At 41.9% G+C, this 143244-nt stretch overlaps 3 protein-coding genes and 1 long non-coding RNA gene across 4 annotated transcripts in view; 2 read left to right on the forward strand and 2 right to left on the reverse strand.

The window, feature by feature from the left end:
- Window positions 1–41813: 41813 nt before the first annotated feature.
- RAB6B (RAB6B, member RAS oncogene family) lies at window positions 41814–82610 on the forward strand. The gene is made up of 8 exons (XM_075201582.1): window positions 41814–42164; window positions 48755–48813; window positions 51667–51720; window positions 54515–54620; window positions 58299–58410; window positions 73851–73944; window positions 76151–76217; window positions 81883–82610. The coding sequence occupies exons 1-8, from the start codon at window positions 42095–42097 to the stop codon at window positions 81945–81947; spliced, it is 627 nt and encodes a 208-aa protein (XP_075057683.1). The 5' UTR covers window positions 41814–42094; the 3' UTR covers window positions 81948–82610.
- A 1865-nt stretch (window positions 82611–84475) lies between these two features.
- On the reverse strand, window positions 84476–90870 carry SRPRB (SRP receptor subunit beta). Its single transcript, XM_075201580.1, has 7 exons — window positions 90692–90870; window positions 90094–90188; window positions 88899–88976; window positions 87793–87875; window positions 86704–86840; window positions 85739–85793; window positions 84476–85105 (listed from the first exon to the last, which is right to left on the reverse strand). The coding sequence occupies exons 1-7, from the start codon at window positions 90846–90848 to the stop codon at window positions 84889–84891; spliced, it is 822 nt and encodes a 273-aa protein (XP_075057681.1). The 5' UTR covers window positions 90849–90870; the 3' UTR covers window positions 84476–84888.
- A 98-nt stretch (window positions 90871–90968) lies between these two features.
- On the forward strand, window positions 90969–93971 carry LOC142142661 (uncharacterized). The gene is made up of 3 exons (XR_012689267.1): window positions 90969–91326; window positions 91361–91649; window positions 93087–93971. It is a non-coding gene; the product is annotated as an uncharacterized LOC142142661 (long non-coding RNA).
- Window positions 93972–109620: 15649 nt separating this feature from the next.
- LOC142143129 (serotransferrin-B-like) overlaps window positions 109621–143244 on the reverse strand; it is a 64720-nt gene continuing 31096 nt past the window's right edge. The window contains exons 8-17 of the mRNA XM_075200842.1: window positions 130220–130367; window positions 129892–130040; window positions 128602–128698; window positions 127798–127839; window positions 119879–120037; window positions 117785–117935; window positions 116509–116573; window positions 114809–114993; window positions 111515–111707; window positions 109621–109750 (exon numbers count right to left, since the gene is read on the reverse strand). Of these exons, the coding sequence (XP_075056943.1) occupies window positions 109716–109750; window positions 111515–111707; window positions 114809–114993; window positions 116509–116573; window positions 117785–117935; window positions 119879–120037; window positions 127798–127839; window positions 128602–128698; window positions 129892–130040; window positions 130220–130367 (1224 nt within the window). The 3' untranslated portion in view covers window positions 109621–109715. The remainder of the gene's footprint in view (window positions 109751–111514; window positions 111708–114808; window positions 114994–116508; window positions 116574–117784; window positions 117936–119878; window positions 120038–127797; window positions 127840–128601; window positions 128699–129891; window positions 130041–130219; window positions 130368–143244) is intronic.

The following is a 143244-nucleotide window of genomic DNA, read 5'->3' on the forward strand; positions in this document are numbered from 1 at the left end:
ACTCCCGAAAAATCAGGCCATTCTCCTGCATCCTACCAGCTTCCTAGTGAAGTGGCCAGGAGGGCAGCCTTCATGATGCGATTTTGCATTGCAGGGGCAGGGCCAAAATGCAGCTATTCACAGTGCCTCGCCCCATCTGTCCTCTGACTTCACCGCCACTCTGGAATCTCCCGGAGGGTAAGACCAAAAAGTTGGTAAGTATGGTCTTAATAAAGAAATAAGTCTTGTAAACATACACAAACAAAATGAATGATAGATTTATCTGTGGGTCCCCACCGCAATAATACAAGTTTTTTCGGAAAAAAAAGAATAGTCACAATAATTTATGAATTTAAACAGACTGTATATTTGTTGTACAACAGTGTGGACATAGTATATAGCACCATCATATTATACAGCAATGTGCAGTGAGTAATCAATCCCCTCTCTGCTCCATTGTAGCTTACAGACTAAATTTATTCCCACACAAACACTAGGGTCAATTTTAGACAGTAGCCAATTACTCTACCAGTACTGTTTTTTTTAGTTAGAGGAAATCCATGCAAACATAAGAAAGATATACAAACTCCACGCCGATAGTGCCCAAGTTGGAATTTAACTCATGAACCCAGCTCTGTGAAGCAGTAATGCTAACTGCATTGCCACCACACAGTATGGATCATTCCAAGTATGTTAAAGAAAGGGGTGCATTAACACATCTGAAATAAATAGAAGCAGTATTGTTCTCACCCTCTCCCTGGTTCTGACCTTGTACCAATACCTGGGTCTGGCCTTCCTTCCGGAGTGCCCATCTTGTCTGTTTTTTTCTTTCATCATAGTTGTCCAACAGCTTACATAAATAAAGAGAATAAAAGAAGGTTATTGAGGTGTACAAGTGGCCACTCACCTTTTTTCTGTGTTGTGTCCCAGTCTTCCATTCCTGCCAGGCTCTGGAGTTGATGTCCATCTTGTCCGGTGTCTTATTTCCTCAGAGATGAAGAATGAATTACAAGAAACAGAATAGATATGGTTAAAAGGGTGGACAAGTGGCCACTCAGCTTTTTTCTATGGTGTGTCCTAGCCTTCCTTCAATATGGTTCTTGATTTCTTCGTTTCAGTGTGTCAATCTTATCCAGTTTTTCTTTCCTCATGGTTGTGTAATGGTTTACAAGGAATAGAGAGAAAAAAAAGATGGCCAATGGAGTGCATTAACAAATCGGAAAGAGGTATCAGGTAGTGTGGCCTCTCAGTGGGATCCAGGTTCTGCATATTTGTGGCCACTCAACATTTTTTGTTGTTGTGTCCTAGCCTTCTTCTTTCCTATCTACCTGAGTTTGGCCTTTGTGCCAGATTGTCCATCGTACCCGATGTTTCTTACCTCAGGATTGTGTAATGGTTTGCACGAAAGGGTTAATGGGGGGCATTAACAAATCTGAAATAAATGGGAAGTATATACTCCCTCACCCTCTCCCTTTTACTGACCACATGTAACCACTCTCATTGTTTTCTGTGATATGTCCTGGCCTTTTATCAATACCTGGGTCTGGCCTTCCTGCTGGAGTGCCCATCTTGTCTGTTTCTTTCTTTCATCATAGATGTCCAATGGTTTGCATTAATATAGAGAGAAGAAAGGATGGTGAACAGGGTGCACAAGTGGGCACCCACCTTTTTTCCATGGTGCGTCCTAACCTTCCTGCTATATGGTTCTCATGTCTCGCCTCCGTTCCAGTGTGTCAATATTGTCCAGTTTTCCAGAGATGTGTCCCTGGAGTGTCCATCTTGTCCGGTGGTTATTTCCTCAGAGATGAAGAATGGTTTACAAGAAACAGAGATAAAAGAGATGCTTACTGAGGTGGCAAATTACCTTTTTTTCCTTGGTGTTTCCTGGCCTTCCATATTGTTCTGAGGTCTGGCCTTCGTTTAAGTGTTCCAATCTTGTCCAGTTTTCTTTCCTTATGGTTGTGTAATGCTTTGCAAGCAATGGAGAGAAGAAAAGATGGTTAATGGACTGCATTAAGAAATCTTAAAGAGATTTCAGGTAGTGTGGCCACTTGGTGTCACCCAGTTTCTGAACATATGTGGCCAATCAACTTTTTTCTGTTTTGTGTCCTGGCCTTCCATCTTACCTGTGTCTAGCTGTTAGGTGCAGGCAGCTCCCCCTTCATGAGTAGAGCAGTGGGACATACCTCCCAACTGTCCCTGTAGTCGGGACAAAGTCCTGACTGAGTGGGTCAGTCCCAGAACCCAGGACTGCCCCACCAGAATCAGGACAGTTGGTAGAATGTCCTGCTCTCTCCTACCTGTCCTTTCCGCTTTCAATACTTGTTGCTGCCGCTTGGGTCCTAAGCTCAGTTGTGCTTGTCTGGATCCTGGAATGTTGGTTCCCTGTTTGGAAATAGAATAAGTACATGACATATAGAAATATCAGCAATGAGTGAACACAGTAGGCCTTCCTGTCTCTATGCAGTCCGACATTAAATCAAAACAATTCATGTTTTATTATTAGTGCCCCTTTCCTGTAACCAGTCCAACTGTAAAATAATTTTATTCACCTTTAATAAAAAGACCCATTTCCCCCAAACAACCCCTACATTAAATTAATAGTAATCACATTTATTAAATAAATCTATTTCCTACCATACATTAAATAACTTGCATTCACTTTAAGAAATAGCAATCCTTTTTCCAAAACTCTGCCACACATTTAATTAATAGCGCCCAAACCACCCCAACGTTAAATTAATCATCCCACCCTACATTGATAAGTCTGCACCAACCCCACTATTAAATTAAATTGCCCCATCATCACCCCACAAACAAAATAACATCCATTAATTAGCCACTACGTACCTCACACATTACATTGCCACAAGCCCCTTGTGCCCTCACACACACACACTATATTTCCACAAGCCCCCTGTGCCCTCACACACACTACAGTGCCACAAGCCCCCTGCTGCCCTCACACACATTATACTGCCACAAGCCCCCTGCTGCCCTCACACACATTATACTGCCACAAGCCCCCTGCTGCCCTCACACACATTATACTGCCACAAGCCCCCTGCTGCCCTCACACACATTAGACTGACACAAGCCCCTTGCTGCCCTCACACACATTAGACTGACACAAACCCCCTGTTGCTCTCACACACATTAGACTGCCACAAGCCCCCTACTGCCCTCACACACATTAGACTGAAACAAGCCCCCTGCTGCTCTCACACTCATTAGACTGCCACAAGCCCCCTGCTGCCCTCACACACATTAGACTGACACAAGCCCCCTGCTGCTCTCACACACATTAGACTGCCACAAGCCCCCTGCTGCCCTCACACACATTAGACTGACACAAGCCCCCTGCTGCCCTCACACACATTAGACTGAAACAAGCCTCCTTGTCAACAAAAACACACACACACACTCACCTTGCTCTCTGCTGCATCAATCCGTGCTGCTCAGACAGGAAGTGAAATGAGCACTTCCTGTCTGAGGCCAATCAGCAACAGACAGAATAACGATTGGCTTCCTGTTGCTGCCACTGACCACCAATGATGTTTTTATTAACTTTCTTTTTCCCCACCCCTCCCCAGCTTGCGGCCCCCCCTCCCCCACTTGGGGGCGCAAGCGGGGGAGGGGTGGGGAAAAAGAAAGTTAATAAAAATGTAAGGCACACCAGGCAGGGCAGGGGTTTCCAGAGACTAGGAAACCCCCCCCCTGCGTGCACCCCTGAAGTGGTTAGCACTTCTGCCTCACAGTACTGGGGTCATGAGTTCAATTCCTGACCATGGCCTTATCTGTGTGGAGTATGTTGTTCTCCCCCTGTTTGCATGGGTTGACTCCGGTTACTCCGGTTTCCTCCCACACTCCAAAAACATACTAGTAGGTTATTTGGCTGCTATCGAATTCTGTGTGTGTGTTAGAGAATTTAGACTGTAAGCCCCAATGGGGCAGGGACTGATGTGAATGAGTTCTCTGTACAGTGCTGCGGAATTAGTAGGGCAATATAAATAAATGGTGATGATGATGATATGGTTCTCAGGTCTGGCCTTCATTCCAGTGTGTTAATCTTGTCTGGTTTTTCTTTCTTCAGGGAAAAGAGAGAAAAACCCCAGATGGTTAATGGATTGCATTAACAAATCTGAAAGAGATATCAGGTAGTATGACCACTCAGCATCATGCAGGTACTGCACATATGTACATAACAAGCCCGTGCTCTGTATATCCCATATTATATATGGTACCAGCTGCATGGCAATACAAATTATAAAATATAATGATGTGCCCTTGACGTTGGGATGCAGGCTTAAATGTTTTGATCAAAATATGAACTAATACCTCATGTTTTCATTTTGCTAGATACACACAGATATGCAGTGTAAAAGATAAGTGCTGACAACTGTATTTTTGTTTTGTATACATATATATGGACATTTATATTGTCACGCAGCTGGTACCATATACAATATGGGATATACCGAGAGCGGTTTATTGTCATGCAGTTGGTACCACATATATTATGGGATATACCGAGCGCGGGCTGGTTCTTTTCTCTCGTTTTGTCTCGAAATATTGCCTTATTGTCATAGCAGCTGTCCATAAAGTCTATTTAAGGCACATTTGGGTCTGGCTCACAAGCCAGCCCTTGCTAGGTGTAAGCCCCTATACCTGGGTGGTGAGTGCATCTGATTTTAACTGCATTTTAATGGTGTTTAAAGCATATAGGTCAGTGTAGGACCTGCGTATAATGAGGTACCCTTGATGCTGGGATGCAGGCTTAAATATTTTGATCAAAATATGAACCAATACCTCATGTTTTCACATTGCTAGATACACACAGATAAGCAGTGTAAAGGATAAGCCCTGACAACTGTTTTTATGTTTTGACTGCATATATGTGACCACTCAAAGGAAGAAAATTGCCAGGAAAGAAGATGGCCCTCCCTGGTCCTTGAATACTCTACTTATGAGGAAGAGTTGAGGGGCTTCCTGGCATTGCAACTGTTTGAGTGGATAATTGTGTTTGACAGCATCAGGCCTCCAGCACAGCATTATACTGTGTGAAGGCTCCCAATATGAATACAATGGAAAGTGTTGGTAGTTACTGCAAACGGAGTGTCTTTATTTTGAACACGGGTCACACAGGTAATATCAAAATGCAGTCTATGTTAATACAGGTATCACAAGTAGAGATGGTCACTGACCCCCGTGTTTTGTTTTTGGATCTGGATTACCTTTGGGTTTTGGTTTTGGCAAAACCGCCCTCATGTATTTTGATATGGTTTTGGTTTTGTTTTGTTTGGTTTTGTTTTGCAATTTTGTTTAAAAATCATTTTTTTGGGCCTAAATTAACAGAATTTAGTGCTCCACCTGTTTCTTGGATAAGTAAGGTAATTGTAAAGCTAATAAATTATGAAAAAAGCAGTTTAATCCCTGGTAGGCCGTCCTTAAATTTGCACACAAACCTGATTGTCTTCCTCTCCATCTATGCCTATTGGCAATGCAGCCATCGTCTTTGGGTGTATATTACACCCTACACTTATAGTTAAATATATAAAGAAATGGACAAAGGCAGTTTGGTTTCTGTCTGTATAGGCCCTCCACCTCCACTTGTAGTTAAATAGAAAAAAAGCAGCATGCATAGACTGAACAATATAAAAATAAATGGACAAAGGTAGTTTGATGGCTGTCTATGACCCGCCCCCACTTGTAGTTAAATAGAAATAAAGCAGCCTGCATAGACTGAACAATATAAAAATAAATGGACAAAGGTACTTTGGTATCTGTCTGCATCAGACCCCCTCTACACTAGGAGTAAAATAGAAAACTATTCAGCCGTTATAGACTGTAGAATATAAATAGAAATTGAGAAAGGCAATTTGGTATCTGTCTGCATCATCCTCATCAACATCATCATTAGCGCCCTCGTCGGCTACACAAATCTCCCCCTCATCCTCTTCTAATTCCAAAGTGGCATCCTCAATTGGTGTATCACCAGCTATACTCGGGCTGTTCAGGCACACATCAGCAGAACTGCTGAAAGGGCCCTTCTTTATGGATACATTATCAGAATGCTCACGATTAGACATCCCACTGGTGGATGGACTCTCCACAGGGAGTGGTGTCATTTCTGATTCAAAGCATACATTATCCTCTAATGCCTTACTGTTTTTTTGCAGCTCGGCTTTCACGCGTAACAGTAGTTGTGCACCACTTTTAGACTCCAAATTACTTGGTCTTGCTTGGTCACCAGTGACCGTACAAGAAGAAGGCTCGGTAACATTTTTTGATCTGCCACTAATAGAGAAAGGCGAAGGCCTCATTCTTTCTTTGCCACTGCGTGTGTAGAATGGCATGTTGGCAATTTTTTTTTCATCAGCACTTAACTTTTCCTCAGTTACACTTCTTTTTCGTTTCAACACAGTAAAAATTTTTTGGGTGTGTGTTTTTTTCCCTGATTTAAAAAGACTATGTACTTTTACATAGGCTTTACCAGATGACGTATTGGGAACACTACCTGCTTGCTGATCCTGCTCATATGTGGACTGCTTTGAATCCATTTTAATGATCCCAAAGCACTTGTAGTGCAAAATATTCAATAGATACTGCTGCTAGATATGACTTTTTACAGCCAGAAAAATTATTGTTTCACACTGGGGAATATGGGACACCCCAAAGCAATTGTAGTGCAAAATATTGTATAGATAGATACTGCTGCTAAATATGACTTTTGGCAGCCAGAAAAAATATTGTTTCACACTGGGGAATATGGGACACCCCAAAGCACTTGTAGTGCAAAATATTGAAAAAAATGCCTCCTCTATCCTCCTCTCTTCCTGCTCTAACAATTGCTAATAGAATTGGTATCAGAATTGAAATAATAATAGAAAGAATAAGGTATACAATTATTGTTCTGTCACTGCTCTAATACAGCCTGTGACCTAACCCTGCTCTCTCCCTCTGTCAAATTGCGATGGATTGCTGTGTTAAGCAGGTATTTATGCATTTCAAATATCGTGAGAACCGAGCTCTGAGATCCGACTACGTCACAATGACGTTTTGCCTCGATTTCGAATCCGAATGGGCAGAAGAGAACCGAGCCTGCTCGGCTCGGTACTTGGATAGGCGAAGTTCGGGTGGGTTCGGATCTCGGGGAACCGAGCCCGCCCATCTCTAATCACAAGTCCATAGACACAGCAGGTAATGCTGGTAAGATGTATTGCAGAACTTAGAGTCAGACAGGCAGGGGTTAATACAGAATACTCTGACACTTGTCGGATTGAGTGAACATCTCACAGTAGCAGGTAGGAAGCAACCAGAATGTATTTGGCAGAATCAGGTCACAATGCAAAGGCAAACTGAATCAAACAGGAACTAAAGACATGGTAGTGCTGGTATCTGGGTATAACAGAGGGAGCGCAGGTACAAGGAGAATCGATTACCTGGTTTAGCCACTGGAGCAGGAGATACTGGTGTCTAGGTATAGTATATGGAGTACAGGTACAAGGAGATCTGGATTGCTAAGTTAAGCGGAGAAGCTGGAAACTCTGGTTTCCCAAGTCTGACAGTGGACTGCAGATATTGGATATCTGGATTGCCACATAAAGCTTAGAGGCTGGAAACTCTGGTTTTCCAAGTTAGTGGATTGCAGATATTGGATGTCTGGATTGCCAGATAAAGCTAGTAAGTTGGAAACTCTGGTTTTCCAAGTCTGTTGGATGTCTGGAGGCACCGGATCCGTGGAAAAATGAGGTAAAAGGAGAGTCAGGCAAGCCAGGGTCAGATATCTCAGTGCACTGATGTAAGAACAAAAGTAATAATCAAAGTAATACTCAAAAAACACAGACATGTAGCTGGGAGCTGTATGTTACAGCCTGAGAACTTATACAGACAAAGTCACATATTTTGGAAAATCCATAAAAATCAATTTACAATTTTATGTTCTCCTCGTGTTTGCGTGGGTTTCCTCTGGGTGCTCCGGTTTCTTCCCACACTCCAAAAACATTCTGTAAGGTTAATTGGCTATTAAATTGACCCTATCATCATCATCATCATCATCAGTTATTTATATAGCGCCAACATATTCCGTAGCGCTTTACAATTGGGGACAAACGTAATAAACTAATAAACAAACTGGGTAAAACAGACAAAGAGGTGAGAAGGCCCTGCTCGCAAGCTTACAATCTATGGGACAATGGGAGATTGACACATGAGGTTAAGTATACATTTTGCATCTTGGCCCAGCCAGACTGCAAAGGTAGGGTGACTCATAAGCTAAATGATCCTGTCACACAATAATGTTGGTCCGGGGGTAGTTGTCTTGTGTGAAATTGTGTAACAGGCTAAAGGTAGTGAGGTTAAGATGGTGGTTGAGGAATATTATACGCTTGTCTGAATAGGTAGGTTTTCAGAGAACGCTTGAAAGTTTGTAGAACAGAGGAGAGTCTTATTGTGCGAGGGAGAGAGTTCCATAGAGTGGGTGCAGCCCGAAAAAAGTCCTGTAACCGGGAATGGGAGGATGTAATGAGGGTGGATGAGAGACGCAGATCTTTTGCAGAACGGAGTTGCCGAGTTGGGAGATATTTTGAGACAAGAGAGGAGATGTATGTTGGTGCAGCCTTGTTGATGGCCTTGTAGGTTAGTAAAAGTATTTTATATTGGATTCGGTAGAAGACAGGCAGCCAGTGTAGAGACATACAGAGTGATTCAACAGAGGAATAGCTATTTGCAAGAAAAATCAGTCTTGCCGAAGCATGCAAAATAGATTTTAGGGGTTTGAGTCTGTTTTTGGGAAGACCAGTAAGGAGGGAATTGCAATAGTCAATGCGGGAGATGATTAGTGCATGAATTAAGGTTTTAGCAGTGTCTTGTGTGAGATATGTGCGGATTCTGGAAATGTTCTTTAGATGTATGTAACATGATTTAGATATAGAGTCAATGTGGGGAACAAAGGATAGGCGTGAATCAAGGATTACACCTAGGCAGCGAGCTTGTGGGGTGGGATTTATGGTCATGTTATCAACAGAGATAGAAATGTCAGGTATGCTCTTGTTGGCGGGTGGGAATATTATTAACTCTGTTTTAGAAAGATTAAGTTTGAGTTGACGAGAGGACATCCAAGATGAAATGGCAGAAAGACAGTCAGTTACACGGGACAACACAGATGTCGAGATATCAGGAGAGGATAGATAGATTTGGGTATCATCCGCATAGAGATGATACTAAAAGCCAAAGGAACTTATTAGATTTCCAAGAGAAGCGGTATAGATAGAGAACAGCAGAGGACCTAGCACCGAGCCTTGTGGTACTCCAACTGATAGGGGAAGCGGAGCAGATGTGGCTCCAGAGAAATTAACAGTGAAAGAGCGATTAGAGAGGTAAGATGAGAACCAGGATAGAACTGTGTCTTGAAGACCTAGGGATTGCAGCGTTTGTATGAGAAGAGAGTGGTCAACTGTGTCAAATGCAGCCGAGAGATCAAGGAGAATTAGGAGAGAGTAATGGCGTTCAGTCTTAGCAGTGATCAGATCATTAACAACCTTGGTCAGCGCAGTCTCTGTGGAGTGTTGAGAACGAAAGCCTGACTGAAGAGGATCCAACAGGTTGTTTGCGGAAAGAAAGCGTGTGAGGCGAGTGTAGGCAAGTCTCTCTAGAAGCTTGGAGGGGCAAGGGAGCTGAGAGATGGGACGGTAATTTGAGAGAGAGTTTGGGTCGGAGTTTTGTTTTTTTAGAATAGGAGTAATCACTGCATGCTTGTATAGTGATGGAAAGATGCCAGTAGAGAGTGAGAGATTACAGATTTGAGTTAGAGGTGAAATGAGCACAGAAGACAGGGATCTACCAATTTGCGAGGGAATAGGATCAAGAGGACAGGAGGTAGAGTAGGAAGATAAGAAGAGCGTAGAAATTTCCTCTTCATTTGTGGGGTCAAATGAAGAGAGGGTGTCAGAGGGTAGTGGGAAGGAAATGAGCTGATGGCTTGTTGAGGAAGAGGATACCATTTCTAGTCTGATCTTATCAATCTTGTCCTTGAAGTAGGTAGCAAGATCCTGAGCACTGATAGTAGATGGAGGGTTCGGGGTGGGAGGATTGAGAAGATGATTAAATGTATTGAAAAGGCGTTTGGGGTTAGAAGCCTGAGCATAGATAAGAGATTGAAAGTATGTTTGTTTTGCAGTGTCCAGAGCATTTCGATAGGAGTGGTAGACAGAAGTATATGTGAAGAAGTCATTAGAGCTTCGAGATTTACGCCAGTGACGTTCTGCTTTACGGGACAGTTTTTGAAGATTTCGTGTTGCTTTGGTGTGCCACGGTTGACATCGAAGTCGACGTGTAGTATGAAGTGTCGCTGGAGCCACTTGATCAAGGGCCGTTGCTAAGGTTAGGTGAAAATGAGGTACTGCCATCTCAGGGGATGAGAATGTAGAGATAGGGGAGAGAAGGTGTTGGAGAGAGGTGGAAAACTGTTGAAGATTAATAGAATTCAGATTTCTACGAGTATGAGGAGGCTTGGTTGAGTTAGACAGTAGAGAGGTTAGAGCAGTGGGGGTGAGAGTGTAGCTGATAAGGTGATGATCCGAGAGGGGGAAGGGTGTATTAATAAAGTTAGAAACTGAGCATAGTCTAGAGAAAACAAGATCAAGGCAGTGGCCATCCTTATGAGTAGATGATTCAATCCACTGGGAGAGGTCAAGTGAGGATGTTAGAGAGAGTAGTTTGGAAGCAGCTTTGGAAGGTGGGTTATCAATGGGGATGTTGAAGTCACCCATGATGATGGTGGGGATGTCTGAAGATAAGAAGTGAGGGAGCCATGCAGAGAAATCCTCAATAAATTGTTGGTGTGCTCCAGGGGGACGATAGATCACCGCAACACGTAGGGAGAATGGATTAAAAATGCGAATAGCATGTACTTCAAAAGATGTGAACGTGAGTGATGGGACATTTGGTAGAACTGTGTATGTGCACTGTGGGGAGAGAAGTAGTCCAACCCCACCTCCTTGTCTGCCTTCAGGTCTGGAGGTGTGGGTGAGATGGAGGCCACCATGTGAAAGTGCTGCAGGTGAGGCAGTGTCTGATTGCATGAGCCATGTTTCTGTTATTGCCAGAAGGTTGAGGTTTTTTGAGAGGAAGAGATCATGAACGGAGGTAAGTTTGTTACAAACAGATCGTGCATTCCAAAGGGCACATTTAAAGGACTTGGGAAGAGAGGGTAGACAGGTGATGTGTTTGAGGTTTGCTATAGAACGGTAGTGTTCTGATGTATGTGTGTGTGAGGAGTGTGGGGGACCTGGATTAGGTGATATATCACCAGCTAATAGAAGCAGAGTGAGCGAAAGATAGGCAAGGGGATTGTAAGATGTGTGGCCTTTTATTTTCTGGCGACAGGTGGAGGCTGTACTTGTTAGAGATAATAAATAGGACAACAGTTCATGGGTGTTAAATAGAGGTGAGTGGAGTAATGCAGGTGCAATATGAACAAATTTGTGTGTTGGTGGAGGGGTGAAAGATGACACAGTCCTAAAGATCATGCCATGAAATGAGACTAAGAAAAGCAATTTGTGAAACATTGTGAAAAAAGGGGTAAAAGCAAAAAGCAAGGATATTTTAAGAATTACCTCTTAGCAGTATTCCATATAAATAGACAAGTAGTGCAGAAATAGGCTGTGGCAGATGTTGCTTATTGCTGGGAGTTAAAGCAAGTCAAATGTAGTCCAATGTTTGTCTAACTGTGCATTTTCGTCCACTTTGTGAGAAAATCCCACTTAGTGCAGAAATCACACACGTCTAACCCCACATACGTCTCCCCATAGAATGAAACTAAGATGTAGTCAGTCTAATTTAGGAATACACTACAGATGTGCTAATTGGTCAGCTAATCAAAGGAAAAGAAAACATTTGTGGGAAAGGATAGAGGAGGCCAGATACCTATCATAAATTAGGCAGCAATAAAAGACTGTGCCAACCTAAGTTTAAACAGATAACAGCTTCCTATAACATACTTAAACACAGATTGCAGGGATGAAATTCACAGAATAATGATCAGAGTAGTAGTAGCAGCATGGATGAACATACTTAAACACAGATTGCAGGGATGAAATTCACAGAATAATGATCAGAGTAGTAGTAGCAGCATGGATGAACATACTTAAACACAGATTGCAGGGATGAAATTCACAGAATAATGATCAGAGTAGTAGTAGCAGCATGGATGAACATACTTAAACACAGATTGCAGGGATGAAATTCACAGAATAATGATCAGAGTAGTAGTAGCAGCATGGATGAACATACTTAAACACAGATTGCAGGGATGAAATTCACAGAATAATGATCAGAGTAGTAGTAGCAGCATGGATGAACATACTTAAACACAGATTGCAGGGATGAAATTCACAGAATAATGATCAGAGTAGTAGTAGCAGCATGGATGAACATACTTAAACACAGATTGCAGGGATGGAATTCACAGAATAATGATCAGAGTAGTAGTAGCAGCATGGATGAACATACTTAAACACAGATTGCAGGGATGAAATTCACAGAATAATGATCAGAGTAGTAGTAGCAGCATGGATGAACATACTTAAACACAGATTGCAGGGATGAAATTCACAGAATAATGATCAGAGTAGTAGTAGCAGCATGGATGAACATACTTAAACACAGATTGCAGGGATGAAATTCACAGAATAATGATCAGAGTAGTAGTAGCAGCATGGATGAACATACTTAAACACAGATTGCAGGGATGAAATTCACAGAATAATGATCAGAGTAGTAGTAGCAGCATGGATGAACATACTTAAACACAGATTGCAGGGATGAAATTCACAGAATAATGATCAGAGTAGTAGTAGCAGCATGGATGAACATACCTGAAGATGAAAAGAGAAGAGAAAGATGAGGATTAGTTGCTGTGTTGTCTAACTGTGCATTTTCGTCCACTTTGTGAGAAAATCCCACTTAGTGCAGAAATCACACACGTCTAACCCCACATACGTCTCCCCATACAATGACTCTCTGGTGCAGTACCCTTCTCTAACTACTCTGGAGACCCTCATGCAGCTTGCCATCAAGATTGACAGGAGATTCAAGGAAAGGAAGGCGGAAAGGGAGGCACCTTCTTTTCCCTCTGCTGGTATTCCCGTCTCTGCTGACATTGAGGAGCCTATGCAGCTAGGGTCATACTGTCTCTCTTCTGAGGAAAAGGACACAGGGCCTCTGCCTTTACTGTGGCGCCAAGGACCACTTCTCCCACTTTTGCCCCAATAAACCAGGAAAAGAGCATGCCTAGGGAATGAGGGGAAGATTCACCTAGATCTTCAAATTGTTTCCTCAAAAAATGCTGTTTTTGTTCCCGTGTAGGTCACCTTCGGTGCCTGTTCTGTGGCCCTCTTGGCATTCATTGTTAGTGGAGCTGCTGACAACTTCCTAGTGTCGAAGTCGTATATTTGGATGAACGAAAGTATATTGGTTAAAATTGTTTTGCCGTGTGATTGCGATCCGTGCGCCACGTAACACAGATCCGTACGTCACGTAACGCGTGGCATGGTGCGATCGCACGGTAAAATACGCACGTACACACTCGCATTACATCATTTAGTTATTTATATAATTCATATTCATATTGGTTCCGTCACACTGTAATTTATGAGCAGATAGTATTTAGTTTATTATTAGTTTATATAATAAGATTATATGTACACTTCAGTGTTATTTAAAGGTTCAGGTTATAAGAAAGGTGTCATGTCTAGTATCATATTAAACCCCTAATCATCAGCAGCTGTCTGGTGCATTCGGCAAAAAGGTCACACATTTTGTGCTATTGATGTTAGGGAATAAACCTTTGTATGATGCTGGCTATGAAATGCTAATGGACTAAGATGTAACTGGAGCATTGGCGGGAAGAAAGGAGCAGATCCCCTGGAGAGATTACCCCCACCTTTGGATTCCTTAGATTGAACCAGCCTATTACTTGTTTACCCTGGACCCATCTGATGTCTGGACCTATAGAAGCAAGCCACGTCATCTCTATTGTTCACTCTGTAAGACTGACTGTATATATAATCATAGCTGCACCCCCACTAGCCTCAGTCTACTCTGATCACAGTATTCAAGGGTGAACTACTGTCCACTGGTGCCCGTGGTTAGCGCAGCGGTATGTATGTATCTTTTGGTATTGGCTGTACTGTACTGTATCTTAATATACTAATGTATTGAATTGTTAACTATTTACATCTGCTAAAATAAATCACTTTGTGCGTTGGAAACACAATACAATCGCCCATGCAATGCTTATTTGAAAACAATAGAATTACTTTAATAATTTGGGGGCTCGAAGGTGAGGTTACGTTATCGGCAGGTATGCAACGCTTACAGTTTTCGGTTCCTCAACAAAGGGTGGATTGACGGACGCGTCTCATACGGGAAAGAACGCAATGTGTTCAAGACCTGTGGTTCACGCTGTGTTGCGAAACCGAATGTCCGTTGTTGCATAGTCTGAAGGAACGCTAACTAGAATCTAGGGACAAGAAAGAAAAATGTTTCTTTTTATTGTCGTTTTACGTTTTAAAGGGTATTGCATTGCATTAAGGTATGTGTACTTCCAGCATTGATTATGTAAACTTCCGGTATTGCTGCCACGTGTGTAAACAGTCATGTTCATTGTCTATTATATATGCATAGTGTAATCACTTGGTAAAATCTCTGAAAAGATAGTGCCATTGTTTGGGAAAGTTATTTTCTGCGCAGAAAACGAAGGTGTATGTGTTTGTTGATTTTGAAGTGAAAGTTGCTACTATTAAAAAGACAGGGATATCTGTTGCCATTTGACGAGGCGGGCTGGACAACCGAGGTTAAGTATACATGGCAGATATACTGGCAGCAAAAGCTCTGTTAAAAGGAGGCTTTTGAAACTTTCTTCCCAATAATAATCGCAAAAGTTTAGCGCTAATTAGTAACGCTAAGCGGTGCGATCAGACCGCATGGTTTATTGTGCAACCGTGCTTGTGACTTGGGTTGAACGGCTGGAGGAATTACTCTGGTAAGGCGGGTAAACCTCCGATGCTACCAGTTCAGTAATATGCTTAACAGATTTTGTGGTAGAGCCAGGATATCGAGGAGCTGATATTTCTGTTGTTCATAGTGATATTTCTGTGTTAGGAGGTGTGTGGGCCGTCCACAAATAGGCTCTGTTTGAAAGGAGAACAGTTAAAAAAGCTGGTAAAATCTCTAGTTGGTTCTGTTTGAAAAGAGAACAGGTAAAAAGGCCTTGTTTGCGTAGCGTTGAGAAATAGGTTGTGTTCACAATGGGTGCGAAGCAAACGCTAGAGGGGGTTGATGTTGTGCTGCCTAAGGAAGGACCAGGGCTGCCAAGCGGAATTCAGGGCCCGGGTACAACAAATTCATGGGGCCCCCCCTCATAGTCGAGCAAGCCCCAAAAAAATTTACGCCGCCTAACGGTTTGTAGTAATACATTCAGGGGCGTGGCAATGCGCAGTTGGGCGCGTGGCTAGCCTAACGGCGGTGCAAATTTTTTCAGAGGTGTGGTCATGCATTTGGGGGCGTGGCAAATGCGTCATTGGGACGTGGCTAGCATCAAAATCACTAGACTCTCAATTCGCCGGAGCGTCACATATGTTCAAGCACTCCTGACTTTCAGGACATCTACCACCACAGTGTAGTATACAAAGAATGCAGTGTGTACACAAACAGTTCAGTCTTGGCCTACACCTTACATTGGGCACAACATTCACCAAAAATTGCCATTGTCCCTACTAGAATCACAACATTTCACACACTGTGCTGCTCTCTCCTACCTGTTCTTCTCACTTTCTCCACCTGTGGCTGCTGCTTTCTTTAGTTGTGGCTTGTCCGGATCCAGGAATGTTGAAGGACCTATTTTGAAAAAAAAAAATGGCTACATTTAGAAAATTACAGCCAGCCCCGGCGTTAAATCAATAGCACTCACGATTAATAATTAGGCCTTCCTCCAGCCCCAACATTAAAATAATACTATTCACATTTAATAAATAAACCTATTTCCCTTCCTGCAAACAGCCCCAGCAGTACCTATTTCTTGCAACCATCACTGCCATTAAATAATTTATAGTCACATTTAATAAATAGACCTCATTCTCCCTAAACTCACCCCAACATTCAATAGCCCCCAAACCTTTTTTTCTCCTCTGTTCCTCTCTCCTTTTTTTCCTCCACTGTTCCTCTTTCCCACTTTTTTTTTCTCCTCTGTTCCTCTTTCCCACTTTTTTTTCTCCTCTGTTCCTCTCTCCCACTTTTTTCCTCCACTGTTCCTCTTTCCCGCTTTTTTTCCTCCACTGTTCCTCTCTCCCACTTTTTTTTCCTCCTCTGTTCCTCTTTCCCACTTTTTTCCTCCTCTGTTCCTCTCTCCCACTTTTTTTTCTCCTCTGTTCCTCTCTCCCACTTTTTTTCCTCCACTGTTCCTCTTTCCCACTTTTTTTCCTCCTCTGTTCCTATCTCCCACTTTTTTTCCTGCTCTGTTCCTCTTTCCCACTTTTTTCCTCCACTGTTCCTCTTTCCAACTTTTTTTTTTATTCCCCTGTGGCTCTCTGCTTTTTTTCCTCCTGTTTCTCTCTCCCCTTTCTTTATAGTACTGTCCCTCTCTGTTTTCTTCCCCTTGCCTCTCCGTTTCTCTACTTACCTTTTGTCAACTTCTTTCCTTTCTTTTCTTCTCTTCTGTCTTCTTTCTTCATGCTGGCTGCGGCGCTCCTCACTGACTGACGGGCGTGACTTGATGACGTCACGCCCGGCAGTCATTGTGAATGGAGAAGAGGAGAGGAGGGACGCGGCGCTGCGCGATCACGTGAGTATCGGTTCTTTTTGTTGTTTTTTTTTTATTCCAGCTCCCCCCACCAACGAATACCCCCCCCCCACCCGCGGGAAAAATAAAAAATAATAACAAAAAATCGCAAGAAAGAAAATTAAAAAAAAAATTTAAAAAAATTAATTAGCGGAGAGGGCCCGGGTAAAATGTACCCGCTCCCCCCCTCTCGGCGGCCCTGGGAAGGACCAATTGGTTCGGCGAGGTTCCGTATGTTTAAAAAGTATGGTGCATACGCAACAGCGAATTGCGACAAATGGGTCAAGATGACCCGGGAGTGTGTGAAACCTTTCCCAAACATAGGTAGTTTCGAGTCAGAGGTGTTAAATAATGTTAGAGATAAAGTGCGGTTGATTAAATCAACAAAAATGAGAATTGAACATGATGACTGTTTAAAATTGTGGCAACAAGAAGGGTACACGTGGCAAGGAAGCGCGTGCTCAGCGGACGGAAGCGTTCCGGAAGCGTGCGTTGCAAAGCGTGGAGAACTGAGCACTAGCGCACCCCCGACAAATGTGGTCGGGGCGATAAGTACAGCCAATACCAAAAATGTAAAAACTGTGACTAGTAACTTGTTTGTTGTTTTAAGTAATGTTAAAAGTAATGTTTCAGGACAAATAAAAGGAACGATCCCACCAGCAGGGGCAGCGGCTGAAAGTGGTGAGAATAATGTAAAGGTTAACACAGGGGGAGACATCCATTGTACTGCAACAGCAATTCCAACAATTAGTTCAGAATGTAGTGATTTGGTAGGCTTACATCCTGTCCACACATCAGCAGTTCCCAATGGGGAGATGGACAGAGATGGTGAAGTTCCCTTAAAACATGTTGCAAAGCATGATCCATGGACTAGGTCCGAAATGTTTTCAATTTTGTCTGATTTCCCTGATCCTAGAAAAGATTTGGCCAAATGTCAGAAGTTTATTAGATATTATGGTAATATGTACGAGCCAACTAATAACGATTGGCGAGTATTATTGAAGACCTGTCTTCCTCTCAATACTGATATACAAAAGTTCATTAAGGATTGTATGTTGGAGGAAGATGAATCCTTAACCGAGGATGATAATCAGGACAATATTAGACATATAATCACACAGTTGGCTATATATTTTCCAGTGATAGTGGACTGGAGTAAAAATTTTTACTATCAAACAAAAGGACGGTAAAAATGCAGCAGACTATTTGTGCAGGGCTGTAATAGCGATGGACAAATATACTGGGGTATCAGACATAAAGGATAATGTACACTACAGAGAGGTTGCTGTTAAAGTTCTAATGGATGGCCTCGGGAAAACTTAAAAAGAAGGGTGCAAACTTTATTACCATACTGGAGAGGAAGTACTGTAAGTGTCCTCAGGGAGTCAGTTATTATTATTATTATTATTATTATTATTATTAATTTTTATTTATAGGGCGCCACAAAGTATCCGTAGCGCCGTACAAGGACAAACAATGGCACAGTACAAGGTGAAACAGCACAGTACAAGTAACAGTAAGCACTATAACTCTGGGGGCTCAGGCACAGCATGAAAGAGAGGGAGGGAGGGGAAAAGTGAGTACAGGCAGGTAACTATGGCCCAAGAGGGTGGGCACGGATGACAGGTTGAGAGTCACTGAGGGGAGCGGAGAGAAGCGAGAGGAGACAGAGGGCAGAGGGACTGAGAGGAGGTGAGCTGAGTAGCTGGAGAGCGCAGTTAAAAGTGATGGAAACAGAAGGTAGGAGAGCCCTGCTCAAAGGATCGAACAATCTAAAGGGAGGGGAAGACAGACAGACACATGGATGAGACGGAGAGACGGGAGAAAGGGGGAGAAGGGAAGAAGGGATGAGAAAGAGAGGTAGCCGACCGGTGGGAGTTTAGGCAGTTATAGGACATGATAAAAATATATGTAAAGTGGAAAAAGCACAGAGTGATAGGGTAATGATGGTAAGTATCCCAACACTAGAGGGACTGCACACACGACCACCAGCATACGACCCACACAACAGGAAACCTAGAATATTGAGATGTTACAATTGCCGAGAAGAAGGACATATTAGGAGAGATTGTAAAAAGAAAAAACACAATAAACATAGTGGTGGGTCACGTAGATATCCTCCAAGGAGGAATTCACATAGATTAGAAGACTCACGCCTGCCCGTGCATGTTATAGCAGCAAATGCTGCGCGGGAAAGCAATAGTCAATGCTAGGAGTCAGGTCACATCTATAGTCCTACAACCAGGCGTGGTAAATGTTAAACTATATTAAGTATTAGTGTGCAGGTAACTGATTTAAAAAGAAATCTTTGTTGATTTTGCTTGTTTGTTTTATGTTGTCACATGCTTGCTTTTCTGATCGCTGGCCGATGGAAAAGAATGGAAATGTTTGTTTTGTCTGCTGTTTTAAGACAACTATCTTGTTTTCCTCTCACAGATAAGGGTACACAGAAGAAATATAGACTTAGTGCTTAAGGGGATGGGATAGAAAAATGAAAAAAAAAAAATTTTTACTCTTGAAAGACAAATTAACAATAGACCATTGGAACACTCTTTGTTTTAGGCTGCAGTGACTCATGATAATTTGTTTGGCTGAGAGTCATTATCCAAAAATGAAGTATATACTGTATTTGCCGGCGTATAAGACGACTGGGCGTATAAGACGACCCCCAACATTTCCACTCAAAATATAGAGTTTGTTATATACTCGCAGTATAAGACTACCCCCTCTTCCGTACACCATACGGTACAGCTGCGGATGAAAAAAACAAACCTCGGTCAATTGAATACCCCCATATGTTCTAATAAAATGACAACAAGGGGATGTTGGGCAGGAGCGCGCTTCTCTCATTACAATGTGTAATGACGTCAATCTGTGGTAAGACAGGCTGGTGTGACATGTAATTCTGTGTTATGGAGACTGGAAAGCTGAGCATCTACTATATCAATAGACATGACTGTAATATGTTAGGCATCAGCTGTCATATTCACAAATGATTGAAGTTTTGTTAAAGCTATTAGTGTGATCACCAGTGTATGTACTAGGACCACCATCATTCAGCCACACAGTGCAGGGTGAGAACTGGTGCAGGCATCTCCATCTGAACCATGCAGCAGAGCTGAGTTGATCTGAGCCCTATTTAAGCTGATGCTCCAGTCCTGCAGATACTGCTCCCCACCCCTGATCTGTACCTCTGGACAGCAATGGGGTGACATAACACACACCCCCCCGCGCCGCGCCAGTGATACACGCCGCCCATTGTCTTCAGTCAGCTGTGTAACCCCGCAACTCTTCCCCCGGGTACCTGTCCATGCAGGAAGATGGTTTTGTCCCGTGCTGACTCTCTCAGGACAGTCTTGAGTTGGAACCCGGAGAGGGGATGTTGTGTCTCCACTGAGCTCTTCGCATCCCCGCTGTCGCCATTCTGTCGTCTTCCCACTTCCTCTTATCACCAGTAGGAGCCATTGTTATTAGGAGCATGCGCGGTGTGGCCCGAATGCAGCGCCCTCTGCTGCACAGCTTTCTGAATCAAACCACACTACTGCCTGCACCCGGCGTATAAGACGACCCCCCACTTGAAGGCATGTTTTTCAGGGCAAAAAAGTCATCTTATACGCCGGCAAATACGGTACATACTTTGCTCTAAAATATCGTTTTATGTATTTCAGAGAAATATGAGTCAATAAGAGTAAAATTTTCATTTCTCTATCATAAGTTAGGAAAGTCTGTTGAAAAGGTATGTAGATAATGTGATACCGAGTTCTTAATGAACAAATGACGGACGACACTGGATTGCACGGTTGATTTAAGACCCCCTAGTCAAGTATGGGGAGGGGTCATAGTTTAGCAAATAGCTAAGGGGATTAGTGGAATGAATTCAGCCATTTCCCCATAGAGTCCAATCCAGCTGTCATTTTTGCTGAAAAATCTCCCTTTCTGCATGTATGTTTGTTTTCAAACCCTTGTATTCAAATCTTTGTATTCCTATTATTCATTGCTTTCGTATTTCTCATTCTTTACATCTATGCTAGTATCTCTCTCTTTCTCTCTCTCTCTCTCTCTCTTTGCTCTGGTAGAGATAAAAAAAAAAAAAAAGACAGACACAGTCACATCAATGGGGCTAAGACATATTTTTTACATAAGACAAATTCAGGGATACACACATTAGATTGACATGAGTTACTGAAACAGTCAGGGGTTTGGTGTTATGTGTATATAAGCTGCTAATTGTAAGCAGAAAGTTTTTTTTGGTGAGGAAATACGAGTCATGTTTTTATAGATTGCATATCTGTTTTGGTTTTTAGTGTTTTGTGCCTCCTGTACAAAAATGTGCCTTTATATCTTTATATGTATGCACAAAGGGTGGATAGGAGGAGATTGCTGGAGGTTAGGCATACAGATATGCATCTCTGTGTAGAACATTGGAGTAGGATTTGTGCCACAAGATATGACATAATGTGAAACCCTAGAAAATGTAGAATTTTCGTGTTTTATTTTTTTTCACTGTTAGACAGACATGTACTGGGTACTGTTATATTTGAAGAAAGTGTTATAGAAACAGACCCCTTTGTCTTTCTCACTTAATCAAGTAGCTGAATGTGAGGTACTGAGCATGGCATGTGAGTTGACAGAGGGAAAATCGATTGATATACATTGGTCTTCAGCATTTTTCTAGTCTCGGGGGCGATGTTGAGTTGACTGAAAAATCTTTTTATAGCAATACCAGCACATGAGTAGGACACTACATAGAGGACTTTATACAGTGACACAGTTACCAACTGAAGTAGCTGATAGTAAAGTCCACACTTACACACACGACCATACATGGCTGTCACACCAGGGCGAACATAGCTGTCAAATAGACAGCAGGGTTTTATGTGACAGTTAACAAATCTATGTTTTGTTTTGTTTTTCGTTGTTTTGTTTTAGTTTTAAAATGTGAACACACACACACACATTCACGCATACATATATTAGTTAATATATGAAGATTTGGGTTACCTGAAGAATTTCTCCAGATAAAACAAATCCACGTCATCCAATTGCCACCATGCAGGATCCTCAAGTACACCCTGGTGTTCCAATGAAATATGTCTGGGTAAAGGTGTATTGAAATGTGTTTAATGTATTACTGTGTCATACTCAAAGTTTTTGTTATTCAATGTGATAGCCCTAGAGTTATAGGGGTATTCATGTTATTGATAATAGATGTATAATGTATGAGTAGTGGTAACAAATCACATATTTTCGATTAGCCACAGACCAGTGTGAACATAAAGTAACGGTACTCGGTAGAACGAATTGAATAGAATAAGAGTTGGAACTTGATTGAAGTGACTGATAGCTTCGGCCACTAGTCCTTCCCCGCTACCAAAAGATCACTCCTGGGCAGCCTCTTAACCTGTCAGTTTTTGAGATGTTCTTGACCCCTCTTGAGATGAGATTGTAACTGAGAGACTAGCTTAGACCTTGAGAGAAGGTAAATAGTGAGACAGCAACCGAGAACGTCCAAAACACTGTTTCCTGAAAAGTCACACTAACTTTCAGGATGTTGGATTGGGAGAGTAAGTTGTGGAACAGTAATTTCTTAGGCTTAGGTTATTTGACAGACAGGTACCAGGTGTAGGCTACCAGCATCACGGCTTCAAGGGTAGCAGAGACACACTGGTGCCCATTCCACCCACTACAGAGGAGCCAACACTCAGAGAAGGGTCCAAGGGCACTCATGAATCTGTTCTGGAAGGCCTCGAATGCAGTTAATAGCACCTGAGCCAAAGCTTAAGACAGTTGTCCATCATGAAGTTGTAGTTTTCCTGTTGTGAGTTTCTTTCATTTCATTCTCTTCACAGGACAGTCAATTCTTTTAATTATTGGCAGGTGACAGAGACTGGTTCAGGTAATGATAATGAGGTATTGGGTATGAAGGTGAAGTTAGTAGCATAATCGGTCCAGCCAATTACTCTATTCAATTCAGGGGTAAAGGAAAATTTGGAAACCTTGGAGCTTGGAGAAAGTGCGAGGGGCTATTGTCTGAGTAGCATTACGTCCGTAAATACGGTGACCCCATAGTTAAAAAGTGGTACACCCAGCGATGCCAGTCCAGTAATATTCGGACTTGAGCAGGCATCCTTGAGAATGATTATCATTCTTGGGTGGGTAAGGTTTTATGGACAGAAAGGGTGGGTTGCGCTACCTCTGAATGTGTAGAGCAGCCAGAAACGAACCTGAGGTGTATAGGAGGGAATCCCTACCCTCCCAAAAGGAGACTGGGTTAAAATAAATGTATATCAGGTTCTGGGCGCTAATCAGTTTGGAATGTATAACGAAATGAATGAGTGAAGTGAGGTAAAAAATCATGGGTATTTATTGTAACATGATATACATGAAACACATTTCGGCCGGAAATGTTGTGCGTGCAATTGCACCAAACTATAAAATAGGGACTGAATATAGATTTTGATTTAGGATACTTTTTTAACTCATAGATCCCCATATATCTATTGTTCCTACCCTGCCACCCCACCGCATTACCACAATCCACTTAGATCAGTTTGTACATATTTCATCATCATCATCATCATCAGTTATTTATATAGCGCCAACATATTCCGTAGCGCTTTACAATTGGGGACAAACGTAATAAACTAATAAACAAACTGGGTAAAACAGACAAAGAGGTGAGAAGGCCCTGCTCGCAAGCTTACAATCTATGGGACAATGGGAGATTGACACATGAGGTTAAGTATACATTTTGCATCTTGGCCCAGCCAGACTGCAAAGGTAGGGTGACTCATAAGCTAAATGATCCTGTCACACAATAATGTTGGTCCGGGGGTAGTTGTCTTGTGTGAAATTGTGTAACAGGCTAAAGGTAGTGAGGTTAAGATGGTGGTTGAGGAATATTATACGCTTGTCTGAATAGGTAGGTTTTCAGAGAACGCTTGAAAGTTTGTAGAACAGAGGAGAGTCTTATCGTGCGAGGGAGAGAGTTCCATAGAGTGGGTGCAGCCCGAAAAAAGTCCTGTAACCGGGAATGGGAGGATGTAATGAGGGTGGATGAGAGACGCAGATCTTTTGCAGAACGGAGTTGCCGAGTTGGGAGATATTTTGAGACAAGAGAGGAGATGTATGTTGGTGCAGCCTTGTTGATGGCCTTGTAGGTTAGTAAAAGTATTTTATATTGGATTCGGTAGAAGACAGGCAGCCAGTGTAGAGACATACAGAGTGATTCAACAGAGGAATAGCTATTTGCAAGAAAAATCAGTCTTGCCGAAGCATGCAAAATAGATTTTAGGGGTTTGAGTCTGTTTTTGGGAAGACCAGTAAGGAGGGAATTGCAATAGTCAATGCGGGAGATGATTAGTGCATGAATTAAGGTTTTAGCAGTGTCTTGTGTGAGATATGTGCGGATTCTGGAAATGTTCTTTAGATGTATGTAACATGATTTAGATATAGAGTCAATGTGGGGAACAAAGGATAGGCGTGAATCAAGGATTACACCTAGGCAGCGAGCTTGTGGGGTGGGATTTATGGTCATGTTATCAACAGAAATAGAAATGTCAGGTATGCTCTTGTTGGCGGGTGGGAATATTATTAACTCTGTTTTAGAAAGATTAAGTTTGAGTTGACGAGAGGACATCCAAGATGAAATGGCAGAAAGACAGTCAGTTACACGGGACAACACAGATGTCGAGATATCAGGAGAGGATAGATAGATTTGGGTATCATCCGCATAGAGATGATACTGAAAGCCAATGGAACTTATTAGATTTCCAAGAGAAGCGGTATAGATAGAGAACAGCAGAGGACCTAGCACCGAGCCTTGTGGTACTCCAACTGATAGGGGAAGCGGAGCAGATGTGGCTCCAGAGAAATTAACAGTGAAAGAGCGATTAGAGAGGTAAGATGAGAACCAGGATAGAACTGTGTCTTGAAGACCTAGGGATTGCAGCGTTTGTATGAGAAGAGAGTGGTCAACTGTGTCAAATGCAGCCGAGAGATCAAGGAGAATTAGGAGAGAGTAATGGCGTTCAGTCTTAGCAGTGATCAGATCATTAACAACCTTGGTCAGCGCAGTCTCTGTGGAGTGTTGAGAACGAAAGCCTGACTGAAGAGGATCCAACAGGTTGTTTGCGGAAAGAAAGCGTGTGAGGCGAGTGTAGGCAAGTCTCTCTAGAAGCTTGGAGGGGCAAGGGAGCTGAGAGATGGGACGGTAATTTGAGAGAGAGTTTGGGTCGGAGTTTTGTTTTTTTAGAATAGGAGTAATCACTGCATGCTTGTATAGTGATGGAAAGATGCCAGTAGAGAGTGAGAGATTACAGATTTGAGTTAGAGGTGAAATGAGCACAGAAGACAGGGATCTACCAATTTGCGAGGGAATAGGATCAAGAGGACAGGAGGTAGAGTAGGAAGATAAGAAGAGCGTAGAAATTTCCTCTTCATTTGTGGGGTCAAATGAAGAGAGGGTGTCAGAGGGTAGTGGGAAGGAAATGAGCTGATGGCTTGTTGAGGAAGAGGATACCATTTCTAGTCTGATCTTATCAATCTTGTCCTTGAAGTAGGTAGCAAGATCCTGAGCACTGATAGTAGATGGAGGGTTCGGGGTGGGAGGATTGAGAAGATGATTAAATGTATTGAAAAGGCGTTTGGGGTTAGAAGCCTGAGCATAGATAAGAGATTGAAAGTATGTTTGTTTTGCAGTGTCCAGAGCATTTCGATAGGAGTGGTAGACAGAAGTATATGTGAAGAAGTCATTAGAGCTTCGAGATTTACGCCAGTGACGTTCTGCTTTACGGGACAGTTTTTGAAGATTTCGTGTTGCTTTGGTGTGCCACGCTTGACATCGAAGTCGACGTGTAGTATGAAGTGTCGCTGGAGCCACTTGATCAAGGGCCGTTGCTAAGGTTAGGTGAAAATGAGGTACTGCCATCTCAGGGGATGAGAATGTAGAGATAGGGGAGAGAAGGTGTTGGAGAGAGGTGGAAAACTGTTGAAGATTAATAGAATTCAGATTTCTACGAGTATGAGGAGGCTTGGTTGAGTTAGACAGTAGAGAGGTTAGAGCAGTGGGGGTGAGAGTGTAGCTGATAAGGTGATGATCCGAGAGGGGGAAGGGTGTATTAATAAAGTTAGAAACTGAGCATAGTCTAGAGAAAACAAGATCAAGGCAGTGGCCATCCTTATGAGTAGATGATTCAATCCACTGGGAGAGGTCAAGTGAGGATGTTAGAGAGAGTAGTTTGGAAGCAGCTTTGGAAGGTGGGTTATCAATGGGGATGTTGAAGTCACCCATGATGATGGTGGGGATGTCTGAAGATAAGAAGTGAGGGAGCCATGCAGAGAAATCCTCAATAAATTGTTGGTGTGCTCCAGGGGGACGATAGATCACCGCAACACGTAGGGAGAATGGATTAAAAATGCGAATAGCATGTACTTCAAAAGATGTGAACGTGAGTGATGGGACATTTGGTAGAACTGTGTATGTGCACTGTGGGGAGAGAAGTAGTCCAACCCCACCTCCTTGTCTGCCTTCAGGTCTGGAGGTGTGGGTGAGATGGAGGCCACCATGTGAAAGTGCTGCAGGTGAGGCAGTGTCTGATTGCATGAGCCATGTTTCTGTTATTGCCAGAAGGTTGAGGTTTTTTGAGAGGAAGAGATCATGAACGGAGGTAAGTTTGTTACAAACAGATCGTGCATTCCAAAGGGCACATTTAAAGGACTTGGGAAGAGAGGGTAGACAGGTGATGTGTTTGAGGTTTGCTATAGAACGGTAGTGTTCTGATGTATGTGTGTGTGAGGAGTGTGGGGGACCTGGATTAGGTGATATATCACCAGCTAATAGAAGCAGAGTGAGCGAAAGATAGGCAAGGGGATTGTAAGATGTGTGGCCTTTTATTTTCTGGCGACAGGTGGAGGCTGTACTTGTTAGAGATAATAAATAGGACAACAGTTCATGGGTGTTAAATAGAGGTGAGTGGAGTAATGCAGGTGCAATATGAACAAATTTGTGTGTTGGTGGAGGGGTGAAAGATGACACAGTCCTAAAGATCATGCCATGAAATGAGACTAAGAAAAGCAATTTGTGAAACATTGTGAAAAAAGGGGTAAAAGCAAAAAGCAAGGATATTTTAAGAATTACCTCTTAGCAGTATTCCATATAAATAGACAAGTAGTGCAGAAATAGGCTGTGGCAGATGTTGCTTATTGCTGGGAGTTAAAGCAAGTCAAATGTAGTCCAATGTTTGTCCAATGTTTGTCTAACTGTGCATTTTCGTCCACTTTGTGAGAAAATCCCACTTAGTGCAGAAATCACACACGTCTAACCCCACATACGTCTCCCCATAGAATGAAACTAAGATGTAGTCAGTCTAATTTAGGAATACACTACAGATGTGCTAATTGGTCAGCTAATCAAAGGAAAAGAAAACATTTGTGGGAAAGGATAGAGGAGGCCAGATACCTATCATAAATTAGGCAGCAATAAAAGACTGTGCCAACCTAAGTTTAAACAGATAACAGCTTCCTATAACATACTTAAACACAGATTGCAGGGATGAAATTCACAGAATAATGATCAGAGTAGTAGTAGCAGCATGGATGAACATACTTAAACACAGATTGCAGGGATGAAATTCACAGAATAATGATCAGAGTAGTAGTAGCAGCATGGATGAACATACTTAAACACAGATTGCAGGGATGAAATTCACAGAATAATGATCAGAGTAGTAGTAGCAGCATGGATGAACATACCTGAAGATGAAAAGAGAAGAGAAAGATGAGGATTAGTTGCTGTGTTGTCTAACTGTGCATTTTCGTCCACATATTTGTTACAGGGCTTAATGTCCCACCCTTCAGTATACATCATGGTTGTGTCCATTTACTCAATATGACTATACTTACCAATTAACCATTCTATACACTTATTTAGTTGTTCATTCAATTGTCTCATGTGATTTATGAATACGTTGTCCACATTGGAATATATGGAATCATGTTCATGAACACACTGCACATGTTTCATCCACCATTCACCATTCAGAGATTTTATTTTTATTTTTATATTTATATTTATTTTTACCTATTTTTATTTTCATTTTTATTTTCATTTTTATTTTTATTTTTATTTTTATTTTTGTTTATTTTTGATTGTTTTGATCGTTTCAATTGATTTATGAGATTGTCCGTTTGCTGGAATATATATCTATTACGATGATGTTTGCTAACCATACCATCACTATGTGGGGTGCAAAATACCCACCCGACCACATTTGCAAAAACTCACGGACTGCAATCTATTTACTCATATATGGACTTATATATGGAGTTATCTTCTTGATACACGGGTCTCATTGTTTTTAGCTGAGCCTCCGGTAATCAGGCACAACCCAGTGCAATCACTGATACTTAATTATAAATATCCAGACTACATATATGCTGGGAAGAAGACCAGCACTACCATACCAATCCCTGAGGAAGCTCATCGGCGTTTTAGCCACGAGCGAAACGCGTTTGATACATATCTTCATTCAGACTTAAAGACTTTTTTCCTAGCATGCTAGATTTTCATTTTTATTATCTTCAACACCACTGACCAGGCATTGGTTGAGCGCGAAGTGAGCCAGAGTGCGTGTATACGCCACCTCCGCTGTATACACAGGCTGCGTGCCTGCGATCCTCACAAATCTGCAACCGAGAGACAAGAGACGCTGCCGCATCCCAGGAGGAATCTCCGCTCCACGAATAAACCTCTACTGCCGAACGTCAACATGTAAGTCATCCCGGACCCTTTGTTATATATTTCTTGGACATTTACACACTGGTCCGTTGGACAACATTTCTGATTTATCTACGTTACATCTATACGGGCTCACAGTATACCTAGTGGGCTCATTGTTGGAGCCAGGACTGAGACATATTTAGTTCTGTGGTTTTGGTTTTGGTTTTGTTTTTGGTTTTTGTCCGCTTTCCTTGCAGCATTTATTTATTCATTTATTTTGTTTTGTTTTTGCACTGTGCATGCGCCATTTGCATACTAATTGTTTGGTGCAATTGCACGCACAACATTTCCGGCCGGAATGTGTTTCATGTATATCATGTTACAATAAATACCCATGATTTTTTACCTCACTTCACTCATTCATTTCGTTATACATTCCAAACTGATTAGCGCCCAGAACCTGATATACATTTATTTGGGTAAGGTTTTAGACCAAACAAAGTGCTGGGCGTGCTCTCACGTGCCTCAGTGATTATATCAAGTAGGACTAGTTCTCTTTCCACTAAACATTCTTGAGATACCAGAATTATGGGTGGGAGGCCACTAGGGGAAAAGTACAACACCTAGGTCCCTTAGTCTGAAGTCTCCCAATGCTTTGCAAGTCGATCACTGTTAAATCTGAGTATTGGAAGACTGGGAAGAACGAGCAGACAATAGCCCGCCCACAAGGGTTGATGAAAAGAACTGATGACATTATTAGAAGTGTGTATATTAACGCAAGCTGAAGGAGGTTGTATATGACATTATTGATAGACATAGGACGATGCTATTGATGAACATGAAGTGTTCAAATGTATTCTGAGCTTAAAGACACGCGTTGGACAGATGAACCTGTTAAACTTGAAGAACTGTATTAGAGTATTCTGTATAGCTGATACATGTTCTATTGTACTTTGTACCTTTCCAAATAATGTATTAAGTGTTTTATTGCACCCTTGAAGGGCATACAAAAGGTTATCTCCAAGCTCCAGGAGTGTACGGTCTATAGTAAAAGAAGAAATTGTTTTGAGGATTAAGACTCTCTCTTATCATAACTTTTTTAGAGCTACAAACAGCATGGTCATACACCAAGGGGGACTTGCATTACATAGCAATGAAACGTGGTACTGAGATCCTGCATACAACATCTTTAAGGTGATAGTTTATTATGCTATCAAAGGGTGGACTGTCAACGTCGTATAATTGGATGAACGAAAGTATATTGGTTAATATTGTTTTGCCGTGCGATTGCAATCCGTACGCCACGTAACACAGATCCGTACGTCACGTAACGCGTGGCATGGTAAAATACGCACGTACACACTTGCATTACATCATTTAGTTATTTATATAATTCATATTCATATTGGTTCCGTCACACTGTAATTTATGAGCAGATAGTATTTAGTTTATTATTAGTTTATATAATAAGATTATATGTACACTTCAGTGTTATTTAAAGGTTCAGGTTATAAGAAAGGTGTCATGTCTAGTATCATATTAAACCCCTAATCATCAGCAGCTGTCTGGTGCATTCGGCGAAAAGATCGCACATTTAGTGCTATTGATGTTAGGGAATAAACCTTTGTATGATGCTGGCTATGAAATGCTAATGGACTAAGATGTAACTGGAGCATTGGGAGGAAGAAAGGAGCAGATCCCCTGGAGAGATTACCCCCACCTTTGGATTCCTTAGATTGAACCAGCCTATTACTTGTTTACCCTGGACCCATCTGATGTCTGGACCTATAGAAGCAAGCCACGTCATCTCTATTGTTCACTCTGTAAGACTGACTGTATATATAATCATAGCTGCACCCCCACTAGCCTCAGTCTACTCTGATCACAGTATTCAAGGGTGAACTACTGTCCACTGGTGCCCATGGTTAGCGCAGCATAGCGCAGCGGTATGTATGTATCTTTTGGTATTGGCTGTACTGTACTGTACTGTATCTTAATATAATAATGTATTGAATTGTTAACTATTTACATCTGCTAAAATAAATCACTTTGTGCGTTGGAAACACAATACAATCGTCTATGCAATGCTTATTTGAAAACTATAGAATTACTTTAATACTAGATATTGGGTTCGCTCGCTCTACTGGAATCCCTATGGGCAAGTTTAGGTCCGCAATTACAGCTTGTGGCTTAGATGGTAGTCCATTACCTGGTGGCAAGATTATTTTGGAGACCCCCTTACTGCAATTAAACGTAGGAGCTCTTCATTCTGAGTCTCTGACCTTCTTCCTCATTGACAGTCCGTCTGTTCCCTTGATTCTGGACCATCCCTGACTTTTACTTCATAACCCTGTTGTGGATTGGGTTAAAGGAGAAATTATTCAGTGGAGCTCCTAATGTTCACAGTCCTGCTTGACCTTACCCCTCCGGATTCTGCAATCAGTTCCTGAGCAGCTTCCCTCTCAATATCATGAGTTCTGGGATGTGTTCCCTAAAAAAGCTGCCGACTCTCTACCACCTCATCGGGACTTCGATTGTGCCATTGAGCTTATTCCTGGTTCCAGACTACCTAAGGGGTGCTTGTATTATCTTTCTGGTCCTGAGACCAAGGCCATGCAGACTTATATTGAGGAAAATCTTGAGAAAGGGTTCATCAGGCCCTCTAAATCTCCAGTAGGAGCCGGATGCTTCTTCGTATCCAAAAAAGATGGTGAACTGAGACCCTGTATTGACTACAGAGTATTAAATTTAATCACAATCAAGAACACCTATCCTCTTCCCCTCATCTCTGTACTATTTGACCAGCTAAGGGGTGCTACTGTCTTCACAAAGGTCGATCTCCGTGGAGCGTACAACCTCATTCGCATCAGAGAAGGAGATGAATGGAAGACGGCATTTAATACGCACTCTGGCCATACAAATATCTGGTCATGCCGTTTGGTCTTAGCAATGCACCTGCAGTATTTCAGGACTTAATTAATGAAGTTCTCCATGAATTCCTTGAACACTTCATGGTTGTTTACTTGGATGATATCCTGATCTACTCTCAGTCGCAATCCGTACATCGGGGTCACGTCAAACAGGTTCTTGTCACTTACCGGTCCGTGAGTGCCTCTACGCTGGTGCGTGGCTCCCTAGCCTTCCTGCCGACACCTGTCCTAAACCACGGCCGTCCGCCATCCTGATGGACTGCGCATGCGCAGCACCCAAGAACTCTTGTGACTGTTGCTTTTAATCTAATTGGTTGATCAGGCAACTCTCCCTATTTAAGGCACCTGTGATCATTACCTCATTGCCTGATCTTGAGTCTCATTCCCTGTGAGTCTCTGAAGGTGTCTCCTGTGTTCTACTAGTATCTTCAGTTTCCTGCTGATTCCTGTTCTACTCATCGCTGGTCTCCATACCCGCTACTGTCTCCTGTGTACTACTAGTGTCTTCAGTTCCTGTGGATTCCCTGTGCTACTCATCGCTGGTTTCCATACCTGCTACAGTCTCCTGTTTCCTGCCTGTGTCCTCAGCTGGACTCTGATTACCGGATCTACTCACCTGTGGTTCCTACACTCGTCTCTGCCGTTCAGCGTCTCTGCAGTCCCTCCATCTTCCTGTGGACAGACTGTTCTACTGAATAGCGGTATGCCTATCTGTTATTGACTTTCTACATTTACTCTGCATATCCGCTAGGACAAGTTTTCCACTCTCAGCAGCGGTATCCATACCCGCTATAGACTGTTATTGTTACGCTGCATATCTGTTTGGAATTAACCGTACTACTAAGTTGTTATATGCATAATTGTGATTGACTATCCTTTATTGGCCTGCATATCTGTGCTGAGCAAGTCTCTACCAAGCAGCGCCACATACCGTTATAGACTTTGCTGGATACGCTGCATATCTATTGGGATCAAGTTCCTCTGTGCTCTCAGTGTCTGCATCCTATTATCCTTTGTATGCCTCCACTCATCGACACCTGTACACATCCTCACCTATTAAGCAGTGGTACAACTTGCTGTACGCAGACCACTGACTTCCCCGCTACCTACCTGCACCTGGACAAGTCTTCTCACCATAGCAGTGGTACAACTTGCTGTACGCAGACCACTGACTTCCCTACTACCTCCACGCATCTGCTCACGTCCATACCTGATCTCCGTGTTCAAATCTGCCTTTCCACAATATCAGCTAGTCGCTTATTCACTGACCAAGATTGCTGCAAGTCACTGACTTTCCTATTCTTTATTGGCACTCTCTCTCCATCTGCTGTAATATATGTTCCGCTAGTCACCCTGCTACCAGAGGACCGTTGTGTTAACTTCACTACTCTGGTAAGCCCAGTCATCTGGTGAATTCCTGGGCAAGACTCCTAGTGCCCGTGACAGTTCTCCAGAAACTTCGGGAACACCATCTTTTCGCCAAGTTGGAAAAGTGTGAGTTTGAGGTACAGAAGGTATCATTTCTGGGATACATAATCTCTTCTGCTGGCTTCTCCATGGATCCAACTAAAGTCCAAGCCATTCTCGACTGAGTACAACCCAACAACCTCAAAGCTGTACAGAGATTCTTGTGCTTCGCAAATTATTATAGGAGATTCATCTGGTGTTTTTTCTGATATAGTCGCTCCTATTGTCGCCCTTACCTGGAAAGGACTGATCCAACTAATTGGCCGCCTCAGGCAGTAACCGCATTTGAAGTCTTAAAAAGGGCGTTTGTGTCTGCTCAAGTCCTTAGACATCCTAATCCAGAGATACCCTTTGTATTAGAGGTTGATGCCTCTGACGCTGGTGTTGACGCTATCCTTTCTCATAAGGACCCTCACACTCACTGCTTACATCCATGTGCTTACTTTTCTCGTAAATTCTCTTCTGCCGAAGCTAACTATGACGTGGGCAACCGAGAACTGTTGGCCATTAAATGGTCCTTTGAGGAGTGGCGTCACTGGCTAGAAGGTGCTATACATGTAATCTCCGTAATAACGGATCACAAGAACCTACAGTACATCCAGTGGACCAAACGGTTGAATCCCAGACAGGCCCGCTGGTCACTCTTCTTCACCCACTTCAATTTCTTAATCACCTACAGACCAGGCTCTAAAAATGTCCGGGCAGACGCTCTATCTAGGAGCTTTATGTCACATCACGTTCCAGTTATGAATCCTCTACCTATTATTCCTTCATCAATTGTCCATGCTGGATTAACTCAAGATTTAAGTATGACGCTCAGTAGATTTCAAAGGATAGCTCCTGACAACGGTCCGGTGGGTCGTTTGTTTGTCCCAGTTCATTTAAGGAAGGCGGTCCTTTCTGAGGCACATGACAGTAAGGCCACTGGAAATCCTGGAATTTACAAAACACTGGAAATTCTCTCCCGTACCGTGTGGTGGCCTTCATTATCCGCTGATGTTAGAAATTTTAGTCTCTCCTGTGAGAACTGTGCTAGAAATAAAGTTCCTAGGAACTGTCCTTCAGGCCAGTTGGTCCCATTATCCATTCCTTCAAAACCCTGAACACATCTGTCAATGGACTTTATTGTCGATCTCCCACCCTCTGCAGGACATAACACCATATGGGTGGTTGTAGACCGATTTAGCAAAATGTAATATTTCATACCATTAACCAGGCTTCCTAGTGCCCAAGATTTGGCTACTCTGTTCGTTCAAAATGTATTTCGTCTCCATGGACTTTCTGCTGATATTGTTTCTGATTGTGGCTGTCAATTTGTTGCACAGTTCTGGAAATCGTTCTGTACCCTTCTTGGAATCAAAATCAGTCTTTCATCCGCATACCACCCTCAATCTAATGGTCAAACCGAGAGGGTTAACCAATCCCTGGAGCAGTTCCTACAATTATATAACACAGAATTCCACGACAACTGCTCCTCCTTGCTAGCCTGGGCAGAATTCGCTTACAATAATTCATGTTATTCATCCACTCGGACCTCTCTATTCTATTGTAATTCTGGTTTCCACCCCAGATCCAAATCCTTATACTCACTTAAATCCATTGGTATTCCGGAGATACGTTCTACAGCTACTGATCAGGCTCAGACAGCCCTGCAGGAAACTTGGGCCTAAGTTCAGACTCGCCCCTCTGACTGCCAAGTAGAGAAGCATGATTCGTCACTCCACAGAATACGTTTCCACTGCTCCACAGTCCAGTGTCTGTGTTTGCAAAAGGAGACTGCATGGCTAGGTGCTTGATTTTAGACACCTCTGGCAACGGGTCTGATTGAAACACCTCAATTAAAAATGAACAGGTGTGGCCAAATACTTTTGTCTATATAGTGTATCACTAGTTTTCAAGACCGCACACAAAATCTCTGCCTTGGTGGCCTATTAATCAAACTTTTTCCTACCTCAGCGACTAGTGTAATTTTTTTATCTGTTTATCACTGCTATATAAAAATATTACCATTATATGTAATATAATGATAGTAATATAATATGACTTTTATAGTGTTTCTCACTGATCCACCACTTTGAAAATCTTTACGCTGGCTCCCAGTGTCCTTCAGAATACAATTGAAATTACTCGGCCTAACCTACAAAGCTCTCAACAACACCACCCCTTCATACATCTCAAATCTCATATCAAACTACTCTACTTCGCTCTCTTAGATTTACCTTTCTCCTGCTCCATGTCTTGTCCCTGGTAGCCACCTCTTCCACCTACAAGTTTTCTCCCATGTCACTACCACGACCAATCAGACTCTCGCACAGCATTCAAACTTTTAAGTGCTCTCTGAAGCAATCTCTTTATTAAAACTTGCCCTAATCCGGCGGTTCCCAAAGTGTGGGAACCGCCAGGGAGCCGCGGCGCTGTCACAGGGGTGCCGCGATCGCCCTAGCAATAAAAAGAAGGAAAACCCCCCCCCCAAAAAAAAACATTACAAATCATCCAGCGCCGGATCCTCCTCCTCACTGACTGCCGGGCGTCACGTCATCACGTCCGTCAGCCTTAGTGAGGAGCAGCAGCAGAGAGGACGTCAGCAAAGAAGGTAAGTAAAGGAAGTGAAGGGGGCACAGAGAGACACGCTGAAGGGGGCACAGAGAGACACACTGAAGGGTGACACAGAGACACGCTGAAGGGGGACACAGAGAGACACGCTGAAGGGGGACACAGAGAGACACGCTGAAGGGGACACAGAGAGACACGCTGAAGGGGGACACAGAGAGACACGCTGAATGGGGACACAGAGACACGCTGAAGGGGGACACAGAGAGACACACTGAAGGGGGACACAGAGACACGCTGAAGGGGACACAGAGAGACACACTGAAGGGGGACACAGAGAGACACGCTGAAGGGGGACACAGAGAGACATGCTGAAGGGGGACACAGAGAGACATGCTGAAGGGGGCACAGAGAGACACACTGAAGGGGGACACAAAGAGACACACTGAAGGGGGACACAAAGAGACACGCTGAAGGGGGCACAGAGAGACACGCTGAAGGGTGACAGAGACACGCTGAAGGGGGACACAGAGAGACACGCTGAAGGGGGACACAGAGAGACACGCTGAAGGGGGACACAGAGAGACACGCTGAAGTGGGACACAGAGAGACACGCTGAAGGGGCGGACAGAGAGACACGTTGAAGGGGGGACAGAGAGACACGCTGAAGGGGGACACAGAGAGACACGCTGAAGGGGGGACAGAGAGACACGCTGAAGGGGGGGACAGAGAGACACGTTGAAGGGGGGACAGAGAGACACGCTGAAGGGGGACACAGAGAGACACGCTGAAGGGGGACACAGAGAGACACGCTGAAGGGTGGGACAGAGACACTGAAGAAGGGGGACAGAGACACGCTGAAGGGGGGAACAGAGACACGCTGAAGGGGGGAACAGAGACACGCTGAAGGGGGACACCGAGAGACACGTTGAAGGGGGGGAACAGAGAGACACTCTGAAGGGGGACACAGAGAGACACACTGAAGGGGGTGACAGAGACACTGAAGAAGGGGGACAGAGAGACACGCTGAAGGGGGGGACAGAGACACGCTGAAGGGGGACACAGAGAGACACGCTGAAGGTGGGGACAGAGACACTGAAGAAGGGGGACAGAGAGACACGCTGAAGGGGGGGACAGAGACACGCTGAAGGGGGACAGAGAGAGACGCTGAAGGAGGGGGACAGAGTGTGAAATGGCGAAGAGGGGGCAGAGTAATATGGTGAAGGGGCACAGTGATATGATGAAGGGGCCCAATGTGATGGTGAAGGGGCCTAAATACATCTTACATCATTTTGACCCAACTACTTAAAAAATGGGACTACCCTGTAATTATTTTGGCTTAGGGGTGCCTTGGAAAGATTATGGTGACCCTAAGGGTGCCTCGAACTGAGAAAGTATGGGAACCACTGCCCTAATCCCTTCTATACTATGCACAGTGATTCACCCTCACAACTGTTCCAATCCCCCAATTAGTATGTAAGCTCTCTTATGAGCAGGACCATCCCTACCCTTTGTTTTCATGTCTACATTTATTCTGTCTACTTTTTATGTCCCTGTTTTATGTATGTCCTGTTTTCCTTACTGCTGTACAAATCTACGATAATAATAACAGTACTAGTGCAGCCAATTAATTAACGAATGGTCTGCATGTTGCTATGTCTGGAGACTTTTGCCTGTAGGCCTCCGGTCATAGCATAGTTTTAGAAGGGCCCGGTTTTTTACCTCATATTCCACAATAGGCTACCATTGTAAGTCGCTGTAGAGTTTGTACCAAACATATTACTCATTCTCTGTGCAAATCACGAAATTTACAGGTCATTACATTTTGTGACATACAGGGATTCCAGTCTAGGTTAGCAGCTGGTACCTGCTTCCTGGGCTCTGCAGACCATGGCACCCTCTCATCACACCACATTGGGATAAATAGTAACCGCTTCTTTGGATATACATTGTCCCTTAAGGCTGCTAGCTACATCCCTAGCAAAGCAGCTACGCCATCATTATGGACTAAAGGAAACAGTGCTCCTAGTTCTCTTTGGTCGGACGCTAGGCTCTGGAGGTCCCTTCAGGTCTCTGTGTTGATGCTGCTGGCTGATAATCTTCCTCTAACCTGTGCTGTTCATCCCAGCTTGTTAGTGTTTTGTTTAATCTTATTATCTCTCCTCGCTCAATGGGGGATACCAATCCATTTTGCTTCGCACAGCGGGCAGCATGGTGGCTTAGAGGTTAGCACCTCTGCCTCACAGCACTGGGGTCAAGAGTTCCTGACCATGGCCTTATCTTTGTGGAGTTTGTATGTTCTCCCCGTGGTTGTGTGGGTTTCCTTCGGGTACTCCGGTTTCCTCCCACACGCCAAAAACATACTGATAGGTTAATTGGCATCTATTAAAATTGACCTTAGTCTCTCTCTGTCTATCTGTGTATGTATGTTAGGGAATTTAGACTGTAAGCTCCAATGAGGCAGGGTCTGATGTGAGTGAGTTCTCTGTACAGCGCTGTGGAATTAGTGGCGCTATATAAGTAGCTGTTCCTGCTGCTACTGATGATATGACTTGGACATTCAATGGGTAAATTAGAGTTGGAAGTAAGTCCGACTTGTGTAAGCGCAACAATCTCCTTTTAGAACTGTGCATGCACTGTAGAATGTCTCCATCTGCTTTTCCAGGAGTACCCCCCCAAAAAAAAAAACCTAACTAGCCCTAGTGCTGCCAGCGTAGGCCGATACTGGCAAAATCGGGGACACAAAAAACATGGGTTACCCCTGAATTTACCGTTACCAGACCTAGGCTTTGCCAGCAAGGACTGGAGGCACTATAGCAAGGGATCCTGCAGGGTGGGGTCCCCCTGCCATAGTGCCAAACCAGCCCTATGCCAGTCAGCATGGGGCTGTATTCCCGAGGGCAGAGGTGGCCAAACAGTTGATCGCGGCCAGTTAGTAGATGACGGCATTAGTTTCCAAGTTGTGCCCCAACTCCTTTAGAAGTGAAACTTATATGGTAGCACAAAGTAAAAATTTATTTTGTTTAGATGAAAACGGAAGTGACATTATTATTATTATCGTAGATTTGTAAAGCGCCACAGTGCTCCGCAGCGCAGTACAGTAGGAAAAACAGGACATACATAAAACAGGACATACGTAAAATAAGAACGGACAAGTCAGACAAAATGAATGGAGACAAGAATACAAAGGGTATGGAGGACCCTGCTCATTAAAGAGCTTACATTCTAAAGGGAAGAGGGCACAGCTGAAATAAGAGGAGTGAGTGGGGCTCAGAGTGGAGATTGGGATAGTTGTCAGGGTGCATTAATGTGAATAGTGTTATCAAAGATAAGGTCCCCTCTAAAAAAAGAGATGGGTGTTCAAAAACCATTGTGCACTTACTCTGCACACTAAGTTCATTTGTACCAGACGTGCTGTGCCTGTGTTCTGCCCGTGGAGTACATATTATCCTCCTGCATCAGTGAGCTAACCCCACTCATGACCCAGCAGAATTGGCTCCCGCACCTCCAGAGTATTCAGTGGAGATGCCTAATTTGTGTCTGAGACTCAGGGCCTGGCCTTCTCTCCCCCTATGGACGCCCACTCTGGAGCAGCTCCCAGGTTCTTACTGCCTCCACTTAGCTTCTTCCTTTCTGTGGGGAGGAGCTGGAGAAGGGGAGGTGGTGGTGTATGCCACCGCAAGAACTATTGGAGGAACCATTTCCCTTAGATTCCAAGCATCCAGCCATTACTGGCTGTGCTGCTTCCGAATCATCATGTATGGTAAGTCCCTTTGGGGGGACACTCTCGTAACAATAGAGAGAGACCCAATTCATCTGAAATACACCTCTCTACCCCCAGCCCCCTGATTGCTGGCACTGCAGGGCTGTAGCTACACCTTCCACAAGTGCAACATCTACTAAGCTTCATATAATCTTATTATTGAGGTCTGAGGAGTTACCAGCAATTACCAAGGGAAGCTGCCCTCTTGAACCCTTCAGACAGCATATTAGAACTCACTTTAGAGCCCCCAGTGCACCACTCATTGGTATCTGTGGTTGGGACCCAGGTTGTCACTGGTGAACTGTATTACACTGCTCATGCAGTAAGGTGAGCCTCTAACCTGTGCCCTCACCAGACCTGTGCACCCACAGACCTGTGTGTGTGCAAGTCTGGGGAGTTCATGTTGGTATTCCATATTTATAAATGTAACCATTAATGTATTTTTCACATATTTTTATTGGATCAAGCTTATCTCTTTACCTTTCCCATCGTTAATAAAATATAATTTAAAACTTATCAAGGAGATTATTGAATCTAGTAAGGGTGCATATATATATATATATAGTATGTACATACATACATACATACATACATACATACATACATACATACATACATACAACCGCGATCCAGGCACTCCAGTGTACTTCAATCAGTACTTTTCCCCATTGCCTTCCTCTGCTCCAATCCCAAATGTAATGAGTTGTAATTATAATCCATAGGAGGCAACACTCATGAATTTTAAACCACATTAGTCAAAAAAACTGGTGTTTAATCTGAACTTCAAAGTTTCAGTTATAGAATACGAGTTTCCTCAGGGACACATAAGAAGTTTACCTTCTACTATGCGGAAGGTACGCCACACTGTGGCTAGAGCATTATACGTAACCGGATCATGTGTCTGATGTTGGATTTGTAAATTGCTAAATATTTTTGGTTTTTAGAGTAGCTCAACGAGTCCAAAAGTCTTGCCACCCCTTCCCCCAGGGCGTTTCTTCCAACCTCCCCCTTCAGGTATAACCCCTGCAGTGATGGGTGTGGGTTATGTGTAAAAAAAAAAAAAAGATTTCATTAAAAATTTTGCCTGTGGTGCACTACAGGTTCCAGCATACCCAGGCAGCAATTAAGTGTTTGGGCATGCTGGCGATTGTAGTACTGTAAGTGCCAGCATACCCATGATTGCCAGAACATGCCGGCACGTGGTGTACCACAAGTGCCACCTTGTGGTACACCACCAGAGAGCACCTGGGACCTGTAGTGCAGCTGGGAAAATGTCAATAATACAGACACAGAATTTAATAAGTACTTTTATTAGAAATAAAAACACCCCTACAACACCCTCTTTTACCCTTTTTACTGCTCATCTATATCTATTTTAATCAATAGGCTAAATTTTGGTTCAGCCAATGTAGGTGGCTGTACAGGTTAAAGGCCTGTAAGAGGATGAACCCTAGTGGAATAAACAAAGGCTATACATGAACAGAATAATGATTAGCTAATCACTGGCGAATGGACCAAATTCCCAGGCCCATTGTAACCATTAGACAAACCTAGGCACTTGCCTAGTGCTCCAGTGTTAGGGGGTGCCTAACATACTGAAGGAGTGACATTTTAATCCCCCTGCAGTGCCCTACAGGAAGCGTTGACAACTGACATGGAGGAGAAGCAGCCAGCAGCTACTTACATGTGCAGCTGCAGCTCTTACATGTCAGCAAAATGCTGAGCGTTTGGCAATTAGCTATAGTGTCACAGCCAAGCGGTACACTCCCGCTTTAAGGAAGTGAGGATGCTGCCCCCAACTTCCTTTAGAAACAGCTGAGGTAGGGTAGTGGTGGTGGGGAACTGTGAAGTGGGCACTGCCTAGGGGGCCCCCAAAGGCTTGCCCTGGCCCTGTATATTTCATCTATTTAGCCTCTGACTCTAAGGGGCATATTCAATTGACGGCGGGATCGCCGAAAATCCAGCGCTCAAAAAATATTACCGTTATTATGGTAATCCTGCGCGGGAAAACCGTTAATATGGTAATTTACTCGCTGGATTTCAGCTCGCAGCTCAGGGAAATCCAGCAAGATATTACCGTATTAATGGTAATATTTTTCGAGCGCGGGATTTTCGGCGATCCCGCCGTCAATTGAATATGCCCCTTAACTATTTTGGTGATAGAACATTTTAGATATGCTCTTAACATTAATCCTTAATACAGAGCTGCACTGATATTCAATTGTTCAACTTTGACACAATCCATAACCAGACTTTGTATCAGGCAGATTAGAGTAGACAGTGGTTTACCAGTTCTACTAGGACAACATCGATATCCTGAGAATACCTGAGAATTCTGTCCGTGTGCAGCCCTGAGGTTTGCACAATTGTCTTTCATCAATGCGAATTGCATTACGTAGATTGTCTCTGACCCCAGCTGCATTATAGTGCAGGTGTTTCTACAGCATAATGTTTCAGCCTGTCTGTCTCAGTTGTTCATTCAGTTACTGAATCAGCTTGTGCACTGACATCAGCATAGCTTGGGCAGCAGTGTGTGAGAGGGAGGGAGAAGGAATACGCAGGCGTATTGTGTATGGGTGGGGAGGGGAGAGATGTTGAGCAGAGCAGCCTAAAGCATCCTTATTCACCTACTGTAGTGCCTGCTCTCCCTCTCCTAGGAAAGAAATTAACCTATTCCTGTCTCACTGCAGACAACACCCAGTTAACCCATATCCCTTCCTCTTCTCCAGCTGTCATTCAGCATCTTGTCTCCAGACCACACACAGGGCTGTGAAGAGAAGACCAGCTTACAGAAAGGGATTTGGCTGCTCTTTTCCCTGGTCTTGTCTCCCGGTCCTTCCCCGAGCATCATGTCTGCAGGGGGAGATTTTGGAAACCCACTGAGGAAATTCAAGCTTGTGTTTCTAGGAGAACAGAGTGGTAAGTGTCATCACTTTGTGTCAGATGCACCTTGCTTTTCTTTATTTTTTTAAAGGTTCTGTCGCTTCTGAAGCTAAGGGGCCTTGGATACACTTCGTTTACAGGTAATTGAATATTTCCTGCAGCCTTCCATTACAGCTCTATCTTGGCAGGTCTGATTACTGCAGGTTTCAGCATTCCAATGCCAGCATATATCAAACATCCCTCCATCACTGGAAATATTTCATCTTCATGTGTTAACCCCGTCTATAACCAGAGTGGGGCGCACAGGTGAGGTTTTTAACCCCTCCCACATTGACGCAGAAGTGTCGCCCCTCACTGACTATTCTATCTTGTGGGGGATTCAATGTGTAACCTAACATTTTCTTTAAACATCTCTATAAAAGCTGAAGATGTAAATTAGGATGTGTTTTTTGAACCATAAATGTTGCCAAATTAATGCTTTATTGTTGGTAACTCTGCTTTAGGGGTTAAAGGATCTAACATGACACCTGTAGAAATTAACCAGCTTTTATTAATAAATGACACCAGGCAGACGGCTATTTAATGCCCTATTAGCTATGCTGAGTACAGGCCTGACGGTCCTGGTAGAACCTTCTCGTAGGACAGATTTCTACAAGACATTGATTTTTGATCTTATGACACAGGGAACGATAGAATTGAATGTATCCTTTAAGCTACGTGATGTACAGAGATATATTTTTATAACACAGCAGGTTGCAGACATCCTATAGTACCGTATAATGTAAGGTTTTATTTTTCCACTTGGACACACCCTTAATGACTCCTGGGATATGTGCAAGACACACACAGACTGCTTCCCTGTTATCTGTATAGAAGGGGAGGGTGTGTTGGCTAAAGGTGGTAAATGTTTATTTAAAGATGCCAAATCCTAAACACTGTCTGCGTGACCTTCTTTATGTAGTATGGGGCGAATTGTTGTATATTTACAGGTTTATATCAGACTCAAACTGTAAATATGTTGTTTTAGAGAATATTATTTTGAAGAACAAAACTGATATAATTCACTCACAATCTTTCATTGCTTTACATCACCGTAGTAAACTTGCCACTGTCCACACAACCACCGCCGTTTAGTAAACCTCTCCGGTGGTCGGTGATGTAGGACAATACTGGTTATTGTGTAACAATTTCATGCAGATATTTAAACACTTTCAGTTGTTATAATGCAAAATTGAGATCGGGTTTCATGAACGGATCTCTGAAGGACGCATACTAATAAGATCTTTTAAATGTGTATTTTTAATAAGTAGCCACAATAAGATTGGAGGTCTGGTCTCCTTGAAAGGAGAATTTGAAATGTGCAGACTTGGCTTCTTTTACAGCATCCATTTCAAGGATATCTTCAGTCTTCAATTCCATTTTATCCTCCAGGTCGAAGGTGACAGCAGTGGACTGGGATTTTATGGACTTTTTGACCCAAAGATGGCCTTATTGCTACAGGCCTTTATACGCAGTTCTTGAGGAATGAGATATGATTGATTTAAGTTATAGCTTTGAGCATGGAACAGTGGCTAGCAGCAATGGTCGCTGACTCTCATTTTAAAATATAGACAAAACGTTAAATTGAAGAACCTTTTCTTGGATTTTCATTGTGTGCCTCCTCACTTGGCATTTACCCTGGTATCTAATGTACACATGACATGTCTTCCCGCTCCAACCCTGGTTCTTGGCAGGGTCTGTAAGAGGAAAGGAGGTTCATTAGTATAATCTTTTCCAAAGGTGGAAGTTAATTTGCTTATTTACCAAAATAAATCTTTAACCATAAGTCACTATATACATAGACTAGCTATTCTAGACTCTATTATACTAGATATTCAACATGGACTTACCATCTACACACGGTGGAGGCAGACATTTTATGGGCACAAGCAATAATCATGAGACTACATCAATTCACTAGTGGCATCATGTAGGCACAGTACGGCTGTGGGTGTAGGTTCAATTCACTAAGAACCTGAGACCTGACTAAGGTGCAAAATGGCTGTGAGTGTGCAGGGGCTGGCTGGGCTGGGGGGCATGTGCCACCCCCAGCCGGGGCCATAGTGGGCTACTTGGGCTGGGTCACTGGACTGCCTGCATTTCTTCCTTTAAAATAGCCTGCTGAGTCCAGTTTTGCCCCCCAGGCTAAACTTTGCCAGCCCTCTACTGAGAATGTGGCCGAGCAAATTGTGCCTCTTGCCTCAATTCTTCCTTTGAATGAAAGCACCATTCTCTCTGAACTTTGGTTAGTCCCACAAAATGGCTGCCTGCACACATGTTGGTGACATGTTCACTTTTACATTTGATTGGTGTGGATGTCAGAATGAATGTATTACAGACAGGGAAAATCACATCAATGTTGTGGCCGTGACATCATCTGGGTATATATGATGCTGATTCCTAATAGATAATGCAGAATTAATACTGCAAGAATGAAATTAAGCTGCTCAGTACTAAGTATGAGGCTCTCTTGCATGTTAAAGGTTGGATAACGCAAATGGTTTTGTCAACCTTTTTTAACTGCTATCAAGCTGTGCATGTGTAATCCCAGAGTGTACCAATTTCCTTCCTGGCTAATCAATACTTAATGAGGTCTTCTGCTGAATTCATATGGTAAATGGGTTCCAAATGATTCTTCCTCTATATCTTCTCTCTCGCTCTCATTTTTGCACAAGCCTACAGTACTTGAAATTTTATTTTATTTGTTACTGTCTTTAAAAAAAATGTTATAGGCCCTTTGGTGACTTTCAAGTGTTTTTATTTTGGGTTTTTTTCAATAATAATTCATTTTACAATAATAAAAAAAGTTACAGCATAAACAGAATGATGTCAAGTAGGCTGTTCCTGCCGACAGTGTTGGTGTTTTGATAGCAGAGCTGTCAGTCACCCAGGCCAGACATGCAAAGTGGTTTGTGCAAAGTTATCACCTTGTTCTGGGATGCAGGCAGTTCACAGAAGGACACGGTGTCTTTGAGAAGAATCCTAATGACTGCTTCAGTCTGGGATTAATTGCTACTGGGTACCTCTCTGGTGCTGTGATTCTCCCACAGCTGAAGCCAAAGAAATCCATGTTGCACTTTCAGCTATTGAAACATAAAGATTTTATAGCAATGATAATTCTGTGTACAATGTATATTAAAGCAATCCCAGTTCCCGTTCACAAATCCGATACTTAGGACTTCTATGTTACAAAGGGTCTTTCTGCATTTTAGGTACTTAAATATAGTATAGTTGGAATTTCATCTTGGAAAAAAAAAGAAGTTGTTCAACTTGATTTTCTTTTCTTTTTGAATATATGTACTTTGTGGATAATGGGCTGTTGTATAGCAAGGTCTCTGGGGGAAATCTACAGAAAGACTGAAAGGTCCTTTCTGTCTTTGTTGCTATGTTACAATACAGCAGAGAGAGCATTTGACAGATCCTTTGGTCAGTTCGGATTACAGCATTGAAGGAAGCGTACTGAGCTATCTATGCAGCCAGGAAAGAAGACGTTTAACCTAAAGAAGAATTACAGCTAAAAGTTCAGAATTCAACCAATTTTTAACATAAATACGAAGCTCTAACAGCTTCTGTACTCCGAATAGGATTTAAATACTAAGCGTTTTACAGTCAATAGAATTTGGTTATGGATTGCCATAAGTAACAGTACTGATATTAAAATAAGGTATTTTAACCTCCATTTGCTCTGAATACAATAATTATTAAAGACAAGCAGCCAGAGACATGGTTAACATTCATTTATTACTGGCCCAAAACCAACATATTTATAATCCACTGACACAGCAAGGCTGAATCAGTAGCCACATAGGCTAATTTGCAATTGTGCACCTTACCAAAACCATGTTGCATTGGAGGGGGAGGTAAATGGAAGGTGTGTGGATAGATTTTTAGCATACTTGTCTACTCTCCCGGAATTCTCCCAGAAGAGTAAGCAACATCCTGGACACTTGTGGAGGCGGGGCTTAATGACGCAACCGCGCCATTAAGCCCCTGCCATCCAATGCCACACATTTTGTTTATTTAATAATAGGCAGTGGGGCTATGGTGACGCCTTATGGCGACGCAAAAGCGCCACGACATCCCCTACAGTTGTCACGTGACCTTTCCTCTGGGGTTCTCCTGGAGAACAAATCTTAAAAGTTGGCAAGTATGAGTTATAGTTAGGATAGGGCATATGCTAGATCAACTGTGTCAAAATAAAACTATTAAGGATTTGTGTGTTACATGAAAAAGCAGCCAGTATTTTCCTTACGTGCAATTTTTTTTTATTAATTTTCACCCCCTTACATTGTAACATGGTTTGCCCAGGAGCAAATTTACTTCTTTTATTTTGCTTTGCTCCTAGCTCAGCATCAGACCCATAGGCTACAAATAAGATTTATTAGCTTCCGTTGAAGTATCTGACATTCTAATACTCCTTTAGGATGTTGTCAGTTACAGAGTAGTCTACAAGGTGTTAGCCTAACAAAGACTGTCTGGAATTACTACATGCACCAGCGATTGATCCAACATCTTCATAGGACATATAAAATGCAGATAGACCTGGAACATGGGTGATTTTATAACAATGCATAGTATGACTATGTACTAAATATAATACTGTTGGGTGAAACAGAAAACCTTGAAGACTGATTAATCACTGTTGTATGCAGAACGTGTGTACTCAGCTGATAATGATTTCCAGCTAATAATGACAGCCAGTAATTACATTGCTGATAAATCTTGCAGGTAAGTCTAGTAATGATAACATCACATTTAATTCCTGCTCCCATATTGCCTGTGTGATTCATATATTATACAGGGCCACACATAGGACTGAAAACTAAAGCTCTTGTAGATACTATTGTAAATAGACAGAGTCTGTTCCAAGGTTATATCCAGAAAATCACTACAAAAACTTCCCAAAAGAGGTGTAAAAAGAAATAACCTAGGTATGGGTTTTTGGGCTGGTAAGAGGGTCAATTAGAATGATAATAATAAATACCCCCCTTGATCTCAAGAATAATCCAAACGTTTTTCATGTACTACAGATATTACTCATACACGCCTGCCTCTAAGATTTCTCCCCCCGGGAGAACCGGGGAGAAATCATGTGACATGGGACAGGAGGAGGGCGTGGTGACATTCCACGTCACCATAGCCCCGCCCCCAAAGCCGAAATTCACTGCATTGAATGGAGGGGCGGAGCTTAATGACACCATTAACCCACGCCCCCTCCATTCACTGCCGTTAATTTTGCCAAATTTCGGGAGTTTTACCTACTCTTCCGGGACTCCGGGAGGACTCCCCAAAATTTGGGAGCCTCCCGGGAATTCCGGGAGAGTAGGCAGGTATGATATTACTCAAGATACATTTATATCAAGATTTCATCACCATGTATTCCTTTACAGTCCTGGGATGAAATAATGAGAATAATGGAGAATTCTGGTGTTTGTGAAGTGTTCCACCATGAACCCCCCACAACAGTACACAGTCTCTAGATTGTATTGCAGGAGAGCCCAAGGGTTAAGAAAACAAAAATGAGAAGAAAATAGATTTATTTTGCACTGCTGCTTGAATCAATCAATACAAATACTGCTGATGGTATTAAGGGGTCTATTTATTATAAAGCGAACAGCCATAAAAATGAAGAAAAGAGCAGTCTTCTCCTGAAGATGGGCATCACATAATTTACGAAGGGGTCAGTGCAGGAGAAATCATAGATTTCTGTGGCCATAACCCACGTAACGTTTCTCAACGCAGACCCCATATATTAATATGAGGTCTCTGAAGTTCTCCAACTCATTAAGCTTTGAAAAGCTTTGCTGATCGCAGCAAGGTATCGCCATCTCTGGGTGGGGTGACCTGTCATTTTCTATGGGATCTGGCTTCGCTGGATCCCTCACCTGTTGAAATGGTATGGAGGAGGCGGGACTTCACTGGGGGTCCCAGAGTAGTTCTGGCATGGTACATTTCAGCTGTGTTTAAACATGTATATATTGCTTGACACCCCATGACTTAATAAATAGACACTTAAGTATGATGTAAACAGATCCCTAACCGGTTTAGGTTTTTGCAAGTAATTCGAAATAACAATATTGTATCTTTTTTACAATGTACCCATCACAATGACGGCAGCCATTTTATGGGCTGATTGAATATTTAGCCTGTCAGTTGTCTAGAAACCAGTCACCTCACTGATGCATGAAGTACAAAGAGTGGTCACTAGTTCCTAGTAAATTCTCAGGCTACATTCACGTGGATATTGGCTGCCTATCTCTTTCAATTACAGGTCAGTCATTATCATTAATGTAAAACTTTAGATGAGATGCCGATTACAGAGGTGCTAATGTATCACAAAACCCAAATATGTTATCATCACCATCTATTTATATAGCGCCACTAATTCCGCAGCACTGTACAGAGAACTCACTTACATCAGTCCCTGTTTGGAGCTTACAGTCTAAATTCCCTAATACACACACACACACACACACACACACACACACACACACACACACACACAATGTAATTATTTGCTATGGATTCTAAATGTCTCCGATAAATTCCCTGTACTCTTCTAACATTAATCGCTTCTTGTCTTCCAGTTGGGAAGACGTCTCTCATCACAAGGTTTATGTACGACAGTTTTGACAACACGTATCAGGTAAGTGCGTTTGCTGCGCTTGTGGCATGATGTACATTAAGATTCTGAGTGCTGAGGTTCGCAGCTTCAGTTTATTCAGGCACCATTTTCAAATGCTTAGGGGGCCCTTAACCTTTCTGTGCCATGGAATCCTTTGCAACTCTGGCGAAGACTGTGGCTCCTTCACGTAGCCCACACGCCTATTCAGCCCTACTCGTGAAATATTAATATCTGTGATTTCTATTAGTGGCAAAGTTACTGGTACTACTAATACTGATGTGGATTGTTACCTACATACGTAATTGAAAGAAATGCAACTTTTCAGTTAGAGGTTAGTGAAAATAAAGATGTAATTTTTTTCCCATCCAAGTTCATGAAATCTATCCACGGACTCCAGGTTAAGAATCAAACCCTCTGCTTAGAGATTTGCTAACATAATGCAAATGTGCAGTAACCCAAAAAAAACAATCAGCAAAAAGCTTTCATTGATCCGCTACAAGTTAGGCTAATGAAAGTAAATGTCTGGACAGATGCCGTGTTTTGCTGCATGTTTGCATTTTTGTACTATCTCAGTAAATCACTCCCATGATCATCATAATGGTGTATAATTTAGATGTCTATAATTGCTTTTGTAACATTTTGCATACAAGTCCTTGCTGTTGTATTGCTGTAGCTGTCTATTTTCTTTCACAAACTAAATTTGTCACTATTCTGCAATATATAAAGTTGATGGGTCTGATTCATCAAGGGACGCATACTGGGTGCAATATCTGTTTTAAAACACACGTAATTTGGGTATACGTACGCCCGAATTCAAAGGAGCAGATGTGAAGTTATGTGCTGATGAATACCAGTGTAGGTCTGCTCAGCTCTACTACAAGACACTGCAGGATACGTTCAGTACCTGTGTGGAATATACTTTTAACAGTGTCTTTGGCCTGGAAGAGTTCTATTTAGTTTTTTATTTAAATGTTGCAGCCAAACTGTCACTTTCTATTCTCTTATCTGCCCTAGAACACATATTGCTGACATCACGAGTGTAAGAAGGACATCATTGCTTCCTGAAGATAATTGTCACCATAATGGATTTCCAATAACTTCTGTAACTGCCTCCCTAGGATTTGTCTTGCAATTTTCTGTTACTATGTTTCATTTTGAGACAATTTAAAATGACATTCAATTGTGTTGTATTTTTCTACCCAAAACACTTTTAGAAATACATTTTAGCAATGCCAAATCTGTGAAAACACATGCAAAAGACCTTACATATTATTCAGGTTAGTTACCCTTTAAACATCTAGGTCAGTTCATGAAAAGGGAAAGGGCCCTATTGCTGTACAGAAGTGGAAGTTGCTCAATCAATTTAAAGGCTCATAGCAGGTGCTTGAAATCCTGGAAGGAACAAACACAGAGAAAAATCCCCCAGCACACTTCTATAACCAGCAAAGGAGCTGCCATTTCTTACATAAAAATGCAAAAGTCTCAGTTGCACACATTTACAAATGTATGTTAAAGCCACCCGCCACTCCACGGCGCTTTTGCTAATAGGGTGGTCCTACTCTAAACAGTAAGAGTCCCATATATTTGGGCCATACATACATATTTTTTTTACTGCCAATAGATCTTGTTATCGTTTTGCCCTACACCAGTGATGGCTAACCTGTGACACTCTAGGTGTTGTGAAACTACAAGCCCCAGCATGCTTTGCCAGTAGATAACTAGCTGATAGCTGGCAAAGCATGCTGGGGCTTGTAGTTTCACAACATCTGGAGTGTCACAGGTTAGCCATCCCTGCCCTACACCATTGTTATCGCCAGCAATAAATCTGACTGTGCTAAGCCAACTAAGGCTTCCTTAAGTCTATTTAGCAAGTATAAAAGTACTGACGAGATATCTGTTCTGTTAATGCCAACTCAGGATGGTGATAACACAAACATTAAAAAGTGCCTTATTCTTAGAAAAAGCATTTAATGCAATCATATTTAAAACATATATATGTAGTTGTTAGAATAAATAAAATTATCATTTTTGCTGTGATGGGGGAATTATTAATAGGCTGCATATTCTGGTTACTATATTACATACAGTATATGTTGTACATTTTATAGACTTGTATAATGTGACTGTGTCATGATATAGATGAGTGAAGCTTCGGCGAAAGTTCACACAAGTTACTCTTAATATTTTGTCTAATTCAAAGTCAAATCTTTAAAATGACATTCAATTGTGTTGTATTTTTCCACCCAAAACACTTTTAGAAATGCATTTTTGCAATGCCAAATCTGTAAAAACACATGCAAAAGAGCTTATGTATTATTCAGGTTAGTTACCCTTTAAATATCTAGATCTGTTCATGAAAAGGGAAAGAGCCCTATTCCTTGTGATCACTTCCTAAGACCCCTCCAATTTTGTCTAAACTTCCTTTGGACAAACCATTGGTGGCTAATTCCAGGCTTCTCCTGCTTATAATGCTGCAGAAGAAAAGCTGGATCCTAAATGCACTGCTCGGTTCCTACACGCAGCCAGAATGGATGTACTGTCAGCACTAAGAGGCTAACACACATTTTATTTATGTTGCTTTAAAAATAGAAATTTAATATGAAGAAATTGGAGCTACAAAGTGCACATGTAACCCTGTGGTCATATAGTAACTCCAGCACTTCCTGGCACTTTTTTATGCTATCGGATGACTGATTTTTTTATAATAAGAGGCAGATGCTGCAAACGAGTCAGGACTAATGGGATTTATATGCTGATTTTTAATTGAAAAAGTTGTTGAGCTTTTTCTTTTGTTATTATATGGATCCATTTCACTATTAGGTATAACGTTGTGAGCAAGTTACAAGTCATCCTCTTTCTTTCATTTTTGTCTAGGCTACAATTGGAATAGACTTCCTGTCAAAGACCATGTATTTAGAGGACCGGACGGTAAGTTTTTTTTAATTTTTGCTCTTTATTAAACATAAACCTTGTACTGTTAAATGGAGATAAAAGACAGCCGGATTCTGATAGCACAAAACTGCAGCCTTACAATCAGGATCCACGTGTCATTTTAGCAGAATGCATTGATTTCCTGCTATAGAGTTTCACATAGAGGTCTTCAGGTGGGAAGTGTTGCAGCCATTGTACCCACCCAAAGCTTGTTTAGTGACACTTAGCTTCCTTGTCATGTGTAAGTGTTTCAGAACACTTAAAAATTCTGCAGCAGTTCTAGAGCTGAAGTACTCAGTGTGACAAGTAAACAGGGCCACACTTGCCTACTCTCCTGGAACTTATAAGAGACTCCCGTATTTGGGGAAGTCCTCCCAGAATCCCAGGAAAGAGAGCCACGCTCCCGCATCCTGCACACTTCCCTAGGGAAGTGGGTGTGGCTGTGCCATGATGATGTGATTCGCTGTGAATTGTGGCATTGTGCAGCAGGGGTGGGGCCATGATAATGCGAAATGCATTACCACACCCTCACACCTGCAACTTGTCCTGAAAAATGTTGGAGGTAAAAAAAGGTCAGGAATGTATGTAACAGAACTTCTCTTTCTTGCACTCTTGTGTGTGATATAAAAGAGCTTTTCATGTTTGTATTACTTCCCTATACAAAGTAGAGGTTGGGTGCGAAAAGTCCTAATCACTTTCTTGTACCCATTATTTTAGGTTGTGGTTCAACAAGAACCAGCCTGCTCTTTCAGTCAATGGCAGTGCGTGCTGGAACCTGTATTTCCACAATACCTGGTAATGGCTTAGGCAGACACAGCTGGGGGCTCAGTGACTATGGGCTACTGAGGGCCCCATTGCTATAACATGCGCGCAAAACAGATAACTTTGCATCCAACTTTCCTGCTCACCAAACCCTCAGTTTTCACATTGAAGCAGGTATTTCCATTAAACTGGAGATAATTTCGACATGATAAGGACTTTGGGAGTGAAAGGATGTGGTACTTTGTTGTGAGCAAAAAGTTCTACTTATCACCCTAAACCGAATCCGACCCTTAAACTATGTATCAATAGATGGGTTTTGAATCATGCTAATCTGGCCATAAAAACACATATTGCAAAAAGTCTGGTATGAAACCAGCCTTAATGTAGTATTGGCTCTAAATTTGTGAATGTGGAGTTTGTCTGTTTGGTTGATTTTGCAACTGAATTGTACTCCATTGTACATAGGATTGTTTTATGTATTAGTTAAGGTTGCCCACTGACTATAATGTGATTGTAGTGATTTACAGCTTCAGAACGCTGGATAACACTAAGAAGCGATTCATTCACAAGCCTAAGTGTTATTACTTGCAGGTATTAGAAAACAAAACTAAATTAAATATCTGTTAATTTCACCTATGTAATGTTTCCTATTTATTTAATGTAAGCATACAATATATTCTTAATTTAGGACCATGAAATTATACCGCCTCTTCCTTAAGTAGTCATTAGCTACAGGAGAGTAATCAATGTAGCTTTTAATGCAAATGGATGAGGGTTACAATACAAAGTTTAAGCTCATCCATTGTTAATACACTCGCTTGCGGAAGTGTTACTCGATAGTACTCAAGCACTAAGAATATAGGGCCTGATTCATTAAGGAACTAAGGCAAGAATTTGAGTAAGTTTTTTGGACAAAACCATGTTATAATGCAAGGGGTGTTTATTATTTTGCACATAAATTAAATACTGTCTGTTTTTTCATGTAGCGCGCAATTATCAACTTTAAATTTCAGTGTACAAATAAGCTATCAAGTATTTGTGTGCTACATGAAAAAACAGATAGTATATAACTTATGTGCAAAATAATAAACTAATTTACACCCCTTGCATTAAAACATGGTTTTGGCCAGAAAACTTACTCAAATTCTTGCCTAAGTTCCTTGATGAATGAATCAGGCCCATAGTTTCTAGGGAAAATGTGTTGCTGGACAGGTGCATATAAACATGTCCTGTGTGGGACAGTCTTAGCAGATTTCAGCACTGCATTCCCCAGCATAGCATATGGTTATAATGATTTTTTTAAAAAATTTAAATCTACATATTTTTAATGAATATTACCTAAAAAGATCCCAAAGAATAAGAATAAATTGTAGAGACAAAACAGCTAAATTAGACATAGTTGGCAGTGATGTGACGTGTGTTTGTCATAATGATTACAGGTAAGTGAGTGCAGAGGAGCCATTACTGCTGGTTGGTAAGTCAGTAAGACAGAGGGAATGGCAAGAAAGTCCTGAAGGAAAGGAAAAGCACTTAAAGATGACAAAGGTCATGTGATAGTGGTGTTTTAGTCTAACTACACCTTTCTTTACTCATATAACTTGGACTAAATGGTCATAAAGATGGGTCTTCAGTAGTCTAAGTAAGATAGGATTAATAGGGAATTTGGTTGTCTAGCGAGAGGAATGCTTAGATGTAAGTAATGTTTCTGAAATGTGTTTAGTTGGCATCTTTGAGGACTGTATTTGAGGACTGAACTAGAGCTAACATTACATCCAGGCAGCTGGATTGTCAAGGTCTTCACACAGTTTACACTGATTGATATCTGAGAGGTGGAAGAAGATGGGAGTGGGGGAGGGGTGGGATATAATTTTCCACAATAATTTAGATATTTAAAGGAAATCCAAGAGAAGATTGAACCAATGACAATCTAAAAATGTGGCTATTCTGATTAATGAAGAAAGTAATAGGTTCCAGAGGTAAGCATTGTTGTGGTATCATATGTCACCTGTTACATGTTCTGTTGTCCCAGGTCAGACTGCAGCTCTGGGACACCGCTGGCCAAGAGAGGTTCCGCAGCCTCATTCCAAGCTACATCCGAGACTCTACTGTGGCTGTGGTAGTTTATGACATCACAAGTGAGTAGCTTCCTGCACCCGACCTTAAAATATGTCTGCACCACTGTGCAATGCACTACATGAGTAGCCCGGTATGTCCTGTTACATGGAGGCCATGATTCAGTTTCTTCTTTCTCTGGTTGTTAAAGTGAACACACAGTAGGCTTCATTTGCAAAGTTCAAAATGGCCAAGGAGCAGCGCAAAACCACCTTTGTCACGTGCCTCGATTTATGCTGGTGCCCTCGATTTTCACCAAGGCACATGAGATCCAGAGCAAGATGGAGATATTTGCATAGGATCAGACTTGTGCACTGGGAGGTGAGGAGTTTGGAGGAGCAAGGGCAGTCATTGCACAGTATGGAGCTGGACGAGATTATTGAAATGGCATAAAAGGGGTGGAGAGAGCCCATTTCATACTGTGTGGAGGGGATCACAGAGAAAATATTAATTTGAATTTTGCATTAGCTCAGAGCTTGCAGAAGCTGAGTATTGTCCCAATGTCCCCTCACTGTCATAATTAATTTAAACCATAAATGAGGTTATTATTTATTAATATTATTGCAGTTGAATTCTAAAACGCCACAGTGCTCTGCAGTATTAGAAAGTGGGGAATACAGATCATACATAAAACAGGGACATACATGTCAGACTAAAAATGTGCAGATTAAACTTACTAGCCATATAAGATAAACATGTTTACATTTAATTTAATGCAAGTGGTGGTACTAAAGAGGTAGGAGGTTGGACGTTGATGTGACATTTCCACTTTCACAATGCTTCTCTTAAGATTGTTTTCATCTGGCTGAAAAATTAATAACACTTCTTCGTATTGAAGTGTGGGCTGCCTAGGCACATTGATGTACATCCAAAGCCATTTGTGTGCTTTGTACATGAGGTCCAGAGAAGGCAGCCGTAATGATGGCTGAACCAATAGTCAATCAATTGAATAGAGACCAGTGATATCACTAAGGCATCAAGGCACAAAGCTCCTTTCTCATGAATCTGGCTGAATCCAAAAGTAGCTGCCTCCATTATGTGTGGGCGCATAGGCAATTGGCATCCTTTAAGCATTTAAGTCTTTTGCAATCTTTATATTTCTTGGTGTGTCTAGTGTATGGTTTGTTTTGAAACTACAATATTCACACGTAAAGTAAGCAGTGTGTTACACAACAGCACTTTCACCATTTCAGCTATTCAGAGGTTTATGTCCATTGTGCATTTCTTAAACATATTTTCAATTTCAGCAAATACATAGTGACTGATTCTGGGTTAATAGACATAATTAAGGCTGTGTATTTTTTAGTTCTCTGTTTGGCGAACACTACTATCCTGATATATAATTATAAAGTTAACACTAACCTGTCTCTTGCAGTCAGTTCATTATGTTAGAAATTCACAGTGTAAAGTTCTTTAAAGTTTTCCAAGTAATAAGACAGTCCGAGCCCAAGCTCTTTGAATATATATATATATATATATATATACATATATATATATATATACATATATATATATATATATATATATATATATATATATATATAGTTCCTACAGCTATCTGATGACTCAGAGATGATCTTTGTGGCCACCTCTACCTTGTATTATCTATGTGCCAGACTATTTAATGATACATGGCATCTATATGTGTGCCAAATGTTTGCTCTCCCACTGAGATTTGACCTAAAAATAAAAGAAAAAAATGATTATTATTAATGTTTTTAAATAACATATACAATACATTCATGCATGGGCTCTTTTATGCAAAATTGGGAGACTTAAAGTTTACCTCATATAATGGATTTGTTTCTGATACAAGTCTAAAATATACAAAAAATATTTAAATCTTACTCCTGTATTTGCACATTTTGTTTCCTATGTACCCTTCCACATTACCTTGTGTGGCAGCACTCCTCACAGTGTCTGTAGGAGGCACTCCGTGGTCATATTTGTGTGTATGACATTCTCTTTCTCATTACTTTGTATAGTAGCACACCTTACAGTGACTGTAGAAGAAGCTTGATGATCACGTCTGTGTGTGTAAAATGCTCCTCCGTTATTAACTTCTATACCAGTGCTCCTCACAATGACCATAGGACAATAAGCTTGTTGGTCTTATCTGTGTGTATGACTTTTTACCTCCGCATTACCTTGTATATCATCACAACTCACAGTGACTGTAGGAGAAGAAGCTTGGTGATCATGTCTGTTTTTACTGAATACTCCCCCTTATTAACTTGTGAACCAGTGCTTTTCACAGTGACCATAAGAGGAGAAGCTTATTGATCATACAGTATATGAGTATATGACATTTTCCTTCACATTATCTTGTATAGCAGCACTCCTCACAGTGAGTATAGGAGGAGAATTTTGGTGATCATGTCTGTGTGTGTATGAAATGCTTCTCATTAGCTTGTCTAGCAGTACACCTCATAGTAACTGTCGGAGGAGAAGCTTGTTTACCATATCGCCTTGTTTAGCAGCACTTCCCTCCGTGACTGTAGGAGGAGAATCTCAGGGATCATTTCTATGTGTATGACATTAGCCTCCTCATTACCACGTGTACTAGTGCTCCTCACAGTGATGTACTAGGAGATGCTTGGTGGTCATATCTGTGTGTGTGACATGATATTCCTCATTATCTCGTATAGCACCACTCCTCACAGTGACTATAGGAAGAGAACCTCAGTGATCATATATCTGCAAATTATGTTATTTTCCTCATTACCTCATATAGAAGCTCTCCTCACAGTAAAGAGGCATGTAATGATCATATCTATGTCTGTATCATATTAATAGCAGCAGAAATTATTTTATTTATTTGTCTTTCTTGTTTTCCACACTTTATTGAAACTGTGTTCCTATAATTGTAGAAGCCGTGTTTAAAATTATTTTGCACACTTGTAATAGTTGTGTAATAGTGACATTTATCCTTAAGAAATACCATTTTCTTAAAAAGACTCCCAAAAGCAACTTGCATTGTATAACCTTATTTGATAACGGATGTAAATGACAAATTCTGAAACCAATTCCTGCTCCATATAAGGAAAATAGAGCTGGAATTTTGCACACAGACGTTTCTTAGTATGGCAAACAGGCATGTTTAATAATGTTCACTTTCCAGTCTGATAGTCCACAGCATGTCACCAGGATAAGAGGGCTCATCCGAATAGGGAGCCTTGCAGGATTTATTATTAATTATGAGAGAGTATAGCACATTCCTCTCTGTGTGCGCTCAGTGGATGAGCTGCTATCTCTGGGCGCTGCTGATTACTACAGTGTGTCAGCCTGACATGCCCCACGGGGGGAAGTCATTTCTCAAATCAGTAAAAACACTATCAGACAATTAGATAATAAACAGTTGCTATTAGCAGCTCTTTAACATCTTATTAGCATGTTTAAATTCTCCTCTTATCACATTCCTCAGAGTTGTGATCACAAATCCAGGCTTGTGCTGTATGTAGGAGAATAAAGCACGTTACCTTAATTAGACGGCCCAGATACACTTTGTTCTTTGTGTTTTTTTATTCTCTGCTGTGGAAATATACAAAGGTAACAATAGAATACTGTCACAAAGTGACAAAAGGACTCAGCATCTACCCATGGTTTAAAATACAGAAGTACATGAGGTTTATATCTTTGTAACGTTCCTACATGACCTTGTACTTGCTGCACACAATCTGATATTCACTTATGCTTCACAGATTTGAACTCCTTCCACCAAACGTCCAAATGGATTGATGATGTCAGAACAGAAAGAGGAAGTGATGTCATAATAATGCTTGTTGGAAACAAGACAGATCTTGCAGACAAAAGGTAAGAACAAGTGAAAGGTTATTTACTAATAGCAAAAGCACCATCCTTGCCTACTTTTTAGTACCTCACTACGGGGAGATGATGAAACGAAGAGGTCGGTGTGACTTGGGCCCCTATTAATTAATGTCCCCGTTTTTAACATGATCCCTTTCAATCTTTATTGCAAAGATAACAATTTAAAGTTTGTGTGTATTTATTAAAAAAAACGTCAACAGGAACAGCAGTCACGATACTGCGGTTCCTGCGAAGACCCCTCTCCTATCTCTCCTATGGTCACTATCACAAAGTGACCACCGTCAGGCTGGCGTACATCACCGTATGTGTAAATTCCCTTTCATCACTTGTTAAATTCCGGAATAGAGAAGCCCTGTAGACATCTATGGGACTGCTCTGTATTTCGGAAACAAAAATGCAAATCGCGATGCACTATTAATACACCTGTAGGATACTTAGATTTGTGTCTACAACAGGAAAATAACGATTCATTAATAGGCCCCTTGATGACTCTATTATCCTTATGAAGTGGGAAGGGTAAGGCATATTATGACGTTCCACCCAGCTCGTCCCATCTGAAGGAGAAAAAGTTTGCAACCCAGAAGTCACTGCCATCTTGATGGCCTAATCCATACACGTACCCAAAAATAGGCATTTGGTGTCATAAACGACCCTTGAAGTTTTTCTGCTGTATATTTTTTGTTTTTCTTCTTTCTGAAGTTGAATTTAATTTGTAACTTTTTTTAAAAAAAAATAACATTATTTTAAACAATGACTGTCGGATAACATATTTTTAGTGACATATTGTTATATAGTATTATTATTATTATTATTATTATTAATAATAATAATAATAACCGTTATTTGGATAATGCATACATATTGTGCAGCACTTTACAGAGAATATGTAATCATTCATCATTATCATCATCATAATCAGTTATTTATATAACGCCACTAACTCCGCAGCTCTGTACAGAGAACTCATTCACATCTGTCCCTGCCACATTGGAGCTTACAGTCTAACTTCCCTAACATAGACACACACAGAGGGAGAGAGACTAGGGTCAATTTGATAGCAGCCAATTAACCTACCAGTATATTTGTGGAGTGTGGGAGGAAACCGGAGCACCCGGAGGAAACCCATGCAAACACAGGGAGAACATACAAACTACACACAGATAAGGCCATGGTCGGGAATCGAGCTTATGACTCCAGTGTTGTGAGGCAGAAGTGCTAACCACTAGGCCACTGTGCTGCCCATCAGTCCCTGCCCCAGTGGAGCTTAAAATATATATTCTCTACCACACAGACACACACACACACACTAGGGTTAAACTTTTCCAGAAGCTATTTAGCCTACCCAGGATGGCACTTAAGGGGAGATTCCTGTTGCCCAGATCCCCAAGGGAGAACATACAAATTACACACAGACTAGTAGACCCTGGTTGGAATCTAACCCACCACCCCAGCACTGTTAGGCTAGTAAAATAGCATTTCATGCAAAAATAACAATAGGTCCAAGAACAAAAGGGGCCCAGTAATTAAAATTACAGTTCATATAAGAGAACAATATTTCCAAAATCATTGTTGTAATCCCAACACTTAAGCTCATTCCCAAAAAAGTGTTTAGGGGCAAAATCATACTTTCTGGACCTCTTCTCCTGGAGATCCTGGAGGTTGAAAAGGTAAGTGTGAGCCTGTGGGCCCCATACACTGCTGCACAGTGGTGGGAGGGAGGCATAACAAAACAAAGAAAACCTTCATCCGTGTCACACACCAGGCTCTCATGTCTTGTCACTTACCTCTGCGCTGTCTTTCCAAGCTGTCCCTGCGGTGCTCAGGCTCTGCTGGTTCCAGATCTCTGTGCAAGATGCTGCCCAGTCTGTCTCCACTCCTTGGGTATAGTCACCTGATCCATCTCAGCAACTCAGAGTGCTGCTTCTGCCCAGCTAACAGCAGTCTCCAAACAGGAAACAACAACTACTATAAAAGGACTTCCTGGAGCTAGTACGTTGCCAGTGCAACGTTGCCAACTTGGTTCCCAGCAGTCTGCAGTCTTTCCTATTTGTTCCAGCTCAGACAGTGCTATCTGCATTCTAGTTCCAGCAGCATTCCGGTTTCAGCATTCTGGTTCCAGCATTCCAGTGCCATCCCGGTTCCTGTCCGGTTTAGTAATCCAGTTCCTGCCTGGTCTCTTTTGCTAGTCTATCACCACCTGTACCAGTCTTTTCATCTACATGTAAAGGAACATAATCAGGCCACCCAGCTTTGTGTATCAAGTCACCAGCCTAACTCCAGAGACACCACCCAGTCTGGATACAGACAGATCTTCAGGCGTGACAATCAGGACCCACAGGTCACCCATATAATGACTCATATTGCATCATCAAGGCCCAGCCTGCCCTCTTTACAAGAGGAGAGAAGGGATCTACTCTCTCTGGAGTCCAGGAGGATTCCTCCGAAATGTGGGAGTCTCCCGAATATTCTGTTACTGCTCCAGAGGCACAACCCAGTCTGGGTACAGACAGATCCTCAAGCATGACAGTTTGCACTGGCCAAATTAATTCTGGTGGTGATCTGCCCTTGTGAGTGAGGAAACTGCACAGGGACAAATTATGCAGTTCCTTCAAGAATTGTCCTTTTGTCTGGATAGCATTCATACTACTCTCAGTTCAGGTGACTCTTCTGTTCCTGCACAAGCTCTACCTATTCAAGTTCCTGCCACAAATTCTCATCTTCATCTGCCAACTCATGCCAAGTTCGATGGTGATCCAAAACTGTGCAGAGGGTTTCTGAACCAATGTCAGAACCATTTTGAGCTACAGCCCAGCAATTTCCCTACGAGAAAGCAATACCTGGTTCAGTTCCAAATATTAGCTTCTGAGCTGAAATGGAATGATGAGGTCCAGATCGCAGCCTTCTGGGATGGCTTGTTCGATAAAATTAAGGATGAGCTATCTAGTTGTGATTTGCCCTCTACACTTGATGAACTAATTTCCCTGTGTTCTAAAGTTTATTTACACTTTTGGAAGCGTGCTCTGGAGAAAGGAAGAGGAAAAAGGGTTAAGCTGCATCATCAACTTCGGCCCTTGCAGTCCACCAAGCGATGAGCCCACACAGGTCAACCGCTCTCGTTTAACCAAAAAGATTTAACCACTGGCGAACTTATGCCCTTAGTGTGCAGCTCCGGGCACTAACTTGATTTCTGCTCCAAGCGTTCAGGAAACTCCTGCGCCTAACCAGTTATGGAAAAGCTAGTTTAGGAATAGTAAATTCCTCTCCACAAAAATCTGATTGTGTACTAACAATCACTCTTGAACATGCTCAGCGAACAAAGAACCTTTCAGCTCTTCTTGATTCTGGTGCTGCTGGAAACTTCATTACTGATACAGCAGTTCAATATTTGCGGTTACCCACAGAGCCATTACCTCAACCTTTCTACATCACTGCAGTGGATGGAAGTCGCATCTCAAATTGTATCATCACCCACCAGACTCATCCTCTCAAGATTAGAGTGAGGATTCTGCACTCAGAATTACTTAAACTTCTTATCATTCCCAAAGCTTCACATTCCTTAGTTCTAGGTTTACCTTGACTCCGGTTACATAACCCCCAGATTGATTGGACTACGTCTCAGATTACATCCTGGGGTGTATTTTGTAAGGACTCCTGCCTCCAGCGTGTTATACCACTTCGGATCACAGTCTCCTCTGGTCAAGACCTTCCACCCTTACCTTAAAGGGACTTCTCTGATGTCTTCAGTAAATCTGGTGCTGACTCCTTATCACCACATAGAGAGTTGGATTGTCCTATAGATTTGATACCAGGGAAAAAAACTCCTAGAGGGCATACTCTTCCTTTCTCGCCGCTCCTCTTCTGTCTCCCCCCTCTACCTAGCCCTTTACTGGCTCCCCTTCCCCTACAGAATCCTGTTCAAGCTCCTCACTCTCACATACAAGGCCCTCGCCAACTCCACTGCTCCCTACATCTCCAACCTCATCTCTATTCACGCTCCATCCCGCCCTCTCCGATCTGCCAATGACCGTTGCCTCTCCTCCCCTCTGATCACCTCCTCCCATGCGCATGTCCAAGACTTCTCCCGCGCTGCCCCCCTCCACTGGAACAAGCTCCCTCCCTCCATCAGAACATCCCCTAATCTGTCCAGTTTCAAACGGGCTCTAAAAACCCACCTCTTTCTCAAAGCCTTCCAGTCTCCCACTTAACTTCCTACCTTTTTCTGCCTCTCCCCCCTCTTCCCCCTTCCCTGACTCTGCCCCCGTTCCCCCTTCTCTCCCTCTCATCCCTGTGTCTCTCTGTCTGTTTACCCCTCCCCTTAGATTGTACGCTCCCTTGAGCAGGGCCATCTCTCCTCCTGTTTCCTACACTTCTAACTCTGCTCTCCAGCTACCTTTCCCCCCACCCCTCTGGGGGTCTCCCCGTCATCCGCGCCCTTCCTCTTGGGCTCCAGCGCTTGCTGGTCTTCCCTCCCCCTCTCTCTAGCTGTGCTTTGAGCTTACTGAGTTACTGTGCTTACTGTTTACTGTACCGTGCCGTCCCACCTTGTATTGTACTTGTTTGTCCCTGTACGGCGCTACGGACACCTAGTGGCGCCCTATAAATAAAAATTAATAATAATAATAATAATAATAATAATAATAATAATAATACCTACCTGCTCTCTCTCCCTGAGACTAAGTCAATGTCTGAATATATCCAGGAGAACCTTGAGAAGGGGGTTTATCCGTCCATCTTCCTCACCTGCCGGAGCAAGTTTCTTTTATCCGAACAAAAATGATGGTGATCTCCGCCCCTGCATTGACTATAGAGGTTTGAACTGTATTATCATTAAAAATCGTTATCCTTTGCCCCTTATCACAGAACTGTTTGATCGTGTCAGAGGTGCCACCATCTCTACCAAACTATATTTGAGAGAAGCTCACAAATTAATTTGAATTTGTGAAGGGGACTAATGGAAGACCACTTTTAACACTCGCGATGGGCACTACGGGTACCTTGTCATGCCATTCGGATTGAGTAATGCCCCAGTAGTATTCCAGCATTATGTCAATGAAATTTTCCGTGACCTCCGCTACATAACAGTTGATGTCTACTTGGACGACATTCTTATCTTCTCCAATAATCTGAAATCACATCGTGCCCATGACAAAGAGGTTCTTTCACAACTCCGTACCAACCGGCTCTTTTGTAAATTGGAGAAATGCACTTTTGAAGTACCATTTATCTCCTTTTTATGTTACATTATTTCTGGTACTGACTTACAGATGGACCCAGACAAGCTCAAGGTAATTCTCAACAGGCCTCTTCCAACCACTCTGAAGGCAATTCAACGGTTTCTTGGTTTTGCAAACTATTACAGGAAATTTATTAGAAATTTGTCTACTGATGTGGCTCCCATCACAGCCCTTACCAAAACAGGGTCCGATCCCTCCTATTGATCTGAAGAAGCTAAACCAGCATTCCATTGCATCAAACAACTTTTCATTTCTGCTCCAGTTCTTCGTCGGCCTGATTTATCCCGGCCTTTTATCCTGGAAGTGGATGCCTCTGCAGTAGGTGTAGGTGCTGTTTTAGCCTAGCGTTTCAAAGATGGATATCTTCATTCCTGTGGCTAGTTTTCTCGCAAATTTCTGTCAGCAGAGAAAAACTACTCTATAGGAGATTAAGAATTATTAGCCATTAAGTTGGCTTTGGAGGAATGGAGACATTTGTTGCAAGGTGCCAATTATCCCATCTCTGTCATCACAGGTAAAAAAACCTTCTGCATCAAAGTCAGCCTAGTGTCTCAATCCAAGGCAAGCTAGATGGGCCTTGTTCATTTCCAGGTTTGACTTCAAGGCAACCTACTGGCCAGGATCCCCGAATTGTAAGGCCGATGCCCTTTCTTGTTCCATGGTTCAAGATAAGGATCCTTGCCTCACCCAAAAAAGTCCCATCATCAATCCCGTGTCCTTTTCTACCACCAACATTATTCCTACCCCACCTCTGGAGAAAAATTTCATAGCTCCAGCACTTCACCAGAAATTGCTTCAATGGGCTCATGTCTCCCGATTCCCCTGGACATTCTGGAGTTCAAAAAGCTCTCAAATTTGTCCAAAAATTCTATTGGTGGCCTACTCTCAAGTAGGACATCCAAGAATTCATAGCTTCCTGTTCCAGGTGTGCCTACCATAAAAATCTCTTAAGACACCTGCCGGACAACTTCAACCAATGTCTGTTCCTCACCAACCCTGAACTCATCTGTCTATGGACTTCATTACTGATCTACCAGTTTCTAATGGGTTCAACACCATCTGGGTTGTAGTTGACAGGTTCTCAAAGATGGCCCATTTTTTCCCTCTCACTGGACTTCCCACTGCTCCAAAACTGGCTCAATTGTTTATTCAGTAGATTTGCAGACTCCATGGCTTGCCTTGAGAAATAATCTCCAATTGTGAAGTCCAGTTTGTGACCAAGTTCTGACAGTCTTTGAGTTCTACTCTCTAAGTGAAGCTCAAGTTTCCATCTGCCTATCACCCCCAAACCACCAAATGGCCAAACTGAAAGTGTGAATCAGGACTTATAAACTTTTCTTTGCATATTTGGCTCATCTTCACAAGACAACTGGAAAGAACTTTTACCCTGGGCAGAATTCTCCCACAATAATCAGTACCACTCCTCCTCTGGGTTTACACCCTTTTTACAGTCTATGGTCTATGGTCTTCATCCCATCTGCCATTTGTATCTGCTGCTGATAATACTTCACAGTTCACTAAAATATGGAAGGAAATCCGTTCTTCGCTATTTAAGGCTTCCTCCAATAACAAAAAATTTGCTGATCGCAAACGTCGAGCAATACCCAGTCTCAAACCAGGGGATCGAGTCTGGCTTTCCACTCGCAACCTGAGGCTTAAGGTACCCTCCATAAAGTTTGCCCCTCGCTATATTGGTCCATTTCCCACAGAGAGAGTCATCAGTTCAGTAGCTTACAAACTCAAACTTCCTCCATATCTATGAATCCCAAACTTCTTCCACATATTCTTGTTGAAGTCTTTGGTCTTGAATAGGTTTCATTCTGCACTCCCTAAGACTCCTAAAATCCAAACTCAATGAGGAGTTGAATAAGAAGTGGAAAGGATACTCGATTCACAGATTTGTCATGGTCATCTTCAGTATCTTATCGATTGGAGGAATAATGGCCCAGATGAACGAGCCTGGATTAAAGCCACTGATGTATATGCTCCATATATGGTCCATATCTTCCATGCAAAATTCCCTTTGAAGCCCAAGAGATATCCAGGTTCCACCCTCAAAAGGGGGGGTACGGTCACACACCAGGCTCTCAGGTCCTGTCAATTACCTCTCAGCTGTCTTTCCAAATTATCCCTGTGGTCTTCAGGCTCTGCTGGTTTCAGATCTCTCTGCAAGATGCTGCCTAGTCTGTCTCTCCACTCCAGAGATCCCTCCAGAATCAGGGTATGGGCGTTGTCATCTTGGATTCGGTCACATGATTCCTCTCAGCCAATCAGGGGATATCAGCCTCCACTCCAGGTTTCCCTCCAAAACCAGTTCCTGGGAGCTGCCATCTTGGATATAGTCATCTTATCCATCTCGGCAAACTCAGTGCTGCTCCTGACCAGCTAACTGCAGTCTCCAATCAGGGAACAATAACTACTATAAAAAGACTTCCTGGAGCCAGTGCAATGTTGTATTTCCAAACGCCAACCTGGTTTCCACCAGTGTGCAGTATTTCCTGTTTGTTCCAGCTCAGACAGTGCTATCTAAATTCTGGTTCCATTCAGGTTCCAGCAGCACTCTGGTTCCAGTTACATTCCGTTTCCAGCATTCCGATTCCAGCATGTATTCTGGTTCCAGCATGCATTCTGGTTCCAGCAGAATTCCGGTTCCAGCAGCATTCTGGTTCCGTTCCTGTTACGGCATTCCAGTTCCGTTCCGGTTCCAACAGCATTCTGATTCCAGCATTCCAGTTCCATCCCGGTTCCAGTCCGGTTCAGTAATCCAGTTCCGCGAAGGTGTCCTCTGCTAGTCTATCATCACCTCTACCAGTCCTTTCATCTACATACAAAGGACCATAATCAGGCCACCCAGCTTTGTGTACAAGTCACCAGCCTAACTCCAGAGACACCACCCAGTCTGGGTACAGACAGATCTTCAGGCGTGACAATCAGGACCCACAGGTCCCCCATATAATGACTCATATCGCATCATCAAGGCCCAGCCTGCCCTCTTTACAAGAGGAGAGAAGGGATCTACTCTCTCTGGAGTCCAGGAGGATTCCTCCGAAATGTGGGAGTCTCCCGAATATTCTGTTACTGTAGGCAAGTTTGGGCAAAATGTACACTAAACCATAGCAAGCAATAAGACACTTGCTTACGTTTTTTCAACTTGAACTTGACAATTAAAGGATAATTGCTGTTTGATTGCTCGGGTCAGTACACCTAAATGCATTACCACCTAACCATGGAGAACTTTTCCATTTCACCTTAAAATGGCTGCAGAGAGGAAGTGTGGGTGGAGGAACTCTTCAGATTGGTCCTCCGCTCACAGTCCACTTCTACAGCATTGCATAGCTCTGTTATTGGGAGGGATTATAATTATAACAACGGAGCCTCGGATAAAACGTCTGCATCATGGGAAAGAAACGTGTTGTCAACATTTAAAATTAGGAGGTAATGCAGCTTTAATAAATAGGCTCTTCTGTCTATTGTATCAGTGTCAGGAGAATGTTCCATATTTGCTGATATAAATGCTTTTCCTCAGTCGTAGGAGTTGGTAATAATATTTGCATACCTCCCAACATTTAAAATTTCTGAAGTGGGACATGGCCATGTCTATCTCTGAAAAGGTGGATCATGTCACATTAGGGACTGGTCCATATAACAGTGGGCATGTTCATGGCTCCAGGGCATGTCTAGTGCCTCTGAAATTGGGACAGTTTGGTGATATGGGGCTAGATTTACTAAGCTGCGGGTTTGAAAAAGTGGGCATGTTGCCTATAGCAACCAATCAGATTAGAGCTTTCATTTATTTAGTACTTTCTACAAAATGACAGCTAGAATCTGATTGGTTGCTATAGGCAACATCCCCACTTTTTCAAACCCGCAGCTTAGTAAATCTAGCTCATGGTGTTTGTGATGCACTAATTGCACAAGTTATTAGTCCTATACAGTTAGGTCCATATATATTCGAACAGTGACACAATTTTCATAATTTTTGCTCTGTACGCCACCACAATGAATTTGAAATTCAACTATGGATATGTAATTGAAGTGCAGTCTTTCAGCTTTAATTCAAGGGGATGAACAAAAATATTGTATTAAAAGTTTCAGAATTGCAACAATTTTCATACGCAGTCCCCTCTTTTCAGGGGCTCAGAGGTAATTGGACAAATTAACATAATCATAAATAAAATAATAATAATACTTTTGTCGTAAATCATTTGCAGGCAATCACTGCCTAAATTCTAGAACCCATGGACATCACCAAATCCTGGGTTTCCTCTTTGTTATGCCTTGCCAGGCCTGCAGCTGTCTTCAGTTGTTTTTGTAGTGGGTCTTTCTGCAAGTGCAATGCATGCTCGATCATGTTGAGATCAGGTGACTGATTCGGCCATGCAGAATATTCCACTTCTTTGCCTAAAACTCCTGGGTTGCTTACTTAACTTAGGGTTATCACTGGTGGTTAACCCTTCCATGTATAGGGCACAACAACAGAAGCCTACTGCTGTACGAAATGCCAGTTTTCAAATTGTTTAAATAAATCTACCCCTATGTCTTGATCAGAGATCCAAGAGGCAATATGTGGCATTGCAGATACTTGCAATACAAAAAACAGCTGTATTATCCAATATTAGATATTGTGATTTGTAAATTCTTTACTTCCATTGAGTCTAGAATGCACATATCACTTCAATAAAGTCTATTCCATTAGTACCTACCAAATGTTTTTGTTTTTTTCGGTTCAGTACATAACAATATATGGCCATAGTCACCAAATAGCTCCCAAAAGTGTTTGGATTTTAACTTAAAATATAATCCACCCTATATATTACTAGGTGTTTGGTGCTTTGTTGTGATTTATAGTTGTGTATAGTAAAATGGGTTTTATATACCGCTCCTGTGGTTTTCAGATGAAAATTGAGGCACCCAAGTGACCTGTAGTTTGGCACAAAAAAATAGGACAAGTCTGGGAAAACAGGGACACATGGAAGGTCTGGTTTTATGATAAATTGTATCCAAAAGTATGCCAGGTTGCATCTGGCTAAAAAAATAAAACAAAGTAAAAGTTAGTAGTAAAAAAACCCCAAAAGACAAAGCATCCCTCTTTCAAAACCTAGGGGTAAATGTATCAAGCTGTTTCTGGTGGGTTTGAAAAGTGGAGGTGTTGCCTATAGCAGCCAATCAGGTTCTAACTGTCATTTTGTAGAATGTACTAAATAAATGATAACTGGAATTTGATTGGTTGCTATAGGCAACATCTCCACTTTTCAAACCTGCCAGAAACTCGCAACTTGATACATTTGCCCCCTAGAATCTAAAATAAGCATATCATCATCAACATTTATTTATATAGTGCCAGCAAATTCCATAGCGCTTTACAATTAGGAACGAACACAGTAATAAAACAATACTGGGTAATACAGACAAACAGAGAGTTAAGAAGCTTACAATCTACATATTTGTTATCCCTATACGCGAAAGAATTAGACAAAAACTTTTTAGGGTCATTTTATGGGATTGCTTTAAAAATGTAGAAGTAACCATTGACAGAAGTATGGAACATATTTTTTTCATGTTTTTTGTATATTTTCCTTACCTAATGGGAGAAAATGAAATAGACAATGTGTGTCTTCAATGTAATGCACAACACAGTGATTCTACCTATCACTTTTACCTATTACTTTCTAGAATGTACTAGATAAATGATAGCTAGAATTTGATTGGTTACTTTGTGCAACATATCCACTGTTCCTTTTTAGAAGTTTTGCTAAATATACTCTATAGTTTGTGTATAGCGCTGCGTAATATGATTGTGGCTTTTATAAAGAAATAATAATAATATCACAGTGCTTGTGGTACTAATACGATCCCCATACCTTGTAACAATCTGATTGACAGGAACTTTAACTTTATAGGGCACACTAGTAAATACACAGGTCACAACAGATCGTTGCTATTGATCTGTGTGTGCAGTCATCCTTCCACTGTCCTAATAGGCCCCTCTGACACCGAACAATATCTGACTTCTCTGCACAAATCACTAACATTGTCCAATTCGGCCACTTACATGTCAGGGCAAACTGAATTCTGGATCCTGTCACTTGGTGCTTGGCTGACTAGCAGGATCCTAGCGTGTGTGAGTCCCAGGGCCATAACTAGGGCTGTGCGACAGGGGCGACCGCCCAGGGCGCAACGCTGAAGGGGGGCGCAATTTAGGAATATTTTAGGCTCATTTGGTTAAAATTAAGGGCTAGGGGGGCGGCATTTGTCTTTCTCCCCCCAGGCGCTAGAATTCTAAGTTACTGCTCTGGTGAGTCCTCTACATATTTGTCGACCTGTTTGTATGTTATCTTTTGTTGTCTTTGATTTTCATGTACAGGACTTTGAATTGATTTTGGCTGACTAGAGAGATATATTTAATAAAAAACATTGACAATTCCTTTAACAAACAGTCTTTCTTCAGACAACTTGACTGTTTATAGTGTGGGTTTTATATTATGTTCCAGGTGCTTATTCTGCCACCATTAAATGATCAGTCTACCTCCAGATGCCCTGGGTGAATTCTATGTCTGTCTGAGTGAATGTTAACTTCCTTCACTCTTCAGTTTGGTAGACTCTGGCCTTTTGAACCCAGTGGCGCACGCAGGGGGGGTTTCTGAGTCTCTAGAAACCCCCCCTGCGCTAACTAAGTGGCCACTGTCCTATACAGCAGCCGCGGCGCTGTCAAAGAAGCGTCCGAGGCGGTGCTGTATTGTATACAGCACCGCCGCATACGCTTCTTAGACAGCGCCGCGGCTGCTGTATAGGACAGCGCTGGCGAAACTGAGCTGCTGCGCATGCGCAGCAGCTCTCTCTCAGTTTTTTTGGGGTTTTTTTGGGGTCGGCGGGGGGAAACACCCCCCCCCCGACAATCCTCCGTGCGCCGCTGGAACCATTCTTAACATCGTTTGTCAGAATCCTGTGAGAAGTGAAAATGGGAAGTGATGTGTCATGCATGATGAGTGACTTGTGATGAGTGACACATGATAAGGGATGAATGATTACTCGTGAGTGACAAGTGATGAAAGGCAAGGCATGAGAGATGAGTGTTGGATGCCAAACGAAGATGGATGAGGGAGTATAAGAAACAGCAAACTGTGAGAATAATTGTTGCATGTCACTCATCACATGTCACTCATTAGCACACATTATTTCTCACACTATTCACACAATTAATTGAGTTGACAAATGACGATGTCCAATCTGACTCTGATTTTTGACGACAAATAATGATTTCCTAAAATTTAATGAGAAGTATGGTCAGAGTTAAGATATTACTATACTTACTTGTAACATTTTATTGCCTGTGTGGCAGGATGGACCGCCTATGCCACTCTGTCTGTTGTTGCTGGGAACCGGCTGGGCTTACTTTGCAACCGCTCCCTTTCGTTATCCCAAATGCGCCCTCTAACCGCAGTAGGACGGGATTACAAATGCTGCCACCACTGGACTCCTTACCGGCATCCAGTACCAGGTTTCTTCTGGGTAACTGACTCAGCTAATGTACCCTGTTACTGGTGTACCTGGGCTGGTACCCCTGACCTCTTCCTATGGATCTGTTGCTGTGGATGGATCTCCCCTGGCCTATCACACTGGCCAGAGCTGCTGGGTAGCAGGCAAAGCGGTGGTACCGGAAAGCTGGGTCCAAACCTCAGAAACTGCCGGGAATGGATTAGAGTTGGGTCTAGCCTGTAGGTCACAGGGATAGAGAAGTTTTCAAGCAGGTCCTTTGAAGCAAGTGATGATTATTTGCTTACCCTGGTTGAAGGTACCAGGGAGGTCAGATGGAATAAGAAGAACGATTTTCAATACAAAACAGTGCTTTTTATACAGTTTTTGGATACAGGGTAAGCCAGCCCCCTGAGGTCTGAGCTATTATTAGAATCAGGATGCAATGTGTTTACCCAAACATGGATTTACAAGCAATGGAAAGCTAACAATATTTGCACTTATCCTAAAACTTGCTGTGATTTCCTGTATCCTGTTTTAAACACAAAGAAAATCTAACAGCAAGTCTAATTAAAGCTTCCTCTGCCTTAAGGTGCTGCACCCTCACACATCAAAAGGACTAATTAACATGATATTAACATGGGTACTTTCTTCAGACAGTTGCCGAATACACATTCCCAAAGGACAGTTACAAAACCCCAAACAGGTCATTTCCCTACCAAAATACACAAAAGGCTTCCTCAACAAAGGCTTAAGGTACATACCTTAGAAATAATGCATTTCCTCTAGCAAAGGTAAAACAAAAAACTAATTTCTTCCCCTGATCTCAAAAATCAAGATATTTCCTTTACCAAAATACACACAATATCAAAAATAAGTACACTTGCAATTATATAAATAAGCGCCCTGCGCTATTTCCTTTGAATAAATTTATACCATAAGTTATTTATAAGTGATTCAGTGACAGTCTGTAACCTTCCTGGTGTAATTCATCTAAATATAAAAATTTGTATAAGCTTCAGAACAGAGATCAAGTACCTAAGGCTCATATAAGGTGAGAGATGGCCCTTGTTGGATGGGAATATGAAAGTACAACATTGAGGAGATAATTATAATGAAATTCTGACACTACAGCCAATTCTGTTAGCACAGCTTAGTCATCAAGACAAAGGTCACACGGACCCCTTGACACCACAGCTGCTAAGGGGAAGCTACAACTGAACCAGCTTAGGGTGATATCCAGCATCTGAGTCTCCTGTTACTCATCACTTCTCAGAGTGCTAATACTGTGTTAAATGCTTCTGTGCAGCCATGGTTAGGACTCAACAGAAATAATAAAATCTGTTACATTGATCCAACCAAAACAAAACATGTTACAATGCCTCATCGACCTAGAAACCTAATTTGTTTAAATCAAAGAAAGCTGACATTTAATGTTTATATAGTAATAAAATATGAGTGATGCTGGTTTCTCTCAAGCTAAAGAGGTTTGCTTTTCCTGGAAAGCAAATTAACCAGAGAGCTCTGCATCTGCAGCTTCCCTGCTGTCCAAGGTCATCTGTGTCTGCTCTCCCAGAACATGAATACTGGCTTATAGAACAAGGAAATGATCTATTTATTCGTGGACATAGAGCCGAGTATCCTGATGGATTGCCTAATGTAACAAAACGGCTCATAGGAAAGTTCAAAATTCAAAGTTGAAGCTTTGGTTCCAATTACTCAAATCAATCAGAGGTTAATAGTAGAGCCACACGTGGAATGATGCCACATTTATCACATGATTCTATCTCCCTTTATTAAGTTTATGACGTAATTCCCATCAGAAATGTTGATGATCCGCATCATGCATCTTCAGGGACTCATGTTAATTGGTTGAGTAATTTATAGCGAGTTGATAGAAGGACCGTAAATGGTTCCTGTCGCCCGTTGCCAGTGGGTGAAGTTCTCCTTAGTTCTTATCAATAAGTCTAACATCCATATGTTGCAGGTTAATCTGTGACTGTATGAGGTCCGTTATAGAGTAACATGTTGCTTGGATTGTTTGGCATGCATTATATGGTGTATGTCATCACAGCCGAGCATACCTGTATGAAGTGTTTTTTATACACCTGGGGCCTGAGTCATTAAGAAGAGCAAAGCAAAAGAAAGGAGTAAGTTTGCTCCTGGACAAACCATGTTACAATGCAAGGGGTGCAAATTAGTTTTGCACATATGGAAAATTCTGGCTCTTTTTTCATCTGGTACATAAATACTTGATAGCTTTATCTTTACACTGAATTTTTAAGTTGATCTAGAACATGCCCTACCCCAACTATTAATCTGTCCCCACATATTAAATTTACCTCCCCCTCCAATGCATCATGGTTTTGCCCCGGTGCAAAGTTACTCCTTTTTTATGCCATGCTCTTCTTAATGACTCAGGCCCCTTGTGTTATAGCTGATAATTAAGGTTAGCAGATATACTTAAGCCAGTGGATCCCAATTTTTATCAGTTTAAGATTCCCTTAGGGTCTCCATAATTTTTTCAAAGCACCCCTAAGCCAAAATAATTACCAAGTAGTCCCCCGCCCTGATTACCCAGCTACCCCTGTGAGATCACAGCAACATCCCAGAGAGTCGCGTCGCACAGTTTGGGAACCACTGACCTAGGCAGCTGATGCAGTTGTTTTGTTTTCTGTGTAACTCTAACTCTAGATCAATCATTTAATGTTTTAATAGGCAAATCACCATTGAGGAAGGAGAACAGCGGGCCAAAGAGCTAAGTGTCATGTTTATCGAAACAAGTGCCAAAACCGGGTATAATGTGAAACAGGTAAGAAAGCTTTACCGTCAATACCAAGACGTGTCTAACTTTTCATCCCTAGGACAGTGCAAGTGACAATGGTACAACCACTGTGACCTGAGGATGTGTTCTACCATGAGTATAGGATGGAGTGTTTCATTGTGTCAGGCTGTAGAATTCTCTGCTGAGGAAGGTGATGGCAGCTTCAATGACTCAATTCCAAGATGAATTGAATGCCTTTCTTACAAGAAATGGTATATGTAAATATAATCAGTAAATCTTTCCAGGCAAATATTTAGATTGCCAATGAAGGGGTCAGGAACATATTTGCCTTTCCCTCTGTGTGAATAAATGGGTGCCTTTTGCCTCAAGTGCATTCTTTTACTATTTTACATATAACAGTATGCCAAGCCAACTATAACTCTTGTAAAATATGCAAACCAAATATTCTCTGTTGAGTTAGTCAGAGATATATTTATTTAATATAGAAATTATATGTAATATGCATCGATCAGCCACAACATTAAAACCACTGAAAAGTAAAGCGAATAACATTGATTATCTCGTTACAATGGCACCTGTCAAGGGGTGGGATATATTAGGCAACAAGTGAACAGTCAGTTCTTGAAGTTGATGTGTTGGAAGCAGGAAAATGAGTAAGCCTAGGGAGCTGTGCGACTTTGACAGGGTCAGATTGTGATGGCTAGACGATCTGCTGCTGACGTCTTGACGCCAGATACCACAGGACACCTTCAGAGGTCTTGTGGAGTCCATGCCTCAAAGGGTCAGAGCTGTTTTGGCTGCACAAGGGGTACCTTCATAATATTAGGCAGGTGGTTTTAATATAGTGGCTGATTGGTGTATAATTATATAAAAAAAAAGAGGCAGGTTGGAGCTACAGTCATAATAAGTCACAATAAACTCTTGTTAAAACAGCTAATTAAACATTTATGCTACTCAGCTACTAATAACTAAATAACAATATGCCCATACATCTTCAGAGAAGGTAGAATGCGTAACTCCCTCCATATCAGGGCGGCAGCCTTCTAAAGCCACCTGTTGCTTCTCAGGTATTCAATCTGTATAAGAAGATATAATAGGTAATGCAGTAAGTTCAATAACAGCTGCTCTGCACGCAATAAGTGAATATCCACGAACCAGCGCAGGAAAGTTTATCTCTAGATCATTTAAGTATCTCTCATGCAGACTCCAACTCAACCGATAACTCACTTTACAGCATTGTATATAACACAATATTTTTATTTATTTTTGATGGTTCTGTCCACATCTAAAAGCACAGGAAGTATTGTGTGATATCTGTGATCAATGATGTAATTATGTTTGACATGTGATGTCATCAGTGATATCATTTATAGGGGGATATTCAATTATGTACAATTTGCTGCTAAAAACTTAGTGGCAGTGCGCTTTTCAGGTACTATGGTACCCAAACATTGCAGATTTTCCTGCGCACCTCTATGTGAGGAGAAATCTGCAATGTTACATCGGTATCGGAGGCACTCCATGGACAATTGAATTCCCCCCATAATGCCACAAGAGGTGGAAACTATGCCATCCTTCTAGGGTCCATTTTGGACTTGACCCTGCTATGTCCAATACACAACTAACTACACAAAATACAAATATACTTCCCACCCTGTCATTTTAAAACACCTTTTATTTTTCAATAATCTCCATTTCTTCAAGTCTTTTTTACGCTGCCCTTTTGCTTCTTGCCATCATCTTTATTCCGTCCTCTACATTCTGTTTACTTCAGCACAGTTTTGGTGCAAATGTAAAGGTTCTCAGAAAAGTCTCTTATATATGCTCTCCGCTGACCTCTGATTGGTTAAAAGCTTCAACCAGTCAAAGTCTGGTGGGAAAAATTCAAATAATAATACTAATACCAGACTTAGTCAATGTGTGGCTCTCCAGGTGTGGTGGAAAAATACAAGACCCTACAAATAGTCAACTGTACTGTTATAGTAGTAATAGTTAGGCAATAGCTGGAGAGCTGTAAGTTACCTAACCTTACCCATCCCCCATTGGCATGGGGGGAACCATGGAGGTGGCATTCAGAGTGTGTAAAAAAAAGCATTGTAACCAATGAGCATGTTTTTTCAGCAACAATGAATCTCTGAATTTCAACTGAATAGTTTTGCCCATTTCTAGACACAAACAACACACAGGCCACCATCTGTAATACTTGATGACTATAATCTGCTTGTCTTTCCAGCTATTTCGTCGCGTAGCCTCTGCCCTGCCTGGCATGGAGTGCACAGAGGAGAAGAGCAAGGATGGCAGTATCCTTTATAAGTGACCTAGTATTAAACATTTAAGCTTTGCTTTGTCTTATATTATCTCTTTAGTAATTTGCCCATATGTCCCCAGACATTTAAGGCTTGGATCAGTATGTGTTGTTGCAAACTGCTGGGGTTATAGGGCAGGATAGAAAAGGTCATCTATGAAAGTGCAGATTTGCAAAGTTTTTTATACCTAGTCCAATCATAGTTATACACCCACATCCTGGACTTTAGAACTGCCAATGGAAGATCAAGCCACCAAACCACGCACCCCTTAAGCTGTCATCTTGGTGCACAAATTACTTTGCTTGCCCATAAAAAATAAGCAAATGTATTTGTGCGTGACATCATAAAACGGCATTTGTGCTGCACTTTCCAAAATTACCTTTACAGATTGGTTGTCCTCTGTGCTGCATGTGTTGGGCACACAGACTGCAATGACATATACAGATCTCTAGCCTACGCTCTTCCAGTGGCAGTATTCTCTTGTTGTATCATTTTGGAATGCAACGGAACCAACTGCTAATATGGCCAAGCCCATATCTGTGTAAGTTTAGTGGGACACAGCAAATGCAGTTGTGTGCTTACATAATGGTAATATAAGGGTTTCCCTAGTGTAAATTATAAAGTTGTACGAAGTCACTGCGTCCTTTGTACAGGACACACAGGAACTCTGGCTGGACACCAGATAACCATATAATCTACAGTAGAGAGTATGTTATACCCTATAATATAAAATCTATGAATGCTCTGAGCGCCAATTATACTAAAATGATTTGTTTATTTGTAAATGTAATTAGAGTGAAAGTTTGCTTTGTTATGGAGCTATTCAAGTGCAGGGTCTCCCAGTAACGGGAGTATGTGTCTTACAAATGAAAACCTTCTTGTAGGTTATCATTAACATGTGCTAGGATAAATCAATAATCAGAGTGTCGCATAAGGACTTAGGTCGGCCTCGCTGGGTCACGGAACCAGTTCCTTTCTTTTCAAGCAAAGTGATCACTTCTTCAGTGCTGGCAAATAAACAAGTCTTGCCAACACCGGCATGTGTGGCTATTGATGCCCCCCTGACCCATTTCTTCCTGTCTATAAACTTGCTGTGCACATGCTTAGGGTGGATAGGGTCACAGCTCTGGACCTCCCTGGGCATCTCCCCCATTATAATCCACCACTACTTGGCCCCTAAGGAAAGGCCAGGGCCAGGTTTTTCTTTTAATCTGCTTACCCTGTTACTTGATCTTGCTTTTAGTTGACAAGGATTTGGGTTGTTCCTCCTGTACTTAGATAGAAAAGTATTTTAGCCACAGCAATCCATTCATTTCCCAAAGTAGCTCCACAGTGGTCCATCTGGGGGTGGTACAAGGACTAGGAACCAACACAAAGATTGTGTAAAAATCATTTAAATCAAGGTCATAGGCGAGCCTGTGTGCAAGGACTCAATGTTTCATTTTGCCCATTCTGCAGTTAATGCTGCCCTCATGTGGGCAGAGGATGTATCAACCCAACAAACCAGCTCAAGTTCAAATGATACATATTACAGCAATGTACAGAGAGATGAAGAAAAGTAGAAAGGTTTTACCCAATAGTCAACAACTGGAGAAACTATGCTCTGTCAACTCGTTAAAAAAATCATGTTAAGCAGCCAAATTAATATGCAATTCACGCAATCCTATGATTTATTTCTTATGGATTACTATGCTAGGGAGACCTTTGTGTAGTTGTAGAAATAGTCAGGAAGGTGAATGAGACACTATAGGGACAGGAAGGATTGCTCTAGTCCAGTGTTTCTCAACTATTCTCCACAAAGACAGCTGATAGTGTATGTGTTCCAGGTTTCCTCATAGAATCACAAGTGAAATAATTAGTACTACAGTGAATCAGTCACTATTACACCTGTGCTCCACATAGGATATCTGGAAAACATGCCCTGTTAGCAGGCTCTCCACTTCAGGGTTGGAAAACACTGCTCTAGTTGGTAAGACGGGTTTTTCCCATTATACTGGACTACAGGACTACACAGGCCCCAAGTGGCTACTACTCCCAGGCAGGTCAAGCAGGAGTGCAGGCCACAAGCACAGCAGTGGCCAGAGTAGCTAGAAGGGAACGGACAGGCTGTCTTGTGCTCTTGGGACTCGGCCCAGCCTGCAGGGATACTCTACAGGATCGAATGATGCTAAACTTTGGTAGCAAGAGGGCAGCAAATCAGCAGAGACATTCACCACCAGCAAACAGATTGGTCACACACAGAGTACATAGAAAAGAACAGAGGTGCATAGGGGAGGAATTATCAAAGAATGATAGGCCAACACCCCATATATACTAGGAGGTACTGTCAGCAGGGACAGGCTGGGCTGGGTGGCAGGGGGGCATCTGTCCCCTGGGCCAGGCCCATAATGGACTACCTTGGGCGGGTGGACTACCTTGGCAATGGACTACCATGGGCGGGTCACTGGGCCACCGGCTTTTTTTTCCTTTATAATAGGCTGTTGAGTCGAGTCTTGCCCCCCCGGGCTAAAATTTGCCAGCCCTCCCCTGACTGTCAGCGTTTAGCATCGCCTTTGCAGTGGAAAACCTATATATCAAGTACAGCTGCGATACCTCAGGACGGCATTAGCAGAACATTAAAAATAAAAGTTTTTTCTGATTAGAACTCGTTAAAATGAATGTGCTATTGCCGAATAACTGCAATGTTGTAACTTATATAAACACCTTATACACTCAGTGGCCACTATTAGGCACACTTGCTCCTTAATGCAAATATCTAATCAGCCAATCATGTGGCAGCATAACAATGCATAAAAGCTTGCAGACATGGTCAAGAAGTTCAGTTGTTGTTCCGACCAAATGCAGAATAGGAAAGAAATGTGATGTAAGTGACTTTGACAATGGGGAATGGTTATTGGTCCAGACGGGATGGTTTGAACATCTGAGATCTGCTGATCTCCTGGGATTTTCACGCACAACAGTCTCTAGAGGTTACAGAGAATGGTGCACGAAACAAAAAACATCCAGTGAGCAGTAGATGCATTGATGAAAACACCTTGTTAATGAGAGCTCACAGGAAGGCGACAGTAACTCAGATAACCATGTTACCTCAGTGGTATGCAGAAGAGCATCTCTGAACACACAGCGCATTGAACCTTCAAATGGATGGGCTATAGCAGCAGAAGACCACACCAGGTTCCACTCCTGTCTGCTAATAACAGGAAACTGAGGCTGCAGGCTGACCAAACGTGGACGGCTGAAGATTGGAAAAACATTACCTAGACCAGTGTTTCCCAATCCCAGTCCTCAGGGACCCCTAACAGTGCATGTTTTCCATACCTCCTTGCAGGAGCACAGGTGTATTTGTTACTGACTGATACATTGTAACAGATCCACAGGTGGTGCTAATTAGTTCACCTGTAACCCAGGAAACCTGCACTGTTAGGGATACTTGAGGACTGGGTTTGGGAAACACTGACCTAGACTGACAAACCTTGTTCTTTGCAGCTACATACAGATGGTAGGATCAGAATTTGGTGTAGACAACATGGATCCATCCTGTCTTGTGTCAATGGTGCAGACTGCTGGCAGTGGTGTAATGATGTGGGGAATCTTGTCACACATTAGGCCCTTAATACCAATTTAGCATTGTTTAAATGCCATAGCCTACCTGAGCATTGTTGCTGACCATATGCATCCTTTTATGGCTAGACTTTACCCTTTTTATAATGGCTAATTCCAGCAGGATAATGCGCCATTACATAAAGCATACGTAATATCAATCCAGCAGAGCGCATTTGAGATGTGGTAGAACAGGAGAATTGCAGCATGAATGTGCAGCCGACAATTCTGCAGCAGCTGTTTAATGCCATTACGGACCAGAATCTCTAGGGGATGTTTCCGATGCCTAGTGGAATGCATGCCATGAAGAAGTCAGACTGTTCTGTGGCCCCTACCCAGTACTAGAACTAATAAAGTGGCTACCATTTGTTAAAAGTATTTTGGTTTAAAAACAAAACAAACCAATAACATATATCTGATAGGAGTTTCTAGTTCTGCGCATGCAGACGGCCCCTGTGCATCCTTAATTAAACAGAACTGACAAGGACAAATATGCTCTCTTGGTGTTGGCCACACCGCTCCACTTAACGTTGGTGTGTTATAACACAATTATTAATATGGTATGTGTGCCAGGAGGTTACCAACCTGTAGAAGCTTCTAAACATAAATACTGTGGTCTGAAACCAGATAATAAGTTGGGTGAGTGCAGGGGTTAAATAATGGAAGGGGTTTTGACTGAATAAAGAAAAAGAGAATTGTAAAGTATTTTAGAGTTTAGTTTGAGTAGTATCATATTCGGCATTGTATTTTGAGTTCAGATAATGCATTGGTTGGAGAATGAAACTAACTCACACTGCTTTACCACCAATTAAAACGCCAGAAGTCAAAATTGGTCATTATGTCTAATTGGGCAATTTACACAACTACAGCAACCAGCCCATTAACAATGTTCCCTGTTCCAACAATAGTGTAGGAAATAATATGATATGAACACACTGGTACTTATGTTTAAGTATCCTGTAATACCCTAACCAAGCCCTCTCTCCCCCAGTTGTGGACGTCAATGATAAGCCTTGCTGTGGTAACTGTTAGCCAATAGTAAGAGGGAGCTCGAGCTTGGCTGACCAAGCTGTAATGACCACCATCGTTTAGAGTTTAAATCAAACAGGGAGGGAAATGGTTAGGGCGTGTGTCCTCGATACTGCAGGACTTTTCAAATGAAGATTCATAGCAACATTTCCCCTAATCTGTCCTCTTTCAAACGAACATTAAAAACCCACCTTTTTCTTAAAGCCTTCCAGTCTCATGCCTAAACTCCCACCAGTCGGCTACCTCTCTTTCTCATCCCTTCTTCCCTTCTCCCCCTTCCTCGACTCCGTCTCCGTTTCTCCCGTCTCATCCATGTGTCTGTCTTCCCCTCCCTTTAGATTGTTCGCTCCTTTGAGCAGGGCTCTCCTACCTCCTGTTTCCATCACTTTTAACTGCGCTCTCCAGCTACTCTGCTCACCTCCTCTCAGTCCCTCTGCCCTCTGTCTCCTCTCGCTTCTCTCCGCTCCCCTCAGTGACTCTCAACCTGTCATCTGTGCCCACCCTCTTGGGCCATAGTTACCTGCCTATACTCACTTTTCCCCTCCCTCTTTCTCTTTCATGCTGTGCCTGAGTCCCCAGAGTTATAGTGCTTACTGTTACTTGTACTGTGCTGTTTCACCTTGTACTGTGCCATTGATTGTCCTTGTATGGCGCTACGGATACTTTGTGGCGCCCTATAAAAATTAATAATAATAATAATAATAATAATAACATAATGCCAGATGAATGTCTGGTTAAATACCACAAGAGTGGCCGACATTTATTATTTACATTAAATACATAGGGAAATGGAAGAGTCTTTCTTTAAATCATATGTATAGAATGTTTTTCTTTATTTGCCATAAACAGCAGTGAGGTTAGCTTAGTTCTGCTCTACTTACATCAGGGGGTGTTATTCCATGTAGTATGATTTGTAACATTGTTTTCAATGCCGTATCTATTAGGTCATGCAAATTATATAAGATAACGGATCTTGATTTCAGTGTAATGTCTCTGCAAAGCATATTTTCCTCAACAGCCTGCACTCCAGTGATTGACATAAAACTTGACAAAGCCCAAGAGCCGCAAGTTAGCGATGCTGGGTGTTCTTGCTAATACGCAGCGCATGACAGGTGAGCTGCCAGAGGCCATGTGCTTAGCAATGAGATGCTTCCTATTGGTTAGCCTGGAAAAACAAACATTCGGAAACAACCTCTAGAGAATGTCAAGATCCACCACTGTTCCTGACCTCTCCCGCCTCCCTGGAGACCTCGTTTGCTTTCTCTCTCTCTTTCCTTTTCTTGTGTTTTCTACGTTTGACAACTGTCATTGCACTTTTATTCCACAGTGTGTCTACTTTCTGCCCCTTTTGTGTTCACATCCCCCGCTCCTTATAAATGCACCTTGAAATAAGCAGATTATTTGCCTAACAGCTACAGGATCACTCACTTATTACCAAGCGTCTAGATGTAGACACATAAGAATGTTTCACCAAGTAATTTAGTCTATGCCAAATGGTAAAAGCCAAGACTGTCCAAGTGTGTGTAAATTGATTTTATTTAAAATCGCACTTAACCCATGAATGACCTCACCAAGCTTACTCAGATCACATTGGTACATCTTTCCTTCCGCTCTCATACATTCCCCCCTCTTACACCTCAGAAGAGAAAGGGCATCCTGACTCCAAATGCTGTTACTAACATGACATTTTATTTTTATTTTCACTTTTTGGTTGTAATATATAATTGTACTTTATTAAAATTGCCAAAAACAATGTGACTAATGTGTGCTGCGTGTGATATTGTCAGCGGCTGCAGATATACATTTCTCATATGGTGACTGGGGACAATGTATGTATATATAAGCTGGATCTATTATCTAAATGTAGCATTGCGTAAATAAAAACTGAATACAATTCTACACATAGGAGGATGCATTGACAATTGTAGTTTACAGTAAAGGATGTATAGGATTTGATGATCCCTAAAGTTAATCAGTTAGTGCCCACTTAGAGCATTATTCCCAGTAGTGGTCTTTTTTTTTAATAATAAATTACAATAAATTTACTGTTCTTAATTCTTGACCTTTGACAGATGCTTCCCTAAATGCATCAGACAATACAAGCAGCTCAATTTACAAGGCATTCAGTGGGTGATTAAGGCGAAGCCTAGGCAACCTGTCTCTGATCTCATAAACATTGTTAATTATAATAGTGGAAAGGGCAGTCAAAGACAAAACACAGACACCTTTCTTACCACTATGTCCCAAATTGAATTCCCAAGCAAATTGCCAATTGTATGCAGACACCAGCTGTTTGCACCCAGTTATTGAAATGATCCATAATAAGTGCACTTGTGTGTGCCCACCGATAGGAAGTCCAGGCCAATCTGCCGGTGTATAGACACCTTCAGCACTGTGTCATACACAGGTGGTGATGCTACAGGTTTCTCCATGTATACCAAAATATTCAAAAACTGGGTGTTTGGATTTTGAATTGATAGGGGGGTAGTCAATTGTTCGGCTTGACGGCCGAAAAACTTGCGCTCTAAAACTATTGCCGTCAATACGGTAATTACTCGCTGAATTTCAGCTCGCAGCTCCCTGAGCTGCGAGCTGAAGTTCAGCGAGTAAATTACCGTATGAACATTTTTTTAAGTGCAATTTTACCGTATTAACGGTAATAGTTTTAGAGCGCGAGTTTTTCGGCCGTCAAGCCGAACAATTGAATACCCCCCATAGTGTTCATTCACAGTTGCTATTGGATACTATGATGCAACTAGAGAATAACTTTGACATGGTACAGTAGGAGCAGCAGCAAATAATGTATACACAGACACTGTAAGAATAATACAGAATTCTGAGACTTCAAATGCTATAAACCCACAGATCGTCTTCAGCCTTTTACTACACCTGGACTGGTACCATTTGCTCCCATATAATCATGACAACACATCCAAAAGTATCTACCTTACCGCGATAGAATATTATAACTTTTCATAGACAGCACTTACACTAATGTCATCAAACCTGGAATGTTGCAAAATTAAAGCTAAATCTCCTGGACATGTTGCATGACAATGTGAACATATTGGAGTTTTGTTGTATGTCAACTGAAGTGTCTTCATCAGTAGCTTCAATCAATGTAATCACTCCCAGATACACTATATACAAACACATGGTTCCCCCCCAATTTAAATAAAATATCTGTAGTGTCAGTGAAAACACTACAGGAAACCTGTCAAGGCCTGAAATGGCTGCTATCTGAGATACAAATAGTTTAATTGGCTGCTATCAAACTTGACCCTAGTCTATCTCTCTCTCTCTCTCTGCATGTCGGTCTGTATGTGTATGTTAGGAATTTAGACTTAAGCTCCAATGGGGCAGGGACTGATGTGAATGAGTTCTCTGTACAGCGCTGCGGAATCAGTGGCGCTATATAAATAAATGATGATGATGATGATACAAAGGAAGGCATCAAGGATCACAAGGAAAGGTGCTCATGGCCAGTTGCAGAACAGACATCGTATTATCCAGAGACACTGCAGCAGTTCATACAAGTATAGCATATGAGGCAGATTCTTATCCGGGGAGTGCAAACCAACCATACTCCACATACTGTAAATAATAAATTATTTGAGGGAAAACACAATGAACAAGATTTCTATTTTGAAATGACAAATACACCTTACGCCAGCTTAAATAAATGCCCCCTACTGTATTGTTCAACAAAACAGGAAATTTGTAACTCACAATAATTGACTTTGCACATCCGCATCTGATAATGTATTATAGCACATAAAGCTGCTGATGGGTCTTAACAAGCAGTATGTAGCCAGCAGCTATAACGTAACATTGTCCTGTATATGAAAAGCTCTCATAAAAAATATCATCTTTGCTATACGAGAAGTGGAAGAAACAAGCGGCAGTCAGTTCTTATATATCGTTCTTGGAAACATTTAAATACTGACGTGGTATCGTACACCGTGTCCCCACATAACATCAGCTGCATTTCAACTAAGTGCCACTCTCTTCAAATGTTCAGTTTATAAGCCATCTCTCATGCCAGCTTGGCCAACCACCCCTCTATGTTGCTGAGGTTGGCATCACCATCTTCCTCCTTGCTGTCCCGAGCGCTGCACTCTAGAAATTCCACCTTCATGGGAAGTTGGGAGAAGTCAAAGTCTTTGCCCTTCTTCCCCAGCTGTGTGGTAGCTGGAGAACTGCTGCTGTCCAGGGTGCTGGGAGCGGCTGATTGGGTGACACGGAGAGTGTTCCTGTCAGAGAAGGGGGGAAGAGTAGTATGGTGAGCACAGACATGGATGCTTTCATTGTAGGCATCTCCTAGATAAGCAGCAATTAATGTATTTATTCTTTGCATGAGGACCCCCACCACTTGGTATACGCCACTCTCCTTGAATGGTAATCTTGACAATATAAATTCTATAAATACACAAACATGGCTCTTAAACCTTTAACAGCCTAGTTGTATATTATTGTGGTAATACAAATATTACTTTACAAACAGAATCCTTCACAATTAAGTATTATCATTTTTTAACAAGTTATGTTTATAAATGATGAGTGTGCTTCTTCTCATTATGAATTGTGACACAAAGTATTTCTGCATGAATATTGTTTTATATTCAGTCTACAGTGAAGTCGTCGGTCATTTCTCTTTTGTGTGTGAAGTTATCTGTAACATATTTCTACTTCTCCACAGTAAATCAGACCATTATTTCAAAGTTTAAATGATCTCAATATGGTTTTATCTTGTGATTATCAGTAAACACTAAATTATATCTTTATGACCAACCGGGTGCAGTGTGTAACCCTAGCAGTGCACAAGTCTTTTACTGCAAGCTGTCTGATAACCAATGTAATTAAGTGCAGTTTCCTGGGGTACTTACAGTTCCTTTTCCAGCTGCTGCTGTATCAACTTGGCTGACTTGGCCATGGATATATCTGTTGGTGAGTGAGAGAGACTTTGTGACTAAATAGGTCAGTCCCAGCTTGTTTTGCAGGTGAGAAATGCGCTTATTATCTCCCACATGCTAAATATTTCACCAACACCACAGGCACTATAGTACAACTTACTGCATGACTATACAAGGGCTTCAGGAGAAACTGTCAACATCAACATTAATTATTACTATATTATATTATACAGATTGACAGAGAGAAAAGCAATTTTATGGGGATGGTTGAGTCTTACACCATTTTAACCCACTAATGACCAGATGTATTTTAGACCACAAGAACCAGACTCATATTTGTGATGTGGTGGGTTCACTGGGGATATCTAAAATTAACCAAGTGAATTTTATATATTTGTTTAGGCATTTCTTTCGGTAGCATATTGGAAGACAAAAATAGGAAGAATTTTTTTTTTTGGAGATTCCGCAAATGTTACGTTCACATAAGTAGGAAATATTAAAGTTCAGGCAATACCCCAAACTTTAATTAGCTATACCCATGCCCCATTTACCACCCAGGGATACCAACTATATACAGTTTTATTACATATTTGGTGTACTACACAAGGGAGAATCTGTATCTATTTTTACTTGTCCTGTCTTTTAGTGCAGGGTGGCACAAGAAGTCTGATTCAGGCACCTAAAGAGCCTGGTCATTGAGGGAATATCCTAATGACATCACAATGAGAGGGGTTCATTCTCCAATGTGGGTGTGATGTGCACTCAGCATTAGAAACCTACAGCGCTAAGTTTTAAATACTGTAACCAGGGTGTAATTAACAAAAGCGATGGCAGTGTGCGGCTACCATGTTTATAGGCCATATATAACTGGCTACTTGGAGATAGCCCAAAGGAAGGAAAGAGTTTAAAGGGTTCTCAATTCCCAAAGATGGACACACCTTGCTTGTTGCAGGCAATAAGTATTGGAGGAACATTACGCAGCAAGGTAACATCTGTCAGAATCTGGTACAGGAACTCTGCCACCTCCTTCACATCACGCTGGAAGGCTGAACTGTCCACCAGGAAAACCAAGGCCCTATAAGATGGGATGAAATAAACATCATTCACAAAAACGTCAGAGTTTTATCAAGAAAGAAACAGAACTCGACGTCTCCATTCCTTGCATCATGACAATAGTCTGAGAAACTGTATCCGTTATTTATAACCTTACATTGGAGCAGTGGATTTACATTACCAGCTAACAGTGTGTGTGTGTGTGTGTATAATATATATATATATATATATATATATATATTTTTTTTTTTTTTTCTCTTTGTGTAGGGAAACCTTTTAAATAAGAAAACAGTATAGTATGAGTTAGAATAAAATCCATGTGATGTCACAGTACCAATGTCATAAGCCATTTTTTTGTGTCCATAGATGTTACTAATAAGCACAAAGACATTTCTTTGCATCTAGTTAACATTTATAAACATATTTAGTGCACAGATTCTTAGCAGCAACACACACAACCCATTATTTCAATTATATGTATCTTCAATAAAAATTAAGTGCTAGTGATTATTTAATTTTAAATAATCACTATGTCTGATCTATGCGCAGACACTGAGAACCAAACTGGGTCTACATAAAATGCAGCAAATAATTGTATGACGACATTAAGCAGTGTATAGCCGCAGTCTATAGCCCTTTATATAACCACGTTACCTATCTTCCATGACACGTGAACGGAGAAGATACTCATAAGAACACTTACAAAGATCTCAATGGACAGAGGAAGGGTCAGTGCACCCGGTCACTTTACAGAACTAGATGACAGAGCAGGGATTGGGCAACATAGAAGAACAGGTTCTAATTTCCCTGCTATGTCATCCACTTCTGTAAAGCACATGTGCACTGTCAGCCCGTCTCTCCATAATGATGATCTCTACACTAGTAGCTGTAAAACCAGAATGGAGGCACGACGTACCTATAAAAGGGCTGCGAGGACATAATTAGCTGGAAGGTTTGTGATGTATAGCTAGTACCTGGCTGCTGTCTTGTACTGCTCGATGTACTGAGGCCGCAAGCTTTCATGGCCAGGAACATCAACCAAAGTAAAACTGGAACCCTATAGGGGCATCAAAGACACTTAAGTAACAATGTAAACAGCACAGATAAGCAAAATATTCTGCAAGAGAGGTTTTGCATGACATAAATATTTGCATTAGAGACATAACTGAGTACTAACAGGTTTTAGTCTGCAACAAAGACATAGTCCAAGATAGTGACCTAAACAGATACATTGATATCACTAAATGTGGAGAGATTAACAGATCAAAATACCAACAATACCTGTCTCTATTATTCCTATTTAAATACCAAACCAAAATGTCAGCCAAGAGACAATGATTTAGGTACAGTAAGTGATCACAAAAGAGGGCTGAACAAAAACAGGACTGAGCTTTCATGATTTTTCAAAATACCAAATAAAGTTGTAAATATTCAAAGTACTGTCACCTTTAAACATATTTATCATTCCAGTTCCTAAATTTAAGCTCGTCAATATCTGCCAAGTGGTCTGATATTGCAACGTGTGTAGCCTGAAAATAACTAATAACAGATGAGACTATGAAATAGTAATCATCTCCAAATGCCTTTCCCATCATGCCAGGTAATGGTCCCATTGGCCCATCTGGTGGGTCATCTTCCCACTATACTAAAGGGCCAAAATAAAGCCAAAAGCAATCTGGCCATTATGCTCGAAAGATAAGCAGCTTTAGCTCATGCAATTTGGCCACCCATGTGTAGTAGATGACTTAACAGGATCAGCCTGTGAGTGGGCAGCTTAAGTATGCTCTTGTTAAAGGGCCTCTAAACTTATAAGAGAAGGTTAAACAATATCAGAAGACACCTGTAAAAGTCCCTATACCACGAAAGGAGTTCAAATACTTGATACAGCATAAACTAGGCATTTAGCTCACTGCAAGATATTGTCCTATATTATCACACTTGAGGCAATTAAAGTCTTTCATTAAAGTAGATTTCATTTTAGTGAATAATTGACATCATTTTGCACAAAATAAGAAGATTGTGGACACAAGTCATCTTTACAAACATAAATGGCAGCTGACTGAGTGTTTAGGAGTCTTACCTTGTCACTCTTCACTCTGTACACAGCAGAACTACCAGTGATAGAGGTCTGTGTTTTTCTGTACTTTCCAGTGAGGAGCTGTAACAAACACAAGTAGAAAATTACATAATAACCAATGGCCACAGACGAGACCTTGCTGTTCTATCCTGGGCTCTCTAAAAATGATTTATTCTAAGTTCTGTTTATGCTCTATCCAAAGCAGGACAAATGGGTTGAAAGTCAAATATCAAGATGTATGCACCTTAGCTTCATAATATGTAGTGGTGCTGGATACCTCAATAACCTGGCTCAATGTTCAAGTTTTCACGATGCATCAATATTACCAAAGTATATTTGTTTTTGATTCTGTGACTTCCCAAGTGTTTTTTATATATCTATTTTTGGAAAATACGGCTTTCTTGTTGCATTATAAATAATCCAACTTGGACAATGTATTGCCTCATTTGGAATAAACCCAAAAGATCATAAGTAATATAATCCTGCTCTAAAGAATATGCAATCCATGCACTTGAATAGAACAGAGTCTTAGTAGCACATTATAAAAACTTGTATAAGTCATATTGTCTTTATTTTAAATAAGTTTCACTATGATAAAAAAATGTATTATATTATAGTCACTTGCAAACTGGAAGAACTACAAACATCTCTGGAAACAATGTATTAGTATATTGAATTACACAAAGATGTGAACTTGACCCATTTGTCTGCTCTCAAACTTATAGCATCATCTTTTTTGGCTCAATTTACATAGGACAAATTAACTAATTGATGTAAAAGACTCATTGTACATATATTTATTAATGGAATCCAGCTAAATTTATCCAGGCAATTAGTGCTCTATTCAGTCGGAGCAAAAATATATATAGGTCTGGGTTAGGCTGATGAGGTTTCTGAATGGCCCAATTGTAAAGCACTGTAAAGTATGCTGGCACTATACAAGTAAGTGTTAATAATACCAGCACCTAAGCCACTAAAAACATCTTGTGACAATTATTAAAGCTAAAGCCTACTTGTATTTATATTACATAAGTTCAGAACTTAGATTTATGGGTTACAGGATTTGAATGATTGATTTTTACAGCCAACACGAATATTGCATGGAACAGTATGTAACACACAAACATATAAAAGTTGACCTTCTAGATCGGCTAATACATTTATAAATTGTGAGCACATGGATATTGGTGTCACATACCCTGATGAAGAGTAAGGTTTTACCAGAGTCACACAAGCCAACAAGTAGAACAGCTCTGCGGCTAGTCTGCCTCCCTCGCAGCAGTTTCCACAGCACTGAATGAAAGAAAAGCACAGAATGTTAAATGACTATGATCGCAAGCGAGTATACAGAAGACAGCACAAAATAAATATGATAATGTGTTGCACAAAATAAATATGATAATGTGTTGCAATGACAACGTTGCCCATCCACCTGAATGGTGAGCACAGGAGGCTGCAGCTTCTAAATGTACATTCTTTGACACTCCAGTTGTAGTTATGTAGTTCAGAAACAGATGAAGTACTAATGTTACTCACTGTAATCTAAAGTTTTAACATTAATATGTTAATAACCACCTAAATCTTAGGAACTACACTAAGATCAAAATGACTTTCCAGCCTGCAACCCTCACCTAATATAATATATACTGTAACGTACGTCTAGGAGACCAGTGACTCTCAAGCAGTTGTAGAACTACAGATGCCAACAGGTCCTGCCAGTAATACTGGGACACACAGTATCACATCAGCTGGAGAGTCACAGATCATGCACCCTTTCCATTGTACATGTAACTCACCCAGGGAAACCAGCACAGCCACGAGTGCCACGACTACAGACAACACAGTGGGATCTTGCCTTTCCAGCTCCTGTTTGATAGACTCCATATCTGGCAACCACTGAGAGCCCGCAGACTCCTGTACCGCCGCCGCCATCGTGCTCAAGCAAACGCGCATGCGCGGTGCACTCTACGCTACGGCGCATGCGTCCCACCTCCCGGCAACGTGTCACTGGCCCACATCCACTGAGCTGCGCGCGTCTGACAGCAGCAAAGCATGATGGGAGCTGGAGTAATCATGGGGAGTGTTTCGGTTTTCGCGGCTTCTGCGCATGTGTGGATCAAGTGTCTGTCATTACAGCACTCACTAGCCTTTGGGTAGCTACAAGTTCCAGCAAGGTGGCCATGCTAGGACGACAGCTGGCGAGCCACAAGTTGCCAAATGCTGATAGGTCATGCTGAAATTTGTAGTTCCACAGCTGCCTTCTAGATAGAGACAGGTTGGCGAGATATGCTGGGACTTGTAGTTTCCAAATAAAATAGTTGGGAGCTGCAAGTTCCCTCCTTCTGCAATCGAGTAGCCTATATAATAAAAGCAAAGCAATGCTGTATATAGTATATTCCATAGATAAATAAAATTAATATGTCTGATTGAGGTTATTTACACTTACACACTGTCTAAAAGTGTAGGTTATTTACACTTACACACTGTCTAAAAGTGTTAAGACTATTGAAACTCTTCCACTTGAACACCAAAAAGCAATGAAATTACAACCATTAAGGTATAAGCCTTAATGACCATGTCCCTTGCACAATATAGACATGGTATGTCAATGCTCTGTGATATTTCCATTCATGTGACAGAGACAACTCTCTGATAGGGGAAAAAAATATCCTTAGAAGAATCAAGGTGAGACATAGTGGACCATTAACAGTATCCTGGGGCCTGCTGAATCTGGGCTGGATATCTAGTTCCCAGGTAAGCAGTATTCATTATTAGTGTACAGTAATGAACTCCACACAAAACTGACAATTAACCTTTAATCAGCCTCATTTTGATGGTTATTTTTCACTGTTGGATAGAAGCTGAAAACATTTGTATGGTAATCTTACATCCCTTTTTATGAACAAACTGCAAGTCGGGACTTTTTGAGCATATGGGAGTTTGCACCATAACTATGTATATTAAATTACATTTAAAAAATAAAAATAGAAAGACAATTGTTGTCAGCGCTTATCCTTAACACTGCATATCTGTGAGTATCTAGCAATATGAAAACGAAGTATTGGTTCATTTTTTGATCAAAACATTTAAGCAGTTATCCCTATGTGCATGGAATTTTCACCTAGCAACATCAGATATTTACCTGTTTTAGGGACTTTCTGGATAAGAGATCCCATGCTGGGACTCCTGGCAGTTTTACAGTTGATTAATATTTTGCCAGATAATTACATTTAATGACCCAAATTGAGAATTTATTTAACCTGACATATTATTGAAGATTGCTGTTAAAGGCTGCTGTGTACTCCAGAACATGCCGCCATTTTTAGACCCGGACTGTCAGTAACAGGCAAAGTACCGTATAATGGTACAGGAACCAATCTGTGTGCTGTGTGTAAACTGTATCTAATAGCAGTTTACATAAAAACAGATATTAGATCCTGAATTGAATAGTGTTAGCATGCAGGAAATGCCTATTAAACCATCCCCTTACTAATTCCTTCTGAAGATTTAAAAAAGTGTACAAAAATGAAATATAAAAAACTAAAGTGTATAAAAAGGTTTTAAGATTTTTAAAACAAAATTTTATAAACACGAACTCCCTCCTTCCTAGTCAAGCACAATGAGATGTTGTATCCATGTGCATAACATAAGAAAGTAAATACTGCACCCTAAAACAGTGGCAGATCTGTCAGACTGTATATAACGTAATGGATATAATGTTACCTATAGGAGCCTCCCACCCCTGGTGTCCACAGGTGACGTCACTAGGTGGGAACCCTATAATCTTACCAGGTGCAGAAATATACAGCATTTTATAACAAAAAAAACAAAACTAATAATGAAAAAAAAATGTGTAAGGAATGGAATAAAGTAAAAATGTGGTGAAAACAAGTTTAGAAATATTTTAAAAATGGACCAATGTGCATCAAGTTTTAAAGAAATGTCAGACCACAATTACATGAGTGGATTTTGCAGACCTGTACATTGTGCAAACTCCGATCTCCTCAACAACATTGATATAACGATCCCAGAGTGATTTCAGAACCAGCAAGCACAGGTGACTTTAGTACACTGGCGCAGTTTGTGTCTCTGAAAGCAGGTTGAGCCAGGAAATATATTCCATGGAAAATGCAACCATAAACAGTATACAGCACAGTTTTATTAATGCATACAATTTTCTTTAATTTTCAGATGGATGAGTGTCACCATCCCCATTGCTGCATTTAGATTTGCAGCTCAAAAGAAATGGGCTGGCCAGTAAAAGAAATGGTGAAGCTACTAACAGGAAAAGGCCAAACCCTGTAAATATTCCAACCGACTGCGGAAGAGAAAACAAAGTACCAGTTAGATGTAGTATATATTTCTTATGGTAGAATGTTGAGTTGTTGGTTGTTATGTTGCTGTAAGCTTTGTTTCTGCACTCTGCTAGTATACACATAATGCCAGTGGTCTTATGCACGTCAGGAGTCCTCATGTTTTTTCCCAGTTCCATAATGTATTGGTTATGTATATATTTTTTTTTTTACTATGCCCAAACATGTTTTATATTTGTTTTCGTACTGCCTGGAAATAGGTCATACTTGCCAACGTGCTGAAGTTGGCTTCCGGGATCCTGCTGGGGGAGGTGGGCGTGATGGGGGCGTGGCTCCAAAATACGTGTAATTTTGGCCCCGCCCCGTGACGCAATGACGCAAATGTGTCATTTGACAGTAGGGGGCGGGGCCAGAAACCGCGATTCCCAGTGAATTGCGGCGTTTTGGATCTAATTCTGCCCACTTCACTAGGAAGTGGGCAGAATTCTGCCAGATGCGGGAGATTGCCACACTCTCCCGGGAGTCTTTGAGACTCTCGCAAAATGCGGGAGTCTCCCGGAATTCCGGGAGAGTTGGCAAGTATGAAATAGGTGTTTTTATGACTGTCTGCACATTTCTATGATAATAATATCCTGTGTTGATGCAGCTCATAAGAATTAAATACCAGTAACAGTAGAAAAAAAAAATACCCACTGGTAAAATAGTTGACAAAATGCAATGCTGATTGTATGTGAAATATAATTACTTTACTATTTCAAACATCCTCATAAGTATCAAAGTGCTGTCCTTATTTGTTCTAGTACTTTAACATTATACAGATGTATAACAAAAAATATAATCATGTGACATCACTATACCACTGTTACTGCTTTTGACATATAATTTATGATCACCAGGTGGCGCTGGTCAGTAAAATACAATGACAATTGGGACAAGTACCTTGTATTTAAAGGGAACAGAAATGTGCATTTTTTAAATGATACACAGACACTTCTTGTCTTTCATTACAAAATAGAACACTGTTAACCCTGCATCCTCATTGATAACACTGACTATGCGCTGTGAAACAAAAGTTCCTAAATGATTGCTTTTCTGACATTTTCCTAGTGGGATGCCAAAATATAAAATTAAAGAATGAGTTACAGCACATCATTCTCACCAACCTGTGTCCTGTCCACATAGCTGAGATCCTAAGTTGACCTAATTTGTTCTGACAAGGTCCTTTAGCATAGTGTATGAATCATCCTAATAAAGCAGAAATATAGTACCTTTAACATAAATCATACTTGCCCACTCTCCCGGAATGCCCAGGAGACTCCCGAGTTCTGGGTAGGTCTCCTGAGCTCATGGAAAAATAGACAATGTTCCCGCATCCTGCCCGTCTGGAGCCAAAATGACGCGATTTGCTGAGAATGGCGTCATTTTGGCTCAATTTTCCACACCCCGCCCCTTCTGCCCATAGGCAAGTATAAATCAAAGCAAGGAACATGAAATAGAGTGCCAGCCATGGGGAATAGCAATAGATTGTGTCTGAAATTGTCTCTTTTGATTCAGAAACTTCACTACTAACAAAAAAAGGGCTCGTTCACACATTTGCGTTGGTAAAATGGGTATAATGTAGACAAACTAAATTGCGCCTTGGATGTGTTTTCGTTATGCATTTTTAACATGTACTTTTAAAGTGTTTCATTTTTGCCAATACAACCTATTGTACTGGTAATGCACATTAAGGCACGAGAAATAGGGTTTTAAAATTTTAAAAGTGGTGTTAAAATTTTAGAATGCAATAGTGGGAACGGCATTATTGACTCTTATTCCTCCATCTGAAATGCAATTCAATTTTATTAATGTGTAAAAGCTCAAAAAAAGCAGATAGGTGAGAACAAGCACTTAAAGACAAACTATTCTTATTAAAGTTAGAGCTTAATTTTAGTCCATATGTCCACAATCTTTTCTTTCACCTATCACCCCATATGCCCATAAGGCTTTTACTCACATGCCACCTCATATGCCCTCCAGCTTTTCTCTTATGTCACCTGCATATGCCCATCAATTTTTATTTCATGTGCCACCTCATGTGCCTACCAGCTTTTCTCTCGCGTCACCCCATACACCCACCAGTTTTTCTTTCATATGCCACCCATGTCCTACAGCTTCTCACATGTGCTCACCATCTTTTCTCTGACATGCCAACCCATATATGCACCAGCTGTTCTTTCATGTGCCACCCCATATGCCCACCGGCTTTTCTCTCATATGTCAACCCATATGCCCACCGTGTTTTGTTTCACATGTCAGTATGCCTATCATGTTATCTTTCACATGTAGTCCCATATTATTATTATTATTATTATCTTTGACTTATAAGGCGCCACAAAGGGTCCGCAGCGACGTACATTACATATACAGAAAACAGAACCAAGACACAACATGATACAAAAATGTATACAAACACAGGTGACAGGGTAAAGCAAATCAGATTATATCTGACAGATAGTGAAAGGGATGGTAGAAATCAGCGAGAAGAAGGCCAAAGCTTAAGAAGACAGGGAAAACAGGGCTAGGGAAGCAGGCCAAGAGGTACAGAGGGTGAAGGAACAGTAGAATAAGCACACAAGGAAAGAGGGCCCTGCTTATGAGAGCTTACATCCTAAAGGGAAGGGGGAGACACAAATAGGGTGGTACTAACTGGGGGAGAGAACCAGGACAAGGAAATTAGGAGGAGGACTAATAAACTTGAATAAAGAAAAGTGTCTTAAGGGCACACTTGAAGCCTTTGAGAGTAGATGCTAACCTGATGGAACGTGGAAGATCGTTCCACAGCAGGAGAGCAGCCCGGGCAAAGTCCTGAAGACGAGAGTGAGAGGAGGTGATCAGTGAAGTAGTGAGTCGGCGGTCACAGGCAGAGCGGAAGGGGCGGGTAGGAGTGTAGGTAGAGATGAGATTGGAGATGTAGGGAGGGGAAGATTGACTAAGAGCTTTAAAGGTGAGGGTGAGGAGTTTAAATTTAACTCTGTAGGGTATGGGGAGCCAATGTAATGACTGTTGGAGGGAGACTGCAGATACAGAGTGGCGGGAGAGAAAAATGAGGCGGGCAGCAGCATTGAGGATAGACTTAAGAGGGTCAAGGCGAGAATCAGGTAGGCCAGAGAGAAGGAGGTTGCAGTAGTCAAGGCGAGAGATAACAAGCGAGTGAACAAGGGTTTTCGTGGCTTCCGTGGTGAGAAAGGGACGTATCTTAGATATATTCCGAAGGTGGAAGTAGCAGCCATGTTATCTTTCACATGTAACCCCATATGACCACAAGCTTTTCTCTCATGTGGCTCCCAATATCATCATCAGCAGCAGCTATTTATAGTGCCACTAATTCCATAGCGCTGTACAGAGAACTAATTCCTCTCCAGTTCACAGAACAAAATATGGAAGCGGGGAAGAAGTCAGCCATATTTGTACTCCTAAGTGAAGCCACTCAGAGTACACCCAGCACACACCTCTATCTGACATGTGCAACACTAAGAAATCCCCTTTCCTTAAAATGGGGCATATTTTATCAAATTGTAAAAAAAACTAAAAAAATGCTAAAAAAATATCACCCTCGAAGATACAATGGAACAATAGTTTTCTAGCAAAACAAGCCCATAGTCTTAAAACACCCTGTACACTGACTGAGTTACGCTTACCCCCCAAAAAATGGAAGAATGGTGACTTTTTGCAAAACAGGAAGTGGAAAAAAAACTACATTTTAGATTATTCCAAACATTTTTTAAAATTATTTTTATCTAATATTTGGCATGAAGCATAAATAGATGGTTCTCAATTGGTATGCCAAATATGAGCCTGGTGGAATGCGATTTAATAGATTCATCCTTAATATAAGGGCATGACTTTTCCCTTATAATGTAACCTATCCAAACATCTGACAATGAAAGAAAAAGCCATCTCCACTGTTATCATCAGTAAACCATGTATTCTCAGTAATAACGTAACAATACCAATGAATATATATTACACCAGTGGTTTTCTCCAGAGTATTGTTGAGAATACCTTATAGGTTATAAGCTATCACGAGCAGAGCTCTCTCTACTTTGTCTCACATCTGCACGTCCTTTGCCAGTCTTGTCTGTCCTTGTACTTTTTTTATGTGTGATTGTATTTTGAATGGTTTGTAGATCCTTACAAATAAGCGATGATGATGATTGTTTATCCTACACTATTGTATTTTTTTATATTGACAATTTTATAATATTTATTGGAATATTTTTATTTACTGACATTTTATGGAAATGTAGAACAGAAACTACAAGGAGCAGGAGTGCCAAAACTGGGGTTGTTAGGTACACCACTGTCTTTTCTTTTTTTACAGAAAAAAAGTATTTAAAGCTGCAATGTCCTAACCCTAACCCTAAACCTAACCTTGAAATTAGATATCAGTGTTTGTCTGCTGGCATTGCCGCTTTAAATACAGCAATGTCCGAGTCGCTATACTGTGTGATGTAAATAGAAATTGCCAGCATTGGCAGCATTCAGTATATAGTGCAAGCATGTCGGTGATGTAGACAGTCATTATTATGGTAAGTATCATTATGATGACTACCACCGGTTCGGACACAACTTGTATTTTAAACTGCCAAATACAAATTAAAATGATTTTGACTGTGGGTATATTTAATATCAGTTGACAACCAAGGTAGTTAAGCTTCCCAATCAGAGACCTAAAGGTAACGGTTACATCTTTGTGTCGGTATTTAGGTATAGAAAATAAGTACATTTGGCTCACTGGCTAGTCTTATTTGTGTGCCATGGCATTGCTCATTTTATAAGTGATCTATGATGAAATTCTTCTAGTCCTCTAATGAACTAGTCTTATTTAGATATAATGAGTCATAAAATTTAGAAACATGCACATTGCAAAAGTTTATACGTCATGCATTGAAAAGTCATTAACTTTTTCACCTGTTTTTATACACATCCAGAGATGACAGTGACAAGATGGCATAGATGCAGGAATCAGCAAGCGTGTGCACAGTGTGATGATTAAATCTTCATCTTCTGCACATCTAAAGTATCCTTAGTTTTGAAATAGGGAGGGATAGAAAAACCTGCAGCCAATCAGATCATCAGAATATTCACAGCTCCATTATATTAGTGAAATGTGACTTTCCGATTCTTATGAGGTAGGTTGCTGGGCAGTCATTATGAACATATTTGTCCATATTGTTCGATGAGCACAGGAACCTCCACTATACGGAACTGCAATACCCCTACATTGTCCATGTTTACTTTGCAGAAAATCTGCTTATACCAAGTGAATTAACTCACATAGGTTTGTGATATCAGCAAACACTGAAACACCACTTGCATTTCCTGTTACAAAATATAGGAATGGAGGGAACAAATAAGAATCCTGTGGTACTCCAGCAATCACTTTAGTAGCTTCAGTTTCTCTTACGGACATGTGTAAGGTCCCTAAAGGAGATGTGCCTCACAGGGCGACTAACTCCTAATACCTCCGAATTTACCACGATCCGCGTGGATGACTGGATCCCACCTCGGTCCCGGTTTGGGTTTTCTCCGGACGCCCGCAAGTAACACCTAAGAGGGAAACACACAGTTAAACCGAGTCTACCAAGTAAGGGCTGTCCGAGACTACGGCAAGGGACGAGGACACGGTCAGTCCAAGCTCCTTGCCGCCTCCTCACTTTGTTCTTGCCAAGACGCGGGGGACTACAGGCACTGAAGGCCAAGACTAATCCGAGGACTAATCCCGCCTCAAGTGCCTCACACACCTGCCGGTGAGGGCCTAACCGAAAGGAGGAATCGAGCGTGATACTCACCGGGACACTCCCACTTCCGATCCGGTTCTCCTGCACCTTCCCGACTCCTGCGGATGACAAGAACACACAGCCTCCCTCTACGCTCTCCGTGAAACTAAGATGGCACCCACAAAACTGGACTTTCTACAACGGCGACCCGACCCTAACAACGTTCTAATGGTCGGCAACGCAACTAAGTCAAACACTATGACTAACTAAATGTGGTGCACTAACGGAACTACTCAGTTACACGCTACGGGGAACACCAGCCGGTGTTCACAGCCTAAACCGGAGGGCGGTTCCTAACCCCCTCACCCAGGTCGTACCAAGAAGCTGCCTTCTTGCTATGGAGTCACACACAGGCCCTAAGTACGGGTTCTTTAAGCCGGGCTGAGGCTCAGTAAAACAGCACACTAACCCGCGGGCCGACTGCCGCACGGAACAGCCAATCGAACTGAACCGCCCGACTGCCTGTACTCGGGTATCTCACACGTGTCCCTACGTCCGGAACCACAGGTCCACCTGCACGGAACCGGCCTTGAGGACCCTTGATCAGAACCACGGCCGCCCCTGGAACTGCCTCAAGGTGTGCTGTACTGCCACCAACTCACTCAGCCACCCCCTCTGGGTACCAGTGTGACCCCGGGGACCTAAGGGACAGGGAAACTACGTGTGTTCTCCCCTGACTATGTGTATGCTGTTACTTACACTTATCCCCACAGCACGGGTTAGCACAGGAAAACCACAGGAAACAAGAGCCTACCTTTAATGGGGGCCTGACGTCTTGCCCCTGGACACAGTTATATAGCACACCAAAATACTGTAACGTAAACTACACTCGCCACACAGACAGAATAAATACAGTCTACAGTACTTTGCCGCTACTTACCCGAACACACCGCTGCTAGCCAACCAGCAGGTTGCTACAGCACCACAGGAGCCTACGCTCGACCGTACCTCCTAACCACGTATGCTCACCTCACACAGGACCGCGCCTACTCTCACGAGGCTCCCACGCCTCTACCTCACACCACCAGGGCCTTATGCCCTACACACCATGGGTCTCTGCCCAGCTACACACAGAGCCTTCTGCTCTGTTTCCTGGGCCTCAGCCCCCTCTCTACCTCAGGGCTCTGAGCCCCTAACTTGGGCCTTATGCCCTACTACCTAGGGGTCCTAGCCCCTGCCTACCGAGGCCTGTGGCCTCCCTAACTAACTGAGGGCCTTGTGCCCTTAATAGCCTACAGGCTACCAGCCTCTAACCAGGCCCTCTGGCCTTCCTATGGCCTCTAGGCCACTCACTACCTAAGGGCCTTGTGCCCTTGTACCTGGGCTCTCACGCCCCTGTCTGCCTAATAGGGGCTTGTCCCCTTTATATAGATACTAATGGCCTACTGGCCCACTAAACTCGTTGGGGCCTAGTGCCCAGGTCCCTGGGCCTTGTGCCCCTAATTCACGTGCCACGGGCCTTGTGCCCGACTTTATTGCATGTGCTGCGGGCGTGGGCCCGGGAGAGGAGTTGCCTGGCAAGGCCTTACCTGGGGCTGTCTTCGGGGAGCTTCTCCTGGACTTCTTCCCCGCCTGCCGCTGCTTCTACGCTCTGCCGCCGGCTTCTGTTCTTGATCACGCCGGTCTTCAGGCAGCAGAGGCGCTCTTAGCCCTAACAAGGGCTCTCTGCCGCCACTGCTGGTCTCCGCTGGCTTCTCTTCTGGTCTTGATCCCGCAGCTCTCCGCGACACGTCCTCTTCTGAATCTCTCCGCCGACGGACTGCCCATGGCGGCGCGCGCGCTGACTTAAATAGTCGGCGCCGCGCTAACGTCATCACGTAGCGTCGAAGCGACGCCACGTGATGACATGGCGGACCCGGATTGGTCCGTCGCCATTTTTCTTTTTGAAATGGCCGGGAGGTGAGCCCTGATTGGCTCACCGTCCCGGCTGAACGGAGGGAACCGCCGCCCGAGGGACGACGACGGCCCCGGCCAGGTAAGTCCTCCACATTTCCCCCGTTTTTAACGTCGGCAGTCCCTGCCGACAAAACCCTGGTCCACACGAAATCCGGGTCAGTATAACGTCCTCCAGGCTGGCCCAAGTTCGGTCGCTGCGATCTTCTAGGTTGAAGCGGCGGTGTCGGAAGGTCCAGGTCCACTGGAGCAGCATCCGGAGTAACAACGTCGTCGGCGGTCATTGGTGCCCACCAATCCACCCCCGTCGGGGCGGGTATAGGATCTGGCTCACTTCTCTCCTGGACGTCGGAAGGCAAATCCAGAAAACCACAGGGACGTAACATGTTCCGATGTAGCACCCGCGGTCTTCCAGTCCCTTCCGCAGGAACTACCTCATACAAAGGAAGGTCAGGAGCCATGCGCCGTTGCACTACATGTGGCAACACTTCCCACCGATCGCTGAGTTTATTTCCCAATCTCTTAACTCTTACCAGTACCCGCTGACCCACTACGAAGGGGGAAGCCGTGCTGTTGGTTGGCCCGTGATGGACTTTGGACCGTAGCTGCCCCCTAACCACGTCCCCGGCAATCTTCAACTTCCTCTTCTGCTCGGTCACCCAGCCGCTGGGAGTCCATCTGTCCGCTTCCTCGGGGACGGACAACTCCAAATCACGCCACTCCCTTCCAGGCCGCCCAAACAAAAGGAAGTATGGGGTATAACCGGTGGTACTATGTACCCGGTTATTGTATACCCACACCAAGTCCTGCACGAACTCCGGCCAGCGGTTCTTTTGCCCAGCCTCCAGAGCCCTGAGCATTTGCAGCAAGGTCCGATTGAACCTTTCACAGGCGCCATTACCTTGAGGGTGATAAGGAGTGGTCCGGGACTTCTGTACCCCATAAGTGTCACACAGACCCTCCATGAGGCGTCCCTGAAAACAGGCTCCCTGATCCGAGTGAATCCGCTCCGGGCACCCATATCTCCGAATGAAGTGCTCCACAATGGCGCGCGTAGCTGCTTCCGCCGTCTGATTTCGTGTGGGCACAACGACGGTGAACTTTGTAAAGTGGTCGGTCATGACCAACGCGTAGCTATGACCACTACTTGACTCCCCAACCAGGACGTAATCAATCATAAGCAGCTCCAAGGGTCGCCCCGTCTGGATGGTTTGCACGGGCGCATGCTGCTCCCCAGCCTTACTTACCCCACATCGTGGACAGGCTCGGCAGACCTCTTCCGCCAACGCCTTGGCGCCAGGTACGCAGTACTGCCTGCGTAGCCATTGATGGGTCTTGGCCGCCCCGAGATGAGCGCCTTTTTCATGGGCTTCCAGTACCAAGTCCCGCGCCATGGACTCAGGCACCACCACCTGCCATACAGGACGGAGCTCTTGCTCCAGGTAGGCTCGGCGAACTAGCACCCCTTCCCTCACTGCCAGTTGATCCCATCTGTGCAATAGCCGTCGTCCGGCTATGGACAGTCGACGCCGTTCTTCACTAGAGGGCCAATGTCCCTGTTGCTTCCATCGGCGGACACACCGCAATGGAGCATCCTGAGCCTGCCGTTCGGCCCAATCTACGGTCGTCTTGGGCACACTCAGAGCACAAACAGGAGATGTCAACTTGGTCAGATCCGGGATCTCCTCCCCTTCTCTGTCCTCATCACTAGGCCCCTCCGGCCCTTGCAGGGGATAACGGCACAACGCATCCGCATTTCCATTAGCCTTTCCGGGTCGATACTGGATCTTATATCCGAACTTGGCCAACCGAGCCATCCAGCGCTGTTCCAGCGCCCCTAACTTGGCCGTGCCCAAGTAGGCCAAGGGATTGTGATCGGTCACTATGTCGAACTCAGCGCCGGTCAAGTATTCCGTGAACTTTTCGGTTACTGCCCAAACCACTGCTAGCAACTCCAGCTTAAAGGAACTGTAATTATCGGGGTTTCTTTCTGAATCCCGCAGGCTCCGGCTTCCGTAGGCAATGACCCGTTCTTTGCCATCTTGGACTTGTGCTAGCACGGCCCCCAGGCCCTTGAGACTTCCATCAGTATACAGAACGAAGGGCTTTTCGAAGTCAGCGTACGCCAACACCGGAGCCGTCGTCAGGTCTTCTTTGAGCGTTGTGAACGCCTTTTCCTGAGCGTCTCCCCAGGCTATGGCTTGATTCTTAGCCGTAGTGGCAACGCCCCTCAATAATTCGTTTAGCGGGCCAGCCACCTTCGCGAAGTCTTTGATGAATCTCCGATAGTAGCCCACTAACCCCAGAAATGCTCTCAGTTCCGTCACAGTTCGAGGGATCTTCCAGTCCAACACCGCAGAAACCTTATCCGGAGTGGGGCTCACCCCATCCCGGGACACAATATGTCCCAGGTATTCCAACCGAGATTTCAGAAGATGACACTTTCGCGGCTTCAACTTCAGGCCGAACTTCTCCAAGCGCTGTAGGACGACGTCGAGTCGATCCAGATGTTCCTTGACCGTGGGAGCGAAGATGATGATATCATCCAAATAGATCAGGAGAGCGTCGAAGTTCAGGTTTCCCAGACATCTCTCCATTAACCGTTGGAAGGTGGCGGGAGCATTAGTGAGCCCAAAAGGCATCCTACAGAACTCAAACAGACCCATTGGTGTGATGAAGGCCGTCTTCTGCCGGTCCTCTGCCGCCACTGGTACTTGCCAGTATCCGCTGGCAAGATCCAGAGTGGAGAAATATCTCGCCTTCCCTAGCGCAGCTAGCGATTCCTCAATCCTGGGCAATGGATACGCGTCGCGGACCGTACAACTATTCAACCGCCGATAGTCCACACAGAACCTGATAGCGCCATCTTTCTTCCGTACTAAGATGATAGGAGCTGCCCACGGGCTCTTACTTTCGGTAATCACGTGGCTATCCAACATCTGCCTAATCATCAGCTTGACCTCTTGGTACAACTTGGGCGGGATTGGCCGATATCTCTCCCTAATGGGCAGACTGTCTCCGGTACGGATATTATGTTCCAGTTCCTCCGTGTACCCAAAATCCTCTTCACTTCGGGAGAACACTTTCTGTCTGGCCCACAATATCTGCTGTAAACGGGTAACATCTCGAGGCTCGATCCCTTCCAAGGAAACATCCATTTGTTCCAAAATGGTGTTGCCGTTCCACTCGCGGGACAGGCTATCGTCACATTCCACCTGGACCGCCAAGCCCCCTTGTTGTCCTGACGCGGGTTTGAGAAGTATCTGCCGGTCATCTCCAATCTGTTCTGCTTCTACGGCGATAACTCGAGCGACAGTCGTACCAGGCCCCATCGTCTGAGTATGGTCCTGCACATTACATAACCGCATGGGTACCCTTCCTCGATGTACCCTGGCCAACGCACGGGCAACAAGAGGTCCTTCCGCCGTTCGTTCCGGACTGACTGGTTCCACCAACACCACTCTTCCCTCTAATCTCCGGTTTGTCCTCACCTCCATATATTGCAGCACCTCCTGACCAGGGGGTACTTCGACTGTCTGTCGATAGTTGGTCCGTAGGTAGCCAAGGAGCTCCAGTCCCGACTCAGTCGGTTCTTCATCACACCGTCGTACCATCCTCTGGAAAACCTGCTGCACGGGCCGGGGTACGTCCAACTCTCTCCAGTATCGAGCCCCTTTGGCGTGGAATAAGGCCTGATCCAAATTTTGTAGGGCGTTCATCCCCAGGATCACCGGGCCATGACGAAGCTCTTTTCCACCAACCACCAGAATGCCCTTCTTTCCCAAGGTCTGTCCGCATACTTCAATTTCCAACCAGACTACTCCCACGACAGGGATGGGCAAATTGTTGGCGGCGGTCAGCTTAATCCACGTTTGGGCCCGGCTCTTCTGCAGGTGAGCGTAGTTTTCCAGGAAACACCGCTCCGACATAGTGGTCACCTGAGACCCCGTGTCCAGCAGACACTGTTGTGGTTTACCCCCTAACGTGGCTACTACGGTAGGGCACTCCCCCACCAAATCAGCAGAGTTGGTGAAGTTGGGGTTTGCCCCCATCTCCCCCCGCGGGTGGCCCCTTCACCGCGAGGGACTCTAGTTTAACGGTGCCTGGTTTGGAGGTTCGGGACAGTTACGGGCATAATGTCCCACGCGTTGGCATCTCCAGCAGCGAACGCCCTGCTGGGACCTGGGGGCGCTTCGCCGTTCCTCTATAGGTCCCCCTTCACTTCGGCGATCCCTCGGCCGACGGACTTCCTGCCGCAATTGGGCGACTTCTTCCTTCATGGCTAAGAGAGCTTCCTTTAGATCTTTCACACAACTCTCCAACGGTTGGGCCTCTGCTTCGGACGGGCTACTGGTGAGCAGGACTTGCTGGGGCGCTACCGCATAAGGCCCGTAGTGATCATCTCTGTCCCGGGACACAGCCTCCGCTTGTATTTCCTGGAACGCCAGGTGAGGTTGGTCCCGCACCTTGTCCAGTAGAATGTGCCGGAGTGGCACGTTCCAGAGCCCCAGGGCAAATTGGTCTCGCAGTAGCACATCCGAGTCTCCCATGGCGGCCGACCCCCGTGGGTCTCTCTGCCAGAGTTCTCCCGCCAATTCTAGGAGAGCGTTGCCAAACTGGGTCAGACTCTCGTCTTCTCTCTGCACACGCCCGAAGAACCTCTTCCTCAGAACTGCCGCAGAGGAGGTGTCACCGTACAATCCTCCTAAGATTTTGAAGATGGCGTCCAGGGTGTCCCTATCTGATTTGGGTCGAAGAAGAACCGTCTTCCTGGCATCCCCTTCCAGGGCGTTCAGAGCCAGCTCCACCTTCATGGCACCGGTGATATGATACAACCGGGCAGTGCCATGCAGCCGTTCCTGCCAGTCGGCGAAAGCAAGATTCTTTCCATCGAACTTCGGCAGGTGGGACAACGCGGCACCCACAGCCATCACATTAGGCGGGTTGCGCTCGGGGGAAGGCGTGGTTGGTCGTGAATCCGTCATCACGAACGCGGATCCTGCCGACTACGCCAAAATGTAAGGTCCCTAAAGGAGATGTGCCTCACAGGGCGACTAACTCCTAATACCTCCGAATTTACCACGATCCGCGTGGATGACTGGATCCTACCTCGGTCCCGGTTTGGGTTTTCTCCGGACGCCCGCAAGTAACACCTAAGAGGGAAACACACAGTTAAACCGAGTCTACCAAGTAAGGGCTGTCCGAGACTACGGCAAGGGACGAGGACACGGTCAGTCCAAGCTCCTTGCCGCCTCCTCACTTTGTTCTTGCCAAGACGCGGGGGACTACAGGCACTGAAGGCCAAGACTAATCCGAGGACTAATCCCGCCTCAAGTGCCTCACACACCTGCCGGTGAGGGCCTAACCGAAAGGAGGAATCGAGCGTGATACTCACCGGGACACTCCCACTTCCGATCCGGTTCTCCTGCACCTTCCCGACTCCTGCGGATGACAAGAACACACAGCCTCCCTCTACGCTCTCCGTGAAACTAAGATGGCACCCACAAAACTGGACTTTCTACAACGGCGACCCGACCCTAACAACGTTCTAATGGTCGGCAACGCAACTAAGTCAAACACTATGACTAACTAAATGTGGTGCACTAACGGAACTACTCAGTTACACGCTACGGGGAACACCAGCCGGTGTTCACAGCCTAAACCGGAGGGCGGTTCCTAACCCCCTCACCCAGGTCGTACCAAGAAGCTGCCTTCTTGCTATGGAGTCACACACAGGCCCTAAGTATGGGTTCTTTAAGCCCGGCTGAGGCTCAGTAAAACAGCACACTAACCCGCGGGCCGACTGCCGCACGGAACAGCCGATCGAACTGAACCGCCCGACTGCCTGTACTCGGGTATCTCACACGTGTCCCTACGTCCGGAACCACAGGTCCACCTGCACGGAACCGGCCTTGAGGACCCTTGATCAGAACCACGGCCGCCCCTGGAACTGCCTCAAGGTGTGCTGTACTGCCACCAACTCACTCAGCCACCCCCTCTGGGTACCAGTGTGACCCCGGGGACCTAAGGGACAGGGAAACTACGTGTGTTCTCCCCTGACTATGTGTATGCTGTTACTTACACTTATCCCCACAGCACGGGTTAGCACAGGAAAACCACAGGAAACAAGAGCCTACCTTTAATGGGGGCCTGACGTCTTGCCCCTGGACACAGTTATATAGCACACCAAAATACTGTAACGTAAACTACACTCGCCACACAGACAGAATAAATACAGTCTACAGTACTTTGCCGCTACTTACCCGAACACACCGCTGCTAGCCAACCAGCAGGTTGCTACAGCACCACAGGAGCCTACGCTCGACCGTACCTCCTAACCACGTGTGCTCACCTCACACAGGACCGCGCCTACTCTCACGAGGCTCCCACGCCTCTACCTCACACCACCAGGGCCTTATGCCCTACACACCATGGGTCTCTGCCCAGCTACACACAGAGCCTTCTGCTCTGTTTCCTGGGCCTCAGCCCCCTCTCTACCTCAGGGCTCTGAGCCCCTAACTTAGGCCTTATGCCCTACTACCTAGGGGTCCTAGCCCCTGCCTACCGAGGCCTGTGGCCTCCCTAACTAACTGAGGGCCTTGTGCCCTTAATAGCCTACAGGCTACCAGCCTCTAACCAGGCCCTCTGGCCTTCCCTTGGCCTCTAGGCCACTCACTACCTAAGGGCCTTGTGCCCTTGTACCTGGGCTCTCACGCCCCTGTCTGCCTAATAGGGGCTTGTCCCCTTTATATAGATACTAATGGCCTACTGGCCCACTAAACTCGTTGGGGCCTAGTGCCCAGGTCCCTGGGCCTTGTGCCCCTAATTCACGTGCCACGGGCCTTGTGCCCGACTTTATTGCATGTGCTGCGGGCGTGGGCCCGGGAGAGGAGTTGCCTGGCAAGGCCTTACCTGGGGCTGTCTTCGGGGAGCTTCTCCTGGACTCCTTCCCCGCCTGCCGCTGCTTCTACGCTCTGCCGCCGGCTTCTGTTCTTGATCACGCCGGTCTTCAGGCAGCAGAGGCGCTCTTAGCCCTAACAAGGGCTCTCTGCCGCCACTGCTGGTCTCCGCTGGCTTCTCTTCTGGTCTTGATCCCGCAGCTCTCCGCGACACGTCCTCTTCTGAATCTCTCCGCCGACGGACTGCCCATGGCGGCGCGCGCGCTGACTTAAATAGTCGGCGCCGCGCTAACGTCATCACGTAGCGTCGACGCGACGCCACGTGATGACATGGCGGACCCGGATTGGTCCGTCGCCATTTTTCTTTTTGAAATGGCCGGGAGGTGAGCCCTGATTGGCTCACCGTCCCGGCTGAACGGAGGGAACCGCCGCCCGAGGGACGACGACGGCCCCGGCCAGGTAAGTCCTCCACACATGTATATTTGTTTTTGTGGAACTATGTAATTATATTTTTGCAAAATACTAAAAAATTCAAAAATATCCATCCAGATTCCTTGGTTTAAAAAGCTGCTCACATTATTGTAGAAAGCAACCAAATTAATTTGACATGATTGATCTCTCATTAAGCCATGGTTGACATTCAAGATTACTTAGGTGTTATAACTGTTGACTTTATTTCATTATTAGCAACTGCCCTATATAGTTATAAAACCTGTGATTGGAGGTGCTTGACATTGTTTCAAAGTGGTTTTTGAAGCAGTTCTTTGAAGCTTTTCTAGTGTTCGAAAATTTGCAAAAAGTAAAACTTTAGAAATACTAAAGGGTATATTTACCAATCAGATTTTAGCTGTCATTTTGTAGAATGTACTATTTAAATGCTAACTAGAATTTGATTGGTTGCTATAGGCAACATTTTCACTTTTTCAAACCGGCAGTTTAGTAAATATACCCCCAATAATGTTGAGCTTGCAAGGTACTGAAAGCACATATAGGGCGTCACTGCATATGTGCTGGGCAGGGGCCTCAGCAGGATGGCCCAGCATGGAGTACCATGCTACTGTCTTTGCCAGTCAGCTAAGCGATTCCTGGGCAACAAAACATTCTGAACTGAATCTGTAAAACACAAGTAATGTTTATCTGTCTCTTGCGATTCTAGTTTAAACCTAACTTAACATCTTAACAAAGAGATTTCCCATCACAGCACATCTGTGTGTCCTACTATTACACAAGTCTATGTTGTCTGTTCTTACCACTATTAGCTATTTCAGCCTTAGATGCTGAGACAAATATCCCAATGCAATGTAGTGACGTTTGGATGGTACTTTTTTAAGTAATCAATATTTGAACTCTGGGGACCTGATTCGTTAAGGAGAGCAAAGAAAATAAAAAGAGTAACTTTGCACCTTGGCAAAACCATGTTGCATTGGAGGGGGAGGTAAATTTAAAATGTGGGACAGATTTATAGTTGGGTGTAGGGCATGTCCTTGATTATCTTTACATTTCAGTGTAAAAATAAAGCTATCAATCATTTATGTGCTACATGAAAAAACAGCCAGCATTTTCTTTACATGCAAAATAATAAACTAATTTGCACCCCTTGCATTGTAACATGGTTTGCCCAGGATCAAGTTTACTTCTTTTTTTTGCCTTGCTCTCCTTAGTGACTCAGGCCCTGGATTCATACGTAGTTGATAAAAAGATAAAGAAATTCTAAAACACTGCAAAATATGTTTTTAAAATAAATGCAGAAAGTGCTCATCATATACATTCAAACTGAGTTTTTATTGAACAAAAATATGCATTTCTAGATGGGACAAATCTAGGGATGAGTAGAAACACGACCAGCGTAGAATAATGAAAAATCAGTGGATAACTCTTGACTGCCAGACTTCCCTAACAGCTGTGAAACAAGCAGGCAGAGAGCAGTTCTGTAGATAGAAAGATGCAAGGAAACAATTAGCAAAGTACCATAAATCTTTTCTTGCCAGAAAACATATAGTCATGACAACAGTTTGTTTACACTGACATCCTGGTTGGGAAGCGTTGGGCTTACCAGGGCCGCCAACAAATAGCCCCCCCCCCTATCATTGCCACCAACAGGCCCCCAAGAGTACTTTGGAACAGTCCCTCCTTTTTGGGGATCCTGGGTTCTTCTGCAGCCACTGAGGATCAGAGACTGAATCCTAGCAGTGTTTTACACAGACCGAGCACTTTGATGTCTGTTCACTATCAGTGGCTGATTGCCTTCTGTTTATGTTCCCATCCTATCCTCCATACATGTACAACTACATAATTACTGCTGCTTAGTGAAAATGTCATAAATGTAAACATGATCACCATGTGTCTCCTTATACAGCCACTGTGGGGAAAGATAGGGGTCAATTTGAAATGCTCCAAATTATGGAAAAGCCCTTATATGAAAATCACAAGCATTCTGGATAATAGATAGCTCCTCTAAAAATAGAAATTACTGTATCTGTTTTATTGATTTATTAAATAATACACATGTGCTCGTTTGAGAATCTTGAAGACATGAACTGTTTGGCTGTGGTGGATTTCTGAAAATCACCGTTTGCACTTTTTCAAGCTATTCTCTGTACAGGATATTGTTAAGAAAACCACCATGTCTAGTGCTCATAGGCTCACACACATTCTAGTGCTCATAGGCTCACACACATTCTAGTGCTCACAGGCTCACACACTGTCTAGTGCTCACAGGCTCACACACTGTCTAGTGCTCATAGGCTCACACACAGTCTAGTGCTCATAGGCTCGCACACTGTAGTGCTCACAGGCTCACACACTGTCTAGTGCTCATAGGCTCACACACAGTCTAGTGCTCATAGGCTCGCACACTGTCTAGTGCTCATAGGCTCGCACACTGTCCAGTGCTCATAGGCTTGCACACTGTCCAGTGCTCATTGTCTCGCACACTGTCCAGTGCTCATAGGCTCGCACACTGTCCGGTGCTCATAGGCTCGCACACTGTCCAGTGCTCATAGGCTCGCACACTGTCCAGTGCTCATAGGCTCACACACATTCTAGTGCTCACAGGCTCACACACTGTCTAGTGCTCATAGGCTCGCACACTGTCCAGTGCTCATTGTCTCGCACACTGTCCAGTGCTCATAGGCTCGCACACTGTCCAGTGCTCATAGGCTCGCACACTGTCCAGTGCTCATAGGCTCGCACACTGTCCAGTGCTCATAGGCTCACACACATTCTAGTGCTCACAGGCTCACACACTGTCTAGTGCTCATAGGCTCGCACACTGTCCAGTGCTCATAGGCTCGCACACTGTCTAGTGCTCATTGGCTCGCACACTGTCTAGTGCTCATAGGCTCACACACTGTCTAGTGCTCATAGGCTCACACACTGTCTAGTGCTCATAGGCTCACACACTGTCTAGTACTCATTAGCTCACACACATTCTAGTGCTCACAGGCTCACACACTGTCTAGTGCTCATAGGCTCGCACACTGTCCAGTGCTCATAGGCTCGCACACTGTCTAGTGCTCATTGGCTCGCACACTGTCTAGTGCTCATAGGCTCACACACTGTCTAGTGCTCATAGGCTCACACACTGTCTAGTGCTCATAGGCTCACACACTGTCTAGTACTCATTAGCTCACACACTGTCTAGTGCTCATAGGCTCACACACTGAAGAAAATGAAGTTGGATGCAATACTACCTGACGTTGTTGAGCATTTGTTAAGGACAGACACAGCCGAATAGTATGCATTTCCTAGGAATTCCTCCATAGTAATTTTTTGATCAATTTCAAGCAAACATTGGGCAGAGTCCTTAAACAGAAGGTCTTTGCCCTCTTTAGAGCCAAACATCTGAAATTTGTGTCTTTGGATTCCATTCCGTCCAAACAGTGACTGAAAATGTAGAAGTGAATGAATAATAAAAATGCACCTTGTCAGTGTTACATATAGTGTGATTAGTAACCAAATACATGTATACACCTATATATCAGAAAGCAAATTGGATTGCTAAATATAAACATTAAATCTTTGAAGAAGAAGGAGCTGTTCTTATGCAGAAAAAAGTTTCCTGGAAATGCAATATTAACTTCTGAAGAATTATAGGAAAGGTGGCTGTACTGACCTCCTGCAGAATAATTGGCAGTGTTTTGTTGAGTGTTTTGCGGCATTAATACATGTAAGAATATTAATTAATATGCTGTGCCAATGGGCAAGATATGTAACGTAGTAAGATGGTAGATATTCTTTACTATTTTTTTTTATTAATCAGTATTGCTGTCATTTGGACCTAAATTCTAGTATAAAATGACTAAATTGGCCTTGCATAACAGTTTCAGACTTGAGCAAAGTTAAGATATTTTTTTCCCTTTACCATACAATTTAATTAAGGTTGGAAAAACCAATATAACATACTGGTTGGGAGGGAGCTCTGAAATGGAAGTCCAACATATCATTAACAATGGGGAGCAGAATCAGAGAGGAGGAGAGGAGAGGATCCCCAACCAGTTATATGCCCCTAGGTCCTAGCTGATAGTCAGGGGGGCTATTTTGCTGTTAGCAGCTTTGGTGTTTTTTCCATTTAGAAGTATAGAAGGAGTTCTTTTTAGTTATGCTGCCCTGAGGAGGCAGTCTGAGTGCCGAAGGAAAGGTTTTGTGTAATGTAGCAAATGGAAAGGAACTATTCCAACGATAGAACATTAGGGTATCCCAGTTCTGGGTCAGAGTAGTTCTTCCCTGAAAAAGGCAACATAAACAAGGACTTTTTAGAATTATTGTCCACTAACCAAGATTTGAGCTAGGTTGCTCTCTGGATTGAATTGGCTGAAGATCTGCTCGTTAGACTGGCACAATGAAGGCCATGTCGTCCATGTAGGAGATGCTTTCAAGTTATTAGATGAACGATGCATCAGTTCTGCTCTGAGAGTGCTGTTGGGGAACCATGTTAGGAGCTGTTCTGTCCAAGTAATTGTGCCTTGGAAGGCTGCACCAATGAGCAATTTATATCTAGGATTCTGTAGCAGGCTGATGCAAATTGGAAGCTGAAAGTACTGGGGATAGGCTGTAGCAGGCACAGCATTCTGTTAACTAATGCCATACTGACAGCATAAGAGCTGATGTTATTTCAGGGTTCCTGCTGCTGGTTAGCTGCACCAGGGCCACCATCAGGTCAATATGGGGGGCACCACTATATGGGGCCTGGAATGATGACACTTCCTTGAATGGATGACCCATCACACAATGAGGCTCAGCAGGGGGGCGACACCCATTGCAGCTCAAGCCAGCCATCTCTCTCAGTTGCAGAGCTCTACTAAATGCAACACCTGTCTCCAGCTCTTCACCGTGAAGCACAGAGTTGGAGAACAGTCTAGCATTTATAAAGGGCTAGGCGCCATGGGAAGGGGGGCAGGCATGGAGGGGGCAGCAATGAGAGAGGCATTGGAGGGGCTGCAATGAGAGATACATGGAAAAAAAGGATCTGCTTTTTTCTAAGAACTGTTTATTAAGAGTGGACGTTATAATTTTGAACTTTGATGCATTTTTGGGTAGTGGTATTGTTAGCAATATTTATTTATGGATTTTGTCTTGTTTTATCTATTTATTTGCTGAAGTTCAGAAATAAATTTATGTTTGTTAAATGGAAAATTAGGTGTCTTGAGGTTTTAAGATAAGATTACTATTGAGAAGTTATGTGTGACTATAAGCATCCTCCACAAGTTAGAGTTTTTAAGCACCTTATATTTTATATGGTAAATTCATGCTCTGGATGTGGGATTCCTTTTACATAATATACATCACAAGCCCATTCTATGCACACTACGCTGCCTCTAGTAACTGTACAGAGTTGGTGTAATAGTTACTCTGCATATTTTCTACAAGGCCTCTCATCTTGCTGGTTAGATGCTTGCACTGGTCTCTGCTCGTATCCTGCACTATGCTTGGTTATGAATGTGTGCCCTGGGGAGATCAGGCCCCAAATGTTTGTAAATAGCTAATCCTGTGAGAGGCTAGTGTGATAACTGGAGTGAGCCTGACTGTCACAGTGACAGCCAGGCTGACGGCAGCAGCACGGATGCCGGGGACTGGAGGACAGCGGGACCCCTGTAAGACTATGCCGCCGGGCCCCCTAGTGAGCCCGGGCCTGGTACAACAGTACCCCCCGTACTCCCCTGATGGCGGCCTTGCTCACTGCCACATTCTAGGATCCAGTTTTTTCATCCTCAAAAGTGCAAAGTAAAAAATCTGGAACATAATAACATAAGGGCAACGCCCTGTATCCACCTTCAATGCAGGGCAATGGAAAAATAACTATGGAAGAAGCAAGAGAACAGTGTGCTGTGTACTCAAATATCTGAAGGTGACCAATTAGTTTATTAACATGCACCCATCCATTTGCAGTAAAATTGCCTATTATCCTGACTCAATGCCAATCAAAATGATTTTTAAAGAGTATTAACTATTAAGGAATATATAACATACAAGTTAACCCGTGCATGATACTCATGCATTATAGTCAAATCAAGCTACTTAAGGTGTTAAAAAGGTTCTTGTCATGCATTTGGGCCATAGCCCAGGCCTCAACTACCAACCACTCCCCACTGTCACCCCCGGCAACCACCAACCACTCCCAACTGTCTCCTTCAAGAAATATATATATATTTTTTAAATCTTTATAAACACGTTTAACAATTAACAAATTAAATTAACAAATTAAAAACATCTTAGTATACCAAATTTCAGCCCTTTCTGAATTTTTTTATCCACACACACTAAGAATTTAGTAGGTCAGTGTATAACTCTGCCCAGCAGGTGGCGCTGCAGCTTGGTTTTATTTTTTACACACACACACACACACACACACACAGACTGACAGACTAACACACGCCACTAGACATTTATATATTAGATATATATATTAAGTGACAGGGATTTTCAAGAAAGGAAAGTGCAACTAATGATGTTGGACTTGATAGCAGAGATTGGGAGAAGGCGCTTACCTGCTGTTTCTTAACAACCTTTAAAACATTGTTTCTCTTCTCTGGTCGACTAACCACAGCATGTGCTGGAACCTCCGCCAAGTTGCACGTCTTGTAGTCACTGGCCGAGGCGCGAGAGCCATCAAGACATAGCAACTCAAAATCACTTGCCTTCAGTTTTTTGGCCCAATCTGCAGGGTTTTTGCCTGAAAGAAGAAAACCCATAAAAACTAACATAGTCTTACAAAAATAGCAAATTCACAGGATAATCCTAGGTGCTCAAGAGTAATTTATAGTAAAAAAAAAAGTTAATAAATAGCAGATGCTGAGGGGTTAATGCATCCCCCACATGAATTGTTAATGAAAGATATCAGACAAAAGACATGTGCTTATTTATCAATCTCTTAAGACATAAAAATATCACCATCATCACCATTTATTTATATAGCGCCACTGATTCTGCAGCGCTGTACAGAGAACTCATTCACATCAGTCCCTGCCCCTTTGGAGCTTACAGTCTAGATTCCCTAACATACATACACACACAGACAGAGAGAGAGAGATAGAGACTAGGGACAATTTTTGATAGTAGCCAATTAACCTACCAGTATGTTTTTGGAGTGTGGGAGGAAACAGGAGCACCCGGAGGAAACCCATGCAAACACAGGGAGAACATACAAACTCCACACAGATAAGGCCATGGTCGGGAATTGAACCCGTGACCCCAGCGCTGTGAGGCAGAAGTGCTAACCACTTAGCCACCGTGCTGGCCAAAATATATAAAAGAAACTAAAGAAACAATATATATAAATACCACAGATATATATTATTGTTATTAAATTTGTTAGTTATAGACAACAATTATATAGAAAGAAAAAAAAACATCCAAAAGTTTAAAATTCAGATTTGTGCTTTTCAATTGAAAACATATATGGTGATTAGACTTATCCTGGTATAATTGTGTCAAGTTCTACTTTAGAATGTAGACAAACTTATGTATGAAACAGCCACAAAGTTCTTGCCAATCCTGAATCAAGACATCTTATTCCTGTGAACTCCAAAACTTAATGCAATTATACTAACAGGATAAGTCCCAAGACAATATATGTTTTCAATTGAGTAGCATGAATCTGATTTTTTAAATGTTTGGATGTTTTTTTCTTCTTTCTATATATCATATAATTAACTTGTTATTTATGGACATTTGCTGTATATTTTTTTTACTATTTTTTTATATTCTTTTATATATTCTTATGTCTTAAGGGATTGATAAATAAGCACATCTCTTTTGTCCGATATCCATAACTACTAGTTTTACTAAATACTATAAGAACTGATCCAGTTCAAAGTTTGTCATATAATGAGTGTTGAGGATCCTATCAAATTATACCCATATAATACACTTTTTGGAGGAGGCCTTTTTGTGGATTGAAGCAATAGTCATGAGAATATAACCTAACAATTCAGTAGGAATCAATGACATCAGCATGACATTATACAGGTTATTACTTAATGCGAAAGAAGTGCCTGTATGGGCATACATCCTGAACATACCTCAGTCCTGGTGTTCTTCCTGGTGAATTGTTTGAATATCGGATCACTGCACAAAATGCTGGCTCCATATTGTATAGGTCACATCTACACTTTAACATTGACAATGATCCACTAATTATTTATCATAACAGTATCCCTAACTGTGGAAATGGCATTCTAGTTCTTACCATCTGTGTTTTCAAATACAGTGGTGTGCTTTACAAAAGCCACATCTCCTCTCTCGACTAAGCACCTAAAAATAAACAAATATTAATTCAACAATATGTTCACGTTCTCATCATAGTGTACGATTATAACCAAATCAGTATCATATATTTTTTTTAAAATTAAGTCTATGCATTGTTCATTGTAATGACAAAATAGTGACTGAAGTCATCCTGGTCCTACTCTTTGATGCTCACATTAGGACTCATGTAGAAGTGGATGCGTTTGCACTCAAAACATACTTAGGAAAGGACACACAAAAAAGTCTATGCGCATGCATATGTTGGGTCAGACGAATCTCAAGTTTAAATACTCATGTGCCATGATACTGTACAGATGTGGCTTGAAAGTGTTAGTAGTAAATACTCTTTGTACACAATATAATAATGTAATATACACAGGAGAATGTCTTGATAGTTCTAAATTAAATGTGAAAGTTGCATTTTCAATATAAAATGTAATTAAATGCAATCAGAAATACAAATTAAGTTGAAATACAAACATCTGTTGTGTTTTCCCTATAAGAATTATATGGGAATATTCTTCCTTGTAATAGTTCAAATGGAAATGTCAATTATGTAGAACAAATAGACAGCCGCTATGTGATACAAGCATTGTAGGGGTCAATACGCAATTGTCCAATCAGAAGCAGCTAGATAGTGCTGCCAATTCCTCGTTATCTTTGTGTATTGTTGCACCAGCCCTCCATCATCTGTAAGAGATACACAAGCTACACCCCATCTCTGCGGATGCGTCCATGTCTAATTGTGGTACAAATACTGTACGGAGCTTATTCTTGCCCTCCACTGCCCGCCCCATTTTAGCCTCTCCAAGGAGACGTAAGTCATCTGTTCGCACAAATGTATATATGGACGGTCAAAATATGAAAACCTTTGATTCGCTTTGATTATACCAAATTGTGAGTGGTCATTTGATTTTATTCATAGATACATAAATTTCATGTTGGCACTTACAGAAATGAAAAAAAACTCATGTATATTTTGTGATACGGAAGATGACAGACACAAACAACTTCATGCTTTTATTGTTCACATCACAAATAGCACAGCAGACTTTTGTCAGGATGACACCAGGCGACCCTTGCTCTAGTTAGACACAGTTCATCTGCTTATTCATCGGCCAACTAGCTGATATCAGTCGCCCACAAGAACAAACAGTCTTTTTATCCTCCACCCAAGCACTACAAACTCTCCACAGAGTGATATTATTTTCAATTACCTTAAGGCTCCTGAGTATCCATAATAAGCCTCTGCATCACTGGGAGAGCATTTTGTGTTTGTCAGAGTTTTTTGTGGGTCACCGATACACAATTTGCAGAAGTTAGAATTAATGTCAGAGCCAGGAGCACAGCTCCGACTGAAATATGAACCTGACAAAAACACAAAAACAGATTGAATAGTACAGTTTATACATCGTAACAACATTCCTAAACTCCAAGACAAGGGTAAAAACTGTAGATAAGCATGCTATGTATGCAATGCTACTGCAGTGTTTTCCTGTATTAAAGATGTTGTATTAAACCTTTTCTTACTGCAGGTGAATTCCTTATTATGAATTTATTCACTATAATTGATGAACTTGTTATTTATAAGTGGGTGTGATTTATACCTCAACCAAATTTATTTTCATGTTTCTTTTTGGTGCGTTGCTTTACTTTAGAATATTTTTTTTTAGTTTATCAGTTTACCCAAGTTATTTTATATTTTTTTGGAGGGGTAAGCATGGGGCGGTGGGACAAATTAGTTTTATATTTTAGAGTAGATAACATTCTATTCCATTGACCTTAGATAGGGAACAATCAGTGAAAATCACAAAAATTGCACAATGTTACATTTATACAGTTAATTTAACCTGCAAACTGTAGTTGTCTACTTCTCCTGAGCTGAGTGTAGAGATTTTTCACTTGAGGTGTAAGATTGTTATAGAGCCAGAAATAAGAGCAGTTTTTTTCACAATACTTTTAACTTCTTTTGCAAGGAGGCCTTAAAGAGTCACCAGAGACTAAAGCAGATGTCCTCTTTTATTAACACTCTAATCTAATAGTAGTTACAATTAGATCTATTTCAGTGTGGATTTATTACTGATGCCTTGTCTCCAGATATCCCAATAACCTGTGATGCCTTGCCTATCTGTGTTGAAGTCTTTTGTGAAAGGTGATGTTAAATAAACTTGATTAAAAAAAAAAATATTTGCATCTAGCAAATAATTTTCAGAATGACTGGGGTGGTCAGGAACCAAATAAATGGTGCCTTGTCCCATCAATTAACCCAGTGATGACTGAAGGCTAAGGGAATGGAGGCAGTTGTCTTAGGCCATGAGCTTGGGAAGACCTCACCATTGCTAAAACTTGCACGTGTGATTCCAGTGCATCAAAGAGATTGTCAGCCCTGGTGGTAATTTTTGTTCTCTACAAAACTGCTTATGTGACAGCACAAAACAGCATTTTCAGTGAACTTTTGCACATTCCTAAATGGGCGTTAATGTCTACAGTCTAAATCCTATATCAGACAAGCTCAGACTACGACTGACCAGCAGTCATCATCCTACCAAAATGTTAATATTAATGTTATGTTACTTTATAAATGTATCCATTATAGAAACAGGAATAAAGTTAAGTCTATGTACTTGAATCACTGCATTGAACCTTCTGCTTCTACATTGTTAGTAAGAAAGGAAGCCATAGTGCCAAAATTGTATGTAAATCTAATGGATATAAATTCAATGTCTAAATTGATGAAAAATTGTTTATTATAGGGACAGAATGATAATTCTTTCTTTGAAAGTCTAACCTCGTAAGCCGACCATTTTTGTGTGGAGATGTTAATCACCAGTTCTAGTGAATCCTTTATTGCTGTTTGTTCTTTAATTATGTTTTGCTTTTGTCTCCATAGAAGACTTTCTTTAGTACAACATCTATCACTGTGGCCCAAAACATTTATAAAGACACTATCAATTTAATTACATTTGCTTATTGGGAACAGTATTCATATACTATTATATACGCTACAATCTGTTTTAGGACTTGTGGATTCTCCATACGCTGGAGTCTGAGCTGCATTCACTGCTTAGATTACCCAGCACTGCATATAGGGTTCTGTCCCCTTCCTTGTTCTTTCCTCACCATAGGCTACATTTTGGTACTATACTATATACACTTATCTTGGTCTGGTTCGCTGTAGCTGAAATACACCAACGTAGCAGCACTCACCATCCATTCATGGTTTTTATTATACAAAGAATAAAATGTATGTAACACAGTATAGTCTCAGTGTAACTATTTTACTTAGTTTTGGCACTTTGTATTACACTCACCAATATCACAATTGTTGTTTTTCTTATTAATAAGACCAACAGGAATATTCCAGCCAGCGGTGCGCCCCACAGCTGTGTGACAGGATGTCTTTCCTTTCAGATTGTTCCATGAGATGTCTTTGTTGGTTTTTTTTACAACGGCAACAGCATAATATGTACCTTGGTAGAGGACGCATGAGAAATAATAATTTTCTACTATCCATAATCCAGACTAGACAATAATGCTCGTTTACATTTATGTGCAAAATAAGTTAGAATGGGAATGCTTAAAACACAGTCCATTGCTCTATCTTTTGTATTTAAATAGAGAATCAGCAGACCATGCATAGAAGACTTTACTTTAGAAAGAACAACTGAGACAGTGGTGAGACAAGTGACTGTACATCCCAGGTGAATGTGGCAAAATAATCCCCTTCACACTATGAGCAAACCCATTTACAATTCTCTGGTGGTTTGTGCACAATACAGAGCCCATAACCTGGTGGCTAGTAAACAATACATAGCTCATTGTCTGATGACTAGTATATAATACAGAGTCATTTGTCTGATGACTAATATGTAATACAAAACCCATAACCTGATAGCTAATATACAATACAGAGCACATAGCCAGGTGGCTAGTATATAATACAGAGCCATTTGTCTGATGCCTAATATGTAATACAAAACCCATAGCCTGATAGCTAATATAGATTACAGAGCACATAGCCAAGTGACTAGTATATAATACAGAGCCATTTGTCTGATGGTTAATATGTAACACAAAGCCCATAGCCTGATAGCTAATATACAATACAGAGCACATAGCCTGGTAACTTTCATATAATACAGAGCACGTTGTCTGACTGACTATAATACAACAGAGAGCCCATTACAAACTCTTTGCCTGTTAGTAAGAGCATAATACATATTCAATACCCTGGGAGCCCACAGTACAATACAACACATTCCCTAATGGTCACTGTACAACAGAGCAGATTCCCTGATGGCCAGATGGGTGGCAGAGTGACCAGGTCACAGAGATGTTGTCAGAATGTGGCTTTTAGTGTGAGTTCTGGAACAAAAATGGTTAAAAAAAACTCTGCAAAAGTAAAGGCACTATTAATAGGATTCATATTTCACCTTCTAGTTTAATGTGTGCAGGAAAAGCATATTTCTATGTGCACTTTGGCCAATGTAACAAAAACCTTCAAATACAAAAGTGATACTTGTAATAAGGACTGTGTCGATGTCCCCTCATCATCATGATTAAGTTTAAGCCATAAATAAGGCTACATTCACAGTATTTTAGGAGATTATTCTACCTCCCCGCAACCCTGGGCACATTCCTGGTTTGTGGAGGCATCACTGAAAAGCAGAAAGTAGGGGTGCACTTTGCAGTGAGTGGACCTTATAGCTCTTAAGCACTCTTATGTTTAATCAAAACCAAGCAGTATTATAGGGTAAAAATGTGCATTTTTAATCCATGAAAGTGGTTGTAAAAAATGACTTTCCAGGGGTAGTTGCAAGGACCATGAAGTTGGCGTGCACCTTGAACATGTACAGAAGCATTGTTTTTGTGGTTCGTAATTGAGGTCTAGCTAAAAAAAAAAATTATCTGAAAAGTTTGCTGGTGTGGGTGTGGATGGATAAAAAGATAGCTCAACATTGTACCTTGTACTTTATGGTGTAAGCTAAGTATACTGTATATAGGAGCTGCCTAAGTTCCTTCTGGTTAGTGGCAGCAGGTACTGCAGGATAGCGCATTATGGGCCTTATGTAGAGTTCGAAGTTAAAGTCTAGGTGGAAATTACGTCTGTTAAACTATATAATTTACTTAGTACGTAGAGCCGCAGGTATTGTGTATATGTAACCCTGCATGGTACACAAAATACATACATTTCAGTGAGTTAGGTTTAAAGGGTAACATGCTAAAAGCGTATGATACACTATTAGTTGTAAGACAGAGAAGTAAATAACTGCTAGCCTAGCCTAGAGCTGGTTTTACTTTTTAGAAGGGGTCCTGCTCTTTTCTTTTGCTTCTTTTTGTGTAAGCAGGCAGTGAAAGGTCCGTACTGATGATCATCACCAACAGCACCTATCTTGCAAGGGGAGAAGCATCCACAACAGATGTACCACCTAAGAGGCATATCTGTGTCTGCTTCCTGCTCTACATAGTACGTAATGAACATTAACACTCTCTGACTGTACTCAGGCTACGTTAGCCCGCCCCTTCCCACCACATATCGCCTTTCTACTAGAGATGCTCGGGCCCGGTTCTCTGAGAACCGAGCCAACTTGAACTTCGCATATCCGAGTACCGAGCTGAGCAGGCTCGGTACTTTTGCATGCCCTCAGAAGTGAGAACAAGGCAAAACGTCAAAACTGCATCGTCAGATCTTGTGAGTTTTGGATTCTGTAAGTACCTCCCTCCACGGAGATCCAGTGCAATTTCACAGAGAGACACAGAAGGGGTAGCAGGGTTGTTTGCAGTCTCCAGTGCAGTTGGGCAGCGTCATTAATGAAAGAGAAAGAGGAGGAGTGGCAATGCTCTTGGCAGTCTCCAGTGACATTCTACAGTGCCATAGCTCACCCAGAAACAGGAGAGGTGGCAGTTTTCAGTGCTGAAACCAAAATTATAATAATAGAGCTGACAGTGTTATTAAAAGTCTACAGTCACATTTGTACTGTGTCATCAAAATGGATTCACATCAGTCCACAGAAGACCAGGAGCACCAAGCAGCTACTGGCACAAGTCATGCTGATAGTAATCCCTCCACATCATCCGCTAAAGCCTATTTTAAAGTGCATAATGTTTTTAAGTCAGGGAAACAAAAATGTAAAAAAGCACCTTTTGCCTTGGTAAAGAAAAAAAACACCTGTAATGCAGGCAAAGGTAGTGCTGAAAAAAATAAAATTGCAGTGGCAAGGAAAGAATCAGGCCTTCGACTTTCTCTGAGTGCTAGTTCTGCAACTGTCAGTGAACCATCTTCTTGTAAAGTCAGTCATGATGATACAAGACCTTGTCTTTCTGACTGAAAAAATGGTGCCCAAATACTTTTACGTGTAAATGCAGAGCTGGACTTAAACAGCGAAGGCATTAGAAGAAACAGTATGTTTAGATTCAGAAATTACACAAATCCCTGAGGAGAGTCTATCCAGGAGTGCTGACCTTTCTGATAATATACTCATAAAAAGCCTCATTTCAGCATTTCTGCAGATGGGTGGATGAGCTACCAAAGTGTAGCTAGTGATACACAAATTTCAACAGGATGAGGGGGATATTTGTGTAGCTGACGATGGCGATAATGAGGATGTTGACGAGGATGATGTTGTTTGTGTAAGTCCTGCACCAGTGGAAGCAGTTCTTGCACGTAATAAGAAGAAGGCCATTGTCATGCCTGGACATAAGACCAAAAAATCCACCTCTTATGTGTGCAATTATTTTTACCCAAATCCTGACAACAGTTGTTTAGCAATTTGTAGCTTTTGTAAAAGCCACAGTCAGTAGAGGTAGGGACCTTAACCATATAGGAACCGAATCCATGTTATGCCGTTTGAAGCGACTTCATGCTCAAAAAATAACAACAAGCAGTCCAGCATCAGCTAGCTCCCTTCTCTCACCTAGATCTCGGCACCTGCAATCTACACCAACAACACCTTCCTCATCAATATTTTCTTTAGCGATCAGAGTTAGTCCTCCATTCAAGTTGCAAAGGTTAGATGACTCCTCCACTATCCATGATTCCTCTGAAGGATTATTGAGCGTTAGTCCCACTGCTTCTGCAGGTGGTGGCTCTTAAACCCAGAAGCAGACCAAGAAGAAAACTACTAGTAGTTTACAACAATTGACTGTTAAACAATCCTTTGCAAGAGGAAGCAAGTATGAAAGCTGTCACCCAGTGGCAAAGTGGATCACAGATGCCATAGCAACTATGCTAGTACTAGATCTGCATCCAATATCCACTATTAATGCAGCTGGTTTTAGACAGTTAATTGAGGTCTTGTGTCCCCGCTACCAAATTCCATCACAACACCATTTTACAAGAAAAACTTTCCTCACCTGTACAAGAAGGTTCATAAAAATGTAATAATTGGGCTACAAAATGCCATTCTACCCACTGTACACTTAACCACAGATATGTGGACAAGCGGAACTGCGCAAACTAAAGATTATATGACTGTGACAGCCCACTGGGTTGGTGATTCGCCTTCACCAGCAGGTATATCAGCAGCATGTACCCAACTACATCACATTTGTCAGAGGCAGGCCATTGTGTGTATCACCAACCTCACTAAGAGGCATACAGCTGACAATCTGTTACAAAAACTAAGGGATGTCATTGCAACATGGCTTACCCTGCTTGGACTCTCCTCAGGATATGTCATTTCTGATAGTGCCACCAATATTGTGAGCATTACAGCTAGGTGAATTCCATCACATTCCCTGTTTTGATCACACAATCAACTTGGTGGTGTAGAGCTTTTTGAAAAATGACAGGGACGTGCAGGAGATGCTGTCTGTGGCCTGTAAAATATCTGGACATTTCCGCCATTCTGCAACAGCATGTAGGAGATTACAGCAGCTACAAGAACAATTTAATTTCCCCTGTCACCAACTGAAGCAAGGTAACAAGGTGGAATTCCACCCTGTATATGCTTCTGATGATGGAGGAACAGCGAAAAGCCATCCACGCTTACTCCACAAACCATGACATTGGGAAAGGAGGGGTGGGGTGTATTTTACTCAAGCCTAGTGGAGAATACTTTCCGTATTGTGCAAGGTGCTGAAACCATTCGAAGTAGTCACCTGTGAAGTGAGTTCAGACACTTCTAGCTTGAGCGAAGTGATTCCCTTAATTAGACTTTTGGAAAAGCAGCTTGATAAACTGAAGGAGGAGATTAAACAAAGCAATTATGCTAAGTATGTCGGACTTGTAGATGAAGTACTTTATTTGCTTTGCCAGGATCCAAGAGTTATCAAAATCTTGAAATCGGATCACTACATTTTGGCGACTGTGCTTGATGCTAGGTTTGAGAGCTATGTCTTCTCTTTGTTTCCAACTGATCCAGATCTCAAGAGATGCAAGGAGCTCCTAGTGAGCAAGATGACAGCTCAAGTGTTACGTGACTGGACGGCGTCTCCTCCTTCAGTTCTCAGTCAACTGCTGCTCGGAAAAAACTTACCTTTCCAAGAGACCCAGGGATGATGCAGATGACTCAGCACAACATTTGGACATCTGGTCTGGTCTAAAAGAATTGACCAAAAAATATGACACCTCTGCCGTAACTCCACCTGATCCTACTATCAACATCCAAAGGATGGTGGAGGATTATTTTAATGACAGCATAGAAATAGACACATCAGACCGTCCCTTGACATACTGGGAGGCAAAAAAGGGAATTTGGAGATCTATGTACCAACTCGCTTTGCACTGCCTAATCTGCCCACCCTCCAGTGTGTACTCTGAAAGAGTTTTCAGCACAGCCGGGAACCTTGTCAGCAATCGGTGCTACTTCCTCAAAATGTTGAAAAGATGATGTTCATAAAAATGAACTACAATTTCCACGAGGAAGGCCTTTCCCGCCAATTACATCAAAATACAGTAGAGTTCATTAACAGCACTGTTACCTTAGGTGCCTTAAGCCCATTATTAGCTTGTTTTGTGGGGGCCCAAACAAACCAAGCACTTCAGCCACAAAAGTGGCACTCCTTGTCGCTGAAGTGCTTGGTTTGTTAAAGTGTGCATGTCCTTTTTAAGATCCAACATAAGGGTGGGTGCGAGAGCCCAAGGAAAATTCCATCTTGCACCACTTTTCCTTTCAGCTACCGCTGTGTGCCAATGTTACCTACATGCGCTATATACTGTTGTGTGCTTTACAAAACTCAAAGACACCCATTGGTGATGCAAATGGCGCAGCACAACATTTTGACATCTAGCCTGGTCTACTGTAAAAGAAATGACCAAAAAAATGTGACACCTCTGCTGTAACTCCACCTGATTCTGCTATCAACTATCAACATCCAAAGAATGGTGGAGGATTATTATTAATTTTTTTGAATGGTATAAAGAAAACAGTTATATTAACAAAGAACAACGTTGCTTGCAGAAGTAATGTAAGCATGGATGTCTAAATAGACGTGTACATGTATTACTCAAACCTTCCATTTTGCTGCTGTTTCATCAGTATTGCACAGTTTGTAATCTGCACTTTACGATATACGTACCTATATATATTTTAATTTTTTGGAAATTGGGGCTGATTCGAAGCTCAGTGATGACCTTGCTTTTTGCTGTGAATTTCAATGGCTCTTTATAGTGCATTGTCTGGAACAAGATCCATTATACTCATGTCAGAGTGATCACAGTCAATTTTTGGATACCTGACGGATTTAACCTTCTGAAGTTTTTTTCAATCAGCCTTTCAATTGCTTCTCTCTCATACGTGTGACCACGTACTTTGTTTTTCAATGGGTTCACCATCTCCAACTGTGTTATAGTTGTGCTCTTAGTGACGGCGATATTCTCGTCTTCATGCAGGGGTCAGTAACACACCCATTTGTTTTCTCAGGTGTTTTAGCTGTTCTTTAAACTGAACATATTTATCGTCCTGCAACAGGGCCTCCTCTGTATTATTCTTCTGAAGCGCAGTGTATCTCTCGTGTACAAGCTCTCTTAAATCTGGGATCTCATCCGGTTGGTCACATTTTAACTTAAGTACGGTCTCCACAACTGTGTCTATATATTAGTTTAAATCTCTGTTCAATGCAGCGTATTCCAATATGACAGATTTCATGCTGCCCACATGTTCCGTGTCACAGTCTTTCTGAAGCAAACCTAATGCCACTCCAGTTGTATTATCCATTCTTGTGTCTACATAAGTTTGGCAGTTCTTCAGTGATGAGAGGGAGGTATCCACAGAGGAGAAGGAGATTATAGATGCAGCACGAGCAGACATGGTTTAATAACGCTGTTAGGATTAAGGCAGCTAAGCTATTGGTAGCTTGTTTTGTGGGGGCCCAAACAAAACAAGCACTTCAGCCACAAAAGTGCCACTGCTTGTCATTGGATTCCTTGCTTTGTTAAACTGTACATGTCCTTTTCAATATCTTAAAATAAGGGTGGGTGGGAGGGCCCAAGGACAATTCCATCTTGCACCACTTTTTTTTTCTGCCACTGCTGTGTGGCAATGTTTCCTAGATGTGCTATGAACTGCCGTGTGTTTGTGTTGTTGCTCTGTCGCTTAGAATCCAGCCAGGTCGCTGCAGTCTTTGTCCGTAAGTGTATGAAAATAGTATTGTGACCTGTGAGGTGGCCAAAATTGACTGGAAATGACTGGATATTAGTATTATTGAGGTTAATAATAATGTAGGAACAAAAAAAGAGCAAAATTATGTTATTTTACATATTTTAACTATTTTTTTAAAAGGACGGTTTTGCCAAAACCAAAACAGGAAGTTAATCCAGATCCAAAAACAAACCCAAAAAACAGGGGTCAGTGAACATCTCTACTTTCTATAAGTAGATAGACGCAACAGGGAGATACAACTCAGGCTGCATAAAGACATACATACTCCTTTTTACTGTGCATGTGCGGTACGGAAAAGTGAATTTTGCTTTACATCTGACTCTACATGAGACTCTATGTCTGGTATAGCTACAGGCTTGTTAGTGGCAGTATTCAAAGGCCTTTATTCCAAGACATGTGAGAATGTTTTAGATTAGCCTAGGGCCTGGACCAAGTACCGGATGTAATCTGGAAAGTCATCCACACCAAAACTACAACAGGTAAAACAACAGCTGCCATCCATTCATTTTATAGCATACACATCAAGGACTGTAAATGGACAGGTGTAACTCCCCTTGAGGTAGCTCTGTCATCCTGTTGCTGGGTAATATGGCTTCACACTCTAGAACACTATATACATATATATATACCTTGTGTTTTTGACCCCCTGGTTTTGCATGGTTTCATATCATCTGAAAAGTGGGAAGAAAGAGGAGACATAAGACAAAGATCTGTTAATTTGTGTAATTGTGTATCACGTTTTCCATACAGTGTTTTGTATATGTCATAAAAGGATGCAGTATGTCAGACTAGTGGAAATGTGTCTCCCCCTCTGATCTTATTGCACAAATGGCACAATCCACCTGACATGGAATACAAGGTACTTTAAAAATAGTACTGTTTTTCTTCCACCATTTTTCCCCCATACATATATCATGATGTTATTAATGCCTACTGTGCATAAAATCCATTTTTATAGTTGCTCTTAATAGCAAAAACATTTTCTAGCATGCTGTCCTGTAGCTGGTGAAAGTGATACGGCTAAAAATCACGTATCTCAGAGATGCCCCAAACTTGAGTCGCATGGATGTGTGTGCGCTCAACCCTGTCAAGCCCTTATTGTACTATTGACAATGTGCATAGGCTCCTCCCCTCTCCCGTTCTGCCAGTTTCTGGGCATGCTCAGAACAATTTTAGGCAAAATACGCTGTGTATTGGTATTTAGTTTCCTTAATGAATCAGGCCCTATGTGTTTTTTTCCCAATGGGGAAAAAGATTAAAAACTACAAAATAACTAACAAAGCAATAATCTACTGAAAAATTGACAATCTCTTGAATATCTATCTGTCTGTCTATCTTCATTCATTCAAACACTTTAGTGTTATTCCCGGAGGGGTTAAGATTTGTGGTTCTGATACAGGTAACATTGCACAAAACATAAGGACTGATGTTACCTTGGTTATAGTACTCTCCAAGCACTGGGACCAGTCCGCATTGTCCTGCTGTATACATGTACCCTCCATCCAGTGTCACTGCATCAGCGTCACCTTTCTGCAAAGACCACAAATACATGAAATCTAGGATCACGATAAAAATTAATGTGTAGATATCAACATTTTTCAAGGAGCATTTTATAAAGACATTTGGGGCTAAATGTATCAATCTCCGGTTTTGTCAACTCGCGGGAGTTCGGCGAGCTGACAGCTTAAATTTAAAGCGGCGCTGCCTTGTAAAGGGAAACTTCCCTTTACAAGGCAGCGCCGCTTTCAATTTTAGCTGTCATCTCGCCGAACTCCCGCGAGTTGACAAAACCGGAGATTGATACATTTACCCCTTAGTATGTTCCTTTAATGTTTTTGGATAGAGCAACCCATAATTATTATTACTTTTACAAATGTATATTTAGCCAGCATATACCTCTGAACTTTACTAAAAAGGGGGACAAGTATAAAAAAAACGAACGTATTCTGCTGGCTAAAGATTACTATCTTAAAGTGACACACACACACACACATGATCTGTAGTGTTAGTTTGTCAGTGCAGTGTAGTGACTTGCAGAATTGCAAAATTAATGAAATGAAGAATTGCAGAATTAGGCAAATGGTTGTCAAAGAATATGAATCTGACAGCCACATTCAAAATGCCCTAAACTGTTGGCAGATTGGTTCATTAAATATAGAATATTTGACAGCTAGAAGACATGTCAGAATACTAGTTAATTCAACATTGTAGCCTAAACATACATTGGTCTCAATAATTTATTTTAAAGACAACATAGATTGACCAATAATATGCATTGTTTTGTTTTGAGGGACAATGCTCAATAGCAGCTAATTACTAAACATACATTTACCAATCCACAATACTGCTGCTATGTAACCTAGTTACTTATAGACTATCACTCTGCAAGCAAAATGTATAAAGCAATGAGATCAGAGCCATTTGAAGAAGAAATTAGTCAATTAGTGCAACGTCATTTAAATTGGACACCATTGATATGCATTCCAGGGTGTATATTTCCTAAACTGTAGGGGTTGAAAAATTGGAGATGTTGCCTATAGCAACCAATGAGATTCTAGCTGTCATTTTGTAGAATGTACTAAATAAATGATACCTAGAATCTGATTGGTTGCTATAGGCAACATCTCCACTTTTTCAAACCTGCAGTTTAGTAAATATACCTCCAGATATTGTATTCAATTAAGGATCCATATTTTTCAATAAAAATGAAACCTCTGCCTCACCAAGATCTGTAGAATACATTCCTCTGCAGAAGAGGCCTCAGTACATTCAATGGCCCCACCACTTATAGGTGTCCAGCCATCACACTTTATCTTCTCCTGTCTGCTCTGGGTGCACCAGCGCACAGTCTCCTTGGATGGAGGGGTATCCACTGAAGATTTGATAAATGGGAATTGTTACAACCATTTTCTCATACAGTTGCATGAATCAATCACACACAACTGCTTGCAGTTTATAATATATCACTTAATTCCCTTAGTCATTTAAATAAAAATATACATTTGTAATAAAATGTATTACTGATGCTATATATTAATAGGTGTGTCTTACCAAACATTGCTTGAATGAAATTATAATGACTGGGTCCTAGATATAGGAAAGCATCCATTGCAGAAGGTAAGGGGATGAAACTTGCTGCAGATTTTTGGAAAAGCAGATTGTTCCCATACCTGGAGCTGGATAATTTGAATTCTTTTTTCTATATTTAATAAAACATTAAAAATGAAATTGTTATTGTGCATACTGAGTGACAGTAGTTTTATGGTGGTCATATACTTGATAAACAACAGTTGTGTAAGGGTGTACATCTGTATATAGCAGGAAAAACGTGTTATCTTAGTGTGTGTGGGGTATTACCAGTAATAAAATGCGCAATACTAATCTTAATTATAAAAATATATTAAAAAAATTGAAAAACATAAGTATGTATAAGAAAAATGAATAAATAAAAAGAAATAAAAATGAATAAATAAATCAGGACACATGTAGCAAGGGCTTGCTAGATGTAAATCTCTATACCTGGGAGGATTTTTAGTACTGATGTCGTATCTTTGAGACCAGTGGGTATGTTTCCTTGACAAAGTCCGCAAGCCGGATGAAACGCGTTGGAGCATAATTCTCTCAGCCACCGTAGCCGTGCACTGCGGCTCATACTCTTCCCGCGTTCATACGCGGCAACATTGCAAACGACCAGCCGAACAACTGCCAGCGGAAAATACTGTACGCAAACTGTACACATTGGCGTTCGCACTGACGATCTCATCTGGACAACCATCTAACAGCTCAGTAGGGACAGGTAGGGTAAGAAAACCTGTTTCTTTCTGATATTGGTTATAAGTTGGCTCCAGCAATGCAAATTTTGCAAAAAAGCTATAAACATCTCATGTGTCCTGATTTATTTATTCATTTTTCTTATACATACTTATGTTTTTCAAGTTTTTTTTATATATATTTAGAATTAAGATTAGTATTATGCCCTTTATTTATTTATTTAATTCCTGATATTTGTTTATAAAAGAAGCAGCATTCTAATCTAGTGAGAGCGCCATAATCCTCTTTTATTCTATTCCCAGTAATGGTTTAACGGTACATTTCTACAAAGTTGGGGGCGAATTAACTTGGTATTGCTGCCTGGTGAGGGAAACAAATTATGACCCGGGATGCCTGGTTGTACAAGTCTTATGGGCATGGGAAAAGATTTGCCTTGTTATTTGAAGTTACTTATGCAATTTAAAAATATGAAAGCTGAGTGAATAGAAAAAAATGGTCCCGAGTCCTATAGAGTCTTTCTGGCACATTATAATGGCATATTTGAAGGTTGTGCATTTGAGTGACTACAGGGTGACAAACTACTGGAACGCCTAGGATAAAGATTTTTTTTAGAAAATAACCATAGAAACATATTTATGATAAAGGGTCATTGTCTACAAACTTTGTTAACTACATGCTTATATGTTGATTTACTATGGACATTTTTAGTTTTCTCACTTAATAGCTCTTTCAGAGGAAACCTAATTAGATTAAAGGTCAGCTTTGTCCAGTGTAAGATGCCTATTGTTCTATTTTTAGACTTGTTAGGAGTTAGCTTGCTTGAACATGATACTCTTTATTAAATTATTATTATTTTTTAGTTTAAATTTAATACATACCCTCTCCTAGAGAGGGAAAGGAGAGGTGATCAAAGTAGACTAACATTAGGGACCTCAGGTAGAGTAAGTCCAACTCATGAGCGCAAAAAGATGTTTTGCAAACTGCCAATTGCTGAAGCTACGATGCATTTCAGTCTGCTCTCAGACTGATCTCAGACTGATCTCAGACTGAGACATATATCTCCCCTTCTGTCTCTCCATGCTTAAAAAGGTGAAAAAGGGGAGGTAGTAGGTGAGTCTAGCAAAGTAAGGGCATGTCCATGCTTTATTTGCTATACTGACAGGGAAGTAGTTGCAAATATGTCTCTGCAACTGTTACACACAAGTAACTACATTCATTCTAAATCAAGATCATCATGAAGAAATGTATAACTTCATTTCTCTGTGCCAAGGAAATGTGATGGAAATTTGAAACCTAAAATATAGTTAATTTTCCCAATCTAGCAGAGTGAATTCCGTGAAGGGAGTATTATTGAGTCTTACCCCCTGAAGAGAAAGATTCTTTAAAGAACCAGCATGTATTGTAATGGAGCATAGTATTCTGCTGTTATCTTGAGATTCAAGACAAGGAATAAATTACCTTGAGAATCAAGACAACGAGATTCAAGATGCCTTGTAACAGGGTTCAGATCTAACCGATGCATGCAACACCTGAGGAAGAGGTTCTCCAATGAAACAGCATGCAATGTAATAGAATGAGGTCTATTACATTATAGACTTAAACCTAGGATGAAGCATGGTTGCAGAAATATAGTGATCCAATTTCATGATGTTTCAAATCCTTGGGTCCTCACAAAGCGAATAAAGAATGTGATTTACAAGGCGAATATACTTAGAATCACTGACTTTCATCTCACCCTTCAGCTTCTCTAGCTATCTTCCAATAGTTTGATTAAGGGTATGACCTGACGTATTTATGAGAAATCCAGGACTTGAACCGCCCACATCTGTGATAAAAGCCTCTGGCCCACCCTTACTGTACAATGTCTACATTTCCGTCCCTTCCCTTTCCTGTTCTACCTCTCAAGTCGCTATCGTTAACCATACATAGTCATATTACATTTCCTAAGTGAGACCTTGTAATTGGATTTACTTGTACATTGATAGTACAGTCCGACACTATCTAAGAGAAACCTTTCACTGAACTGTTTTACTTATTTCTTTAATTTCCCAAGGAATTGTCACGTGGACAATCAGGACCAAAACAGATGTGTACAGCATCCAATATGACCCGAACACCTGTGGTCACCCTGTCCTTTTGTCACACTATGGAAGGCCATCGATACTTAGTCCAGTCCAGCAACAGCTACCAGAAGAATGCAATCCTTGAACAATCTTCACTGTAACCACCTTCATCATCAACCTCCTCATTATTAGTACGTAGATCCAGCATCCAATTTGCAAATGCGCACTGGGGCCCTTGCTGCCAGGGCAGAAACTTTGATACAGAAGGGGACCAATCATTTGTAAGAGGAACCAAGTATGACATCCAGTATTCTACTGCACAGCAGAGCACTGACATGTCCAATTTTCTCATTCAATGCATCAAGTTTAGCAGATTAGTTGAGGTCATGTATCCACGCTACCAAATTCCATCTTGAATTAATTTTTCCCGAACAGAAATTTTTCAGCAGTATGGGGAGCTTAAACACAAAGTTATTCAGTACCTAGAAAATGTCATTGCAATGATTTTTCACTTAACTATGGATATGGGGACAATCGACACTAGTCAAAAAAAGACTACATGTCCACGACAGACCACTAGGTAGGTGATTCGCCTTCAGCAGTAGCAGTGCCTTTAGTACCATCCTCCTCATCTTTTCAGCATAGTACACACAATGCCAGGTCACATTCAGGCCTAACAGCTCTCCACCTAACTTCTTTGCCAAGTAACTCTCTGTATCACTGGCTTCATAAAGAAACATACCGGTGTCAGTCTGTTGGAAAAACTGTCATAGCACAATGGCCAATACCGCTAAGACTCTCCTCAGCATTCCTCATTGCAGATAACGGAGCAAACATTGTGGGCCTGATTCATATTCAAACGTAAGTCCGTTTGTGTGCTGTACCTTGCATGAAATAACTGCATACTCAGAAACGGTCCTTACACCAATGAGCACAATTGCATGCAAGTCATGTCTGAATGCAAATGACACTGATTGCCTACGACTGGAAGAATGGAATAGGGGTGGGAAGGGGTGGACTAACACAGGCAAAGTGCAGTAACTGTGCCAAGGGTGTGACGGTGCAGATGAGGCTGGTTCAATTCCAGTGTTTCCAGTAAGTATCATTGTTTCAGTCGTAACATTTGTACCAGCTACAGGGCAGGTGTAAGTGCTGATAGTGATTACTGTCACGGCATAGTCTTTGTTTGGAAAACTACATGTATGTGTGACACTAGATATCATAGAACATGTGTATGCCACTGAGATAGATCATAAAAAAACCGCATTGTATGTACAGTGCACATCAAAAACACCTTGTTCTATGTATTTAATGTAAAAAAAAATAGATTTCAACAATATTATAATACAATTTTTTTTGCGTGTGTTCTGATGTCACCTTATATTGCACATGTGCTTGTGCATATACTGCACTTTGTTAACATACATCGCATTTAGGCGAAGCGTATTTACATTCAGATTCAAATAGAAACATATCTTGATTTCCACTTGTCTTTGAATACAGGTGCAACGCCGTGCTTTTTGTAAACACAAGTTGTGTGCAGGTTGCGTCCAAACATGAATGAGTTAGTGAGGGCAGTTTTGGTAGAGTGGAGGGAGCGAAATCCGGGTTGGAGTGGTTCAAGGAGGGAGATGAGAGAAAGGAGGTGAGATGGTTGTAAAAAACCCATCTGAGATATTTGGAGGCAAAAGGAAGGAGGGGGATAGGGTGGTAACTAGAAAGATAGGAAGGGTCAAGGGAGATCTGGCAGCAATCACAACATATTTGAAGGGGGAGGGGAAGTTCTTTATTTGCTTCGCCAGGACCCAAGGGAGACAACATCTTGAAATTGGATCAATATATCTTGGCAACCATGCTTGATCCTAGGTTTAAGTTGTATGTGATGTCTTTTTCCCAACTGACACAAATATTCACAGATGTAATCAACTTTGCCTCAAGTCACACAAAACATGTTCTCAGCCTCAGCTTCTCTTAAAATTGCTACTGCCAGTAAAAATTGACCTTTTCTAAGAGTTACACTGATTTCACTGATGATTATTCAACACTGCGGACCAATGTGAAAGATATTTATGACATCTAGTCAGGCTTAAAAGCAATGCCCAAATATATTGATTGACACCACTACTATGTCACAAACTAATATAGCTTGTATAAGAAGATGGAGGATTACTTTAATGATAGTGTACAAAGCTGGGCACATTGTGAACGATCGTCGTAGGCTACTTCCAGAAAATGTTGAAAAACTGGTGTTCATCAAAATGAACTACAAATTGTATGAGGAATATTGTTGTCGCCAATTACAAACACAATCTGGAACACTGGTTTCCAGTGGCAATGAACAAGTACTGTGTGATGGTGATTGACATCAGTTATGAGGATGATGTTGAAGGTGATGACACTGTCAACATTGGGAAGATGATCATTGTTAGCCTAAAGTCCATTAGTAATTTGTTAAAATCCTTATCTATTATACAGTTCAACAAGCAACAGCCAAAATGTTTTCTTTTGCTGGATTCAGAAAATTAAGTACATCAGCCAGCAAAAATAGCATTCTCTGTCGCTGAAGTACTTGGTTTTTTAAGCGATGCATGTACTTTCTAAAATACAACATAAGGACGGGTGGGATTGTCCAAGGACAATTTCAACAGCACTATTTTACATTATTGGTGAGGCCCGCCTTGGTATATCATCTTTTCTAAAGTGACCTTTTATTGCTGCCACTACTTTCCATCTACAATGTGTTACACAAGCTGTATAACATTAAGAATAAAATAGGATGATTTTTTTCAAGCCATTTCTCTTGTGGGTGCGCCCACCTTGCTATATCTTCTTTTCTAAAATGACCATCCTATCAGCAGTGATCTGCCTATTGGTTTTAAAGGTGCCATTTACTGTATGAAACTGCCATCCTATTTGTCACTGCAGCGCCAAATGTTCCATAGGTATTTTTTTTTTTAAACTGCAACGTGTTTGTTCCGTTGCTCTGTGACTGTTTTAAGGTTGGTTTCGCCAAAATGTAAACCAAAACACGAAGATGGTTTTAAAACCAAAATGTGGAGATCTCCGCACATCTCTGATAGAAAACCACCACGGGTGCTACAACACACCTCCACAAAACCCAGATAAAGCAGTTCAACAAAAAATTAAGAGCATCCGCTACATGCAAGTCCATATCTAATTGTGCCATATATGCAAATAAAAACCGTAAATCATCTATCTGTCCTAATTCTGGGCCTTTCACTTCTCTTTCTGTCTCTAGAAGGACACACCAAAGCTCTCTACTGAGCTCCAGATAGGATTGTCGAACCCTAGGGTATGAACAGATTGCAAACCAGCACCATCTAGCATTCAATTTCCCCAATAATTATTTTGTCAGTTCTGTTTCGGCTGCACCATTGTAAAATAAAAATGCAGTAAAACAAGAATAATAAAAGAGATATGATGATTGGTAAGTCTCAAAATGTCATGTTGTCTGTATTGTGTCATCATTACACCTGCCACATTCACTGGGCATCCTTTCTGAGGAGAAATCAATAGTAGAGACCCGGCATATTCATGTGAAAATAACAGGTTGCAGTTCACCCAATAAAGTTTCTGTTAACTCTGTTTATGTGAATTATGTTCCTATTTATCGAAAGGCATAAGCCCCCTTTTGTCAGCAAAAGTAAGGGCTTGTTTTTGCTTTGCTTTAAATACTAATGGGGTTACTGCCAGTGATAACCCCACCGGCACTAATTAAATTGGGGCTCCGTGCTCATGCCCTGGCCCCAGCCCAGAAGAGCAGAACAGGGGCCTTTTGAGTGGTGGACCAGAATCGTCCTCTCCTCCCTCAAATTGTGCCATGGAGCCCGTTCATGCTGTGTCACCCTCCCCCGCCCCCCCCAGCCCGGTACACTTGGTATGGATACAATAGTAAAATATGTGAATAAAGCAAAGATTTCCGTAAGTATGTACTTCTTTTTTTTAACTTGTGAAACTCTACCCAAATGTGATTTTTTTTGGTTTGTGGTGGAGATCATCATCATCATCATCATCATGTATTTATTTATATAGAGCCACTAATTCCGCAGTGCTGTCCAGAAAACTCACTCACATCAGTACCTGCCCCATTGGAGTTTACAATCTAAATCTCCTAACATACACACACACACACACAGACCAAGAGAGACTAAGAGCAATTTAATAGCAGCCAATTAACCTACCAGTATGTTTTGGGAGTGTGGGAGGAAACAGGAGCACCCGGAGGAAACCCACACAAACACGGGGAGAACATACAAACTCCACACAGATAAGGCCATGGTTGGGAATCGAACTCGTGACCCCAGTGCTGTGAGACAGAAGTGCTAACCACTAAGCCACCGTGTTATAAACAAAACAATTTAACACTATTAAGTGAATACTTAAAATATATGACACCGGATACATTGGTGTCATATATGGAGAAGGAGTCATAACAATATTACTGTGACCTTAGCTCCTTCGTTTTTCGTCAAGTGAATGGAATGATCTCTATCTCGCAATTGTTTCCAAGGGACGCCTGAGTGGGAACACCTATAGTGGAAACGACTACTGACAGCTGCAGCACTTGCAGGACGATTGGGCTCACTGCCGAGATCAGTATACGTTCATTATCCCTCCGGAGGGTCCAGAAAGTGGTAAGACACTCTGGTTTATTCCAATTCCAACCGGGCTTTAAGCCATTCCCAAGGAGAGGATTTATCAGAGACATCATTTGAATCCGTGAAGAAGGTGGTAAGAACTTTTTTTGAGACATTATATATACCATCTTTATCAGTTCTTATACGTGACCTTTGGAATTTGAACTCCCCTTTACTTATGAGGATTTTTTAATGCAATATTGCTTACCACGAAGCTACACTATATGTGGAGGACCTTTCCTATATATTTTTATGTTTTTATTTTTATTTTTATTTTTATATGGAGCTCTATTATTAATGCATGCTTTTACATATTTTTTCTACTAGAACCGGGACTCCAATAGATGTACTTTTAGTTTTTCCGTCTAGCGCAATCTATGCAAGCAGTAATTTTTTTTCTCGTGCCCGGGCATTTTTCTTCCCCCTCTTTCCTTCCTTTCCTCCAATGATAGAACATGCATGTTCTTGTGTATCAGGATAATACTGTCTGGTTATTTGTTTAATATTTTAATATATTCATGTGATGTAACCTTAATAAATACTACATGTGTTCTTTACTATATTAGGCTATTCCTATTATATTGCATGATACTGCATTTGAAAATAACATACATTCAGTGTGAAGAGAATAAGAAACACAGGTCTTCCCAGCGCTTGACATTTTTTGTATATATATATATATATATATATATATATAGCCTCTCTTAGGATGTAAGCTCGTATGAGCAGGGCCCCCTCCCCTCCTGTGTCCAAACCTGTTCTTCTGCTCCGTTTTTACTGCATATGACTAGCCGGAGCTTCTGAAGTATTGGTACTTTTTGTTCATTGTTCTGTATGGTTTCACCCTGTATAGTCTACTGTTAGTACTGTGTGCGGCGCTGCGGATACCTTGTGGCGCCTAACAAATAAATAATAATAATATATATATATATATATATATATATATATATATATTGTCAAAGTAATTATTAACAAAAACCCTATATTACCAATTAGTTCAATAGAATAAACCAATGAACTTGAATTTTGTTTATGTGCATTAAGAGAGCGGAAAAACACATATTGCACAATACAGAAATTACATAACAAGAGACATGTTTTTAATAAATGTGCATTATTGCACAATATCGCCGGATATGACCAAAGAAATATTGGCACCATAAAAGGTCAAGATGACCTGTCCAAAAAGAACATGTTATTTTAATTATAGAGACTTAGATTGCCATCAGTGATGTAAGCTGGGAAGGTGTGTTTTAAAGAAAAAGGAGTAACATATTCTATAAAAGAATGAATTAATCAAATATAGGGTGTCAATTGGCATTTGAGACCCTGGGCATATGTCTGCTTCGTCCGGTATGGCTGTATCTATGTATAATATTTTAATAATAAACTACAGAAATATTATATTTTGGAAACTTGCTCATCTCATTTATTAATTAAAGAGAAGAAAAGAGAAAATCTTAAACAAGCTGGGGGCTTCCGTCCTATGGCTATCACATACCACACCTTACTCTCTTCAATACTGCTTCGACAAGAGAGAGACGTTGATGACCTACACTCCTCTGCACTGGTGAGTATCAGATGTGTTAAATATATCTGTGCTCTAAAGTGTATTGAGGTACCGAGGCAGTGAGTGAAGAGAGGGAGGGGGTGGATGCTGATATGTAAAGTAACCTAGGACCTTATTGCTAAATATGTAGTAATTAATTTAATGTGTTTCTGCAGAAACTTAGAAACTTAAGAAACTATTGTTAGTTTAAATGTTGCTAAAATGTGCTTTTGTTCATTATGGACTGGCCACCCATAACTGGAAAAATACATTTTAGTGTTTTAACACTGTGTATAGTTGTTTGCGTTTTTTTAATATATTATCCTGATGGTTTGCAAATGTTGGAAATACATCGAGCTAAGGTTCCAGAGGACGGGACTTGTAAGAAGTAAATAACTGTCCAGCTGTTTAGATGTAAAATACTTCATCTGTTTTTAGAATTGCAAACCTTACTTAAGCTGTGTTAATATTATTAATCAGTGAATTGTTTGTTCCATATATCTGTCTCGTACTACTGTTATCCGTACTGATACTTAGCTCTATTGAAGTAATTGCAGGACATTTAATTTCTTTATCACTTTGGAGATAGAGGTGTAAATAAGTTTGTTTTGTGAAGACAGAAGACTAAAGATAGTCTGATTTTTTTGCAGTGCCTGTTAAGACTTGTGTAATGATCAAATGTGGTTTTAAAGCATAGATTGATTGGTCTAGAAAGTAAGAAACAGTTGTTGAACATCATAAAAAATTGTCAGAAAATATGCTGGTTTTATGAATCTGGAAGATGTACAGATTAAATTTAGGATTTAAAGAACTTCTATGGAGGTATTAAGTGAATGAATAGTATTTGTCAGTTTTATAGCGAGCAACTACAAGACAGGGTCACGCCCAGAAATGTCTGTGTTGACATAGGGACATGAGATGAATACATAAATAAGGTCTTTAATGTGTGTTAAATCGTTATTTTGCAGATAAAATGTATGTTAAAATATTTTTAAAGCGATTGCTTTACATTTTGGGCATGTAGTGTGAACCGAATCGCCGATCATAGAACACAATGTGCGTGTGTTTAAACTTTGAGAATTCTTTGCTGTTTTGAATTAGAATAATTGTTATTTAAAATACGGCAACAAAACCTGTGTTATGTTAGCTTTATCAGAAAATAATTGCTTGAAAAATAATAGTTGGTTTGCATTGAAAATGGCAACTGCTGTAGTTTATCATAGTGAGATTTGTAACTGCGTCAGATTCTCGTTTGTTGAAGTTTCACCATTTTACAAAGATGTCTCTCCCATCTCCCTCGTCCTATGGAATGAGGTGGATGTTTTATTCCCATGCCAAGAGGAGGAGTTCAGTATATGGAAGTTTCCTGTGTTATGAGCGTGAACACAGCTTTGTACCATAGAACGGACAATGATTGGACCCCGCCCTGCATTCCAATGCAGATCTCTGTTGAAATTATTACAGTCATAAATTGCGCAGCGTTGATTTTTAATGCTAATAAGAACTATTCAGAATATTTTCTTTTGCTGTTACCAACAGGGGGGTTCAATCTAAGTATCCAAGAAGGAGAAAATTAATTTATGTACTAAAAAGGTTAAATTGTTTGACACCTGGCCAGAGATATTTAGATTTCCTAAAGGGTGGTCCTGATATTTGAACACCCTCTACCTCAGAATAATGAGAAAAAAAAAAGAAAGAAAGAAAAATAAATAAAAGCAGTACATTTATTTCTTGATATGTCATAATTCTGTAGCCAGTGAATACTAGGATTTTCAGACACAGCTGTATGCTAGATAAAGTTGAAAACATTCCTGAATTCATTGAGGCATTTGAAGAGATTAAAAGACTCTAACCTTTACCCCGGCATTAGGCATCTACAATTATAAGAAATGTTTTCTATTGTACTGATGATAACACTGTTTAGGATATTTAAAAGATACTTAGTGTACAATTAGATAGGTCGCAAAAGCATTAACTTCATGTTTAAGGTTTATAGCCATAGCAGCTATTATTGTGGAAAAGACACAGGATATTGTGTTGCAGCATGGTTTACATTTGTTTGTCCCTCGTGTTGTCACACAACTCCTGAATAATGCACAGACTAGACATGCTTCTGTAGCAAGGTTTATACAATGGGAAATTAAAATTAAATGAAATTGCATTAATTCTTCTAACATTACAATACGCAAATGTCAGAATCTCAATTTTTCTACATCATTGCCTTAGAAACCTCACATGACAAGGAAGACAATGAGCATGATTGAATTAAGTAAATGTGTAAGGTTTTCTGTATTACCAGACATTTCTGAAGACTACACTGAAGAATTTAGATTAAAGTTTCTTTACTGATGAAAATGTTTTATAGATAAACAAGTGATAGCTCACTAGTGACAGTGACAGGATGTGCAATTACTATACATAATGAGAAATTGAAGTCAAGTCATTAGGCTTACATTTAGTTCACTTAGAACTTATAGCACTCATCAGCGCATGTCAGCTCGGTAAAGGAAAACATATAAACATTTACACAGATTTGCATTACGCTTAGTAACACACCGTAGTTTATGATTTTGGAATTATTTGAAAACATAGGGGTTACCTAACATCAACAGGAACACCTGTATCACATGCACAAACAGTCAAACAACTGATAGAGGCTATACAGTTGTCAAAAGAGGTTGCAGTCATTAAGTGCCAGGCACATACCAAACAGACAGATAAAGTCTTACTAGAAAATAAACTAGCAGACTCAGCAACTCAAGAAGCAGCTTTAGAAAGGCAGCCACATACCCAATTGATGATTCTTCATGATATCACATTTGAGAACTTATGACAATGTCAGGAAAAGGCTACATTGAATGAAATTAATAACTGGAAATTGAAACAATGTTATGAAACAAAGGATGAAATTTGGGTAGATATAGAAAATAAACTAGTAGCATTAAAAATGTTGTTGCTAGCTTTGCAGAAAGTGCTCTTAGTCTACACGGGAGCAGATAACAAGATTAGAATTGTTATATATTGCTGGAATACCCAGAAAATACTACAGTTGCTAAGTTTAAATGTGAAATATGTATAATTTGTCTTAAGAACAATGAAGGAAAGCTAATGCCTACTAAGTTCAGACAGTTGCCTAATATAACCTTTCCATAGGTTGCAAATTAGTTTATTGATTTTATTTAATTGAGAGAAAATAAAGTTAAGAGGGTTACAGTATGTGTTAGTTTGTGTTAATACGTGTTGGTGGTATGAGGCCTAGTTAACTACCTCAGACATAGTGCAACTTATTGCTAAGAATATTTTCCCAGAATTTGTATGTAGATGTAGTTCACCCAGAGAGTGAACTCATTTCAGAGAAAAAGTGTTTCAAAGAATGTGTAATATGATGGGAATAGATTCAAAACTTTATACACTATATCATTCTCAAGTATTAGAGAAAGTTGAAATAATAAATGGAGTAATTAAAGAATAACTAAGCTTACTAAAGAAACAGGAATGGCACTTCTTTAGTTTATCATGGTATTAGAATCACTTCTAAACCTCTTCTCAATCTCTCTCCATATGAACTGTTATTGGACTTTAATCAAGATATGTTATTAATCCACAGACTAACTTGAAGCTGCATCATGATCTAACTGCTCAATATGTCATACAGTTGTCTGAACAGTTGCAGAAGCGTCAGAAGGCCCAGAAGAACACTTAACAAAGACATTTACCCAGAAGCAGCTCTTGGGCCTGCACACAGAAGATACAACCTAGAGACTATGTTATGGTAAGAAATTTTTTACACTCTGGTTCCCTTACAGATCGATGGGATGGTCCTACTAAAGATAAGTTCTATAACGACTGATACTGCCATAAAGGTTGCAGAGAAAGACATTTGGATCCACAGTTCCCATTGCAAACAGGTCAAAGACCCAAGCTTAAAGGAACCAAAGGACTCAGAACTGAACACAGATAAATAGACTGAGTTATGTTTAAAAGAACTCTTCAATCAAGATGGAAGTGATGATGTATAATCAGCTACAAGATTAT

Source organism: Mixophyes fleayi, chromosome 3 (genome assembly GCF_038048845.1).
Source record: "Mixophyes fleayi isolate aMixFle1 chromosome 3, aMixFle1.hap1, whole genome shotgun sequence".
Lineage (NCBI taxonomy): Eukaryota > Metazoa > Chordata > Amphibia > Anura > Limnodynastidae > Mixophyes > Mixophyes fleayi.

Bases quoted from the DNA above. Each gene is read 5' to 3' on its own strand.
- RAB6B (XM_075201582.1), top strand. From the start codon at position 42,095: ATGTCTGCAGGGGGAGATTTTGGAAACCCACTGAGGAAATTCAAGCTT. The intron at 54,621-58,298 runs GTGAGTAGCTTC...TATGCTTCACAG, and splicing joins GGTAGTTTATGACATCACAA to ATTTGAACTCCTTCCACCAA. The intron at 76,218-81,882 runs GTATCCTTTATA...CCTGCACTCCAG, and splicing joins GGAGAAGAGCAAGGATGGCA to TGATTGACATAAAACTTGAC.
- SRPRB (XM_075201580.1), bottom strand. From the start codon at position 90,848: ATGCGCGTTTGCTTGAGCACGATGGCGGCGGCGGTACAGGAGTCTGCG. The intron at 90,189-90,691 runs GTGAGTTACATG...TCTTTCATTCAG, and splicing joins GGCTGTGCTGGTTTCCCTGG to TGCTGTGGAAACTGCTGCGA. The intron at 85,106-85,738 runs GTAAGTACCCCA...CTTCTCTGACAG, and splicing joins CAGCAGCTGGAAAAGGAACT to GAACACTCTCCGTGTCACCC.